The sequence below is a fragment of the Macrobrachium rosenbergii genome, chromosome 29, assembly GCF_040412425.1.
Source record: "Macrobrachium rosenbergii isolate ZJJX-2024 chromosome 29, ASM4041242v1, whole genome shotgun sequence".
NCBI lineage: Eukaryota > Metazoa > Arthropoda > Malacostraca > Decapoda > Palaemonidae > Macrobrachium > Macrobrachium rosenbergii.
Window position 1 is genome coordinate 12689209 of NC_089769.1, and position 144179 is coordinate 12833387.

A 144179-nucleotide genomic window follows, 5' to 3' on the forward strand; every position below is an offset into this window, starting at 1 on the left:
TTATTATTATTATTATTATGGGGCTGACCTGAGGGATTTGTTTATGAATGTGGAGTGAAAACTGGAATTATCCTTTGTTAAAGTAAAAAACAGAAAGCAATGCTGCTAGAGCTGAAGAAATGCAGTTACCTTTATTGGGTTAAAAAAAGTTAAGCATACCTTAGTTTAACCAGACCACTGAGCTGATTAACAGCTCTCCTAGGGCTGGCCCGAAGGATTAGACTTATTTTACGTGTCTAAGAACCAATTGGTTACCTAGCAACGGGACCTACAGCTTATTGTGGAATCCCCACATTATAGCGAGAAATGAATTTCTATCACCAGTAATAAATTCCTCTAATTCTTCATTGGCCAGGCGGAGACTCGAACTCGGGCCTAGCAGAGTGCTAGCTGAGAACTCTACCGACTCGTCCAACGAGGAACTATATCTTTATTGGGTGACTGAATTAAAACTGAATACTGTAGAATGGAGAGATATCATTCCCTCTTCTGGAAGAGCAAAACTTACCTTTATGCTAATTCGACTGTATCATACAAGAAATATAAGAAATGAGAAATATATCATATGAGGTATGCCACAATCATGTTTATCAAGGACTTTGCACTGTCATGAATTACTTCTACTGAACCTTATGATGTTACTAAAGGTTTTACGGCAATAAGGTGAAACTATCACAAAATGTAAAACTACAAAGTTGTTAATAAACATCCAACTGCCACAAAATACAAATGATAAACAACACATTGCCACACAAAATATTATCAGCCTCATTCACAAATGATTATCTAAATAGCATAGATGTCCTTATAATCAAAAGGCTGACTACAGAAGAGCACTGTACAGCCTTAATGATAAAATGTTCTTGAGAAGTTGAATGCTTTGAAGCATGGGTAATGTTCACTCTACAGTACCCAGAAAACATAGTGGTTTCTGTGGGTGGTACTGTTGCAAAGTTCTGAATGTCTTACCTTTACAGAAAATAGCCTCAGACCACAGTGCTAAACAGCTTAACTCTCACATGGCTGGCCCTAAGTAGTTATGGCTTCTGAAGATTATCATCATTATTAATAAGCAGTTTGACTAGACTACTGAGTTAAAGTTTTCAACTCTCACAGGGATGACCTAAGTGTTTATTCTTAATTAATATATCAGATGTCATTTGATATACTGCAACTTCTTAGAAATCTGGTGAATGGATGAAATGGAAATGTTGAAGATTCTGACAAAATTTCCTTCAAGGATTTATTTCCAAATTCTAATCTACAGTGAAACACACCCAGCACATAGTCTGAGTCCTTTATGAACTGAGTCTAAAGCTTGGGGAGCTGATTTTTTTACAGGTCTCTACTTGTCTTCCATTATTACACAGTAATATTCAGGTTGACCTTTCTGCACTCAATGTTGTATGCAACATTTATTTTATCAAGTTTAAAGGGTAAGCACGTTGTTTTAATCAATTTATAATTCAGTCATATTATTTGTAATTATATATGAAGAAGCTGATTAGTGAAAAAAATATTATTTGAATAGGTGATCTAACCTTAAATTTTGAACAAAATATGCAAAGGATGAGATTGACAATGTCATCTGATGAAAACTTACAATTCATACAGGAATTGATGATATCCTTCTATGATAGCAAACGCAGTAGAAGTATGTAAATGTTACTGCATTCTTGACAACTGTGCTAAACTGAAACATTAGAGAGCTTTCCACATTGTTTGAGAACTTGGCACACTACAGCCTCTCCCTTATCATCTGTACTGCTCAAAAGAAAATGTGCCGCATAAATTTGAATAATGAATTACTTATATATTCTTTCTATTCTTCTCAAACAGATTTTCTATACCTGTAACAAGCTAAACGAGGAAAGAAAATCATCAAAAATACAAAAAACAAAACATTGAACCATGTATGATTTTGTTACCATTTCTTTGTTTATGTACACTTGCATCAGTCTGTGCATACTATATTCTTTAATTACCCATTACAGTTGAATAACAAGATGTTAAGAAAATGCCTTGTGCAGGAGTTTACAGTAAATGTCAGCAAAACCAAAAAAAGGTTCACAGTATACACTTGTGAATACAGTGAATGAAAATACTGTACTGTATTTAGTAAATGTGCATTCTTTGAAGGGACATCATTAACATACATAAAGATTTGATAAAGTTATATTAGGTTAGCCTATGCTTGAATAGCAGGGATTACCACCAAAGATGTGTTAAGAGTTGAAGTTTTTCTATATGGAACAGAGAGCTTCTCAAACGATGTGTGTGTCAAACATTAAGTCAATAAATTTTACAGTTCTGCTTAAAGGCACTGTGATTTTTCATTTTCATTTTCAACTTTCATCTTTCCGTCAGATATCTTTAAAGCAATACAATTTTGTTTTCAGAGAAAACTGGTATCCCACAGAAGAAACACAGGTATCTATTTTCTCTATAGTGGTACGAAGAACACATGTAGCTTGTAAATTTGGGGCTATATAAAATATGGCAATATCATCCACTGTTGTACAGTGATATTAGAATAGAGTACCTCCACGCAGTGTCAAAGGTCTTTTTATATCATTGGAGATCATGACAGTGCTCTTTCTCCTCCACATTTATTTTTATTTGGATCAGTAAATCTAGAGGAGACGTAATATTTGGATCCAAACAGCCTTGGAGTGATGATACTATCCTTTGGATACACAAAACAAGTCTATCATTTGCAATATTTTTCAAAAATTTGCATATACAGTTAGTTAATGAAATTGGTCTATAACTGTAGAGTTGCTTGGGTCTTGCCAGGTTTAATGACAAAAATAATTATGGTAGTATGCCATGCTTTGGACAATACAGTAGATTCTTTCTCCAAAGATTGTTACAGAGAAGCTTTTGCTGGGGATGCTGTCGGTTGAATTATTTCAAATGAAATGTCATCTTCCTCTGGTAAAGGTTTTGCTGTATTCTCTACAGATGGGAATGTAATCGGTTGGTTTGTGAAACAAAAGGATTTGTATAAAAAAAATTGCTATATGCTTTTGTTTTTTTCGCTTAGATAGGTTTGTTTGTATATTTTAATAGTTAATTATAAAAGTTTTTTTTTGTTAGTGTGAGAATGAGTGAAGGGACAGCCAACTTCTTCCCCTCTGAATGAGCTTATGTTTAAGAGCCATTCATCAGTTGGCAGGATAGTGATAGTCCTGCCGTAGCCAGGATAGTGATAATCCTGCAGCAGTCAGAAGGGAGTTGGCAGCAGTGACTGCCCTAAATAGTGATAATCCTGTTGTAGCCAGGATAGAAGTAGTCCTGCCATATCAAAGATAGTGTTAATCCTACAGTGATTCCTGTGGTAGTCAGAACCAGCTGGCAGCAGTTGTCTGCCTAATCCTGTGCAAGTGGTCTATGCCCCACAGAGAGGGCTCATTGGTGTGAGCTGTATGCCCTACAGTGAGAGGTACAATTCAAGTAGTCACCAAGTCTGCTCAGGAGGACACTGGGGCTGAAGTACCTTGTTGGTAGATCCAATTGATCCATTAACAGTTTCTACATCGTGGATATAACAGACTCTTAAGTCAAACTTCATTGTGTATTTTGATAAGACTGATGAGTATTCTATTGACTCACATAATTTAATAAAGTTCCTAGAGTTGTAAAGGGCAAGGTGTTTGGTAAATATCATTGTTGTAGTTTGTTATGTACAGTAGATCAAGGTATTTGTCGTGTGCATGTGAGGTCTGGAAGGGGCTATTTTTTTAAAATTACATTGATTGAATTGTCCTTTGGTTTGTATACTGTGTATGTGTATTTTTGGGGAGGTTGTCTAGTGCCCCAAATTTCATATCTTCTATAAACTCATAGGAAATAAATCATTTTTAAGAAAGTTACTGTAAGCCTTCTAGTCTTTTGGTACTAGCTGGTCTTTGCATGTGAGAACCAATAGGAACTTGCTGATGAGGTGTAGCCATTAAGTAATCTCATGTGGAATTGGGGTACCCAGTTCTTAGACTGGATAGCATCACTTCAATATTTTTCTTTTTGTTTTGATGATTTCCATAAACCTATTTTAGTTCTACTCTTGTAATTTCATTATTTTTGCTTATTTCACAAAGCCTGTTATTTTTTGGTATAATTGTTTATGGGAACTTTTATGTTTGACCTAATCAACACCATTGCAAACTTGACTGTTTTATCTGCATCTCTGTTTCCTTTAATGCCCATGTGATCATTAAACATCTAACGTATTATACCAGCTATGGAAGTACTGATCATCTGGGCAAGGGAATATTTGGACAAAAATTTTTATAGACTACAAATTAGGTAATGAGAATTTGATTTTCTTATCTGGAGATATTACAACAAACCTCATACTACTGGGAAATTTTTACCAATCTGTATATTGTGCATAGTGAGAACCTTTTCATCTTACATGTTCTACTCTATGTTGTTGGGGATGTTTGGACACGTAAGTTTAACTTCCCAACAATTAACATAAATGGATACATGCTCAGATCTTATGCATTATCCTAAAATAGATGGATGTATGGAAATTTAGGGCTTAGTCCATGCAATGGGACTCTAAGGTCATTCAGTGATAAAAATGACAAAAGCATGATCCCAAGACAAAGCTCTATCACTGGAAGGAAGGTTACACTTAGATTTATGGCTCTAATGGCAAATGTTGGTGAATGATTATTTATGAAAAGATTACTCAGATCATATAATTTCTGGCTGGTGAGTCACTTGCATACCCATAACACTCTGAATAGTTACTGGAATAAAATATATAGCTGTTCAGATTTGTTGGAGAATACTTAAATGTTCCAGCTCATAACCTAAGTCCTACATGACAGCACCAGTGTACTTACAGAGAGCTTACTTTGTGAAAATATTTACTTTATCAAACCACATGGCCATGGAAGAGCTTCTGTTAAAAAAATTTTTACAACTTATCAGCAACAATGATGATCATAATGATATCAGTGCCACAGAATAATATACTTTAGTATCTTCAAGATAACTGCAGCAACAATCTGTAAAAATCAATTTGTACGAGCACAATGAGCCAATAAAACCATTTTACAAAATGTGATTTATTAATTTAAACTTAATAAATAATTGTAAACAATATACAAATATGAGGTATCATGCAAAATACGTACTATATTCAATAAATAAGAAAATAAAGTATACAGTATTCAATAATCTCAAGGTGAGATTCATGGAAAATTAAACAAAAATAAAATTACATCAAAGTATGATAATCATCACTTACTTCTATATTCTGTCATATGACTACTTCCCTCCAATTTGAGAGCTTCTGCCAAATATTGTCAATAAAATGTTCAATCCAGTCCTCTCAAATGACTCTGGGATTACTGTATATCATTGTCATTTAGTTTCTGCTTGCATAAAGACTTGAAAAGAGCTGCAAAAATACAAGTCGATAGAATATTAAATTGTCTTGATAAAATAAAGATTTTAAAAAATAAATTCAAAATATGTAAATATAGAAAACACTCATGTAAAATGCTGATTTAATGTTTAACAAAAAATTTTGTATTTCCTTCAAAAAATAATTAAAAACACCACCTACTGTGATGTGAAAACCACAGTCTCATTTGATGGTTGGCTTATCATTTAAATCATTTTCACCGTTAATGGCAATTTCTCAAAAATGGCAATACCAAAGATAACTGCAGGCACCAAATATAAAAAAAAAATCTGACCTCAATACTTCTAACTGATTTTTGTTTAATATTTGTAAGCACATAGATGAAACTTTAAATTTCTGCATAACACATGTTAATTAACTAGGAATGCCCTACTTGTGAATTGCACAGTGTAATTCAAGTCTGTTTATAAATTCACAAGTAAAACCTTACACATGTAGTAATTATTTCTAGAAAACTTCCTTAAACATGGATTCTACAAGGACAATGTGACTGTATATGTGACTACAGGAAAGACATGAGCTTCAAACTTAACCTTCAACAACGTCCACAAACTTTGTAACAAATCTACATTAAATCAACATAGATTTATCCACAATTTACAAATCACATTACAACACAAGTAGTAGCAATATTCAAATTTATCTTGGTTACAATACCATTCAAAATGTCAACATACTTTTAAATAAAATAATGCACAGGATTACCATTGTCATTATCACATGGTTTAATGGGACTTCAGAGCCCTATATTAAAATTTCATCTTGACCTAAATAATTTAGGCTTGCAAAAAATACATGAATCATAAATTAAATTTAATCATTCAATTTGTTACTACTGTCAAAATGTTTAGTCAGACCATAGTACTGGATTGTACTTTAACAGGAGTGGCTGACTACAAAATAAAACAGATCTATAAATTCCTGATTAATACCTAACTTGTAAACATTTATTGCACAATAAGATGAAACTAAAATTAAACAGGGGCTCAGACTGGGATAATTTACAACACTGTAATCATGGCACTTTTAGAATAGATAAGGTCACTGCTAGACTCCAGATATATATCTACAACATTCCATAAATTTATGAATAGAATTGAGGGGCTGACATTTTACCCACTTATGATCAACATTGTACTGGTAAATGTTGTAGGAATTTGGAAAATGGACAAGGCATACTGCACTATAATGTTAGCATAGTACTATTCTTCAACAGTGCCAGGCAATGCATTCCCCACAGGAGATTTGGCTTTTATTCATTACATGAATTTTTAAGAACTGATGAGCAGTTTTCATAAGCACATGCATATTGCTAACAGTTGTAATTACCACTAGTTTACTTTGTGCATCACTTAGCTATATCTGACGGAGATAATATCAAGTTGACTGTACGGCCAAATCTCTGTGAACATGTGGATATATTGTAATCTCAAATATGAACAAAATTTAGCAAAGTAATAATAACATTAATACCAATAAATTCTGTACAGCAACAACAACAACAACAACGATAATAATATAACAATACTGTACTAGATTGTCATGATTAATTAATTTCACCAGAACCATAGTACTGAAAGCATTGTCTTATAGGTCTTGCTGGAAGGATGAGATTTAATACAGTACAATATATTTTTCTAATCAAGTTTTTACATTTCAGAAACCTGATGCTGGCAGCCATAGAAAAGACGAATGATTTAGACAGGATACAATACAATTAAATGTTTAATTTCCATGTAAAGATTTGTCATCCTGAATAGAAAAAATATTCACACAGTATGCAGTCTATAGCAAGGTTTGTATTACATGTTGCACAGTGGTTATAAGTACCATGAGACATTAAAATAAATGTGAGTTTGAATATTGGGCACATTTACCAAATATGTGCTCCATGGTAAGATTCATTTTACAAATATTAAACACTAGTTCTGTATGTACAGTACATGAGATGACACCAAATCAAAACTTAGCTCAGAGCACTTCTGATTGGTGATTGCTTTACATTGACAACAACCATTGCAGTGCTGGATAAATGGTTTAGTCTAATTTAAACAATAACAATAAAACCATTATCAATAATAACATTGATTACAACAAATGCAACTGCCAGACTCATACAGGATTGTACAAATATAATGAAGAAGAATGCCTCTAAAATGAATTAAACATTTTTTATGATGGTTCTCTTGATAAGAGTTATAACACAAAATACAGTCAAGATCAAAATCACATTAATAATGGTTTATCTCTGAATAATAAATAATCTCAATATCAATAAGTTACGAGTCATAGTCTTCAAGTTAAACATTGCTGACAACCAATAATATGTTGCAGCATTTTCATGGATGTAACACCACAAAATATTTTCACAGTACCTACAAAATATAAAAGACAATAATACAAATTACCTCTTTCAAGACAAATGCTCTTTACACAACAAATAAAATACATAAATCTGGTATATGCCATCTTATAAAGCTACTGATTCATATAATAAGCTCAGAATCTTATTGTAATTTCCACACAAAATAACAGATCATTCTAAAATTTCTCAAGTACCTATTTTCTAGTACTGTATACCCTTTTGTGACTATGTATAGACAAAGTAGCAGTGAGACTTAAAAATCATAGATTCACAGTCTGAAAGGTTAGAAATTCATGCCATACTGGAGGTAAGGATGCCTTGGACAAGACTTTGAAAGCATTTGGGCCTAAGTAGCATGTTAAAGCTCTACGGCAGACACTTGATAGTCGAGGTGGCTGGCGTGTGCCTTCCTGAAGAAGTGCTCTGATACCTAAATCCTGTATTTCACTTTCTATATCACCTCCCTGAATCAAACGGCGTGTACGAGCCCCAGCAGCTAACAGCAGAGCAATAGCACCCCAGATTCCATCTCTGGCAGCAGATACCAAAGGAGTGTGTCCAAGGTCATCTTCTGTTTCAGTGTCAGCGCCAGCAGTGAGAAGGAGGCGGAGAAGACTAATGCGGTGTTCAAGAACTGCAAGGTGTAATGGAGTATGTCCTAATGGTCCCTGAGAATTTAATGCTTCTTTTGTTGCAGACTCTAACATGACTTCAAGAACTCTTTCAGCATCATGTCTTGCACTTCGTATTACGATGTGAAGAGGGGTTTCCATGTTCCTGTTGGCTAACCCAATCGCAGACGTATCAGCCTCAGTTATAGTTCGTATCACATCAGGTGTTATGCCACTTCCAATTGCAGCATAATGCAAAGGAGAATTGCCTCTGCTGTCAATGGCAGTTAGATCTGCAGAAGCAGCAGCAAGAATTGTCACGACGTCAGGGTTATTTGAGGCTGCTGCATGATGAAGAGGAGTGCATCCATCAGCATCAGCGACGTCAACATTTGCCCTATAAGACAGCAGAAGTTCTACCAAGTCTGCAAAGAGAATTCAAATAAAAAGAAACCAATAAATACTATTCAAAATTACTGTAAGCTACATAAAAATAAAAATAAACAAAGTGATCATGACTGTCTTACTCATGAGGCTTCACAATTCCAAAAGAGTACACTCAAAACATCATAGCTTGCATTTAGAATATGAATAACAATCAAATCTGTAAAGGTAAATAAGATCTCATATCAATGATCATGACTTATCCATAACTTCAATATACTAAATGAGGAGTCCTTGAGGTACTGAAATACAGTACTATACATGTTCCTGTAACTTGTTACTGCAAGATTACATAAATACTGGAGGTCTGAAATACAAGATATTTTGTCTTCAATGAAAATACTGTATTTAATTTTCTTTAATCTTTAAACACAAGTTCACTTCTAAATCACTTTTAGCAGCTGCAATGCAGTACACTATATTGCTTCATAAATGCCTTTTCTGGCTGGTACTGGCAGGCCAGACCAACTTCTAGTTCAAATGGCTCTTTAGCGATATTTACCACATTTGCTTGCATATAAGATGCACCCCACTCTGGGGGAGCACATTCTTGAAAAAATAATCTGGCAGGCCAGACCAACCATTACAGGTTATTTTGAAGCTTCTTACCTGTCTGTATTCAAATATTACTGTACAGGAGATGAAACAGCAAAATTTGTCTTTTTAGGCATGCCAGGGGTCTGCCCCTCACAAAATGTGTATGTTTCTAAGATACAGTAAAGACCTTTGCCTAATCTAGTAGTTAACATTAGCCTAGATTACCATCTCAATGTTTTACCTTTCTATGTTATCATTTATATCTGATACAGTAATTTCAAGTCTAACTAATGAAGATTACTGTTATTTACGTAGTAAAGTACATGAGAACTTTATCACTAGAGTACATAAACACACCATAGGTACTTGGATCAACAAACTTAAACAACCATGCAGTGTTCACGAGAGGCAATGACTGGTTTATAACAATTACCTTGTATAGATGTTAAAGTTAATTGCTTAATATTTACATTTTATTTGTATAACTCATATGATTAGACATCTGTATTAAGCATAAATTACTGGTAAGCACTGTCAGCTTGGATAAAAATAAAGCAAACACAACGTTCACTAGAATCACCATGACCGATGCATAACAACACCTGATTAAAACTTGATGGTAGTTGCTTATTATGCCCTTAGATATTTGTATGAAAAAAAGACAGGTGTTATGTATTGTTACTTTGGATAACTGTAAAGTACAGTACCTACTAACAACAAAAACTGGTAAAATGTTTTCCTCCTGAGATAAAATATCATATTTGGTGTTACTTTCATCTGACTGTATTGACTCTTTTATATTTGATTTGAATTTTTTATTTGATTATTAAAATTATTTCTTATATTATCTATGTCATGGGGAAACAGTACATTCAAAATTGCAAAGTGACATATTTTGTGCATGGCCCCTATATCTAACAAATCAAACTTTCTTATAGGAGACCACAGTAGTGTGTTTACATCTGATGGGTTGTGTTAATCATCACATAAACCAGTTGCTCATAGCCCATAAAAGACACACCATGAATTTCCTTGACCTTTTTATAGGAAAAAGTGTTTTTTTGCCTTGCCTGTCTTTTTGCACAAAAAAAAAAAAAAAAAAACTCTAGCTTTCTCTCATCTTAACGCCTCTGATTTGATTTTGTGATAATGTTTGAATTGTCAAAAAACACAGTTTTTCTTTAAATGTTTTATTTTAGTTCCGATTGGCTCTGCAGGTTTAATTCTCTGTCACTAGCTTGGCTGACACAGGTCGACCCAAAAGGGATTTTGACAAAGGAAAAATCTCACCTAAGTCACTTACTTTTTGCCAAATTTGGGAGTTCAGTCTCGTGATGACGCCACCTGGCGGTCGGGTGAGTATACAATGGGTATCCAATTTGCAATGAAATTGAATCATTGGATGGAAGGATTCAAGAACATCTTGAGATGGGAGCAGCATTCTACATTTTTTCTCTGGTATATATAGCAGTCTTATACCTAGAAATACAATTGTTTTAAAATGCTGTCAAAATCCCTTTTTGCCATGGAGTTCGCATATACAATGGGTATGCAATGAAGTCAATCATTATGGAAGGATTCAAGAACATCTTGGGATACAGAAATACTTGTTTAAAAATGCATTACAGTATATAAAGAACTGGTTTAAAAATGCATTATAGCTATTGATGAAGATGTTGTGTGGGAATCTCTTACCCTTAAAAGATATATTTTCCTTGCTGATTGACTGAGGTCTGCAAGAATGTGACAAGTCTCAGCATCTTGTATCAAAACTCTGCGGTCACTAAGGGTAAATTTTATACAGTATTATGCTTGCAGTGTGGAACATTGTCCTTAGGACTTAAGGCCTGAATACCATAAGAGAGCTATGAGAACTATCACTCAATAAATTTGACTGAGTGTGAATGGTGGTAACAATACCCACACCTATGAATTCAAAGTTGAGGGCTGATCTTGAAAACATTGCCGGAATACTTTTCCTTTTCCATAACATCTTAGTCCTATCTCCGTAGGGATCAGCTGCTCTGAGTATTCCGTCACCAACAATTTTAATCTAGACATTAAAAATTTTTCAGCAATATTTTGTCTGCAACTTGAGCATACTGTGATAAAGTGCTACTTGCTTTGTCACTGCCACAAAACCTATAAATGATGTCTCTAAGAATGAACAATGAGATGATAGGCAGCAAAACAGGAACTGGAAATGAAGAACTTAGAATGGGAGCTTGAAATGCAAGGAAGCAGATAAGAGACTATGTGTGAAATTTCCTTTACCTCAAAATTTTATCTGTTATTGAAGACAGACCACAAAAATTATTCTGACTGTGACTATCAGATAGTCTTATAATGCTTGTAGATATTAATAGCACAAGTAATTACAGTAGTCAATGTTGCTCATAATTAAAATCATGTCACATTTGTCAAAGGAACCCCGAAAAATATGAAGCTATCTATAATAATAGTGTAGTTATGTTGAACCCATGCTGAACAACAGAGTACTGTTTAACTGATCATTCTAAATCTTTCCCATACACATCCAATGAAAATTCTTTTATGGAATGTTCAGCAGAGGTTACTCATGTTGCTGTCCTTCACAAACAATCTTGGAAAAAACTTGCCTATGCCTCTTGGAATCAGTTATGGATGGAGAACCCAAGGAGGAACATTTAAGAAAAGAAGTTAAGATACAAAGTTGCAAGTACAATAAAGACCTGTATGGAGCTCCTACATACACAAATGCTGGTGCCAACCATGTATGTATTAAACAAGATTGATGGGAGGATCCTGGCCTGATTTATTACAGTTTCATGCCTCCATGTGTCCAGAGATTTGTTTGGTTTTGAAACATATGATGGCACAATTAACATATGGCATAGTCACAAACTAAGTTTGATGGTCAGATGTTGTACGTGCCTCACAGCCAAGCACTGCCAAGGAGCTATGGAGATATATGAGAGGCACATGTGGCTACAGTATCAACTGTTGCCAGTCAAACTCAGAGTCACAAGCAGCTCTCAGACACACTAGTAATACTGGTCACAGTCAAAGAGAAAAAAAACATAAATGGTAAGAAACTACAACTCTGGCCACCCCCATGCTAAAAAACAAACTGCTCGCTACTGTTAAACTTGAAAAGAACGTGAATATATTTGTAATTAAAGCCCGTCTTTGATTTAACCACAAATATTACAGCAAAGTGCTTCAATTTACATCTAGGAGTACAGTACAGCATGTAATGGAAAGGATGACCATCCTTCAGCCAGGTAAGACCTGAGTGAATAACAAGCTAACTTAGATTAAAGACAATGGACAATGTGGTTATGTTGATAAGATATGAGAAGGCAGGTTTAAAATTAATGAAAACCAAGCAAATAACAAGAATTCAATTTGTGAGAAAAGCTGCAGTCCCACTGTGGCTCTCTCACTCACTAAATGAGGTTGTTGAATTCAAGAACTGGTCTAACCTCCTGAACTTGCAAAATTTGTATATAATGGTTTGTTTCTTGTATTATAGAAATATTCCTTTTAATACCCACATAGCTGTTCCTCAAGCATTTCACAATGAAAATAGTCACAGAAACTACCAAAGAAACTGATGGTGGACTAGTGTACAGCAAACAGATTTTATCTTAAACATAACAGGCATAAAAAAAAGTTGTTATACAAATATTACAAAGCCTAAGTGGTAACAAACAAGTAAAAATAAAAATCTATGCCTCTAGATATTAGTGGCACAAGTACTTACAGTAGTTTATGGTGCACATAACTAAAACCATATTTTATTTGGTAAAGGAACCCTGTAAACATGAAGCTATGTACAATTACACTTACCAGAGTTGCCTCTCATAGCTGCCAAGTGGAGGGGTGTGTGTCCTTGGTTGGTACGTGCATTGACATTAGCTCGTGCCCTCAAAAGAAGAGCAGCTAAATCTGGATAACTGTGACTGCAGGCAATGTGTAAAGGGGTCACTCCATCTGAGTCTCCCTGATTAATGCTGACTCCTCTCTCGACTAACAGTTTAACTGTAAAACATTAGAAATTTTACTTTACCATCTAATGCTGAAGTATAAAATTCTGGTAATCTGTCATCAAAGACTGCAAAAGATAGGTATGTCCACTATAAACAAACAATATAATAACTATACATCACTTTTTCTTATATACAAAATGAGTTATTGAAAAGAAATGAGCTAATGACTGAGAATGAAACTTCATAGGATCCCCTACATTAAAACCAAATGATCAAAGACGTTATACTCATGGCTTAATCTTTGATGCTGTAAGAACAACTACAAGTCTGTTTTAAAAACCAATTCACATTTTACAAATGGATTTATAATGCATAACTGTCTACGTGTGCCACCAACAGAGATCTTGGTGACCTCTGAAAACTTCACAGACTGCATCACAGTAAATATAAGTAAGGAAAAATACCTCAAAATTGCACATTGTGAACTCCCTTATATTGACAAACTGTAATACTACAAATATGCATATCTTTCATCAGTGCACCCAACTGGAGGGTTAATGAAAACATAAATCTTACAAGAATTACTAGATGTTATTTATATATACAAATTAAAGTGAATCAACATCTACAACAAATTAACAAAGAAATATAAAAATAATGCAAAAGGAACAAGAGAAGATGATACTTGAAGGGTAGTGAGTATCAGTACAGGATATTACAGTATCCATAACAATACAAACAAAAATTAATCACACAACAACCTGATAAACAACTGAGGAGACAAGGAAAAGAACTCCTTAACCCTTTGAGATTCTGGTGACATCAAATGCCATCAGATGAAAAAGTGGCAGAGTTACAAAAAAAGAAAAGCTGGACGACTATAACAAAGTAAACCATATTCATGATCCAAATTTAAGTAAATCCTGGTAAAAGAAACTAGGTTACCAATCTTGTTTGCAAAAATACAAATATTTTACAAGAAAACTTAAGTTCACACATATTATTGTTCAGATACTTTAATGCACAGATACAGTATTCTAAGGGAGGAAAAGTCTACATGGTATCAGCTTAAATCTGGCAACCTTATCTGTAAGTTACAGTGTCATTAAGCTTTGGAGCATTCCTGGTCTCACAGAAGCAGCCTATTCAAAAGACTGGGGCAAGAAAATCTCATGTTAAATAATGGTTTATATGCTACAGAGCACTAGTATTGTTTACCAAGTTTTCAGATGTTCTTAAACAAGCACATATAATGTTTTACCTACTTTGAATAGCACTATATGGGGGGAGAAGAGGTGATGAGAGTGCTGTGATCAGGGCTTCTCGGTCCATTCCCACTTAAGTAAATGGTAACTGTGATCAGAACAAGTAAGAGAAAGGGCCCAACCATGTATGACATCAATGTGGAGGAATAGCTAAACATTTAGGCTCCAAGCCAAACTGTTTGCCAACAGGGCTGATCTTAAGATAACAGATTTTGGTACACAACATGAATAAAAACTGAGTACACATACCACAGGAAAGTGAAAGTGGGGCACACAACACAAATGCTTATACAGCACAGCATGTTGGCCAACATTATGACAACAATGGGTGTACAAGATGTCTACAGAATAAGATGATGGCAGGCCCCCTTAAGAAAGTAATGGATGGACTGGGAAAAAAATCATGGTGCTGGTACAGATGGGATTATATGTTGCACATCATTTGGCCTCAAGGAGCATTTGTCTACAAACCAAAGGTTATTATCTCTCAAGGAGTAAGAGGCACAGGATTTCTGATGGTGCCAGGTGGCTTCCTATACCTATACTAATGCAGGGGTTAATGAAGCCATCTACTTTTCTGCTACTAACATGATGGAATAAATTATTCAACACCAAAACTACTGGAACATTTTAATCTTTCTTTTGGCCCCTAATCCTTCAAACTTCTAAAAGGTATTTCTCCTTTGGGTTTTGTAACCACTGAACTCTGAGAATCCCACCTTCATCTTAACCCTACCCAATCCCTCCATACACAGTATTATCAGCTATGGTACTTTGAGAACTCTGGAAGTACCAGAGTGGTCTGGTGGTCACTTCCTCAGTTTTTCACGCATTTGTAATCTCTGTTATGACTTTCTCTCCATTTACTCCTTGGTTTTATTGTCCCTTCACTTCAGTTATCCAGTCCCTACACGTCCCTTACCAGGAACTGATTCACCCTTTAAGTCTTTACTTAAAATTTGGAACAAATTTCCCAAACAAAAAGGAAACATATTTTGATTGTGTCTGCAACCAAAATAACTTAAGGTCCTTTGCCCAAAAAAACTCTCAGTAACTACTGTAAACCCAAATTTCCTCCTCCCTTGTGCTAATGAGACTATAGTTTACTCCCCTAAGGATGAACCAGTCAGACTCCTTTCTTGCCTAAATATTTTCTCAAAGGACCCTATTGTTCCTCTTTTTCTTATGCTTTCCTGTCTAATCCTATCTCTTCCTCACATTCTTTACTTGTAAGGTTTGTGAAGTTTCTGACATTCTTGAAAGTTGCCAGTGCAATTCTTGAACTGTATTCCTATATGATTACTAAATACATCTGATATAAAAGTTCTCCTGTTCTGCTTTCTTCTTTGTCAAGCTGTTAACTTATAACCTGGAAACCTGCATGGAAACATGTACTGTATTAGCTATGTCAGTCCTTCAGATAGGCACTCTATATATTTTAAACTACAATGTTCAAATACTCAACTCTCAAATTTTGACTCTTGAATCCAACTCTTTTTTTTGGATCACCAATATGGCTTCCAACGTTAAATTCTTTCCTTTCTTACTAATGTTTTGTCATCTTTGGTGAATTATGAAAAATCTTCAAGACATTTCTCTTGATCTCCCTAAGATATTCTGCAGTCTTGTACAAGACTGTTAGCCACATTTCCAGCCAATGGCTTAGCTCTTCCACTCTATACAATCATTTGTAGCCTTTTATCCAACCTATATTATGTTTGTTGTTGATAATAACAACTTCCTCGTCAATTTTTAAGTCTTGCAGTGCTCTTTTCCTTCTCTTCATCAATGACTTCTATTACACATCACTTGTCAACTTCTCAGTCCTCCTGGTATTCACACTTGATTTTAAATTCTTAGTTTTTCATTTAACATAGGTGAAACTACTTTCTCTCTTTCCCACTGATATTATTTTCCCATCAGGAAGTCTTATAACACCCACCATTCCATCAAATTCCACATTAACTCTGAAGCAATCAGAGAGTCTAGTACTTTCTTGGTTCATGAACTTTTTCTTTCCTTTTGCTAGTCAGTTTATAATTCTCTCCAGGAATTTATCTTCCTACTTCTAGCACTGGTTTAAGTATCATTATTCATCATTCCTCTCCCTTTCCTAGTTATCAGGCCTGGCCTATATAAGGGCATTATCTTACCTAACCTAATGCTCTTTCCTTAAAAAAATAAAGTGAAACTGGAAAAAGATCTGGGAAACCCCTATAAAGATATATATGTTGGTCTAAAGAAAACATATCTAAAGAAAATCAAGATGGTCTTCAATACAAAATAAAAAGCTATAAAAAAATTAAGTACAGAACTCTTAAAAACCTTGGGATAAACACAAATGAAGGAACAATGTGGTAACTGTTTAAGAATGAATGGTTTCTGGACACCTTCCTATTCAACCAGATAAACAGCCCTGATGGGGATAATATATCAGCAGAAGTAAAAGCTTTTATGTTTGCCAATATATCATATCCCCACCTCTGGCCTGATGATTTACAACACACATAAGTCATTACAGTGTGCTCTGTGTTTGAGTAAAATATTATGTAGATCACTGATAGGTGAAAACACCTGTTACTAAGTTTAAAAAAAATTTTTAATTTTTGTCTCCAGGCTCTATCATGTTTTCATTTCCTGTTTGGAGTTTCCTTGACATCTCTTAATGTAAGTGCTGTCATGAGCGCTGAAGTATATTCATATTTGTTATTTATCAGCTTAAAGATATGAATGAGATCAGAAGACAGCAAGGAAGGTAAGAGATGGGTCTACAGTAATGGTAATCAAAACTATCACCCTACTTCTTGCAATGATAGTAGATTGCAGTACTGTACGTGAATCTAGGAAAACCAGTGGCTGATTCCTGAGTTTACAATGAAACAAAATTTGTCTCAAAACAACTGTCAAACCTCAAAGTTGACTATTATACATTAAGCTCAGAATTTAAGGTCAAGTTATTAATCAAAATCCTCACAACAGAATCAACAGCAACAACAGCATCCAGTCCTCACTAAAATCATCTATGAATCTTATACAGAGGCATCAGAACTACAGAAATATTCAACTCATCAACAATAAACCATATGGACACAAAACTCACAAACTATGTCTACTCATATCAGTAATGAACAAACTTAACCTGTACTGTTATGTATACCTACTACTGTATATGCTCTGTATTTAAAGATATTGGTAATGTACTACCAAACACAAACATGTAAAGGATATCTAGAAACATAAAAAACTACAACTTGAAAGAACAGCACATGCATTATGCACACTGCTAACATACCCATATCTAAAGCATTGTTTTCCACACAAATGCACAGTGCAGGCCTCTTCTGAGAATTGATGGAAAACCTGGTATCTGTGTCGACACCAGCCTGGAAGAGCTGATGGGCTCTGGAAACATCATTGTTCTGAATGGCCACCAGCAACTGCGAATCCAACGCCCACCTTCGAGCATATGTAGTCATGGTTAATCCTTCTCTGAAAGAAAATACAATGATATAAATAATGGTACTGTATTGCTTTAACAAGCTGTTATAAATATCACATGCAAATAAATCAAATTAATTAAAAATAGCCGAGTTTTGCCAAGCAGCAAGTGCCCTACATGCAAAATTTGCAATCTAGGTTGACAACTTTTTCCATGTTCACTAGGATTCAACTAACTTGACTTCTGCCATTAAGGGATGGTTCGTTTTCATACATACAAAAAAGAATGCAGTAAAACAAATCAGTTTTCAGGCTAATTATTATTCTGAAACATCACCTAAAAGTCAGCATTACTTCAAAGTGGATAGATTTTCTGTCACGGTACTTGTGAGTTTCCAAACAAAATGAAAGGCAAGGAATATTGATTCTTATGTTACAAAAACTCACTATTGTTTGTTGGACGTTTCCCATCTGAGAAATGACATTATTTCTCCATTCAGTTATACTGTATCTGACCTTTTAATATTGTAAGATTTCACAAACAATTATGCTTTCCCGTGCATATCCTTTCTCATGTTACCATGTTGAAATACAAGTTTAAAATAACAATATTAAAATGAGATCGAAATTTGTCAAAAATTAGCTGTGCATTACAAATCTTTGTGAACTTATTTGACATTTCCTATCAGTTATAAGCAACATGATACATATTTTCAACAGAAATTAGGCTCCCTCTACATGTTAGCTACTAACACACAAACACACACGCTCACTCTACACGTGAAAATTGTCAACAGAAATGACAAAATTTTGAGCATGATCTGAAAATCATAAAACTTTCTCACTTAAAATTATGCACAGACCTTGGTATAAATATCCCTATAAGCAACCTCTCAACCTAGCAGTGTTCTTGTGGATGGTTTTCAAGTTAATGAGATCAAGTATATCCTTTGTTTACTTGACTTGAAATGGTTCTTCAGCAATGCTGCTAATTAAAGTCCATTCAATGTTGTATTTTCTTAATTTTAAATTGTATAATTTCCCTTAACTAATTCAACATTCTGAAACAATGTAAAATAACAGGTTACCCATTTATAGAATTCAGGCAATAATACATATATTTCTTGGGCTTTTTTATGATGAAAATCATAGTTCATCAAAAAGCATGCAGCACTTCATTGCTCATTTTTTTAAAGCAACAGCTGGTATTTAGCTCAAAAAATACCTCATACGATCACACAATCTTCTACTACCAATGTGGTCTCTTTAAACTTTAATATAACTGATTTTGGTATTTACTTCTCTTCCTAATTTCTGCAGTATGTTGCTTGGATGCTCTCATTTTTTGTTATATTCCGCCACTTTTTGCCACAGCCCGTCATTTTTAAATCATTACAAATAAAATCTTCACTGTTGCAATGAACTGCACAAGGTTTCATCATCAAGGTCTGGGACCCCCTTTATACCCTCTACCGGTAATGGCTGCCAGTCCTGAAGAAGACCGTAAGCAATGTTGACAAAGCTCTATATCGAACTGCAAAGTGATAACCCCAAAAAGTCTGAGAGGAAAATTGTAGATGACGCAATTTATTCATACTGGAGAGGAGACAATATGTCTCAAATCGTTTGTGAATTATACTCTATTAGCGTACTTACAGCGTCATCGATAATATAAGTTACCGTTGGGACGGCCAGTCCTGACTCTAAGGACGTTATGTACCGCAGAGAGGCTCATACTACGGTATATTTCAGGATCAATATAGTACTATATTAATCCTGGTATATTCATTCTGCATCCAGGCCGAAGTCTTTATAAGGCCTTGGGCTGGCCCGCGCTGGGCGGTGGCTACTGTAGGCCTATACTGCACCCGGGACCCACCCACCAAGACAAGTTGGCCAGACAATGACGTCACTTGGACTCATCGCAGGCAGAACCCATTACTGGCTCGTCGATACAACAGAATATTTGCCCATCCTTCGTCTTTGCATTAATAGTTTCAGTTTTGGATTAATTTTCTTCTAATGGCAGTCTACCAATAACCTAATTATTTATCAGTGTCAGTTATTTCGTCAAAAAATGCAGCCTCATACGTCATAACTGTAAGTCAATTTTTCTACTGACAGCGAGGGTAAGAGCTTTGTATTCCTATTGTTTTAAAGACATTCAGTAAATGAAAAGAAAGTTGTCCTCGAGTAATCTATGATGTTTACAGAAGTATTAAATATTTAACTGTCCTTGATTTACAACCTGTAAATCATGGGCCATTGCTCACTTTAGGCGGTCGACTCGAGTGATTCATCATTAATCTCTTGTCTGGCCGACCTGTACATAGTGGGGCTGCACCTCAGTTCATCACTGGCAGACTATCGTTATCACACGCGGGAAAAAATTTCGAATTCAGGGTTTGACTGCACTTCAAGCTACGTTGAAAAGACGACAGAACTGATGAAATGATGACATGCAGAGACAAATGCGTACCGAGAACAAAGAGAATTCGAAAAGTGAACATCCAAAAACATCTGCACACAAGTGCAGGTGTTTCCATTTACAAATAGTGTTAATTTATTATTCCGTCGTAACCTTCGTAACGGTCATTGACTTCGACTTACGCATTCCCTGGAAATCTCTATAAGGTATCTTGATCAAGACATCGACTTAAAAGATAAAAGAAAGGTGTAAAGATAATACTGTTATATTAATATCAAGCGAAGGGCATGATTTGATTTTAAGCATTTTAGAGAAACCTTAAAAGTAATATATGCGCGAATAAATAACATATCTAATGCAGTTATTAAAGGCAACTTCTTCTTCATCACTATGTTTCCGCGGGTAATGAACAGTGTTGACTTTCTTGGAAAGGGATAATCGTTATTGGCGTGACCTTATAAAACTATCTAGAGAAGATAATTTTTTACCCATATTCAAGGACAAAATCGTTCGTATTGCAGTACTAACGAACACAGAAAGGAGAAATGTGATTTAGAAGGCAAAAAATAAACATTTCACTTTCATTCCAACTAAATGACCACTGGACCTTAACTAATCAAAATATCTTGGTATCTTACCGACACGCTCAGAAATAAATAAATATATATATATATATATATATATATATATATATATATATATATATATATATATATATATAATAACCGTCTATACAAAGGCTATTATACACTTTCACCGACAAACTAAACCCAATTTTGTCAACAGGAAATAATACAGTTGTTGATTTGGTGCTGGACAATTGCAGGCATGACGAGAAGAAATTTTATTATACACACACACACACACACACACACACACACACACACACACACACACACACACACACACATATATATATATATATATATATATATATATATATATATATATATTTTTGTGTGTGTTTTATATATATATATATATATATATATATATATAGAGAGAGAGAGAGAGAGAGAGAGAGAGAGAGAGAGAGAGAGAGAGAGAGAGAGAGAGAGATAGGCGTAAGCAGCTGATAGTCTCGTGTTACTTTGACCTTGACTGAGGATTATATCAAGTATATTGTCACTCTGCTCCCTGTGAAATCCTCAAAACAAAATTGCAAAGGTTGATTCCTTTCAGCGATCAGTCAGGTTTACTACTTTTGTATTACTAGGTTATTTGCAGGGAGAAAAAAACAGTCTATTGTGTACGAAAACTATTATTTTTGACGTGCTGATGAAAAAAAAATTTAAATATCTCCTGTCGACAAATAATTGAAGCACGATAAATAAATTCAAAGCGTAAACAAAACTACATGCAGGTATGCAACATCAAAACACACGAGGTAAAGTTCTACGAAAACTATGTGATCCAAAAAAAAAAAACAGCGACTGAACGTCTTTGTTGATGTGTACTGTTTACGCGGTAGTCCCGTGGTTTAAATTCAATAAATACGTAACCTAAACAAAAACAATATTCCATGAATAACTTCTAGCATAATTCATTAGTTCATCAACCACTGGAAGACGACCAAAACGTATAACCGACCACAACAACATATTCACGTGCAAAAACAACCGAAGCAATGAACCGACCAATCGAAAACGTGTTAGGTGCAAAACACAACCTGAGCACAGTCAACCAACCGCCGTGTACGGGCGTCTCAGGATAGCTCAGGAGAAGAGGCTTGAACACGTCCCACTGGCAAATGCAACAGAGCTCTATCTCGAAGACGCTGATGCAGCTGCTGCTACGCAATATGCTCTTGGCAACGATAACGCTGGTATATTTAGCACTGAGTATATATTAATTATTATGATCACCAACTGATGGAATAACAGATGCAGTTTTTATTACCTAGACCTAACAGTTACAACGATAGTATAAAAAAAATGAAACCCAAATTATTTCTATTTTCATAGAGGTCTTGATAATGTGCACAAATATCACTGTCAATAATAATAATAATAATAATAATAATAATAATAATAATAATAATAATAATGTTGCCATAGACAAAGATACGTACTCTACGAAGCTGATGTTCTAATAATCGAGGTTAAGAAACCTAGTCAGCGCCAGGATAGGTGATCCCCATGGAATGCAAGGGTATCATCAACTGGTCACACAAACTCTAAAGGGTACGCCAGCTCTGCGAAACTTAATGGGAAAAGGGCGAACGACAGCACCTTATATATAACTAATATATTTAGAAACATAGGTACAACACCTTGATAGTTTTCTTGTACACAAAACTAAAAACGGAAAAGGCAAGTTAGGAAGACGGTTGGGGTCTAGCCAAGTAGAATGAGACAGGCCTCATGAAGGAGGAAAGATTATATGGCAGGAAAAAGAGAAGCATGAAAAACATTCCTGAGTTTAGCAGTATGAGGAAAGAAAACAATAACTGAACCGTGAAATCAAACGATTACTGAATTTCAAAGAGTATATTTATGAAGAGGTTGCCCAAAATGTTATGAGACTGGAGCAAAGTACTAGAGAGTAACTATAAAGATAGACAGAGAATGGCCTTTGATCAGCGTGACGTTTAAGAATGAAAATCCGAATTAAACAAAAAATCCTCATCCACAACTAACATACATAAACAGTACGAAATAACGAGCATTCTTCAGTCTTGGCAAAGATGAGGACAGGATTGTAAACTGAACTCTCACATACACTTCCCAGAACGTGGTTTCGCCAGAGGAAACAGACACAGGAAAAACTGTAGTGTCCGTGCACAAACATATTGAAGACTTGTGGATGTGAATTCATATGTGTATACATATTTGTAGTTCTTATGTGCGAGTGAGTGACTACGAACGTGCAGGTGTTTGTATGTTTTAATTCTTTACGTGATGCTTGGGAAGTTTATGGAACTTTACACACACACACACACACAAACACACACATATATATATATATATATATATATATATATATATATATATATATATATATATATATATATATATATATATATATATATATATATATATAGAGAGAGAGAGAGAGAGAGAGAGAGAGAGAGAGAGAGAGAGAGAGAGAGAGAGAGAGAGAGAGAGAGAGAATGTGTGCTATTGATAAGTTATTGTTAAGCTGACACTTGAAGCAATCATACTGAACACGTGTTTTTCGAGGCAACGTGGCGAGCTTCAAGTATACTTTTTAAAATGGACTGAATACCCATATAAGCAACTGGAAATAGCCTACTCACGCAGCTCTCATCACTGTGAAATATAAGAAGAGATAAAACACATGACTGTAAGTAGCACGTGTGCAGAGGGAGCATAACATTTTTGGGGGGATATTGGGGGAAATTTCAAAATATGAAAAATTAATACTTAAAATCTTGTGTAACAGGATAAACACATAGCCTACATACAACTCTATTTCAAGCGTGTATAATTTTCATTCAATTATTCCCGAACCGAACATACTCATCTGATTGCAAAATCCTAATCCATAAGCAATATAAGTAACATCTAAGAATTACAGATCCAAAGCTATATATATATATATATATATATATATATATATATATATATATATATATATATATATATATAGGCTTTGTATATATATATTAAAATGATGCAAATGTTTTATCTAATGCAGCCAAGTAACAAGATATTGACTACTACATGAACTTGGAAAAAAAAAGTCTGTCTCAAGGGCCACTTTCCTAATGTTATCAGCAAGATGATTTACACAATATATCAATGACAGTACTTGCTTACTGGCATTCCCCACGTCCTTTATTTATTACAATTAGCCCTTGCTTTCACAATAATAATAATAATAATAATAATAATAATAATAATAATAAAATAATAAACAAGGATAAAGAAAGGTTGCATAAGCACCGGGCGAAATGTCAAGTGTGTTCTGAGAGCCCCAAAGGAATAAAAATTCTTGGCATTACAAAAGGTGCCTAAGAAAACTAATTTTCCAACGTATTATTTATATCAAAATACGCAACAAGATCATCATTCTGAATAGCCTATTACACGAGATTCGCAAAACCACACAACAAAAGAACAAAAAAATCGAGGACAGCCCAGACGATGACGCTGCATCAACAACAGCACACTGAGTTGAAAATCCTCGTTTGAAATAAAGTCTGAGTCGCCCTTAGCATACGCTCCCTGTGGCTCAGGCCACAAACCGCAATAGACTAAGCGTACCACAGTACCACAGCTCATGATGTTAAATTCGTTACCATTCTTTGTCCTCACCTTTATTAGGTAATGTGTAAATTCTCCTTTAAAACCGGTATCCTGAATATCCAGATTATCGCAAACTTGTAAATGGGACTAATTCTTCCCTCTTCTTTCTTCAGCTACTCGTCTCGATGTTTACACTTCAGCTGCAATCCCCTGAGTCGGACAAGGTGGGAGTCCCCCAGCCGTTTAGTAATTGCTCACTGGAGCAACTCGAAGCAAATCAAGAGTTTCAAATGTAAAAGTTCAAAGTCACTATTACAAATCGGCCTAATTCCGAAATATCTTCGGGAGCACGTGGTTCTCAGCCATCATAGGTCAAACAACAGAGAGCTGCATGTGCGTGTCGACTCGACTGGATGATGTGGAGTTGCCGACGGACTTCCTCCACAGGAACACCTGATTCAACGTCTGTTCACGCCAGACCTGAACTGCATACTGAGTCTGAATGAAGTTCGTACATTGGAAACACTGACTGACGCGACGCGAGGAGAGGGAGGGAGGGAGGGAGAGAGAGAGAGACCAAGTCTAGAGGAACCAGTATGATAACACCTGCGGGTTTTTTTTTTTTTAAGCTTCTCTCTCCAACGCTGATGAGACCTTGAACTTGGCGGCTGAGGCAGGATAGATTTAACGAATGGCAAAACCAAAGGCCGGGTTCAAGGAACGAGACCTTCAGAAAATTCCTCTGAAAGCGGCGGATTTTTGGTCGACTTTCTGGTGCATAAATGCACTAATCGACTTGCACATAAAATAGGCGAACTCTACCTTGTTTTGTAACTTAAAGAAAGTTAAGTATACCTTAGTTTTAACAGACCACTGAGCTGATTAACAGCTCTCCTAGGGCTGGCCCGAAGGATTAGACTTATTTTACGTGGCTAAGAACCAATTGGTTACTTAGCAACGAGACCTACAGCTTATTGTGGAATCCGAACCACATTATAGCGAAGAATGAATTTCTATCACAAGAAATAAATTCCTCTAACTCTTCATCAGCCGGCCGGGGAATTGAACTCCGGCCCATCGAGTGACAGAAAACTAATATTTTATATATTAAGGTGTTTGACATTGAAAAGTATACTTTTACTTCTCCACGTACTTCGAAAAACATATGTTCAGTATGATTGCTTCAAGTGTCAACAATAACCTATCAATTAGCACACATGCTCTCTCTCTCTCTCTCTCTCTCTAAATATAAATATATATATATATATATATATATATATATATATATATATATATATATATATATATGTGTGTTATATATATATATATATATATATATATATATATATATATATATATATATATATATATATTCCATAAGCTGGCATGCATTACATAAAAAGAATTATTCCATACAAAAATACCTGCACGTTCGTGAAGTCATTCACCCACACATACAAACTACATAAATGTATACACATAAACAAGTCTTCAATGTATTTATGCATGTACACGGATGTTTTGGCCTAAATCCATTCCCTCTGGCGAAACCACGCTCTGGAAAGTGTGTCCGTGGGTGTTCAGCTTACAATCCTATCCTCATCTTAGCCAAGGTTGAAGAACACCCGTTGTTTCATGTTGCGTACAGATGTTATTTGGGGATGAGGATTACTCTTTTTCATTTGAATTTCCATTCTTAAGCATTTTACGTCAAGCCAATCAAAGGCTATTCTCTAACGAGAAAGAACTTTCAGCTTTACTCTGTCTCTGAACACTACCACGGAGAACACAACGCTTACCAGACACTTGGGACGATCGCACAGCCATTCTTCTCCCAAACATCACATTTAGTAATATTCGTTGAAAGGGCGAAAGAAGATCACCTTCCAGCACAACTCAGTATGCAAGAATAATAATGTTACAAACGACTAAAGCCTCCCACGGAAGACCAACATAAAAAAAGTTCTAAAAATAACGCCAGATATCTTTCCTGAAGGCAGCAAAGGCAGGAGCAGGCACCCAAACTTAATTTTTAAATAGAATAGATTAAAAAAAAAATGGGCACAGTCGGGGACAAGACTGTCAAGCTAAACTCTGCGAGAATAAGCATGTCACACAGTCAACATGTTTTATCTTCGAGATCCTGCATTCTTTAGAAATAAACGGCTCAAATGCAGAGACGTGACTCAAGGCAGGTTATGGAACAGAAGGCGAAGAGTGAGTTGCAGTGCAACTCTGTCCAAGAAAGCTATAAAAAGTTCAGTGCAATGTTATTAAAAAAAATGGTGGTGTCTGTGTGTGTGTGTGTGTAAGAGAGAGAGAGAGAGAGAGAGAGAGAGAGAGAGAGAGAGAGAGAGAGAGAGAGAAATTGTACCTCTATTACAAGGTATTCCTAATTCTTTTACGGGTGCTATATTTCACCCAATGTGCCACTGAAATGAGGAAAAAAGTTATGTAAATCCTCTAAGATGTCCGGGTAAAAATCACCAACCAGCACCATCTCTTATTTATCTTACTCCATTAAGATCTGCAATCTACTGGCTACTAACAACGGTGCCCTTTTTTCCTCCTTATATTGTAAATCTGTAATTCTCTCTGATTAACCTGCTCTTCCTTCTTCTAACTGGCGTCTACTGAACTTAGTTTCCAACGGCTCCTCTCCTTTTTCTTCCCAACGTCTTTGTTTTTCCTTCTTCTTCTTCTTCTTCTTCCTCAGGGTTGGAAAAGATGAAGGCATTACACAGCCCGTCCATTTGGCCTTCACATTAAAACAGAATACATCAGATATGACGTCAGTGAATACCCTTTAGAAGGCTTTTGTTGCAACTCCTATCAAGGGGGAACAACAGGCAAGAAGCCTTCCCAAATACGGAAAAAATATTTCTTCATGGGATACGTCCTGTCACATATCAAACAGGTTTCCGTATTCCGACGAAGAAGAGCTCATCAGTATGAGAATGGCGATGATGCTATGCAAATACTGTATGCGGATGCTGGTGTCATGCATCAGATCATAGTTATATAACCCTAAGTCACATTTATTATTCTGCGTATGTGTGTGTGTGATACTGTCGCACTATATGCAACATAAGACAAAAATACCTAAATCGCAGTGTCCATACATGACGTAATAACTACTTCATTTGTTGCGGTCTCTTGAAACTACACAAAGAGCCTTATCTAAAAATAAATCACAGTTCTTGAGAACTGTTGCTGTACACGTTAATGACTAATATTCCTCGGGCGGCAGGAGAAATCCAAGGTCTGCCATAATGATAAGTCTTCTCAATACCGTGGAGCAATGGTGTCTTGTAACATGCTTTTACAACCTACGACAAGATTTAAAATAACGTAACTTCTACTTTTATGGAATACCTTTATCCACTCGAGCGTTCCGAGACACAAAAAAATTTTGTATTCGAAATACAAACTCATCAGTTTAGAGCAAAAAAATTAAGAAGAAAAGACACTTCTGAAGTAGTAAATTAAAAACGTAGCACAAGATTGCACGTAACCAAGAAAAAAGAAATCTAATTGCATTAACATATGATCCTCCGTGAAAACCGCAAAACAGCTGTTTACTGATTAACACGGCGAGGAAACCTACCAGATATAATTACCGTGTCACGCGCTTTGGAAGCCCTAAAGACATTTAATATATTTAAACTACAGTTACTCATTTTACAAACAAAATTACAGATCGAGAACCCTTCTAACATAATGTTCTATACCTCGACTGGGGACTTAAAGTATCATGTCAATGTGTTTATTATATTTAAATACCATAATTCCGAGAATTCCAACACTACAATTTTAGAAAATGAACAGTCTGAATTTACTTTACCTTGAATTATCGAGCATCTATCACATTTGGGACAGTAAGAATTGTACATACATCATACACACACACACAAACACATATACATATAATATATATACATATATATATATATATATATATATATATAATTATATATACATAATTATATATATATTATGTATATATATATATATATATATATATATATATATATATATATATATATATATATATATATATATATATATATATATATATATATATATATATATATATATATAATATCCGATGGATGTAGGCACGTTACGTTGAAACCCGTTGTGGGTCTCTTGATCTAGTGGGTGAACTAGATACGTAATAGTTAAATGAATCTGGCAGCCCTTAACCAAGTGGAAACAGGGAAAGGGCTGGCAACCTTATCCCAATTATCTGCAGCCGGGAGGTTAACATCTGTGCAGCCATTCCCTTCAAGAGGAAAAGGTTAACACTTTATGGAGCCATTCCCAAGAATATATATATATATATATATATATATATATATATATATATATATATATATATATATATATATATATATATAGTCTCTGTGCAAGAGGATTATGTAATAATTTTCCACATTATTCTGCATCTAATATAAAAATAATACATTTTATATATATATATATATATATATATATATATATATATATATATATATATGTGTGTGTGTGTGTGTGTGTGTGTGTGTGTGTGTGTGTGTGTGTGCACGTGTGTATTACATCAAATAGAGGATTCTTTATAAAACAATCAAACAGAATGTAAAAGTATGTAACCCAGACGGACTTGCTATTCACATCACGCTACCAGTCAATGCTCCCATTTTGGGTATGAAAAAGCACGATTGTGCTGAACGAGGATAATTTTATGCACAATACCACGTTTCCCCTTGCTCTAGAAACTGTAGTCCACCATTATTAGTCCACCATTATCCCCAAATTTACTCTCACTCTCCTTGTGACTCTATATCCATATCTATATCTATAAAGCTGACAAGAGATGTTTTGTGAAGAGGTAGGTCTATTGTAGCACTGCCTAAAACTTCAAGTTCTAACACATTACCTGGTCCCGTGTCCAGGTCTTGCTTTAGCATTCTGAAGGACGTTGCACTTGATCAATGTATACAGTGTTTAAACTAATAGACTTCTTATTTCGTTCTTGCCTTTCTTCCACAAATACCGAACTAGCCTAACAGCTACTGACAAGAGTTCAGTCCTTCAGACAGAACGTCTTTGGTCCCTTTTCCTACGAGACCGAGTGTGACCCTGCTAATGTAAGTTGTGAATTAGGACCCAAATGGTTAAACTGGCTATGGTGGATAACAGCCAAGTAGCGAAGGGCATGGGCATGGCAACCACCTCAACCCATAAATAACTGCTAAAGGAACTGGAAGGTAAACCCTCTGGAGTCACCACAACTCCCCTTTAGAAGACCTGTCAGGTGAAAACACAACGCCCACTTAGATATACATACATATACATACATATATATACTTATATAAACATTGGAAAGCCTCCATATGTTACGCAATATATTTACCCTATACCCTCTGGCAAGTTTATTTACAAGTGCGTACATATTATTCTTGTCACACAAATGTCTTTCAGTCCGGTAATTCGCTGTTAAACCGAAGCCTATATTGGCATCTAAAATCCCTAGGGACATCTTACTAAAAACTTATGACGAAAACAAATGCCAATGTCATGAATATCATTGGGTTTTACCAAATTTATTTCCACAGCTATCAAAAGGAAGTTACGGTTACAAAACCAAATGAAAGTGTTCACAGACACCGCACTCTATCGAAAGGCACTGAAGTGTTTTTACAAATCCTTATCAACTAATATGAAATGGCGTGGGAGACTCAAGCACTTTTGGAGTAAAAATAATAATGAAACACGGAATCATAATCAATTTTTGCATTCTCCTGTGACCTACTTGGAAATACCTTTAACTCTTTCTATTTCCGATATTTACAGATAAATTACGATTATGGCAGAAAAAATGACATTGGTGGTATTTTTCTGAAACAATCAGCTTAATCTGATTAGATGCTGTTACGGTCTGCCCACTGTGTAGGTTTTCATCAAGTGGATACTCAAGTGAACATCAAATATTTGGCGTATTCGAGTGTTTAGACACTATGTTGTAATCTATCTCATCCTCTCTCTCTCTCTCTCTCTCTCTCTCTCTCTCTCTCTCTCTCTCTCTCTCTCTCTCACACACACACACACACACACAACAGTTAACATGGAAAACGTCATAACGGTTAATATCTGTCTTATCTACACGCACACACACACAAAAAATATATATATATATATATACATTTGTGTGTGTATGTATATATTTGTATATATATATATATATATATATATATATATATATATACATATATATATATATATATATATATATATATATATATGTGTGTGTGTGTGTGTGTGTGTGTGTGTGTGTGTGTGTGTGTGTGTGTGTGTGTGTAATAAGAGAAAAATGATGGGGGTGGCCGCACGCATTAAAGTGGCATAACATTCCTTAGTATATTTCGAGATGCCTACAATAGGAGTTAATAGGATTTAGACTGAGGAGGTAGGAGATATAACAGTTGCTTTGTCAAGGGAAGAATAGTGTGAACTAAAACAAAATGAAAGTTTGTTCACCAACTGTTTGTCTTAAAAGTTCTGGAAGAGAGAAGGGACATGGACCTAGGAACTTTTCATGAAAAAACTCTGGAACAGTAGACGAAACAAATGTCCTAACTAAATGACCGTTTAGTATTTTTATGGATGATAACAGACGTCCAGGAAATGAGAGATACATAGGCAATTTGTACGGATAAGAAAACTGTCGTGAATGAACTGTACATGGCTGACGCTTGCAAATGATACAATGCTATTTGGCATTAATGATGATAAGCTACAAATACTAATACTGTACAAGAGTTTTAAGTGTTTGTGAGGGAAGAAATTTTGTTGTGAAATTACGTTGAAGCCAGGAGGTTTGGTCTGATTTATGAAATATAGGCTGACAAGCCAAGTACTGGGGCAAATTTGGCCATTCAGTGCTTAAGACAGCGAAACGAGAGAGCTGGAGTGGTTGGACAAGAAAAAAACAAGTAAACAACGCGCCGAAGTTTCTTCGGCGCAATCGAGTATTCTGTATAGCGAATAATGCTGTATGAAACCTTTGGCCACGGTCCATGAAACTCTCAGCCGCGGCCCATGAAACTTGCAGCCATGACCCGGTGGTGGCCTGTTGTTGGCACCTGTAGCGGTGCCAGACAGACGATCATGGCTAACTTTGACCTTAAATAAAATAAAAACTACTGAGGTTAGAGGGCTGCAACTTGGTATGTTTGATGATTAGAGGGTGGATGATCAACACACCAATTTGCAGCCATCTAGCCTCAGTAGTTCTTAAGATCTGAGGGCGGACAAAAAAATTGTGGACGGACTGACAAATAGCCATCTCAATAGTTTTCTTTTACAGAAAAAAAAATTATCTATAAAACAAAGGAGATGAAGTACAAGGACCTCAAAGTGGAACTTGGAGAAAACCCAGCTGCACTCAGAAGCCACTGGTAGGGGTGCTTTGCACCAAGATTGAAGAAAGGAAGAGAGAATGGAGGTAAAATAAAAGGCTAAAAAGTGGGTGCAGCTAGTGGCTGAAGTGACGATGCAAACATCCCACACAGTAATGCCTTTAGTACACCAAGCGAGGCACACTGACAGCACACTTACCCCTCTAAAGGGGCCATGATTATGGACCAATTACTGATCTTAGGAGATGAAGTGGCATATTTGGAAATCACTGTCATGGCTGATAGTAAGATGAGTGACCTCAATCACAGACAAAGTGGAGTCGGGAAGGCAGAAGCAGGCGTGCATGTTTTTTTTTATAAGAAATGTTCACAGAAATGTAAAATGGAATGTTTGAAAGGGACAGTTGAATCAACGCTTGTTTGGAGAAGTGAAGTGTGGATGTTGGAAACAAATAAAAAGGAATTGGGTAGAACATTTTGGAATGAACTGCCTGTGTAGTACAAGTAGACTAACAAGGTCGACAGAGAGATAAATGATGGTGTGTGGCAAAAATGCATAAAAAATTTAGACATGTAAAAAGATGAATCCCTGATTTGGGAAGTTCTGATTGCAGGGAGAAAATAAGAGATTCGGTCTAGTGAAACGAATGTCCGAGTCGAACGCCATTAGAGTAAAAAAAGGAAATTTGGAAAATACTACGTAGATATGGTGGCAGCAGTGTTTGCGACAAGAGTGCAAGACAGTGAACTGGAGAAGTGATGTATGATGTAATGATTTTCCATACGTGTTCATCATTCATTCAACAGATATAGGATGAATACGACAGGGACTGTTTATTTGTTTTTCTCTGGGACATCCCCATTAGAGGAAATCTGCCCTAAAATGGAAGACTGCAATACCTGCAAAAATACAAAACTGAGAAAAATGGTAGATAATACAGTTTTCCCTTGCCTTACTGCTGACTTTACAGATACTGCAAATGGGACCTCCTAAATACTAGTGGAAAGTATTAAAGAATCATTCTGAAACTGTATTAACTTGTGTATTAGTGTTTCACCAGCCCAATAAGTGGCATATCTCAATTTCGAAAATTTTGCAGATAGTGCAGTTTTCTATTTAAGGGCAGAAGTAGCCTCACCACAGACGGATTCTAGGTTCGATCCCTAAGCGAACCAGAATGCTTTGAGTGTAAACTTTTAAATCATACCACCCCTACATTACATAACCTGGAAGTTAGTCAACTATGGTAAGATGCAGCTCGGATAGAGGATCTTGAAGGTAGAATTTCAAGCCAAGGACTAGCTCAGATCATGAAAAAACCCATAAGATGAAAAAGAACGAGGAGAGAGAGAGAGAGAGAGAGAGAGAGAGAGAGAGAGAGAGAAAGAGAGAGAGAGAGAGAGAAGAATAAAAGTAACCCAAAGTTTCCTAATGTCATGAAACTTAACAAAAGTTTCATACCAAATTTCTCTGAAATACATAATAGTGAACATTACTCAACACAGAATTCAATTTCTTAGGATGAATTCCTAACATGGGACTAAAGATGAGAATGGTTAACGCATGTCTAAGATAGAATCCGCATACAGTACATAATACTTACAGAGATACTTCCCAATAAACAGGAAATGACCACCTGTTATTTTCTCAGATGAATTCCTCCGTTTATAGCTCTACCGTGAGACTTGATACACTCCTGACTGCCTCATGTCCCTAAGAAACAGGAGGACTGGGCGTAGCGTAGGGTTAATGAACCTCAAACACACACACACACACACACTTCAAAAGCCACTAGCCAGACTAAACACGGTGGCGTTTTTTTTTTTTTGACGACCCGGCGGGAAGATCCCTCTACAATTAGCTGCAAGGAATATTCTTCAGTCCATAGAACGAGGTATGCAGGAACACCCGAAAGAGAATTTGAAAAATACCATTAGATACATCCCAATAATATAAATTAAGTGGCCAGCAAAATGGAGGGAGAATCTGAGACGCACTTAATTTGCTGCAAACAAACCTAGAATCAAAATCAGGTGGTTGGTGTTCAAGTAATCACAGAGAACAGAAGAATCTTTCAGACTAGAGCTTAAATGGCTTACTTTCATCAGAGGTGAAGAAACTATATCAGGGTATTTCCATCACGAGCATATGTACAGACAAAAGACCGTTGCAATGGAGATAAAGTTAAAATGAAAACAATCAAGAGGTTGTTGGCAAAATATCTATATATGAATTAATCAAGAGGCCAGGTATATGCAAAAGTTGCGTATAATTCACAAGACTGAACACGGAATAAAACTTACTTCATTTTAAATGTTAATGATGATATCCCTCCTCCACACACACACACACACACACAAACATATGGAACGCCAAATGATGGTGAACAAAGAATATATAAAACAAATCAAATATTCCTAAATTAATAAAAATCTAAACGGGACAAATTTCACAAGAGCTGACCGTAACTTTGACCACAAACTGGTATTTGCTAAAGGTAAAACAGTTACTTCAAAGATTAACCTGTCAAGATTTCAGCATTACTGTACTTAACCCACGACCTCCCGATGTCAGTTATGCAACCTTCAAAACGGAAATCCTCAGTTAATTACGTAAAAATCACCAGGTCTTCAAAATGACCCGTTATTACAACGTCCATATCATCTCCGCAGTCTGAGAAACCTGTCATCTCCAAGACAGTTGTGTCGAACCAATTGGAAATGCTCATCCTTTCGCTTGTAAAATCAGATATACATTTGTAAGACGTTCTTTGCCCCTTAGCGCAGGGGGAAAAAATAAATAAAACCTAAGCAGCTGAAAAAGGAAGCGACCAGGATATTTCTGCCACATTTCACATTTCGATTTTTAAAATGATGGAATGGGATTATAAATCTTAGGCCTAAGGCCAAGCGCTAAAAGGGAAATTGAGAGCAAAAAGGTTTGAAAGGTGTAACAGGAGGAAAACCTCGCAGTTGCACTGTGAAACAACTGTGAGGAGCGGGTGGGAAGTAAGATGTTAAAAAAGAAAATACGAAAGGAGGTACAGTAAAAGGAATGAATGGAGTTGCCCACGGCACTCCCCCCCTGCGGGAATTTTTCAAATGATACTGAGGGTCTGAGATAATCATAAACTGTCACGGGGAGGGCGGAGGGGGGATTTAGGAGATATGCTTCTGAGTCCGTTATTCGTGTCGTTCGATAATCTGCTGCAACAACAGATCATGTATAAAATCAATAAATTACTCTCGTCTTTTGGCATTATCTCTGGTAATGCCTAATTCGATAATCTTATCTAAATAAATACTTCATATTCAATTGCCTAAGTATTTAATCTGCAGTACATCAAACGATAAGTTCCAACTCGTGGGGAGAGAGATATCGGATAGACCCATCAGGCAAATTATCACTGATGTGAATCACTTTCAAATCAGATAATAAAAAGGCCTCAAATACTTGCTATCTCGATCTCAAAACCGAAAGTGGAAAGAGCCACATTTGTGCTCAGTGTGTGTGTGTTTTTTTTTAATATAACCGTTCTCCAAAGTACAACCTTCGCGGCTTAGGTCTAGCCATACACATAGCTACAAACATTCATATACTGTCACTGTTTTATATATATATATATATATATATATATATATATATATATATATATATATATATATATATATATATATATATAAAAAAGACATAGGTTAGAATGCAATCTAGAAATAAGGTAAAATTACTAGTTTCAAATCATTAGTTATAAAGCACTTGTACGTTTACCTGTGTACTGCGTTATCTGTGTACATTTACAGAAAACGTGAAAAATTCTTGGGAGCAGAGAAAATGGGTCCCATAGATGCACTGAGGCGAGCATTCTCTCTCTCTCTCTCTCTCTCTCTCTCTCTCTCTCTCTCTCTCTCTCTCTGATTGATTGATCGATGATAGGGAAATTTGTATAAAAACACTAAAATAGGTAAAAATCTACAATCTAACTTGTGAACAAGTGACGAGAAAAACTTTAGCGCTGATCATTTGCTTGTATATGTACGGTGTCATTGACCAGTCGCTCAAATTTTTTAACATACAGCTGTTCGCCCGGACAAAAGGTGGATTCTACGTAAAAATCAACACAATGGTCACTGCCAAATTCAAACTGCTGATTCATAAATGAAAATCCTACGCTGTAAAACTTCCAAAACAGTGGCCACTAACGCACGAAAGGCTCATCAACAGCGTGTCAAATTCCCACGCACACTGCACCACTCACCTCTTGAGCTGCCTAAATAGTAAAACATCTATTAACATCTTTCTAAATCCTCCTCTCTTCCTTCCTCTGACACTTCTAACAATTGCACTCTTTTCACCAACCTAACATCTTCCATTCTTTCCACAAGACCAAACAATCTGAAAAATACTGATTCGTCATCTCATTGCGTCTATTACGTATCCACACATTTTTACCCCGATATATTCTTCTACACAAAGAGTTCATCGCATCAGTTTCACTTTTATTTCTTTGATTTGAATTCAAAATCAACAGGTAATCACTTAAAAAAATTAGCTTAACACTCCCTTCATACATACCCACTTTGGCTTACGTACACTATTCCAAGTTTCTTCTCTATCTTATGAACACATTCAGTTTCCTTTCTTATTCCCCTTGCCCTGTGACTCCCTTCTTTTCTTTACCTATATCATCCATTACAATTACTCCAAAATACACGATCTACCACTTACATTATTCCACCAATCATATTAATATCAACTGCTCAATCTTCCTGGTTTCACTTACCTCCAAAATCTTATCCTTGCTCATATTGACTAAACCTTTCTTCTATTCCTAATACATTCATTTTTTTTAAACGTATTTCAGCGGTTTCACCGTCCCTTATCAGTACCAATTCATCTGCAAACATAAACCACTCCATACTTTATTTACAGCCCTTTTCTTATCCCAAATTTTTGCCCTAGTGTCCTTTCTCCAACTCCTTCCATTACTCCATCCATAGTGATATTGAACAGCCATGGAGACATAACACACTAGTCTAAGATCCATTTTCACACCAAACCAGTCACTCTTCTGCATGAATACTTGAAAACTCTTCACTTCAACAGTACAAGCTATCACCCTCTCAGTAATTTACCTTCTGTACCATATATACATTTGCAGAATCCTCCACATTGTTTCTTCACTGATTCAGTACTAAGCCATTTCTGGATTCATGTGTGCCATATTCTGTTTCATAACAAACACTACATCCTCATGCTCTCTTCCTCATCTAAAACCACAATCTCCTTCTATTATCAGTCCTTTTCCCATCTGTTTAACTTTTCTAACAAAAATCCATCCATACGTCTTCACTAAAATTCAAAGTAACTTTATGCCTCTGTAATTCCTATAGTTATCTTTATCACCTACATCTGTACGCATCCCACATCTGGAGCCTTTCCCTTATTCAGACATATCTTACAAAACCTGGTCAGCCACTAAGTCACATCATTATCACACCTGTGATCACATAAACTTCTGGTGTCTCCAAAGTCTTCAGTCTCTTAATTGTTCTTCTTATACCCTTAAAATTCACATTCACAAGAATTCTCAACCTTACACTGCATTCTCAACATTACACTAACCCACACCACTTGTCTTCAAAATACTCACTCCATCGACCCAGAGGTCTATTCAGACAACTTTTGTCCATCTGGATCTTTGACACTGAACAGCAACTTTTTATATTATTCCTAATATTTTTATTCAAGCTCTTCTCTGTATTTTACTCACTTGCATTCTGTTTTCTCTCACTTTCTTCCTGGCTACACAGTCCAACCTCCTGTATACTTGTACAGGGCATTTTCTATATTCATGAATTTTCGCCTCAAATAACCTTCCTCCTCTCTTCACTAAACCTACACACACACACACACACACACACACACACACACACACACACAGGTTTTGGCCTAAGCCTCCTTAAGGAAATCAGTAACTGTCGGGCCAGCTTAAGCATGGGTATACCACTTTCGAGACATAGGCAACCTCTAGCATGGTAAGTTAATGCCTTTTTCATCGAAACTGGATTTCTGCCCACCTTCTGGGTGTTGGCCTAAGCCTCCTTAAGGAAATCGGTATCTGTCAGGACAGCTTAAACTTGGGTATACCCCTTTCGAGACATAGGCAACCTATAGCACGGTAAGTTAATGCCTCTGTCATCGAAACTGGATTTCTGCCCACCTTCTGGGTGTTGGCCAAAGCCTCCTTAAGGAAATCGGTATCTATAGGGCCAGCTTAAGCGTAGGTAAACCACTTTTGAGACGTGGGCAACCATTAGCATAGTAAGTTAATGCACCGTCATCGAAACTGGATTTCTGCCCACCTTTTGGATGTTGGCCTAAGCCTCCTTAAGGAAATCGTTATCTGTCGGGCCAGCTTAAACATGGGTAGTATACCATTTTTGAGACATAAGCAACCTCTACCACAGTAAGTTACTGCCTCTGTCATCGAAACTGGATTTCTGCCCACCTTTTGGGTGTTGGCCTAAGCCTCCATAAGGAAATCACTACCTGTCAGGCCAGCTTAAGCGTAGGTATACCACTTTCGAGACACACCTCTAGGTAATCCATAGCATGGTAAGTTAATGGCTATGTCATCGAAACTGGATTTCTGCCCACCTTTCAGGGTGTTGGCCTAAGCCTCCTTAAGGAAATCGGTATCTGTCAGACCAGCTTACGCGTGGGTATACCACTTTCGAGACACAGGCAAACTGTAGCACGGTTAGTTAATGCCTCTGTCATCGAAACTGGATTTCTGCCCACCTTTTCGGTGTTGGCCTAAGCCTCCCTAAGAAAATCGGTATCTCTTGGGCAGCCTGAGCGTGAGTATACTACTTTCGTGCCATAGGCAACTTATGGCACATATTAATAGATACAATAAGACATTATATATATACATATATATATATGCATATATATGCATACATAATAATTCACGCAATAAGGCGTAACCTGTATCCTTATGTATATTCTTGTAATACAAAACTCCACAACTGAAAATGTCGTTCAGTCCGAAGTCAGCCTTTCTCGCCACCGGCCCTTGCATAAGTCGAATGAAGGTAGCTTATGGGTACATAAGTGTGTGTGCGTGTGTGTGTGCGTGTGTGCGCGCCCGCATGTATATGTGTACATTATTCAAGATGAGAACACGTTCGTACGAAACCACCCAAAAGGTCCTGAACTTGCTGAGCAGCTTCCCACAAACCAGATGTGCTACCATGTAGTACACATACGATAAGAGAACCTACGAAAGAGAAGTGAAGTAACATTCTGATGATAAACAATGTAATCATGAGCATTAAGCCATAAAAAAAAAAAAAAATAAGGAAAACTGACGCACTCTAACAGAATCTACAAGGCAACTTGAGACCTGAAAGAATGAACAACTACGACCCTTCACTGTGTTTATCTTGGTGTCCGGCAAGGCGAGCAGCAAACGCTAACTTTCTAGGCACAAGCATTAATGGCGACAGCAGTTCCTTAGTTTTCTTTCTTTAAATCCTCAGCTGCATATCCTTATGGACAGAGTTAGACTATAAACCCAAGAGGGCTCCATATGGAAACCAGCTCGCAGATAGAGACAAGTTATAGATAAAGGTGACAAATAAATAAATACGAAGGAACAAAAAATAAAACCTATGCGCCTGAAATTCAGGAGACGTCTGGAGCAGAGAGCAGGGATGAATTTGCTCCTCGCTAAAACATTTGGAGATCAGAAGACTCCAGACTGCACTAGGCAAACTATTCCACATTTTAGTTGTTGCCAAGATAAAACTCCTAGTGAACTGAGTAGTGTTAAACGACACACTGTTAGCAGTCGCAGCCGCCTGCTTAGTGCTGCAAGCAAAAACAGCTAGGTCAGGTCACGAAGAGAGCAGAGGATGTCTGTTGTTGTGGTATTTTTACGCAACAAGCATAATGAACTCACTTCAAGTCTATGCAGGTGTTCCAACAACAAACGGGATTTCTTCTTTCCAAGGTCCAGCTCATAATGACCTTTGTTAACAAAGAGGAAACCGTAACATAAATCAATTCTGCTAAAACGTAAGCAACTACAGTACTGCAAGGTGAGCTCAAACAAAAGGAAAAAAATACTTACTGAAACACGGTTTCTTGAGAAAAAATTAACAAAAACTCATACAAAAAAACCGAGCAACAACATACCAGCTCAAGAATGCCAGTCAAAGCATTAATATGCAAATTAACCAGCGACGCTACCCAAAAAAAAAGTGGAAAATAAATCGCTCAAGAGCAAACTTCATTACGACAATAAAAATAAGAACCCAACCCCAAGATTCGCCCCAATAACATTAAAGCTCATCGTGGCAATAACAACTCCAAGACAAACTTTCACTATAATAGGAAAAGAAAGTCAGTAACCCAAAACAACGACACCAAAAAGCAACCCATTTTCGAGGGGAAAAAAATGTTAGACAAGCTCACAAATAAAAGTTAATAACTTATAACGACAGCAACACATTTTTACGCAAAAATAACAAAAATAATGTCAGACGAACTCACAGCAAAAACCACAAAAACAACCAAAAACAAGCTTGCAACGAAAAAAAAATAAAATAACGAAACCTATACAAGAACTCCCACCACCACCACTTACCAAAACATCGGCAAGAACCCACGTCTAGAGACGCGCTCACACGAAAATTCAAAAGAAAATAAAAAAAGAAGTTCTCACCTTCACACGACCTTCCAAGCAACGTGAACCCTTACCATAGGAACTTCCACAACAGCAACAGCCACTAAAAAAAATGGAAGACCAACTCTATCTCAACAACCTGTTCTGTTTGTTGATTATGGTTGCAATCGCCGCCTCCGCCTTCAACCGCTTCTTAACTCACACAGGTAAATCTCCAGTGAGGAATTAAGTCTGGGATACAAGAACATTATGTACATATACATACATACACATATATATATACATATATATACATATATATATATAAAATATTCAGTGAAGATCTGAGTCTTGAGTACATGAAATTACACACACACACAAACACACACACACACACACACACACACACATATATAGACATATATATATATATATATATATATATATATATATATATATATATATATATATATATATATATATATATATATATATATATATATATATATATATATATATATAATACATATACATTATATAAGAATATTTATCCCATCACCGTGACATTTTGCTATTGCCAGTCATTAACCTGCAACTGTCGTTTAATATCCAATTCGCTCTACCTCAAGAACATCTACAAAGGTGAATTATACTTTATAAACGATTCGGCATCAAATATTCATCGAACGCAAATAATGACGAAGGACAAAGAATCTTAAAATTAAACAACAAACGACAGAAATACAGGAATTTCCAGCAGTATAAGAACACAAAAGGAATTCTTAGGAAGATTACAAGAACGAACAAACAGGCCAACGGTCGGGTTTGTACCTTAAAGGCAGCATAGTAATGCTGGCAGGGCAGGGCAATGGGATGGGGGTGGGGAGGAGGGTATGTGTGGGGGGTAGAGGGGGGGGGTAGGAGCAGAGGCCAGTGGTCCACGTGACCACTCCTACCAGCTTTGTTTACCTAACGCCACCAGATTCCTGAGCGCAGGCAGGGTGATGTAAACAAACCACATATTTCTTCATATAATTTCAGTTATCCATTTATCTAATTTTTAAAATAAGTTTGGAATATGCTTTTTTTTTATTAATCTGATTTATCAAACTGGCGCAACGGCATCATACGTCATAGACGCCGTCGGAATATGCTACAATACTGTTTATACGTTTGGCCAATATAATGCATTCGGAACTACGCAAAAATCCTTATATATATATATATATATATATATATATATATATATATATATATATATATATATATATATATATATATATATATATATATATATATATATATATATATAAGCAATTAGTAAACATGAATTGCTTCAACAAGTTAACCTAAATCTCCTTTGATTGTCCTTAGTTAATAAAGAAATATTTTTTTTATTAAATCCGTATATTTATATAAAGTATACCAATATGATACATACTGGTACACACACACACACACACACACACACACACATATATATATATATATATATATATATATATATATATATACAGTATATTTGTGTAAACAAACATATAAATGTTGAAACAATAGTAAAATTTAAAAATAACTAAACAAACGCACTCAAGCCAAGCACAAGAGCCCATCGATGCAGTCTAATCAGAAGCTCTAAGAAGGTAACTGACCGTTGAAATTCAAGGAAGCCCTACAACTTCTTGACCTTACTGTACAGTGACCTTTGCTGACTGCCCGCGCACAGCACAGCAACCGCCACCCATACAAAATACAGTATAGTTTTAAAAATAGAGCAGAATACAGGATTTGGGCCAAAGACCAAGCGCTGGGACCTCTGAAGTCAAGCGGCGCTGAAACGGAAACTGACAGCAGAAAGGTCTGAAAGGTGGGTGGAAAGGAAGGTGGAGGAAAGTGAATATGAACGGAGGTACAGTAAAAGGAATGAAAGGGGTTGCAGCTAGGGGCCGAAGGGAAGCTGCAAAGAACCTTCAGTGATGCCTACAGTGCATCGCATGAGGTGCACTGACGGTACTAACCCCCTTAAGGGGAGAATAATTTTAATCCCCATTTCATAGACGACTGCCCGTATATGCCTTCAATCCTAAGTGAAATGGATGTGAGAGTAAGTGAATACATCCTACGGGAGTAGAGGATGGTCAAGTGAGCAGCAAAGAATCCATATGAGGATAAAAATAGTGGAAAATAGTACGACCCAAACAATAATTGCCATAACAAGGTCACTGCATATTTAAAAAAATGAAGTGTCTAATCCTTACATCTAAATACTAGCAGGAACATTAGCTAGATCTTTACGTAATCCATACATCAATAGCCAAAGGAAAATAACATTTTAAATGGAAGCAGTTAATAAATAGAAAAATCCATGCCCAAACAAGAGCAAAACTGAAACTGGGTCATCCGAAAGTTCGGATATCTTAAGATAACGAACAATAGCAATATGTATATAAAATGGGTCAAAGCACCATTAAATCTGATAAGTTGAATGCAACAGTTATCAATTCAAACGGCTGCATCCAAAAATAAATGACCCCATTCATCATATTATCCAAGTGAATATGGCTGAGGAAATAGGGCATCACATTGTCAAAATAGTAATCATTCAATAGGATCACACACTATTCCAGCGGTAGAAACTAAATTACAGAAAAAAACAATCCAGTTACCCTAAAAACACGAAAATTAGATATCGCAGCATGAAACCCAATCAGCAAATGGTAATACACTATCCATTTATACAGAAAGTAGCCCGAAAGAAGTGACCATTCAACACTCATTCAGATGGAACTGACAGCATATATATATATATATATATATATATATATATATATATATATATATATATATATATATATATATATATATATATATCTACTAGTCACTTTTTACCAGATACATATGTAACTGTAATATCCACAATGCCCTCTTAAACTCTCGAATTCTTCACACCTTTGGGATACGCTTGTCACTACAAAGCCTTCGATCCAAATACAATGAATATGAAGTAAGTCTGATGTCCGAGTAATTTAATTATAATATATATATATATATATATATATATATATATATATATATATATATATATATATATATATATATATACATATATATATATATATATATATATATATATATATATATATATATATATATATATATATATATATATATATATATGTTTGTGTGTGTATTTTTCACCTCGAGTAAAATTCATTTCAAAATTAGATCCGGTGGGTCAAGAGAGGGCCACTGTTCAACCTGACTGTGAGGAGTCAAGACCTAATGTCAACTTCTTAACTACAGTACATTTCTCACGCAACGAACGTATCTACAACTGATCCAAGTATTTCTTGGTGTTATGTCTAACAGTTTGGTTAAACGACTCCTGACTGCAAAAATAGTGACTGCGATGCATAAAAATGCGATCGATGCATCCACAACAAACCTCATCACTTTCTCGGGTTTCAGAGACCGTGTCCTAATCCAGACACTACGTTTGTTCTAACACTTCAAGAACCAATTTCTGCACTCGGATTTTTGTACAGTCTTACGATTTACTCCAAATTTCGATTCTGCCTTGATTTTTCGTAAGAAGATATACAGAATTCAGGGTAAAGGCCAAGCGCTGGGCCCTACGAGGTCATTCAGCGCTGAAATGGAAATTGAGAGTATAAATGTTTGAAAGGTGTAACAGGAGGAAAACCTCGCAGTTGCACTATGAATCAATTGTTAGCAGAGGTTGGAAAGGAAGACGGAGGAGAGGGAATATGAAGGGAGGTACAGTAAAAGGAACGAAGGAGGTTGCAGCTAAGGGCCGAAAGCACGCTGCAAAGAACCTTAAGTAATGCCTACATCGCATCGCGTGAGGTGCACTGTCGGCACTATCCCCTACGGGGCTACGGGGAATTTTTCGTAAGTGATCAGAAAATTTACGTCACTTATGGACGAATTCGACGTTTGGGTTGCAAAACGCCTTTGCATTTGCGTGCTAGCTCGAAAATGCCAAATGTCAAATGTCACAAAACATTTGAAACGTATAAAGGAACAGAATCTTCAGTAGACATTTATGGCTGACTTCACAAAGAATCACTGGGACTTCCAAATGAACAGACATGCAAATCGGATACAAGAGTGATTTGAAACCAGATATACAAAAATACACTTAAAATTCAGAACTTCTCATTTTAACCTGATATGTAAAATTCCAAATAATTACTTCAACTAGTAGAGATCTACAGAATTAATGTCTTAGCAACTACAAAAACAAGTAAAAAATGCGCCGAAGTTTCTTCGGCGCAATCGAGTTTTCTGTACAGCGTATCATGCTGTATGAAACTCTCAGCCACGGCCCATGAAACTCTCAGCCGCGGCGGCCCATGAAATTTTCAGCCAGGGCCAGGTGGTGGCTTGTGTTGTTGGCATCTATAGCGGTGCCCTAAGAAATATTCACTAATTACTGCATTTTCATATCATTTTCATGACTAAATGCACTTTTTGTGATAAAACTACTAAAATATTCAGGTACCCAGGTAGTGCTCGAGTTACGATATTTTGCCTTACGATAATTGGATTTTGCACTGGGGTAAGCCAGACGCACGATCATGACTAACTTTAATTTTAAGTAAAATAAAAACTACTGAAGCTACAGGGCTGCAATTTGGTATGTTCGATGATTGGAGGGTGGATGATCAACATACCAATTTGCAGCCCTCTAGCCTCAGTCGTTTCTAAGATCTAAGGGCGGACAGAAAAAGTGCGGACGGACGGACAAATAGCCATCTCAAGAGTTTTCTTTTACAGAAAACTAAAAACTTAGATCTACACCCAAATATCTTAAGAATTACATCCTGACGCTAAAGAGCAGACTTCACATACTTCTCCCCGCGACGAAGTTTCAAAATAAGTATACCTTAGTTTAACCAGACCACTGAGCTGATTAACAGCTCTCCTAGGGCTGACGAAAGAACGCGACGAGGAAGACTTTCAAGCTCCAAGCTCACCATTACGTCAGAACGTCGTCATACGCTGACACGCAGGGAATTAACTACAGTACACTTGTCGTTGTTTGCATAATCGTGCCTCTAAGAATGTTGTTCAACGTGAAAAGTATGTACAAAAAAGGGCAATTTAAAATCCAGAACTAACCGACAGAGAAAGGTGAAATCTATTCTGAGACAATACTTACAAAATCTAAGATGACAATAAAAGGTTATATTGCTACATACACCCTTTCTACACAACAGTAATTTACCTAGGAAAATTATAGAAGGGCGTGTGGTGAATCTTACATGGGAAGACTGACACGTTTATGAATACATGTATGTAGGCATGTATGTATGTATGTGTAAATTTCGCACATGTTGAAAACAAATAAAATATATATTTATATGTGTGTATGTGTATATATATATATATATATATATATATATATATATATATATATATATATATATATATATATATATATATATATATATATATGTGTGTATATGAACAAAATTATGATAAAAATCAACTGTTCAAATAAAACTGAAGCGTTTGCTACGACATTCGTACTTTTAAAATATACTTCTAATTTTAAATCAATAATTTAAGTCACTTGTCGGAAGAAAACTAGCCAACACTGGTTTATTGACTGAAAGCGTACACGCATCTCTCACACACACACACTATACATACATATATATATATATATGTGTGTGTGTGTAATGAATCTGGCACTGACTGCTGTCTTATCTTGTATCAGAAGTCACCTCCTGTCAGGGACCAAGAGATTGTTTTGAATACTATATATATATATATATATATATATATATATATATATATATATATATATATATATATATATATTATATATATATATATATATATATATATATATATATATATATATATATATATATATATATATATAATATTCAACACTACCCCTTGCCCTTAATAAGAAAAGAATCACTGTCACAGCAGGCTCATCAGCTGAGCCATTCAGCCCACCTGCACACACACTGAGCTATTCAGGATATACTGTATTGCATACACTACAAGCTGATGATGATCATCCATTCTATTACATTTTTAATATCGACCATGTTTCCCAATAATACACTTTTATTAACCTATCATCTTCCATTCTTTCCACATGGCCAAACCATCTAAAAGCATTCTTACAAATCATTTTACATACACTAACTGTTTAGTAATTCTTTGTATCACTTCATTTCTCACCCTTTTAATGCCATATATACTAAGCAAACAATTCAGCTTTACAATTTCCACCTGATTTCTTCCAGTCATATTTAACACCCACAATCCACTTCCATAAACTAAAGCTGGCTCTATGATCCTTTATATATTCCCATCTTGGTTTTCGTAGAAACTCTAAGCTTCTCCATCTTTTGTATACACACTGCTGCCTTCCTTGACTTCCATTTTCTGTAACTTACCTCTCATTCGAATTTCATCCAGTATATTTACTCACTAATATTTACACAAACGGCTACTTCCATTCTTCCACTCTCCATATTAACACAAATTGCCCAACCTTTCTTGTTTCCAATTGCTCACATTTACTTTCAACTTTCTCCTCTTGTAAACATTTTCCCAATTCTTTCACTAGGGTCGACAGTCTGTCTCCACTATCCCCAATCAGCAATCTGTCATCTGCAAACATCAGCCATCTAACCCTCCAGGAACGAACCGTTTTCTTATCCTACAATTTTGCACTCATCTCTACTGCTCTTCTCCGACTTCTTGCATCTTTCAGTCCATAAATATATAAAAAAATCCGGAAAGACACAACACTGCTTATACTAACTCCCACTCTTGCATTATATATGCATTTGTGTTGGGTGTGTGTGTGTGTGTGTGTGTGTGTGTGTGTGTGTGTGTAAACTGTTGGTCATCCAATCTAATCTTGGACCCTGTAAGACCTCACAAGCGAAACCTCTAAGGAATGTCAAATGCCACAAGTATAAGATTCCTTGACCCTCAATAGACTAGGATACAGGGCTACCTAGCTGATAATGGCGAGTTGACACATCCGAAAGCATCCTGGGGTGGCCAAACAACAAAAAACATAGTCATTGTCACTTGCAGAACTGTGGATATACTTCCAACACAAAATACTTCCACAACATCAGCCACTTAATTCAACTACAAAGCCTCATCAGCAGTTACCCAATCCCGTTAAACAGCGTCAATCAGGTGTTCTTATCCTCCTGCCTCATAACACCTCAAAACTGTGCACTCTCTTCATCTGTCTACAGTCCTCCATTCCTTCCAAATGACTAAAACATCTCAAAACACGGTGGTACACCCTTTTACCTAAGCAAACTTTTCCACCACTTCTCCAGATCAACAAATTTCTTCGCCTTTTAATTCTTTTTAAACTACATCCACTACATAAACAATTCATCTGGACATTCACACATATTTCTTTCCCTGCATCCACCATCCACATTTCATTTCCATAAAGAAAATTTGGCTCAACATTCCTTCCAAACAAATATGTAAAGTAAGTCATTTAACAAGTACTACCTTGATGGTAGTACAAAGAGCTACGTGTGACAATGCTGCCCTAGGAAGCGTGCAAGCGAAAGAGATAAAGAGAAGTGTGTACTAAAACATGGGCGACGTTATTCATTCTACCAGGAAGGGAGTGAGGCAAGGTTTTGGGTACGAACATACAGTAACGCAGATAACAGGAGGGCTGATATAGGAAGAACTGTTTGCTTTCAGATAAGGGAAAGGACAATCCAATGTTTGTTAATAAGTCGGCTGTGAGAGAAGCAAGAATAAAGGGGGAATTTGTACACAGTGCACATGTACTTAAAGAGAGCTTACAACAGAAATGATATACAAGCTATGTCGTTGATTTCTAAATGAAAATTAAGTTACAATATTCAGATGTGAGTGACTAACATATAAAAGTTGGCCTGAGAGAAGGGTGTGTGAAGTCTCTCAAGGTTTTCGAATATTCGTATGGATGCCTTTTTAATATTTATGTAGAAAGTGAGAAAGCTAAAGAGCAAATATAGGTGGAAAGCTGAGGGTTAAGGAAAAGGCTCATATATGGAGTGTGGATTGTATAATGTTTTCTGATGCTATATTGTCAGTTTGTGTGAGTGAAGAGAGGCTGCAAAAACTGGTAAAAGAGTCCGACAGAATTTGCAAGTGGATAAATTTGAAAGCAGATGAAAACAAGAATAAGATATTCAGGGGGAAATGTAAGCAATGAATAAGGGAAAATTATAGAGGCATTTGAATGGTGGAAGAACAGTGGAGCCAGAACCTCCTAAGTATTTTAGAGTGCATGCAATCAATAGTGAAGAGAAAAGATGAGTCAAGGTAGGAGGGGCTAGGAAGGTGGCACGATATCTGCATAAGATTTTCATAGGAGAGAACGAGTGAATATTCATGCGAATGTTGGAACGCAGGGATTTTATTTTAGCTTAAGCTCTTTAATGAGAGAAGATAATGAATGTCGAATTCAAATCAAAGGTAGATGCGGTAGATGCAATAAAAATGAGAAAATGGAGGATAACGCTTGTGGAAAGGGTGCAAATTCAAGAGGTGATGGAACGAAAGCAGGGCTGTGCATGCCAGACAGAGGAGAGTGGTGCAGTATGTCTGCGCCGGTCGGGGGGCCGCCACCGGTGTTAGAGATGCATACGTGCATGCACACAAGCATATAAATAATCAAATAACTTTATACATATATATTATATATATATATATATATATATATATATATATATATATATATATGCATATACATATACAGCACACATATGTGTGTGTGTGTTAGTGTGTGTGTAAAGAGAGAGAGAGAGAGAGAGAGAGAGAGAGAGAGAGAGAGAGAGAGAGAGAGAGAGAGACTCTCGGCTCATAAGCCCCACAGAGAAAGACAGCGAAAATCACATCAGGCAGCTGCAAAAAACTATATTAGCAATTTCATGTCAACATTTACTGTTAACCGAAATAGCGCAATGACACTACACTGATAAGCCATATGAGCTCACTTGAGAATCACATTAGCAGATAGGCGACATGTCAGGAATAACCAATACCACAAACCGCTCGATCCGTATGCCACAGAGCCTCACTGTGACCCTTCACCAAACGCCCAGTAGTACAATAAGGAAATATACAAAATAAAAGACAATATCTTCTTAATTCAGAGTGCAAGAAAAACAAATAAAAATGGCCATGAATCATTAGGCTTACCATTATAAGGATTCACGCGTCCCAATGACCCATTATAGTGGCATTCATTCTCGTAAGCGTGATCAGCCACTAGTTCTTCTAACTAAGAACTTTCCTTGCCCCTTTATGATTAGAACAGAATATGGAATTTAGGCCAAAGGCCGAGCGCTGGGGCCTATTAGGCTGAGCTGAAGTTCCTCATTGGGCGGGTCGCTATCGTACTCGGCTACCACTCTGCTGGGCCCGCGTTCGATTCTCCGACCGGCCAATGAAGAATTAGAGGAATTTATTTCTGGTGATAGAAATTCATTTCTCGCTATAATGTGGTTCGGATTCCACAATAAGCTGTAGGGCCCGTTGCTAGGTAACCAGTTGGTTCTTAGCCACGTGAAATAAGTCTAATCCTTCGGGCCAGCCCTACGAGAGCTGTTAATCAGCTCAGTGGTCTGGTTAAACTAAGGTATACTTAACTCATTCAGAGCTGAAACATAAATTGAGAGTAAAAAGGTTTGAAAGGCGTAACAGGAGGAAAATCTCGAGAGTTGCACTGTGAATCAATTGTTAGGAGAGGGTGGAAGGAAGATGAAAGAAAGGGAAAATGAACGGAGGAATTGCTCCACTATGCTCTCATTTACTGTAACGTTCTTCCCCACGCGGTGGCCAAAGGTAGAGGCAACTGTACTCGTGTATCTTATCCTTCCGTAAGGGGAAACTCAAATAAAAATTAACGGTATGAACACCTCACCCAAACCAAACAATGAACCAGAGTCTTCAAGATGGATCACGTACGCAAAACTGTTGACCTCTCTCCTCGTGGGTAAATTTACTTTACGAATACTGATGATCCGATGAGATCCCCAAGGGCCATGTTCTTGCGCCTCTTTTTTTTTTTTTTTTGTAGCCTTTATTTTCGAGATGCTAATGATAACCGAAGTTTTTGTTGATAATTGTTCTGAGATCTAATTTTTCTTTTACATTCTCCCTGCCTTCCATTTCTCAAATATATTCGATTCTAGCACTTTGCTGGCCGCGAGTTCGAATCTCCGACCGGCCAATGAAGAATAAGAGGAATTTATTTCTGGTGATAGAAATTCATTTCTCGTTATAATGTGGTTCGGATTCCACAATAAGCTGTAGGTCCCGTTGCTAGGTAACCAATTGGTTCTTAGCCACGTAAAATAAGTCTAATCCTTCGGGCCAGCCCTAGGAGAGCTGTTAATCAGCTCAGTGGTCTGGTTAAACTAAGATATACTTAACTTTCTACTCTCCATAGCTGACAAGCAAAAGTGAATGGCTTCTTGGCTTGAGCTATAAGAATTTGTGATTACTACTACTACTACTACTACTACTACGGCGACGACGACGACAGAAGAAGAAGAAGAAGAAGAGAGGAAAGGATTTGTAGAGACACTCTTTACACGTCAATAGCCTCGTTATGCAGTGTCCTAGATTCTGCACTATTTCCAGGAACGGTATTTTGGGAACGCGTCTATCTAGCAATTTTACACAACAATATATTCAGTTTTTAATCTTCTTCCTATGAATTAACAGAGAAGGAAATCCACTCACCGGCAACTCACTACACAACTTCTAATTCCTGCTCACTACATAAATCCTTCTAATTCCTGCTCACTACACAAATCCTTCTAATTCCTGCCAAGAAAAATGTTCTTCTTATCCATCAGTTCAGGAATATCCTTCTAGCCAATCCACCCGTTCAAGCATACACTAAGTCTGAGAGAGAGAGAGAGAGAGAGAGAGAGAGAGAGAGAGAGAGAGAGAGAGAGAGAGAGAGAGAGAGAGTCTTTCTGTGTGCCCGTTACAGACAACCATTTGACTGCAAGTGTTCTCAGTTAGACAGAGGAACAAAGGAATATCTTATCTGATATGCCATTCTCTTTCTTGAATGTCTCACTGGTTCAAAGCCAAAAATGGTAAGGCACAACAAACATTCTGAGAGTACTGTCATAGTAATGCATATCCCTTACAGACCCACAACCAACTTCTCTCTATGATTCCAACTGAAGAAGAGTTGAAAGTGATTATGGTTTTTGCATGGGTTGCTATCTTCGATCATTTTTCCCACGGTAAGATCTTTTTATGGTACAAAAATACGATTTTGCAATGAAAAGGTAAGTGTAAGAAGCAGACTAACCGGCAAAGGGACAAAAGATCTTCATTTGTGGAGTGTGGTTCCTAAATATAAAGTCTCCATCTCTTACAGTTCAAAAGTTACGGTTAAGGTTAAGTTCAGTAAAGACAGACAGACGAACGATCACCCTTAATGCACACTGTGCATGATGGTTTCAGTTTAAGTTTGACTGAAATCCCTTTAACCGTATTTGAAGATCTGTGATTACAAGGAGTAGACAGGAGTAGTAATGACTATAGTTTCCCTATATATACATATATATATATATATATATATATATATATATATATATATATATATATATATATATATATATATATATATATATATGTATGTATATATATATATATATATATATATATATATATATATATATATATATATACATATATATATAATATAAATTCCAATTATATGTACACTGGTACAAGGCGAACTCTGTACTATAAGAAGGAAAAGTTTACATTAAAACATGCATTTTAAGAACACATGTACCCCACCCACCACTGACCAACTTCTAAGAGTATTCCCATTGACAAAAGTTTGAAAAATATTCCGTTCCTGAAAATGCAAAAACTCGGTAATTTACCCCAGAAAATCGGTACCTGTGAGACCCGACTAACCCTATGGCAGCTATCTGTGGCAAAAGGAACGTGGTCAAAATTTCAAGGTCACTACATTTGGCGTCGTCTGAAACTACTTCGTTCTAGTTTTGTATATATCAAATGTGGAATCTTCACTGTTAAAAAGTTATGACCATAGTTAGGGTTACGTACAAAATCTATGGAATAGATATACTTTCACAAAGAAATCTACGGAATAAGATAGAATTTCACAATTAACGAAATCTATGGAATAAGATAGAATTTCACAATGAATAAAATCTATGGAATACGATATAATTTCACTATTAACGAAATCTATGGAATACGATAAAGAATTTCACAATTAACAAAATCTATGGAATGAGATACAGAATTTCACAATTAGCAAAATCTATGGAATAAGATATAATTTCACTATTAACTAAACCTATGGGATAAGATAGAATGTCACAATTAATAAAATCTATGGAATAAGAGAATTTCACAGTTAACAAAATCTATGGAATAAGATATAGAATTTCACAATTAACAAAATCTATGGAATAAGATATAGAATTACACAATTGACAAAATCTATGGAATAGGACACAATTTCACTATTGACAAAGTCCATACACAATAAAAAGGTAAGTGTACCGTCAATAAAGGAAAGAACCAATCGAAAAGAAACGAAAAATGATTCAAACAGCAAACATGGCGCGATAAAGAAAACGAACACGAACAAAACGGAAGAGACAAAAGACCACGTGTACGACGAAAAATGCAATTTCATCATGGCTGCGACTCAAGGACTCAGTTCATTCTGGGAGGAGGGAATCGGCTGCATAAATCTGTGGCGTAGCTAGGGGGCCTAGGTGGGGCCAAGATATTTTTTTGGGGGGGCCAAAGAACATTGCACAAAACTAATGTAGCAGTTCTGTAATTAGTAAAATATACTATTCTCGAATGCATACAGCCATGTGAATTAAGGAAAATAATAGTACTATTGATTAGTAAACCTGTATTTGAGATGATATAAAGCTCAATAACTTTCAATTAATTTTCAACCTTGCTATATGCAAATGTATCAAATACTGTAAGGGTTAAGTTTAGCTACAATCGGAATTTCAACAGTGGGGGGGGGGGCTAGTGGGGGGAGACAAGCATCTGCCTTGGGGACCGGGGCCCCCCCCTGACCCCCTACCGCCTAGCGACGCCACTGACATAAATGCAATTTCCTTCCCAAGTGTTCTGGCTGTGGAAAGCACTGAAGCCTACAAAGAAAAAAATCTCCATTTTCATAAAGATAGTTTTTTGGTCAAATTAAAAAAAAATCGACTATTTGCTTTAAACAATCTATTTTTAAAAAAAATGGACTATTCGCTTTAAACAATCTTGATTTCATCAAACGATGACCAGACGATAAATGCACTCAAGTCTTAGCGAACGGCAGGCGTGAGTCGTCTGTCGTCAAGAAAACATTGCAAATGAATGCATATAGTTCCAAGAAGATTGTGAAAGGTAGTGATTTTCTCTTTTTTTCTCTCTCTCTCTAAAGGAGGAAAGTTTTTTATGGATTTCAGATACAAAGTCTGAATACAAGTCTAACGTAGTCACTCATCATGCTTGGAAAAACACCAAGGAGTCAAGACAACACCATCACCAGGACCCCAAAACCGAATCAATACGATATCACCTGACGTTCACAGGTCTGTATTCAGCCCAGAAGATTCTTTAAAATAAAATGAAAGGAATGCAATTAGTTTAAAAAAATCTTTTTTCCTTATGCAGCCTTAGAAAATATAAAAATAAGCATTTATATATTACTTGCATATGAAAATATAAATGACAGATTAAGAACAAAAAATAAAAATTTCATATTTTGGCTTTTGGCTTCTCACGAAAAATAACCAGCCATGAAAATGATTTTACAACACATAAGAAAAGGGCTTCATTATTGATGACATGATAGCAAAACAACAAAACACGAGGAAAAATTAAAATTAAATTTACCCTATTCCAAAACGCAACAATGTTTTACGTATAACCAGTACCCACCCACTTAACCAGGACCCCCTAAATGGGTCCTGAATCTTAATGCTTACGACGCAGTCCTACGCCTCAAAGAGTCGGTCTTGTGCGCAACCAATACTGGTTTCGAAGCATCGTCCAAAGCCGGTTGGGGCCTCGCTCTTTCGCAGGAGATGACTGCAGAGGATCGCCCTCACGGGGACCTTGAACATAACAGGCCAAACTGGCCTAGGCCATCTTCACTGCGCAGTTGAATCTCTGCTATATTCCGACCGCTTCTTGATCTAGTTCGTTTTTCTTTTACGAGTTTTTTTTCCAGGTTCTTTTTGTGTCATTACTGAATTCTTCAAACCACAGACTGACCTGCATAGCCTTTCACTTTCAGGGGATATATAAAAAAAAAAAAGTTGGCGCTTGAAAAGGTACTCTGTAACCTTATTCAACATCCTTATTTACATTGCGTTCTACACTTCGGTCATGCAATGAATAAATTCAATCTACTTTACAAAAGATTAAATGGCAACCGTAATGTGATAGTGACTCCTTGAAAGACTAAACTTTATTAGGAAGACTTACATTATGAATAGACATTAACTGAGAAAGGACACCTTAATCCCTTTACATCCGAATCAACGACGAAAATCTGAAGGAAAATGCAATGAAATTTCAGCATCTCTCTCTCTCTCTCTCTCTCTCTCTCTCTCTATAACAATGTCCCAACGTTTCGTTATGACCGTAATTCAAACACATCCCTCACTATTAATCCTTTCTTTCGCGTTAAAAAACACTCCCGACCTTCGACGAAAGACACCACATTTCCCATTGTTCGTCATTTCTCCTTTATCATAAAATCAAGGTCAGACGTTAACGGGCCCGTCTATCCTCGAGTGATACGTAAAATAAAAGAAATACACTGAAAGATGCTGCCACTTTCCTCCTGAGCATCGTCATCCCAGACACGGGGGACAGACACGGGGGACACAGACACGGGGGACATACACGGGAAATACAGACACACGGGGATACAGATACGGGGGGACATACACGGGGGACATACACTTAGGATACAGACACAGGGGACATACACGGGGATACAGACACGGGGGGACATGCACAGGGGATACAGACACGGGGACATACACGGGGATATAGACGCGGGGACATACACGGGGATACAGACACGGGGAGATATGCAAGGGGATACAGACACGGGGACACAAACGGGGGATACAGACGCTGGGGACATACACGGGGGCATGCACGGGGGATACAGAGACGGGGGCATACAAGGGGGAATACAGACACGGGGGGACGTACACGGGGATACAGTCACTTGGGGGACATATACGGGGATACAGACATGGGGGATACAGACACGGGGGGATACAGACACGGGGGACATACAAGGGGGATACAGACACGGGGGACATACAAGGGGGATACAGACACGGGGAGATATGCACGGGGACATACACGGAGGATACAGACACTGGGGATATACACGGGGCATGCACGGGGGATACAAAGACGGGGGCATACAAGGGGGAATACAGACACGGGGACGTACACGGGGATACAGTCACTTGGGGGACATATACGGGGGGATACAGACACTGGGGACATACATGGGGATACAGACATGGGGATCCAGACGTCGCTTGGCTGAATCACCAGCATGACCTTCACCTTCAAACCGGCCACTTGCAACAGATTGGAGGAAAGGAAGTTTGGGGTATAGGTATGCCACCAGGGGAGGGAGTGGGGAGGAGGGGGGGGCTGATAGGGGATACATAGGCGAGATAGGAGAGGTGAGGAGTTGGATAAGGATTTGCTGCATGTAGGAGAAGCAGAGCAGGAGCAGGACCCACCAAGAGGGAAGGCGAAGGATGACGCATGATTTGCGACCACAGTTTTCAGGCTACTCACGGTAAAATGCAAATCATTATACACTCAACACACACATACACTCACGAACTTGTATACTTGTGCGTGTATGTTTAGGGTCCAAACATAAGAGAGGGTTTACATACAAGTTTCATATGCAAATCAATGCTTATCCTACACACGTGCCCAAGTTCATTTACACAGGTTCCTACAGGAATGGAATGGAATGGAAGGCAGAATTAGGCCAAAGGCCAAGAGCTGGGACCTAAGAAGTCATTCAGAGCTGAAAGGGAAACTGACAGTAAAAAGGTTTGAAAGGTGTAACAGGAGGAAAACCTCGCAGTTGCACTATGAAACAATTGATACGAGAGGGTGGAAAGAAAGATATAAGAAAGAGAATATGAACGGAGGTACAGTAAAATGAATGTAATGGGTTGCAGCTAGGGGCCAAAGGGACGCTTCAAAGAACCTGAAGTAATGCCTACAGTGTACCGCATGAGGTACAATTACGGCATTAACCCCCCTACGGGAAGGTTCCTACAGAAACCATTTCAGACCCTACAAATGTAGTAGGTAGGTGCAAGGATCTTCTTCATCTTTAGATCTCGTGAAGGCGTAAATAATTATTCCTAGTAAAACAAAAACAAATTACCATTTACAAGAAAGGGACATCAAGGGGACATCACATAATGCAATAAACGTTTCGTCAAGTCGATCACTTGGAAACATTCTGATCTATTCGTTTATCTATTTCCTGAGGAACTTCATCAAGGCCGCCTCTGATGGTCGTCATCTGACATGGATCACATTTTGCGTCTCTGGAATATTAATCCTGAAAATGAACATCAATGACGTAAGATAAGATAATCCCGGGAAATTCTTAAAATTCTTGAGAATCATGAAGGGGAACTGAGGTGGTAAAAAATTTTAAAAATAAAATAAAATAAAAAACATTTTATCAGAGGCGTTTTGCTAGTTTTTGCGTCTAGTCTTGCTTATATCGCGAAAAGGTCCAAACCAGGTGAGGGCTAAAGGTTTTTTTTTTTTTGTGAAGATAGAATGTACTCTACAAACAACCCTATTCATTGGGTAAAGCAAAAGAGACGAAATTTAAGCATAAACTTATTTCTCCAACATTTAGTACTAATGATATCATTGACAGTGCAAAGTTGTGGTCTATACTTTAATTAAACCGATATTACCATTCTTAAAATTTTAGGAAAACATGCAGGGGAGAAAGAATCGAAAGAAAACAATAAATACGCAAAAAACAAATTTTATCAGAAACGTTTTGCTAGTTTCTGCGTCAACTTTAGTTTACATCTTGCGTGAAGAGGCCCAAGACAGGTATGGTCTTTTTTCTAAGACGTAATACACTGTCCGGACAACCTGAATTCATTACGTAAAGCCGCCTCCCTTCCCCTGCCACCACGACCCACCACGCCCCTACGTAAAAAATATGGAATTTGTGCAGAAAATTATTTCTTCACATCTCAGTATTCATCCTATCATTGATAGTTCAAAGTAAGGTTACTATTATGATCTATATTTTAAATTAACTCCTTATTACAATCCATGACAAAGTGACTTCTTGTTGGTGTGCTCGATTTTTAGCAAAACTATGTAAGAAAAGGAAATAATAATAATAAACGAAGTGATTTTCATAGATCCTCAAGCACTGTATATTAGTTCTATTTTTTAATATGTTAACTTTCTGTAAAGTAGAAAATTCAAAGTTTTTATGCACGTGTGTATACACTAACACACACACACACACTATATATATATATATATATATATATATATATATATATATATATATGTGTGTGTGTGTGTGTGTGTGTGTGTGTGTGTGTGTGTGTGTGTGTGTGTGTGTGCGCGCGCGCGTGTGTTTAACACATAAACACAGACACAGTACTCCTGTTTGTAGAGATAAGACAATCGGACCCCAAAGACAATTTCAGAGTCCGCAGACTCAACTCTACGGACCTCCACGAAATGTATGTCAACGAAAGAGCGACCAGCGAATGCGCGGCCAGGTATGAAAGTTTAAGTATTTACGCAGATTACGAACCAGGATGAAAGAGGAAATCTTTCATGTAGAGTTAACATCCCTGGCTTGTAAATTAAATCAATAACGCAAAATCTAGCAATACAGGTTCCAGTCAGTACTCGAATGGTTGACCATCAGTAACTGAAGATAACCGCTCCTCTGGCATACAAGATCCCGCAACATTACTAACATTTACAGCTTTTTAGCGATGGGTCCCAATGGTGCGCGAAGAGCCACTGAGTAGTAAAAAAGGCAGGAGAAAATATGAACAAAATATAGAAACACTGGAAAACCAAATACAAAACGCCATGAACATAAAAAAAGTAACAATTACCCCACGACACCTTGTGAGAGAAGGTGGCTTCTTTAGCTGTCAGGAGCGGCTAATCTTATTAGGAAAACGAGACCAGCGCTGGTGGGCTTCAGTCAGGCAGAAAGTGATATACGCTTCCAAGACACTGGAAATCCCCTTGTATTTTTCCTACTATCAAAAGTCGTTTTCCTAAAGAGAGGACAAATGACAAATGTATCAGTCACTGATACATTTGTCATTTTAACAATCAATCACGAATGAACTGATTGCAGCGATGTATCTCGAACTTTGTAGGCCTAGTGACAAATCTCGCCTCTGTCTCAAGCCCGCATGTACTCCCGCCCTGAGTGGAGGCATAGACCTATCCCATTCCGTGATGACATTAATAATGAAAACAACTGAGCAACCTATAAACACAACGATTACTGCTATCCTAAAACCAGTCAGTTCTTGTTGATGAACTTGGCCAAATAAGGCAGCAACGAGGAAAAAAATAATTATAAAAACTGAACTCGGATAAGACAGCAGACTTATTGAAGCTGCATAGAGGATGTCTGGAGCAGTTGTCTGGATTACCTCATAAATTCACAAGAATAACAACTAAATCAAAATTCAATGAATTGAAGGTTACAAGACATTAACGAACATTGGTACAGTTCTCACGAAGTATGTGAGTACTCTAAAACTAACTAACATTAAACACTTACGAGTAAATTAGTAAAGTAATTGAGAGAGAGAGAGAGAGAGAGAGAGAGAGAGAGAGAGAGAGAGAGAGAGAGAGAGAGAGAAAATTGCGCACTGGGGCAAGATTTCATCACTCGGAATGTCTGGAAGACCGGACATCCCACAGGATTGATGACGTCACTAAGCGAGGCCGCAAGGTCCAATCAGGTTACAGAAAACTAGGGTGTCCTCACTGCGAATGAATCTGATTGGCTGACAGAAACTGTCCTACGCGCCTTTGTCCTACCTTATAAATACGCTTCTTTTATTTACTGAGAAATTCAAACTGGTTGTATATACGCAGCGTGACGGAGGCAAGAAAACAAAAACAACATAAGCACCATATTACTTATGGCTATTCAGAATCTGAAAATCATTACAAACCCAAAATAATAACCAGTATCACGATTAAGATTACGAAAGTGACAACGATAAATAAAAAACCGGACACGAACAATGTCATAATTATCAGAGAGGTAGGAGAAGATAGTGTGCGATTTCTTCTCTGCTGTGTTCAGTTATTTCCCAATGAAAATGTATTTCATTTTGTATTAAACCTATTTTTTTTTTATCCCGAGTGGACAGCTTGTTCCGTGAAAACGTGCTTAGTCAAACCTCGTGGGTTTACATCGTACGCTTAAATGCATGATAACACCATTTGAATTTGAATGATAACGCAGGTTATCAACCGAAACAGCAAGTGTGTTAACGCTGTGGTTATACAGGTGTGGCTGCAGAGTGCAGTCTTCTTCGAGGGAAGGCAGCACCTCTTCAGACTTGCGACTAGCTCTGTTTTCGTTCTAGAAAGCTCTGCACCACTGGATTGCGCCATGATCACGTCGCAGCTCGGCAGATTTTGCTGTCTGGTGATGTGGACCACGGCCTACTCTAGGTAGACCGTGGTATAAGTTGAGAATACCATAGTTTAACCAGACCACTGAGCTGATTAACAGGTCTCGTAGGGCTGGCCCGAAGGATTAGACTTATTTTACGTGGCTAAGAACCAACTGGTTACCCAGCAACGGGACCTACAGCTTATTGTGGAATCCGACAAATGATACAGTGAAACCAAGCTATTTTCACCCTTAAAAGATTTTCGCTATGAGTAGCATATCAGAATTATTGTGATAAATGATTGCCATAGATTGACTACCACAAAATGGGATTACAACAGCCAATATCATCGACGTAACAGACAATGCTTTTTTCATTAGCTTAATTTTTATCATTGGGCTTAGCCTGGTAACACAAATATATCAATACTCCAATTAATCAACCAGGAAACAACTGGAAAGGATTTCAATAAGCGTTATACTTCAGGGAAACTGTGAAAAATTCATATAATAATATTTGTTCCTTAATACATTTCTTCTTATAGAGGCCGATGTAACAGGAAAAATTTGAGAATCCTAAACGCTGCACGTGACACCTAAGAGATTTTTTTTTTATTTCCTGTGTTGGTAAGAGAACAGGAAAAAGTTCACAAACACACACACACACACACACACACACACACACACACACACACACACACACACACACACATATATATATATATATATATATATATATATATATATATATATATATATATATATATATATATATATATATACTGTTTAAAACGAAAACATTCACAAAGATATCGATTTAAAAGCGTGACATGTATTTATCTCTTGTTCATTTGAGGTTCCCTCTTGTGCACTGGTATCGATCATGCATTCTGACATTTGACGCTTCTGTACGAGTCATTATATAACAATGGAATATGACACACTCTGTATAATAGCTGGGTCAGGCACGTTTTACACAATAGTGCTGTATGAAGAAAGAAGAACGTTCAAAGTGACGAGTTTCAGAAATTACTTTAAAACAATCCAAGAGAAGACGGAAAAATGTCGTGCTTACATACTCAAGGCTTTCGAACTTGACTTTTCATTGTTAACAACGCCTGCACTGGGCCAATCAGTGACCGTCATGAGGGATTCTTAAAAACACACACGCACAAATTACTAGACTTCCAACACGTACCGGAGAATTAAAAGATATTTACATTAAACAGGGTTATCAACTTAACACATTTAGTTCGTATTTAACTAGGAAAACTTTTAGTTGGTATTATGTACCTGTGAATCAACTGCTTTTAAAGAAACTATACCTCAAGAGCCTGGAACAATACAAAATGCAATTTTAAATTCAACTTCATTCCATGTCCATTTAACGGTAATTTCTTCAAGGAAATATTAATATTTACACATTATATTTTTATTCACTAGTATTTAAAACAGCGACAGAATGAATGTGGCAATGAAGCCATCTAATTGGAAACCGTTTCCTGTTGCAAGAAAACAACAAAAACCGCTTCCTGTTTGGGAGAAAACAACAACAAAGACCCCTATGAACACGAATTGTGAACTCAGAATTGAACTGAATGAAGAATTTAGGCCAAAAGCCAAGCGCTGGGACCTATGACGTCATTCTGCGCTGAAATGGAAATTGACAGTAAAAGGTCTGAAAGGCGTAACAGGAGGAAAACCTCGCAGTTGCACTGTGAATCAATTGTTAGAAGAGGGTGGAGGGTAAGATGTTAGAAAGAGAATATGAAAGGAGGTACAGTAAAAGGAACGAAAGGGGTTGCAGCTAGAGGACGAAGGCACGCTGCAAAGAACCTCAAGTAACCTCAAGTAATGTCTACAGTACACTGATGCACTACCCCCTTACGGGGATTCTGAGGACGGTTTTCGTATCACGTCTGATAATAACAGTTTTGATACGGCAGAACATTTTTAATGGGACTAACGGCTGTTGGCTGGTCTTTTACAATGAATCAACTGGGTATAAGTTATAAAAAAGTAAGAAGAAACAAAACAGACTCCTTACAAAATCGGCATGAAGCTAATTAGACTTATGGCAGCTGCAGTGAAATTTCAGCCTCCGCTGATAACACTCTGAGGCGTCATTCAAAAGTACCTTATCATCTACACAACCGTTGCATTGTTATCATATTCAAAATGTCTAAACAAGAGAGCAGGTTATGCTACCTCGTGAAAAACAGCTGTCACTTAATTATTAAACTTATTATATAGATTCTTTTAAAGGAAACGTGACTGGATTAACAGAGGTCTAGAAAATACCTTGGTATTAACAACTCTCACACAGCTTTGTCCTCTAAGAGGCTCTCTCTCTCTCTCTCTCTCTCTCTCTCTCTCTCTCTCTCTCTCTATCCTTCAATATTTTCTAAACACCGACAAGATCACAACAATGTAACTAGAAAAATGACAATAAAAAAATTAGCATTCAACATTGTTTTTCTCTCTCTCTCTCTCTCTCTCTCTCTCTTATTATTGAACATCATACCTACAAACCAATGAAATGATCACAGCAATGTGACACATAAAAAATGAGAATAAACAAACAAGCAAAGAAATTTGAAATCACAGAGGAGCAAGAATCACTCATGTACTAAAGGGGCTGAGGTCACTTCTGAATACCAACACCGTGTTCCTGGCAATGCCGGAAGACTTCCTAATGTAACGCAACGCATTACAACACAATGTGACCTTCCCACGAGCACCCAATGGCCTCTGCCTTCGACTTCCACTCAAATAATAATGATCAGTTTTCCCTTCCCTTCCCTGCTGTTTCTCTTTGCTTGTACCGATGGTATGGGCAACCTCGTGACGCTTTCTGGCAATGGCATGAAAGAAGCTTCACCAGGACCGACGGTAAGTACGTAATTAGGCTGATCAATAAGGACATCATAAACACAACTCTTTTTTTAGAAGATTGTAGGAGTCAAGAAAAAATGAGGTATGGATGGTTTCCGATAATCTTTCACGTCAATCAAATTAAGCATTAATCAGTATTTTTAATGTGTTTGTACAGTACCACGCATATCAAGCATACATTCAAACATGTATGCACGTCATTTTCTACATATAACATGCATTTAGACATGCAACAAATGTCCTATGGATAAACACTAAGATGAGTACACAAGCAAACAACATAATATGACTTTGCTCTTGAAAACTATAACGCAAAAATTAGTACGATTAATGTACTACTGAAATCAAAATTCTCTCTCTCTCTCTCTCTCTCTCTCTCTCTCTCTCGTCAACTTACGACTAACAAGGATGGATGCAATCTGGCCTTCCGCAATAACACCTCATCCAGTCACGCAATGATGACGAGACTGGGGACGCCCTTGGCCTACACCTACCCACTTCCCAAAACATCTGCGTCTGAGCCACAAGATTCCAATCCTTCATTAACACAGTACAGAGAAATGGTTTCCCTTTACGAAAGAGATTAATTTGGGTAATTTGAAAGAAGAGTTAGAAGCAATTATTAGAATTGAATGGGATATAAAATTTTGGTCAAAGGCCAAGCGCTGACACCTATGAGGTCATTCAGTGCTGAAACGGGAACAGACAGTAAAATGGTTTTAAAGGTGTAACAGGAGGAAAACCTCGCAGTTGCATTATGAAATTATTATTAGAAGGTGGAAAGTAAGACTGAAGAAAGAGCACATGAAAGGAGGTACAGTAAAAGGAATGAAAGGGCCCCAAATGGACACTGCAAAGAAACTTAAGTAATGCCTACAGTGCACTGCATGAGGAGCACTGACGGCCCTAGCCTCCTAAGGAGCAAATATTACATTAGATATGGTGATCACAAAGGAAAAAGTTAAGTATATCTTAGTTTAACCAGACCACTGAGCTGATTAACAGCTCTCCTAGGGCTGGCCCGAAGGATTAGATTTATTTTACGTGACTAAGAACCAAGTGGTTACCTAGCAACGGGACCTACAGCTTATTGTGGGATCCGAACCACATTATAACGAGAAACGAATTTCTATCACCAGAAACAAATTACTCTAATTCTTCATTGGCTGGTCGGAGAGTCGAACGCCGGGCCAACAGCATCACAAAGGAAAGCACGTATGCACAGCAATCACTATGGATGCAAGGTCGATGAAGAAATGCACTGCAAACACCCAAGGATATAGCACACTTCAAAGTCTTACAACATAATTTCAACGAAAGAAGGTGTATGGCAACTGCAGAGGATAACACAGACAGAGCTCTCCACAATCAATAGACATACCATACGAGAAACACACAGCACTAAATAACCCTCGTCTCTCCCTCAATTATACAAACTACTAGGTAACATCCATTTCCATCCTGCTTCACATATGTACTGATAATTAAAAAGCACCTACTCCTTCCCTTTCTATCCATGCTTTATGTTGAGTATTATATCACACTCCTGATTACGTGTGGGCAGACACTGTCCATTCTACACAAAAATTCATGAACCTAAGAACTTTTTGTCCCAAGATTAGAATAAATGCATATCAAACCAAATGCACCTGTAACTTGTTGTTTCTAACACTGTTGAAATATTTGATGTTTTGCTTGCCAACTGGTGATTAACTGATATATTATTATTATTATTATTATTATTATTATTATTATTATTATTATTATTATTATTATTATTCAGTAGATGAAACCTATTCATATGGAACACGCCAAAGGGCCAATGACTTGAAATTCAAGCTTCCAAAGAATATGGCATTCATTAGGAAGAAGTAAGAGGAAGTAAAGGGAAATACAGAAAGAAGAGATACCACTTATTAAAAAAGAAAAAGAAATTAATAAATAGATAAATATATAAAAATGTATCAAAATGCAAGAAGAATAGTATTAGGGTAGTAATGCATTGCATTTTCGCTTGAAATTCCAAAGTTCCAATTGCATGACATCCTCTGGGAGGCTGTTCCACAGTCCAATGGTGTAAGGAATAAAGGACCTTTGAAACTAAGAAATTCGACAGCGAGGCACATTTACTGCATATTGGTGCTGCTGTTCAGCGAATCTCGTTGCTCTTGGCAGATTAAGGAGATCAGGGATCAATTGTGAATACCAAAGATCTCTGTTGAAATACAACTTATGGAAAAGTGACAAACAAGAGACCTTCCGTCGATGGTCCAAGCCATAACTGCTACTATTAGGAACCAGATACCTACCACCAAGAACCACTCTATCTAAAAGAGATAAATCTCTGGCATTAGCAGACATCCACACCGGAGAACAGTATTCCAGTAAAGGAAGTACAAATGACCTAAAAAAAAAAAAAAAACAGGTAGCACTGATTTTATCACTGTTATAAGTATATGAGACCTTACAAACAATACTTATTTTTACATGCGGCATTTGCTGAAACTTTCATTAGATGTTTCTCAAAAGTTAGATGTGAGTCAAAACTTGCACCTAGAATAGTTAGAGCTTCAGACACATTCAGCAAAGTTCCATCCACCTGAAGGGGAGGATGGGGTGGGAAATCTGTATGAGATCCGCTACAGTAATCAATAATTTTTGTTTTACTGGAGTTCAGCTGAAGAGATACTGCACTGCTAAAACAAATACCAAATAATACAACAGTGATAAGAAAAACAAGTTACAGGTACAATAGACACCATTCTCTGCATTTTTCACAGCTGACTGATCAGTTACTGATGCACCTTTTCTCTCAATTTTAATTATAATCTTGCGCCTTGAAAAGTCATGGCATGATGGAACACGAATTCTGTTAGCATATCACCTTGTAAAGTTCAAATCAGGTGTAATAACTGAAACTCAAAAGACACTGTTACACACCTTACATATCAAAAGGAATAGCTACACCAGCCAAAAGATGACAGACAGTCATCAACGGTAAGATGCTTGTTTCCCATCAGCAGCAGAACTCAATATTACAGTGCACAAGGAGTAAATTGCAATCAACCAGTGTTTCAATGCACAAACAGCATATTACTACTGCATTACACTTTTATTTTTATGGTGTTTCGTATGAGTGAATTTAATGGTGGTGCACAGAACCACCATTAAATTCACTCATACGAAACACCATAAAAATAAAAGTGGTTAGTTTGGCATAAAATTTAAAAGATGGTAAATTAAGCGGAAAAATAATAGCATTAATAAGAAATCAAAGGCGAAAGGGAAGTAAAATTAAGCACCTGTACAATATAGATTACAATTAAGACCTCTGTATAAGTCAAGAGCCTTTAAAACTAGGTAATACATAAGTAATGGCTGAACTAAAATTCTGTCAACTATGCACAATTCTTGAAATAAAAAGCAATTAACTAAAGACCAACAGTACAAGGTCCCTTACTTGAAAAAAAGGAAAAATAGAGGGAAAAATGTGATTTGGGTTGCTATGCTACCTACAGTATGATTTTTTTGCTTGCAACAGTTTGGAGCTGCTTAATAATTCATTTGCTAACAAAAACTAAAAATTAAACAGCAAAATTTTCTCACACATTAAAGGGATATACACAAAAGGCCAGAAGCTGTATAGATACATTTGTTGGGGTAATTATGAAATTGCTGATGCACAAACACACACTTCACAGCAATCACCTTCAATAACCATTACGCAACCCAACCAGATTACGCTGCAGTCATGATTTAACCAAGGTGAGTACTATAGTTAGTAATCTAGGTCTAAGATCACCCATGTGAAAGAATTACTTAAATATTTAATTGAATTCAACAATAATCAGTGTACTTTTGGCAATACAGACCAGCAATTGTTACTGACAGGAAATGAAACATGGGATGTCATAATTAAAAGAAAAAGTAACTGTTTTATTTTGATCTCCTAGAACATAATCCATTTCTTGACCTCACATTGTTCTTGATGTCAGGTGCAGTCAGTAAGAAGCTACCCTTTTTTTAAGTAATCCACTACTACATATTGCTGAATGTACTAATCATACAGATAAGTTTTATTTACCTCAAATTCTATTTTCCTTTTCATATTAAAATTTTAAAATTCTCCTCCAAGCCTATGGTATGACCAGTAGGCTACATAAATTACAAAATTCTCGAATGACAAAAATATTTACAAACTACATACTTGTTCTTAATGCACACAACCAATTCACAGTTTTTCCCATCATTACAATTATTATTTGAGCTAGGCTTTTTAAAAGGTATCACAGATATACAATTCCTAAAGGATTGTAATTCAGGTGAGACAAGTGTATTCTTTACTAAGGTCCACACACAACATGATATTATGCCAAAAGTACACATGAGCAGAAGCAAGACTACAATATTTAACTACTAATAAATAAAATACCACCATTTGAACATTCAATCATTAAAGAACAAAACTGCTGAAATATGAGTACACAATACAAAAACTAATCGATACAAAGCAGAACACCACTGCAAACTTAAGTAAATATAGGACCATGGTCAAATGCATGAAGTAACAAAGCAACAATAACTTGAAATATAATTTTTAACTACAAATCATGTCAACTATTAAAAAAGCAACAATAATCTGAAATATACCTTTTAACTACAAACTGTATCGACTACTAAAACAAGAAGTCCCACAAAGTATTAAAAAGATATGGATATTTAAAATCATTAAGAAAGCCCATATACTGTGTGAAAGAAATTATGACACTGAAGACCATTACTTAAGAAAATGATAAACAATTCATAAGAATGCCTCAACATGGATTTTCGAGATATTTTCAAACACAGAACCCTTGTAAATACTCTTGTAATATGACTACAGTACTCATTCTAAACTCTAAGTCTAGCTTGATTTTTTTTTGCATTGCACTGAATGAAATGAACTGTTTAAAAAGTTTTTCTAACTAATGAAATAGTTTCTGTTACATTACATACAGCCCCAAAAATCATCTATATTTACTTTCATGGATATAATTATCCATCTAATGTTATTTTCTCTCCAATATCACATTCTGTTTGCAAAGACTGTGTGTGTTTGTGTGTGTATCATTATATGAATTCCGACTTACTCCAGAAATAAATCAGGTATTTTTTCACCGAGTAAGATTTAAACCTACTGTATTTGCTAGTATCTTATTTGGTCATTTGCCATGGGCTATGAAGATGACATGACTTTTAAGTGCAGTTATTTTACCAAATTTCAACAAAACTGATCCGAGGCATTTCTTTTATTAATATGTGTGCAGGATACAAGTACTTTAAATGGTGCAAGATGAAGAAAGGAACGACACTACCAAAGAGCTACAGTTGGCAAGTCCATATAAATTCAAGTCATTTAATAGAATAAGATCAAAATATTTTTTCACTTTTCTGCAAGATCACAACTATATTCAGTAAGGCATAAAAGAATAATAATAAAAAAAGCTTGGGATACATCTCTGTGAATAGCACTGCCAAATGTTTTAGCAAAGTTGTAGGAGTCCATGGAAGTGGGTGATTTTCTGTCAGGTAGGATATGGGTCCCTTAGACTATACTAAGGCTGGTTAGGATGTAGGCTATCCTTGTAGTTTGAAATACAATGCTTTTAAAGAAAAAAGTGGCGGGACGTAGTGACCTACGTTAGGTTAGGTTATGGGTGGTAGCCTAGGGTTAGGATGCACCCATGTATTTTACCAAGTTGCATTTAACCATAAGCTTCACGAAGGGTTCTCGGAAGGCCAAAGATTCCTCAGTAAGATAGGACTGGGGACCCTAAATTAATTTGGTATTTCACCGTTACTTTATATTACGAAGCATCTTTATATTTCATTACCCTTCCTAGGCCTATTTCCCCAGCCAAATCTCTGGTGTCCCATTGCTTAAAAGGAGAAGTACGAATATAGTAGGTTACGCTTTGGGATGAGTGTTATTTATATAAAATAATATTAGACAATTCATTAGCAGATGTCTGATCACTATACGGTGACAAACGATGCCTACTGTAGCCATCATGGGAGTCTAAGCTATGTAGGATAGGCCTAAATTATCCTAAACAACCTAGGCATATAAAAAAATTTACTTCGGCTAAGCTAGAAAGAATGTTTTCCTAATTCTAAGAGTTTCGTTAAGAACACAACACAGAATTACGTAAATCTTCAAGGCAAATTGCAGTAATAACTTTCACACCCTAAAATATATGATTACTTACCTTTAATTATGCTGAAGACAGTAAACTTGTAGGGAATCACATAGCTGGGACTGTCAATGTTAAACACATACACGATTCCGAGCAAACAGGATACTGTATTAATATTTTTTTTGTTTCTTAATATTACTACAGTCTATCGTGAATTACTCATCACACAATACTAAAATCTGTCAAGATAGCTTTCTTTAGAGCATGGTAATATGTCTGTTATCAATCAGAAAGTCATAATCACATGTGCAAGAACTGTATTCATTGATCACGTACACTTGAAGGAACTGTTATTCGTGAATTGTTTACATTGCTCCGTCTCAGTGGAAAAACCATAGGAAGTCTTCGCACTCAAATCTTTAAAACAATTTTCAGAAACTGATGGCAGAAGAAATTAATAAAAGAAAATTGAAAATATACATACATATATATATATATATATATATATATAAGAAACGTGTGTGTATGGTAGATTTTTAAAACAGACATGAGTGCACTGGTCATCTGATGGAAAGTAACAAATGTATCGTTTTGTTGTCATTTGGATTTGTCTTAACTTTACTTAATAAGATCTGTACTGCTTGCATACTCACAAAAGTTTCTAAAATATCATTAGAATTAACATTTATTTGGCGCCTTTCCAGTTAATTGCATGATTATTATTTCTATCATCATGAACAAGATCTACACTGTTATATGTTATTTAATTTTCTTAGTTCTCTTTTTCAGTGATTTACAAGGTTAACCAGTAAAGAATCTGTCACATGAATTCATGGGATTTGATGTACACATGGTTGCTAACAATTTTTTACAAGTGCTGCTTTTCCTGTATCAATTTTCTTAAAACCCACAGGAACTCTAAAATTTCTAAGATGGGAAATATTTTCTGGGTTATTACTATATGGAAGTACAAGTAAGCTTTTTTTGTGTTATATGTTTCTTTCCTCTAATTACAAAGAAAATTTTACGTTCATTTTTGGTAGTTATTGTCACTTTCCGCTTACTAGGTATAGTCTTGCATCTTACCGGAGAAATTTTAAATCCCGTCAAACCTTTCAACTTCTGTTGACTGTTTATGTTTTGCACCCTTGAAATTCACGGCATTCGAACGACATGTATTTTCCTGTTCCGTTTGTCTGAGTTGCAGACAAAAGTCAGTTTAGTCGCACAGTTTGTTTTCTTGTAAACCCTTCTCAATGTGAGAACTGAAAGACTTAATACTTTGGATGGGAGTTAATACTTTGGATGGGAGTAATAAACTTTGAAATAAACCTTAACTGTGGTATAATAAACCTCTACAATTAGTATACTTTCTGCAGATTACTGTAATTTTAAAGAAGTTTCTTAATCCACCGATTTTTGTAAGTTCATGCAAGGGTTCTTAAAGGCAGATCATTGCTTCATCTGAATGTCTGTAATTTTACTTGAGCGCTGATCATTTTATGTTTAGACTGAATAATTCTTGGGGGCGGAGCACTGTAAATCTGGAAGTTATGCCAGGCCTTAATATCAGCGATAATTGTAAATCTGGAAATTGTTAGACTAACCAGTATTTGTAAAAAATAACCGACAAATTTTAAAATAACGCATCCACTAAAGCTTAGCTTTGAAGAGGCATCATTTCCCTAGACCTAACGAGAGACAACCGAAAATCGGCTAACCACAAAACCCAGTAGCAAAAAAGGGAAATAATCAAAACCAGCATAAAATGCAAACGAAATCGATGTCTGTCTCGCGTTGGAGTTCCGAGACAATACTGGTTAAGACCACTGTGGTTATCGATGTATCGACGTCCCCCGGCACCTGCCAATATGTTCATGACCTCAACGTGGCGAGACAGTGGCAACACGGATGATCCATCTTGAACTTAGCAGTTATTGGCTGCTCGTAAGAATTAGACCATGCGCTGGCGCACGACCAGCTTATGCTATCACCCAAGAGCTATACTATGATCACAACACCCTATGGTTAGAGCAAGAGCCCGTACGGCATACTGCTGGCTTAGGCTAAAACATCAACACTGTGGTTAGGGGTCTCCTGTTATTGCACATCTTTTGATATTTCATTTTCAGAGGCAAATCGATTATAATTTTTCCAGTCTCATATGCATTTCTTAATGAATGAGGTGGGTAAATTTTTAGACTATACTGTTACAAAATCTCTGTAGTAATTTGAACACATGTTGGTCAATATTTTCAACCATTCCAGAAAAAAACACGTGAAGTAGGTTATCATTAATTCGTTCTCCATTAGTATATTATCTAGATTGTTTAATCCTTGTAATTATCACTAACTGATTTACAATATTCTCTTTTTCGTGAAATGAGAACAGATTAAGCCTACTTTTTCATGCACAGATGAATATGAATAAAAGATGGCAGGGGAGACTCCAAAAAATGAATCTGGATGATGATGATGACTTATCACTGGTTTTTTATGTATAGGCTCGAATGACATTGGAATGAAATAGTTACTAGCTTGAAATTTAGTACATTTATGAAAGTTTTACTGTTTGCTCTTTACTTCCGCTTTTTGTGGTTCAGATTTTATTGGCATTTAATTGAATTTTAATGTACCTAGTTCTGAATAAATTAAGCAGCTGTGTACAACTGGTTAAAAGTTTCTTTTGCTGATTTTATGTGTAATAACACTACATCAAGTATGTAATGTTACATGGCAAGAAAAATGGGCATGTTATCCTTTGAAGTGTCATTAATAAGAGAATTGTTTTGAAAAATAGACAATAATATATATAGCGGGAAAGGTGCACTTGCTCCCATTGAGCATTTGTATAAGGTTTGAGTAATCCTTCTGTAACTAGTGACATCTTTTCTGTTGATTAAACTGTGTCAGAATGGAATGGGATGTAATATGACACTTAGGCCAAACACCTAGCAGTAGGATCTATGAGGTGATTCAGCGCTGAAAGGGAAATTGAGAGTAAAAATGTTTTAAGGTGTAACAGGAGGAAAACAATTCTTAGCAGAGGGTGGAAAATAAGATGGAAGAAAGAGAATATGAACGGAGTTACAACAAAAGGACTGAAAGAGGTTGCAGCTAGGGGCCGAAGGGACGCTGCAGAAAACATTAAGTAATGCCTACAGTGCACCGCGTAAGGTGAACTGAGTACTACCTCCTACTGGGCACAGAAAAATAAGAGTATTTAGTTTTTATATATTTTTGTAGCTTTCCTCTGACCTAATTAGTATTTATCATACAAAAAAGGATAAATAAAAAAACTCACCGGAAGTTCTCTAAGCCTTCTAATTCCTGTTGATATGAACAAGGTTTAAAGAAGACGTTTCTTTTTTACCTTGCATTATGCATTTTTGTTTATGCAATGTCGTTGATGTAACAAGGTGATAATTGTTCAATTATTACCTTGTTATTTGAATCAAAATCTAAGATTATGAGGAATTAAGTCCACGAAAAAAAATCTAGTAAAGACGCTGATAACAGAAAAATGGTAAAAAAAATTCTTTCTATTTACTTAGTAAACACTGGAACATTCGTTAATATGCTCACTGTATCTGTAGGTCTATGGTTGGTATGCTCACTGTATCTGTAGGTCTATGGTTGGTATGCTCACTGTATCTGTAGGTCTATGGTTGGTATGCTCACTGTATCTGTAGGTCTATGGTTTATGCTCATTGTATCTATAGGTCTATGGTTACGGGTTGCTGAAGAGCTAGAACCCGTGCCAGCGCAAGGCTGGCTTAATCTAGATAGCAGGTCAGTGGCTACTGAATCATAATCGTAGGCTGGTGACCTAAAAAAGATAACCAATACAGCCATTATAACAACTATAGAGCCCCATTCCTCTGCTCAGATCACATGGTGTTCTGTTCTCGTTATTTCTCCCTGCTACCAAGATCTGAAATATCCGCTTTGTTTCCCGCTAGTTTTATCGTGATTTTTTTCTTTCTAACCAGAAAGTCCACCATCGCTTCCTTCAGAGGCACAGCGTTATATTCTTTTCCTTTCCAGGGTCTTTTTCCCTCTCTCTTCAGAACGGGGCTAGATGTGAACACCGAGTTTCCTGTACCATTGGCAGCTAAAACTCATATTTAAATCAATTGAAAAATAAATGAAAATCGAGAGATAATCAGTTGAAATAAAACTAAAATCTTGTGAAAATCAAAGACAACTGCCAGATGAAACGATGAACAAATACATAATTTCATTTACAGTATTTCAATACCTAGATCTTCCATTCCTGTGCACGCAACCAGTTCAGCAAGAGGGAGGACAGTGCATATTCTCCAACGCATCTTTGTACTTTTGTCCATGCTGAACTATCTGACAGGGAAACAGGGGAAATGGGTGGACATACATTTATGATAAAAATGTCACAAATAATGCGGTGCAAGAAATTAAAGGTATTCTCGGTATACCAAAACAGAACTCCCGACAAATGCAGGCAAAAGTAATGGGAATGGAAGGAAATGAGAGAGCTTTGGTTCTTGGTCTAGGTGAACTACAGGTTTATACAAAAATATCTAAATATATTTTTTAAATTTTCTAACATTTGTTTCTTCTTGTCCCTTTAGCAAAAATGCTATTTTAATACACGTTGAATGTTTTAAGGAGAATTGTCACTCATGAGTTTTTATGAGTAATATGCTCATAGCAGTGATGAGGTTTACTTTATTCGTTTTTTATGTAGTGATTTTATTTTTATTATATGTATAAATTGTATGTATTAATTCATTCAGGTCTATCATGATTAACATGGTTTGCTTCAATCTCTTGTTTGATTCACTACACACACACACACACACAAACTCACATGAATATATACCCTGTGTTAAACTCTGGGATAAACAGAGAATTTTACTGTCACGAATACGTGTCGAGTTTTCATTTAATTTTTATAAATTTGGCAAATCCAAAGATCAAAATCTTGTGTTAAGGTTTGCCTTGATATGTGAGAATACTTATATTTCCTACATGTTTTGCGTTCTATTCTCACATGTTCCGTAAAGTTCATATTTTTATATAGCTAATAGATTGCTATATATTTGCACCTTTCATACTGTATATAAGCATTTTGTATAATGTCAAAATTAGTGTTTATTAAACCATCACCTGAGCAGAACATAAATAGAAAACTTAAAGGTTCTGTGCAGCGAATACTACTGTTCAAATGAAAACCTCAAACCCTAAACCAGAAGTAGCATTGAGAAATGAGATGAATCTTCTAATAGGGGTGGAGAAAGTGTATTGCTCAACCGCTCTCAATTAAGAAGACGGATGCGCTGTATGATATAGCATTGTTATGTTTAACATAGGAATGTCTTACCAAACGTATAGGCTAAGCATACTTAAAACTATAGTGCTATAAATGACCAAACGCCGTTAAAATGTTAAATATAATGCATACTTCTTGAGAATCCAAGAAACAAACAGCAAATCTTCAGGAATGGTGATGGAATGAAGACGTTTTACTCATAATATGCTCATAAAGCCCTTCTGTTGTGTAACAATAAAATATTTCCACTGCATATCTCTAAGTTAGAGATTTTTAAAAGTGGCTGAAAATTTTATCTCTCTCCATACATTTAGAACCTTACATAGGGTGACAAGTAATTTGTGGATTTCCTTTGTTTTGCTGTAGGCAAAACGTTCGTTTTTATTAAAACTGACTTTATATACTTATAATAATTATTAAAGGACTTTATAAGTAAAATATGATATTAAAATATATATAAAATAAATTAATAACCTATTTATTATTTATAAAATGTTCTTATTGACGATATAAAAAACTGAGTAATGGGAACTCACGGACAAACCGAAGGAATCGAACACGTTATACTTATCCCAGTCACTTGATCATAACAAAACCTTCGCAGTCTTCAAGAATTTCGTCATTACTCCCGAAATATGGGGATTTTTGGCACCTCTTCGCCTTTCGACCAATATGTCGGTAAGTTATCTTCATGATTACGGGCATATTACTTCGGATTGGGAGTTTAAATACGGACAGAAGAGCCTGATATTGAAATGACAGTTTCCGCCTTTCACGAAAGTCGCCTAACGTCAAATTCTATTCTTCGGACTGATTATGAGTCACTGGTTTCTGTGATAACAGTGCTCCTCTCAGGAATAATAAATACACGCTGCTTTACGTGTTATTTGATTTTTCAAACGCTGGGGATTACATCGGGAAAAAAGGCTTTCTTAAATGGGGAAACTTTGAAAGAATTCTTTTGTGAACGATTGATTTGGGCTCTGGGGTAGGTTACTCTTCAGCTGCCCATATTTAGGTCAAGGTCAACATCTGTAGCACCTAGATGTAGCCTAATGTTAGGTTATTATCCGTTGATGTAACCCATATTGCTGAATCCTTTGTTAGATTTGTGATTATACAGGGTATAGGCTAAGCCTACTACTCTAAATGACAGTAGACTAGATCCTAGCCTAGTATCCTAGACTAGCCTGAGTCAGTTTTGCAGGATAACTTACTGTGATAGGCTAGGCTAACCCCTTGTCCCAGAGCAGTTAGGAAGACGTACGTATGTAATGGGTGTCGAGTTAGCCAAAATTCCTTTGGTTGTGTAGCCTACTACTAGGCTACTAGGCTAAAGTTGGTTCAGTACAGAATAGCCCAGATAGAAATTTTTCTTGACATGGTTTTGTTAATGAAGTGCCCTAGAAGATAAAGGAAGGTATTAATTTTTTTTGTGATCATGGTTACCTTGACCTATTAAAGTTGTCTATAGAATATGTGTAGTCGGGTGTATAAGAGTGAATGTTATATGTGTCCGTTAATGGAGATATGCATAATTGTTCAGTACAGATTACCTTGGTCCAGTGGTGAGATTCTCAGACTAAAGACAGAAAGACGACAAATGGCAAAAGGTTAAAGACTGAAAGTGTATAGAATTGTTGAAAACTTACAATTTCAAATAAGAAAAACTGATCATATCATCAGAAATCTGAGAAGCAGGAATGGATACAAATAAATTACATAGACTTCTGGATAGCTTAATTGGAAAAGTAAAGGAACAAAGGAGCCCTACAGAGGCTTCAGTGATTATGAACTAGCTGATAATTTTTTTGGATTTGAGGAGAAAATTGAGAACATGAGTGTTACGTTTGTTGAAAAGCCAAATCAGATAAATAGTGCACCAGAAACAGATGAAAGACTAACAAGGTTAAATAGTGTAAGTAACTGATGTTATTTACACTATTGATTTATTAAAAAGGTAAAGAAACCTAACTTTTCAACTGATCTGATGCAAATATCTGAATCTGTTGGGGTGGAAAATTATTCATGCTATATTGTCATAATAGTGATTGTTAAAAATAGCGGCCTTTCTGTATATGAGAAAGTGGCTGTTAAACCAGACCAGAAAGGTAGAAAATTTATTTAAGTTCATACAGGCTTATTTCAAATTTTTCTTTTAGGCCTGTGTCCAAAATGCTAGAATACATTGTTCTTGGGCAACTGATAAAATTATCTGGAAAGGATATGCCATACTAGAAAGGCTGTCAGCTTATAGACAAGTATATTGTACAGAAAGTGGAGTATGCCTTGTTGTAAATGATCTATTAGAAATGATGAATGAAGACAAATGTGGTATTTTGCTGTTGCTCAATCTCAGCACTGTTTTTGATACAGTTTTAATTGAACTTCTAAATGATTCATAGTCAATTGGTGTTATTGAAAATGCTTTCAAGCACTTGAAAGGTTACCTGTGCGACAGAAATGTGTACAGATTGTGAACTCATACTCGTCTTAGGAAACAAGAGGAGTACTATAAAAAACATGTGATTAATTGTCATAAGTAGAATAAACTATTGCAACTTTATCTCATATAATGCACCTAAGGTACCACTGTATTATGATCTTCCCCTGGCAACAGAGCTTGTATGCTACCAAAGTCTGATGGCTTGAGATGTATGAGGCTGAGAACTTTATGGCTTGGTGAACTGCACATTGCACCTACCTTGCCAACTGTCAGAAGCAGAGAAATACCTTACTTTCTTGCTTGTTGACATATACCATCACTGGTGTGTTGTCAGGTCTATTGAGTGGCCCATCAGCTGATCCTGAAATGTTAGACCCATTTCCAGGACACTGATGTGAAGGTAAGAGTTGTCTCTAATGCATACTAGAAATAATGAATCAATCAGTTGTGCACCTTAACTATCCTTCAGTTTGTCCAAGAACAGAAGTATGTCCGGAGGTGGTGAGTTCAGTAAGCATCTCTTCAGCAGGTTTCTGTTGTCAAGCCACCATGCAAGATTGTTTTCACCTATGGGCTGAGGAGACTTGGAGTGTTGGAGAATCTGAATCGGATGACCAGTGTCGCTTCAGGACCTGCTGAAGCGACTGCTGGTAGAGTGTCCTTTGAGGGAAAAGCCTCTGACTGAGAATGACCTGCCAAAGCTGAGCTAGTTGTTCCGTCATAACAAGAACTGCAGTGAAACCTAAACTTTTTGATTTGATAGTCTTCAGGAAAGCTTTACCATTTCTATGTCAATCAGTATGCCCTGGTACTGCATATGCTATTTGGGCTGAAGGTTTGACTTTTTAGTTTATCGTGATCCCCAGATTGTGACAAAGTGGAAGTAGTCAATCCTGATCTTGGAGCAACTTGCCATGAAGAGCACCAAGATCAACCTATTTCGAGATATTGTAACAAAAGGATCACAAGATTTCATAACAAAAGGATCACAAGAGAATGTGTCTGAGCTGACATGAGGCTGAACAGAAACATTAACACTTGTGGGACAATAATCAGTCTTGGAAATATGCATCTTTCAGAATGTGTGGTCTTCATCCTGAATCAGGTCTGAAGGACAAACTCATTTAAGGGGGAGTTTTGTGACCAACCTCCAGCAGTTAGTCAATTTTTCCATTAGGAGAAGCCTTCAGTTGTCTTGTAAACAAAAGTCCTTTATTCCTATGGAGAACTGGCTCCATAAGAAAAGATGGGGTTCCAGTAACTAGAACAGATAGAGAAGATGGCATATCATCTGGGCCTGAGGAAAGATCCAAGTTCTCCAGGTGGTGCAAGAGGGTGTGCTCCATTTGCTAATGAATAGTTGTATAAATGAAACTTACCAAGTAATTACATAGCTATTAGGTTCTACTTTAAACGGCAGCTTAAGAATTGAAAATTTGTGGTAGCGCTCTTTTGATTTGGTGCAGGTAAGTGCCTGCCCACTTTTGGGGAAGAATAGGTACAACATACCTGAAGAGTTCAGTTGTTTCTGCTGCTTGATGACCATACTTCAGTTGTTCAGCAGCTTTGTTTTGATAATTCAGGAGTAGTTTCACCAGATGGTTTGGTTTTCTGTCGAGGGATTTGGTGAAGTATTCTTTCATTTGGTGGCCTCCAAGCTATATTTTCATACTTAGTTAAGCTTAGCTTAGCTTTTTTTTCAATTTTTGGGCTGATTTTGACTATTATGTGAGATATGAGTGTGACCAGTAACCAGTATTGGAACAAAGGCTGTAATGCGGGGTTGACTTTATTTACATATGACGAACATTCTATTTGTTTTCACTGCTGTGGACAAGTATGTTCCCATGACTTGACTTGCGAGGAATGTAAGGATTGGAACATAAATAAATGGAAAGTATTGACCAATCATTTGGATAAATTAGAGAAAGCTAGGCTTAGGAAAGCAGCTGCTAGAGCCGAAGCTAGAGCCTCTGTGTCCTCTACCCCTAAACCTGCTTTTTCGACACCTTTGACTTCTCGTTCCCTGATTCCTACTTCTCTCGCTCTCCCTACCATTACCTGGCTTCCTTTCCTCCAAACCTCGGATGGATAAGAAATTCAACGCTTTAGTAAGTACATTCGCTCCGATTAGAGCTTCTGTAAGAGTCCTTTTGGATAAGGCAAGTGAGGATCCCAGTCCAGGTGTCAGTGCAAGTGCTAATGTTAGTGTTGTGTCAGTGGAGGGGGTGGCTACTCGTCCCACCGATCGTCCTGGACAGAGGTCCCTGCTAAACTCCCCTGCACCTGGGAGGAAGCAAACCACAAGTCCAAGGGAGGTCAGTGGGGTTTGCCCACAAGTAGTTGATTCCTCAGCTGAACCTGTTGCTTTTCCCAGGTTTCGGTGTGTTTAGGATAAATATATACCTGTTTTGCATAATATTTTTACTATACTGTATATGTTACAAGCAGATTCTCAAGACCATAATTTTGCTGTGTATTTAGATGTACTTATCATCATGAGACTTGCTTTACAGAACGGGCAACGAGTGAGAGGAACACAAGTGAAGATTGGGGCCAGATAATGGACATATGTGACCGTGTAAAGGATAACACTACGGGACCTAGAGATTGTCTTAAGTCGATCGCTCGAAGACTTCAGTCAGAGAACCCAAGAATTGTTTTGCAGGCCATAACAGTAAGTCATTGTCCGTATTCTGATGTAGATGCTTCCACGAAAACTATGGCTGGCTTCACTTCACTTAGAAAGTTTAGCACTTTGAAATTGAGTGATGTTAGTAAAAACTATGAAAGTTATTTAATACATATTGAAACATAATTAAAAATCAAAGTCAGTGCCATACCATCGAATGGTGTTGGGAATGTGTTTTGCAAATTGACATACATGCTGGGCTACTGGATAAGCAGTAGGCTGGCAGGCTCCTTTCTGTGTTGTTCCTGACTTGCAGCTGATACAAGCATTCACCCTATAGTTGGCCCTGAAGTGTATGTAATAAAAAGGAATTTTTATTTTTTAACAAATTTTTCATATTCATTTGGGTAACTGGTCTCAGCAAGAGGAATTTGAGTTTAAGAAGATAAAATTACTGTGTAATGAAGTAGGTTGTGAGTGTCATAAAACTACTGTATACAGTACTCATTTCTATTGCTTTTCATAATTTTTTTATTCCAACATTAGCATGAAAAAATCAATGTCTTTCACTGCTTTGAAGTATGTCAGGTCAGTAACTACTGGGTACATAAGGACTTTTGTGATTTACCAGTATAAGTTGTTACTGGAATTTATTCAATGGAAGTACAGTAAGGCAACATTTAATTAATGGGGTTGTAGTGAACAACTTTGTTCATGATAAGATATAGTTTATATGTAAATCTATCCAAGACCAATTATATTTAATTTACAGCTTCTTGATGCCTGCATCAATAATTGTGGCCGCAAATTCCTCCTAGAAGTAGCTAGTCGTGACTTTGAGCAAGAATTGAGGAAACATTTGACAAGTGCAAGGACTCACCATAAAGTAAGTAATTTTGCAGTTTTCAGTATTTTTTGGCTTTGTGCATGTTTGACTTTTGATGTGTTTTCAAAACTTCATTACTTCAGAATTCTGTGGACTCGAGTAACTTTTAATACAAAATAGTTGAAGATAAGCAATAATTGAAGTTGATAGTTACAAATAAAGGTGGGAAATGTTACATAAAATATGAATGCTCTTTAAAGCAGAAATTTAGATACGTATTGGTTATCAGAAAAGGAGGGTCTTTTTAAGTTGGTAGAACATACAACGATGTGTCAAGGTTTTCCCACGTATCATTCAGTGAAATAAACGAACACATGAAGATCCCTATATCATCAGAAATTGACCAAAAGTTTGGTAAAGAATAATGTTAGAATACGCTTATGAGTTTCTTCTGCCAAAGATACATTTAGGTAGCGTTCCAAAGTTCAGCATTTTTTTATACAGATCAATTTTTAGTGTGAAAAGTAGTGAACAGACCTCAGTGCAGGTTTGAGGATGTTTTTGAAATTTTGTGACATGAATTTGTGATGTTGATTAATTTATGATGAAATTATGATTTAATCTTTTATACTATGGTGTATTAGCTTTTTTGTAAGGTCATTTACACTGTAAGGGTATTTACTTGTATTTGTTATACAGTAGTATGTTTTTTATGATACTTGGGGAAATTGCTTTTAAAATTTTATTTCAGTTTTATGTGTTCATAGTTGGTGGATGGAAATAGGTTATATAAATAGATCTTCATAAGAAAAGTGTCTTTACAAAAAACCTTTATTTTTTATTCGTATAAATTTTGTTGTACAATATATTAAGAAAAAGAAACGAAGTAAACGTGAGTGAAGTTTCCTTACTTTTTAATTGGTTCTTTAGTATGATCTTCAAATTTTTAAAAACTTTTCAGGTATCTGAAAGATTGAGAGAGAGCGTAAAGAAAAAATTTTTAAAAACTTTTCAGGTATCTGAAAGATTGAGAGAGAGCGTAAAGAAATGGGCAGAAGGGGATTTCAAGGGTGACCCACAGCTAAGCCTCATCCCAGCATTATACACAAAACTCAAGCAAGAAGGTTATGACTTCAATGTGCAGTCTGATTCGGTATGCTTACTGTAGAGATGTTTTTGATTCTTGTGTATTGGTCAAGGATTAATATGGTGTCCTACGTAATGTACGTTTCCGAAATAATTTACTTCGTATTTGCTTTCTTTTCATATGAATTAGCGAAGATAGAAGCATTTGTTCTTTTAACTGAACTGTTGCCAGTGTCAGGAGGAAAACTATTTTAGTATTTTTCAAAAAGATTATTAAGAATTTGTAAATGCATCATGCAGGTCAAAAGGTCAGTGGTCTGAGCATGAATTTATTTGTAAAATGAGTTTTATTCATTTTGTACAGACTAGGAATTCTGAGCCCAAAACATGCAGTTGTAAGCATTGAATGTAAAAGTTTTAAAATTCTGCTAAAAATTTGTGTTGAAAAAATTTAAAGCTGAAATTCAGTAGATATAAGAGTACAGTAATGGGAAAATGGATAAAGGAATTCCTGAAAAATTGATCCCGACTGTCGTGAAAATAAGATATATGCATATATACGTATAGTACATTACGGCAGTAGTTGATTGCTATACATTTATTTCTCAGCCAAAGAAAACTGCTCCTAAGTACAGCAATGATCCCAACGTAGTAAATAATAAACAAGAGGAAGATGACATAGCAAGAGCCATTCAATTATCCCTACAAGAATCTGGTGGGAGCAGTAGTACTGGTTCTTCAACTTCAGCAAATCGTTCCTCTTCTACTAGTTTATATTCATCAGCTGCTGCTGCCTTGAATTCAGATGCTACAGTCACTAGCACTAGTTCTGTTTCTTCGCCGGCGAAGGAACCACAAAAAGCAAGAGCACTCTATGATTTTGAGGCTGCCGAAGACAACGAACTTACTTTTAAGGCTGGAGAAATAGGTATGGAATTGTGTTCAGAAAGGTCTCTGTACCGTATTCTTGAAATGTTTTCGATATAAAAGCCAGTGGTTTTATAGGACGTTTGGCATTAACGATAATGACTTATTGTATCGTATTTTCTTGTTGCAGTTATTGTTCAGGACAGCAGTGACCCCAATTGGTGGAAAGGGACCAACCATAGAGGAGAAGGCCTTTTTCCTGCAAACTTTGTTACTCTTGATATAAATTCTGAATCAGAACAGCCAAGTAAGGGCATTGTTCCTTTCTTGAATGCAGCTTTTTCTGCTGTGCTGTATAATGCAGATATGATTGATTGTTTTCAGTGTTTGTTTTTAACACTTAATGCTGTGTAGGCTATTCTCTTGTAAATGTATTGCCAGATTCATGTAAAGAGGAGAAAGTAGCAGAAGTTAGAAATTTAGAGAAAGACCTCACTTAATATGAGAAAAATGGGAGGCAGTATTTGATGAAAATAAAAATCACTGTGTTAAGGGTACAAGACGATATTCTAACTGACTGTGTTCATTTATCCCTGACATGTCTTGTTTACAGGGACAGAGAGTGGGAAAAGAGTATCGTTTTCTGAATGTGTAGAGGTCACAGAAGTGGAGGGAGCTGGTAGCGAGGCATCCATAGACCCCGCTGAAATTACTGGCGAAATTGATGAAGAGAAAATTGACCGTCTTCTACACGTGCTGCACGAGGCTGACCCAACTGGGGAGCGACCTGACCCACCAGAGCTTGCAGTTCTTGAAGGTTTGTGGTTTTTGCCTTATTGTGTAGACAGACTGTAAATACTTTATTTATTAATTAGTTAAGCTGGAAGAGCTGAATGTTAAAAATCCAAAGACCCTAGTAGGGAAAGTAGCCCAGTATGAAAAGAATAGATACAAAAGTAGAGAATAAACTATGACTTTAAATGTCACTCTAAATAAATAAGGTAAATAATGATTTACATATAACATAAACTAAGAGATTATGAAATAAGACTTATTTCTTTGCATATGCAATATCTCTAAAATACAGTTGATGGTAATTGATCTAATTCTTCATTGTAGATTATAACTTATATTCTGCTATATTTAATTATCTGCATTGACATAGAGAAAGGCAGATAATGTAGAAAAATTACAGAAGCACTTCAGGTAGATTGTTAAAGCTTATGGTATGGAATTTATATGTAGTGATTCCTCTTTTTTAGAAAATGACGCAGCTATGCTGTTTGATAAGTGCTTTACACAAATGGCATTTTATTTCATGTTATGATAAATTCCTACAAATATAAGTTCTGTAATTTTTTTATTACCAGAACTGACTGCATACACAGTCCTGAGTGTGATGAAGGTAAAATCTATTAAATAACATGTTTTTTTCCTTACAGAACAAGTAAATGCTATGGCTCCTACAATTGATGCTGAGCTGGAGCAGATTGACCGTAAACATGCACAGCTAGCGCGGATTAGTACAGATTTAGTGGATGCATTAGGTCTTTATCATCAGGTTAGTCTGGAGGACCACGGTTTTTTTGTATCATTAGTTGTACAGAACATTTCACATAAGAACACAATGTTCATCTTACTCATAGGTAGGAAATATTGGGAGATGTGAAATTATCTAAGCTTTTGCTGATATCCATTAGCATAATTTTATCATTTTTACATATGTGGCTGAAATTTCATCAGATTTTTTAGAACTACCTTAGAAATGCAGCTGTAAATATGGAGGTTGAAACGTCTTGATCATAATAAAGTTTTATGAAGATGTATGAAGCTATTAAGTACACACAAAACAAGCGTCTGAACTTAATGAAGCTTATGTGTTTACATTTGTATAGCCCTTTAGGGGGTTAGTGCTGTCAGTGCACCTCATGTGGTGCACTGTAGTCATTACTTAAGGTTCTTTGTAGCGTGTCTTCTGCCCCTAGCTGCAACCCCTCTCGTTCTTTTTACTGTACCTCCTTTCATATCCTCTTTCTTCCATCTTACTCTCCACCCTCTCATAATAATTGGTTCATAGTGCAACTGCAAGGTTTTGCTCCTGTTACACCTGTGACTGTCAATTTCCGTTTCAGCACTGATTGACCTCATAGGTCCAAGTGCTTGGCCTTTGGCCTAAATTCTATATTAAATTCAGTTCAGTTCATTTGTATGGATTGAGGACTAATACTGTATGGTAATGATATCAGGTTTTGGTTTTATAATATCACTAAAATACCTTTTTAAATTACCATTAAGAGATCTAAGCTTTTTGTAATTGTTTAGGGATATGTACTTAGATAAAGCTGAATAAAATAGTTGTTTGCATTAGTAAATATTTTTCAACCTTCATGGACTTGGAAAGCAAACACCAGATGTCCATATGGGGCAGAAGCTTACATGAAAGCTAAAAAACAACCCACATTTCAGCCAGAAGGTGTGACTTACAAATTTTTGGTAGAAAAATTGAGTCTTCAGATTTGATTATTTGGTGTGAAAATATAGCGAATTTTAAATTTCATGGCCTAAAAGTTTAGTTCAAAGTTACTGAGTTGTTCTCTCTCTCTCTCTCTCTCTCTCTCTCTCTCTCTCTCTCTCTCTCTCTCTCTCTCTCTCTCTCTCTCTCTCTCTTTTCCTTCAGCTTCAGTTCCACCACAACCCTAGAACTGGTGTCATGCTTCTTGCCCCTCATCCAACAGAAAACTAGTACAGTATAGTTAAATATAAGTTATACACGTTCCACGTTCCTGGATATCCTACTAGATGAGTCAAGAAACAGTGCCACTGGTCATTTCAATGCAACCAGTATGGGGTGCAATTTTAACTCAATTTGGCATATTGCATATACTACCAGTCAGATCTGACATCGTTGTTTTCCATAACTGCCACCACTAATGTCCTGAGTACACGGTTGAGGGCGTTGTGAAGGTAAACCTTCAATGCCAGAGGGAGAGAGAGGCTAATTAAAGTAAATAACTTTGTCTTTTTCTGGCATCCATCTTTTTACTCACAAAATAACTTGACATCAGATGGGCACCAGAAGAGTTGGAAGACCCAGACCTACTTGGATGTGAATTATGAGACAGGAGGCTAGAAATCAGTGGAACTCTGTGGAAGATGAAGCACTGGAGAGACATGAGTGATGGAATTTCACAGAGGCCCTTTGAATCTTACAGCTTTTAATGTAATGATAATGATGGCATCAGCAGTAATTATGTCCTTGCTAGGTAAAACCCTCCTCTGTTTGAGGCTAAATCAGAGCTTGAGAAGAAAAAGTAAATGAAAGGAGTAAAATTATTACTGAAATTCTAAAATTTTCTTGATTGCTTTTTATAAAAATGGGTATTAACTGTTCTGCCTAGTTGCCCAGGATTTTAGATTTGGGTACTTGTAAGTTCCCGTCCGTAACAGATGTACATAAAAAAAACTTTTGATGAGTTCCTGGGATAAAGCTTTTGTGTGTAAAGGTGCCATTTAATTTCATGTTAGCATGTTGTGGTATATTGTTCAAGATAGTTTGTGCTGCATTTCTTAGTCCTTCATTATGGTTTACCACTGTCCCTATAGAGTATGGTACAGTGCATAATGAATATTGAATTTCTTTGTCAATTTCTCAAGAATTTTGCTCATATTTGGGTTACCTATTCCTATAAATTGTTTTAAGGTATGTATTTGTTGTAAATGTTGTAATTCAAAATGTATCATAAGATCTTAAGTTTCTCATGAAGAATATATGAAAGGTACTTGAACAAAACTTTAATGTGAGGCATTGCATATGGACTTGAGTAATGAGGATGCTTACAAGTTTAAGGTGAACTGATAATGCAGCATACTATAATAACTTAAAATTACAATAACTGGTTCTTTTGTTTGAAGTACATTACACATTTAAATTTCTTAGGTGTACTTGTCTTGTGTTTGATAGTGTTACAGTATTTTATGTTAACTTGTTTAACTAATATTAAGAATTAATTAATTTAACTGAATTTCAGTTGATGCGTGACATGCCACCATCGATGGGTGGGTATTATGCTATGCCTAAAAATCCAGTTGGTCCTCCAGGACAGATGCCAGTTTATTCACAGTCTCCAACACCAGGAATGCCACCTCCACAGGTAAGGGGAAATTTGTTTTTATCCCAGGTTAAAGTATATTTTGAAGTTGGACAGTATTGGTCCCATGTTGCTTTGTGAGACAAATTTACAAGGAGTGACTCTTCTCATTGTTTTTAGTAGTTCATAGAACCATTGCCTTTTTCTTTCTGATTGTAGAAGTTACTTATAAGACCGAAAGACACTGGCAGAGTCTGTGAATGGCAAAGTTGGACACTTATAAACTACAGTCAGTATGAAAACTAATAGTTAACTCAGAACAGAAGTTTATATCCTTAAAAAATCACATGCAGATGAGTGTGTCTTTTGAAACTAGTATCATGTAAATTTAATGTTCACCTGAAGAATTATCAGGGTTTCATCAAAAACATAGAATCAGCCATAAATTATAGTTTATTAAAGGAAGACAATAATCCCTTGAAATTTCAGAATTTGAAAAATAAATTCAATAGTTTTCATCAAACATCAGGACAGATATATTGTACAGTCAGTTATCAGCAAAATTTATGAGGAAAGTGATAAAAGAAAAAATAATAAGGCAAACAACATATAGCACCTAGATACCAAGTTCAAAAAGAGATCTATGAAATAGAATAGAAAGAAATATGGCAAAAATTTGGAAAAATTAGTAGATCAGACTACAGCCACTTGAGACATTTCCTAATATATAATAGACAAAGTTCATGATTAATTGTAATATCAGGTATACTGGAAGGACACTTATGGTATATTAGCAGTGAGCAAAATCTTCATGCATACCTCAGTGAACTTAAAAAATAGAGTGTGAATATCAAATTTGAAACTGCCAGAGGTATATGGGTATTTTAGTAGACGGTTCACAGTGGAATAATTAATCTGCACTTTCTACCTTTAATAGCTTTGCCCTGGGTCAAGACAATATAAAATTTTAGTCAATCAAGCATGTAGCCCCCTTGGCCAACTTTGTATGAAGAAACTGTTTTCAAAGGAACGACAGTGTGCCATCATGCATATAGCAAAACCAGTCAAAAATCTATTGCAGGCCATTAAATTGTAGACGAATTTCTTTAACAAGCTGCCTATGTAAAGTGGAGGAAAGAATGGTGAATTCAAGTTTGACAGAGTACTTAAACAACAGTCCTCCCTGGCACAGTATGCATCACAGAGAAATATATGTACACTGCTTTGTCACCTAGAAGACCATAACTCAAAACGGATTTGATCAGAAACAAGTAACAGTCTGATTGGCACATCTTTCCTCCCTTCTGGTTATCAATATTGATAACCTGTTACTAAAAACTTAAAAATACTAGAGTATATTTGGATGACTGCTATATTCTACGTTGCCTCAAACCCACAACATTCCCAGCATATTCTTAACAATGTCATCATGATAGTAGTTACCTGGGCCTTTTCATTATGCTTCCAGTTTGTTCATGAGACTTACCTGCCAGATATATATATAGCTGTATTCTCCGAAGGTCCGACAGAATTTCAAATTTCGCGGCACACGCAGTGGCCGGTCAGGTGGTTAGTACCCATTCCGCCGCTGGGAGGCGGTATCAGGAACCATTCCCATTTTCTATTCAGATTTTCTCTGTCGCGGACTGTCAACACCTGTTGTCAGTTCCTCCGCCTTTGGATTTCGAAATTTGTTGTCACTTAAGTATTTTGGTTGTTTTGGTATTCGACTGGATCTGTGACTTGGCATACGCTCTTTGTGGACCGTTTTGATTTTGCTTTTGACTTTTCTTATAATTAAGATGTCTTACCTCTAGCTATCGAGTCTGTAGCTTGGGTGAATGTAAGGTGAGGCTATCGAAGACTTTGATAGTTCCTCACTCTTTATGTATGATATGTAAGGGTGTTCAATGCTCTATGATAATCGGTAATGAATGTGTGGGATTGTCTGAGGGTGAGTGGAAGAAATATGAAGCCTATATGCTTAAATTGGAGCGTGATAGGCTGAGGAAATCTTCCTCCTAGAGTGCATCCTTAGTTGGACAGTCAGGGTTTTCTCCTACTAGTAACCCTGTAGTAATTTATTATTAACCCTGTAGTTTGTTGCTGCAGAAGGTAATTCCCTGGCTCTCGTGTGGAGTCAATCGTGCTCTTGAAACTAAAGTGAATGCAATTCAAACGCATAGTGTTAGTGCTAGTGCCCCTAGTGTTGTGGAGGGGGCGTCAGATCGCCCTATAATGCCTCTAGGCCTGGACCTCTGTCGAACTCCCAGGACCAGGGAGGGGGCATGTCGAAAGCCGCATGAGGGTTACGGGGCTTCCACCGATCTGGCGTCCCTTCGGCAGGTCCTGATGACGCTACCCAGGCTGCCAGGGATCGTGCTCAGGCACGCATCCTGAAGGATTGCTTCTCGTCCTCCGACACGTCCTCCCCGCCACGGGGTTGGAGCTCTCGGTTGGACTCTCGCCCTCTTAAGAGAAGCTTAGAGGAGAGGGCGGCTTCACGTCCTCTTCCTCTAGACGTTTGTACTCTTCCCCAAAGTTGCGTGGATATTCCTCTGCAGAAGAGAATAAAGTGTTTTTCGAATGATCACTCTACTCGACCCCTGTCGCTAAGGCAAGGGCTAGAGCTTCTTCCCCTGTGGAAGGAAGTATCGTCTCTCGCCCCTTTCCTTCTCTCAGGTTCAGCCCTTCTCCCGAGAGAGTGGCTTCTCCAACGCGTAAGAAGATTTTGTTGGGTTTGCAACAACAGCTGGATGCTCTCATGAACCTTTCAAGATTCGTATCTGCCTGTTAAGAGGTACAGACTTTCACCTTCGTCTCCCGCTTCGGGAACGATACAGAGCGTCTGTCGTCTAGAGAGAGTGTTTAGTGGCTTCCTATTCGTCTTCCCGAGTTGAGGTGTTGGCCTTTTCTCTTGTCTCGCGCCAGGAGCGCGTCTTGCTCTTCGTGCGCTTCTCACGCTTCACGCTCCTCACCTTGGCGCTTTCGGCGCGCGCCTAGCCATGACGCCGGGCGCGCACGCTGTGACTCTCTTCTAGTACTTGCCACGGAGCCTCTCGCGTCACGCCATGACGCCCAAATCGCTTCGCCCGTATAGCTTCAAGTCTTGTGTTGACACCGCTCCAGTTGTTCATCATGTCGCACAACTACCCGCTTCAACATCTGATGTCCTTCTTAATTTAGCCAGTACTTGCTTCGGCAGTACATATACTAATTGAACGATACAGAAGATTAGCATGGCTCTTGCGCAAGGATGACACGCTAATCGTGAAGCGTTCCACATTTTTTATGTTTACTATCACGTGCTCTAGTTGACGACTTCTTCGTTCGCGGTAGTTCCCGCTTACGTGAAAGGCGAATCGGAACTACTTTCACCACTCACTCAAGACCCTCCAGCTGCGGAAGAACATCCTCTTTCGTCACAGCCTTTGTATGAAGAGAAACTTCTTTCGTCTTCTTCTTCCTCTGATTATCAGACTCTGGCTTTTTTCTTAAGGATCTGTTTCCTGAGACTTTTCAACCGTCGGCTCCTCTCTCTCCACCTTCGCAGTTGTCTTTGTCTTAAGGGCGTTTGACGAAAAAAATCGAAATGAAATTTTCTGGGATATTTTATATATGGCATCATACATATCCTGACTTCTTCTCAGAAAGTTTTATTTAAAAGTTCGCCACAGTTAGAAGTTATAAACAAAACAGTATCCTATCATAGTCAAATTACATTTTTCATAATATGAAAAATGTAATTATATAATTATATTATAATTGTATTATATTATGATTGTAATAATATTATATAATTGTAGTTATATTATATTATAATTATATTATAATGTAATGATATTGTCAGTATATCGGTGGTAATTTCCTTTTAGCTATGAAATAATATCTAATGCGATCTATGGCAACCCTGTGGACATAGTACGCATCAGCGAAAGACAGGAATGCCGCAGGGCAGTCAGTGGCAGTCAGTCAGTAGCAGCTCAGAGCTTGACTAAGTAAAACGTCACGCTGGCCAACCTCAGCCGTGTTTTGACACTCGCTTCATTTAGCTTCATTTAGCGAAGTTATATTACTTTGCAGGTCTATTTTTGGCTTTTCATTATGTCATAAAACATCAAACTGTGTAACGGCAAGCAAATAAATACACAGAGAAGCAAAAATATCGTTTTTCTCAAAACTAAAGTTATCGACATTCAAACTGCTTCTCCTTCATAACGCTTTGCACCGATCTCGGAAGCTAAATGTTTGCATAACAAAGGGGCTTCCATGGGAAGCAACACGAGACCCGCACCACGAGAAGAGTTTTTTTCCCGAAGGAATGTCACTTCAAGAGAGGTAGCAAGTGACTCCCTTCATCTCCAGACTCCTTTGCAACCAGGCTTCATTTTGCACAAGCCTGGAAAGAGTGAGGGGCAGACGTTTGGTCCCTCCTACTGTTAGAGAGAGGTTACTTGATTCCCTTCCTGTCTCCTCTTTTGTTTTTGTTTCCCAACTGCCTTCCTGTCAAACAGAAAATTGTTTGACCTGCTCGAACAGATGTTGAAGGAGAGCAGTGGAACAGATATTGGACTCGGTGTTCCCGGGTTTTTACTACAGATTGTTTCTAGTCCCGAAACTTTCAGTAGGCTGGAGACCCGTCTTGGACGTCAACAGGTCGAACAACTTGGTCGGAAGGAAAAGTTCAAGATGGAGACCTCGCAGTCAATACTAGGAGCCCTTCATCCCGGGGGATTGGATGGTATCTTTGGATCTCCAAGATACTTATCTTCACGCCCCAATTCATCCACGTTCGGTGAAGTATCTCAGGTTGTCTTGGGGACTAGGCGTACCAGTTCAGGGCTCTCTGCTTTGGACTCTGCATTAACGGCCATACCACGTTGAAAACACCGCTTCTCGTCCGATCAGCGAAGTTAAAGCAACGTTGGGTCTGGTCAGTACTTGGATGGTTGACCGCCTGGGAACACCAGATGCTGTTGGCGTCACATTTTGCTCGAGGTGTTTACACGTCTCATGAAAAACGTTGCGATGCAGTTGCATCTGTCGCACGTCAGGATCTCACTCTACTTGGACGACTGGTTGATTCGGCGTCGTCGGCCGAAGGTATCTGGAGGACCTTCAGTTGACTCTGCAACTCGTGAAGTCCCTGGGACTTCTGGTCTGTGGAGAAGTCGCAGCTGATCCCCACTGTCCATTGTGTCTGGGAATTCAGATCTATTCAGCGGCTTTTATAGCGTCTCCGTCGCAAGAACGGCAACTTCTATGTACGAAAAAGTTTCGGCCTTCTTGGAAAAGGAAACATGCTAGGTGAAGGAAGGAATGAGTCTGCTGGGGACCATTTCCTCGCTGGAGAAGTTTGTTTTCTGGGAGTCTGCATCTCAGGCCTCTTCAGTTCTTTTTGTTGGAGAACTGACAAAGCAAGGAAGACTTGAAAGAGGAATTGAGAATTCTTCCTTATATAAAGAGGATCTGTGGTGGTGGCTCGATCCAACGGAATTGCAGAAAGGGATCTCCCTCAAGCTTCTGAACCCCAACCTAGTGTTGTTTTTCCGGCGGTCGTCAACAGGTTGGGGGCAACACTAGAGGAGAGAAAGTGTTAGGAACCTGGAGAGAGGAACAGGTGTCCTGGCACATCGACTTCAAAGATTTGGCGGCTATCTTTTAGCTCGCCAATTCTTCGAGGTCCAAGTTTGCAATCGTGTAGTTCTAGCAAACTCGGACAATACTTGTTCCCTGTTCAGCCTTGCAAGAGAGATTATTCTTTGAGCCTATGCTCATAACATTTCGATTCTCACAAGTTTTGTGGCAGAGGTCGAAAATGTTCGAGCAGACCTGCTCTGTTAGGCGCCATCAACTCCTGCCGAAGGAATGGACCCTTCATCAGGAGGTTTGCCAAGATTTTTGGAAATTTTGGGGTCGCCATCTTGTGGATATTTTCACGACCTCAAGAACAGCGAGGCTCCTCTGTAAAGCTCATCTGTACTCGACCCTGGGGCAGTTGCGATAGTTGCTCTTCCTGGGATTGGACGGGAATAGATGTTTACGCCTTTTCCCCGTTCTAAATTCTGGGAGAAGTCATACGCAAGTTCGCGGCCTCACAAGGGACGAGGATGACTCTCATCCCCATGTTTTGGCCTTGAACCACTGGTTCTCGGAGTTTCTCCTCTGGTTGGTAGACGTTCGAGGACCCTTCCTATGAGCAGACCTGCTCATACAAACCCACTTCACGAGATATATTTGAATCTCCCGCTCTGAACCTGACTGCTTTCAGACTATCGAAACTTGGTCAGAGCGAAGGGGTTTTTTCTGGCCAGGTGGCACGGGCCATCGCTAGAGCCAGAAGTTCTTCATCTAAAGGATATATCTAGCGAAGTGAGCAACCTTCAAAGGTTGGTGTAGAAAGAAGGGCTTTTCCTCTTCCTCTATCACTGTGAGCCAGGTTGCGGATTTTCTCCTTTACTTAAGAGAAAACTCGATATAGCAGTTCCGACTATCAAGTGTTATCGGAGCATGCTTTGATTGTATACAGACACAGAGGATTAGCTTTGTCTGACAATAAGGACCTCCACGATCTTCTGAGCTCTTTCTAGACGTCCAAGGTTCCTCAGCTGATTTCCCCTGCTTGGAACTTGGACGTAATGCTCAAGTTTTTGATGTTTAGTCCTTTTGAGCCTCTCCACTCTGCATCTCTTAAGGATGTTACTCGAAACGGCATTCCTCGCGGCGAAGAGAGTGAGAGAAGTTCGAGGCCGCCATGTGGGCTTCAAGGAACACAATGCTGTCTATTCTTTAAGCCCTAAGTTCTTGGCTAAGAATGATAGGTCTTCTAACCCTTGGCCTAGACTCTTTGAAATTAAAGGTTTAGCAGACCTTATTGGACAGGAACCTGAGGGAGTTCTATGTCCAGTTAGAGCTCTCAAGTACTACCTTAAAAGAACACAGGACACTCGTGGTCCATTGGATGTTTTATGGTGTTCTGTGAGGCAACCAGTTAAACCTATGTCGAAGAATGCACTGGCATTCTTCATTAGGGACGTCATTAAGGGCGCACACTCTAGTTGTGACGACTCCAACTTCAAGTTGTTGAGAGTTAACGCTCACGAGGTGAGGGCAGTTGCTACCTCCATGGCGTTCAAGAAAAATATGGTACTCAGTGACATTTTTAGTGCCACATTTTGGCGAAGTCAATTCGGTGTTTGCCTCAAACTCTTGGCAAGATGTTTAGGTAGCATACGAAATTGCTTTTCGCTGGGACCATACATTGCTGCTTCAGCAACCTTGGGGACAAGGTAACTCTGATCCTATCCCCTTTTTTTAATTGTGTTTTTGTGGTTGTTGGGTCGACTACTGGAGGCAGTCTTCCCAATCCTTTGCAAACTAACGCTTTAGGTGTTGGTTAGGTGGTTAGTAATGCTCTTTTGTCCTCTTTGTATGGGCTATGATCTAGTCACATTGTGGTCACGCCCCGTTGACAGATCATCTAGAAGTCGCCAGCTATATAGGTCACTACCTCGCTGGGGTCTCTAGTAAAGCAGAAGCAGACTAGAGTGACAGTAACCACTCAGTCAGCTACGCTATCAGATAAGGAACCAAAATAATTTTACCAATAATTGGTTTTTTCCTATTTCTTGGCTGTCTCTACCCCCTCCAAAGGTGGTATTCAGCTATATATATATCTGGCAGGTAAGTCTCATGAACAAAATGATATTTTAATGATAAAATAAAGTTTGTTCATACTTACCTGGCAGATATATATATTTATATTGCCCTCCCTCCTCCCCTCAGGAGACAGTGGCGTTAGAAAATCTGAATAGAAAATGGGAATGGTTCTGATACCCGCCTCCCAGCGGCGGGAATGGGTACTAACCACCTGACCGGCCACTGCGTGTGCCGCTGAAATTTGAAATTCTGTCGGACCTTCGGAGAATACAGCTATATATATATCTGCCAGGTAAGTATGAACAAACTTTATTTTATCATTAAAATATCATTTTTATGTAGAAAAAACAGAATCATTCATGTTTTATACTTCTTTAGTCGTAAATATAATTTTTATATAAACACTGTTTTAAGTGCAGGTACCTGCACTTGAAATAGCACATAGGTGGACCAGTAGAAACAGCAGTTAAGTGTTATGGGAGAAGGCTTAGTGAATCATCATCTTCCTAATCCCTGAACTTCTTTTCCTTTCAGAAGGCATATGAATCATCATCATCCTAATTCCTGTAACTCTTATCCATTCATATAATGCATCCTGGAAGTACTACATCTCACATATATGGAAGTGTCCTTGTTATTCATGATTGAACAACACCTATTCAAGCTCTTTACTTTGCATTCTAAAAGGAGCTTGACCTTTCTAATAATGACTCTGGAGTTGTCAGAGCCTTGGTTCCTGACCTCTCAGTCGTGTGTTCACTTAGATCGAGTATTCAAATCTTGGTCATCACGTGGGATACTATGCAGTTCAATCTCCCCTCCTAAATTGTAATTCAGGCTTGAGTGAGTGATGGCTTTCTTTATGAAATAGAATTACTTTTTCATACAAAACCATCACCTGAGTTCCTACCTCCCAACTCCAAGGATCTTCCAACCTCATATCCAGAGTACACAAAAAAATGGAAAAGGTGATTGATTGGCACTTCAGAACCAGGTGATGCATATGCCTTGCTTCTATTTTTTGTCTTCTGTCTCGTAGACAACAAAGTTCAGTATCTTTGGACATTTAGACCTAGAGTGCAGGCATATGTGAGCAATGGGCAGTGTGGAATAACTAATTTTGTTTTATGACATTCGGTTTTTATATAATTTTATGTTAGTCCCAGTATTCTACATATTACACATACAGGCAGTCCTCAGTTAATGGCGGGGGTTCTGTTCCTGGTTGAGCACCGCTAACCGAAAATCGCCAATAATTATGGTAATAAATGGCGTTTATGAAGTTGTAAGCACCAATAAACTGCTTATCAACCGCTTATCGGTGCCAATAAATTGCTTACCAATGCCGATAAATCATTTACCGATGCTGATAAACCACTTACCGACGCCAAAAATCACTGACTGTTGCCGAAAATCTTGTTAATGACGTGGTTAGCTAAGCGCTGTAAAACTGGAACGCCATTAACCGACACCACCAGTAAGCGAGGACTGCCTGTATACTGAAACTTACTATGTACTTGTCATGATGGTTGTACTGCATAAGGTATTAAAGATTCAGAAAGTTTATATTTTGCTTTCAGATGTATGCTAGTGGAGGTGGTCAGTTCATGCCACCTATGGGACCTCCCCCTGGTGTGAATATGGGCCCCTACCCTAATATGCCTCCGTCCTCAATGCCTGGAGGAGCGCCTGTGCCTCCGCAGCCTCAGATGCCACCAATGGCGGTCCCTAGTCAGTCGCTTCCAGGGCAACCACTGCCTGGTCCGCCAGTACACCCACCACAGCCACCTCTTGGTCAACCAGGTCCTCCCCCACCAGAATTTCAACAGGGACCTCCTCCAAATAGGTATGTTAATATAATAATGCAGGTTCTTATATGAAATCATAGTTTTAAAAGTTGTGTAATTTTTTTTATATTTTGTGTTTATTGTAGTGTACGTGAGTTTTGTTTTAGTTTCTGTGTCTTTAATCCCCTACGGTTTCTTTTTACTCCAAAAAACAGGTTTTGACATAAGAAAAACCTATTTTTGGTAGTCGTTGTTGAGTCCTCAAGGAGTTACCTTCCATGGGTCTGTCAGAGCTCCATGGTGACCAAACTAATAACAAAATTCTCTTTTAGTCGGTCTCTTGGCCAGGTATTGTGTCATAATGTTAAACACTATAACACGTGATGGAGTATGTAATGAACTCAAGATAAGAGGGCTCTTTTCCTTAACTTTAAGGGAAGCTGTACCCAGGTTATTTCCTTCATCAAACCTGCTAGAAGAGGAAGTGATTATTGCGCGTGCGCAGCCCACCATATTGTTGACAGACAGAGTGGCAAGAGACTAAGGAAGCCATTACTTTCTGTTGGTCAATGCAGAATGATCCCTTGCCCAAATTCCATGCCTTTTCGTCAGGGAAGCGGTTGGGTTTTGACATTTCTGAAAAAGGCCAATGACGTACTTACTTTTCTAATATCATGTGACCTAGGAAAGGAGTGTGGGTTTGCCTTTTTAATGAGGGACACTAAAATTATTCTCAGCCCTTGTAGAGAGAGTGGTTTGTTTGTGCTAGGGTGTAGGAAAATTGGACCTTCGGGATGTTTGCCGTGACTTCTAGGTAAACCTTAAGTGCTCAAACCAGGCATAATGTTTTGTCTGCTAAATTGAGTTTTATCAAAATAGATTTCCTTCTTAAATGATTCTCATTCTTGGCCAGGAATGGTGGGCCAGGGGACCCGGACAGTAATAATTGATGGTCCACTGTTTGCGTGATATATCACCCCTACCTAAGAGAGCCCAGTTCACTAATACGAGCTCCTGATGCTAACACAATCAACAAGTTATGTCATGTTAGTATTTTTGTGATTACATACAAATACATTTATGATCAAAAAATTATTTATTACAGTAAGTTGTTATTGATGAAATATTATTAATAGAGAGAGAGAGAGAGAGAGAGAGAGAGAGAGAGAGAGAGAGAGAGAGAGAGAGAGAGAGAGAGAGAGAGAGAGAGAGAGAGAGAGAGAGAGAGAGATGCAACCTTCCTCACTTCAGAGCTTTGGAAAAGATTGGGAATATGTATTTGTTTAAAATTTCACATAATTTACTCTAGAAATGCATTATTGTTATTTAATCTTATTAATATTTGAAAATTAAAACTTATTATTAGTTAAATAATTTATTTATCATACAAACATGGCTAGTCCTCACCATCTCCCATAAATTTTTAAAAAATTTCTTGTGCTGTCATTCTCTCTCTCTCTCTCTCTCTCTCTCTCTCTCTCTCTCTCTCTCTCTCTCTCTCTCTCTCAGTATACATATATTTTAATGAAAAATACAGTAATTAGTGAGTACACAGTGTTGCTTTACAAAAAAAAGTGATTTAGTGATAATTTTAGAGATACGGTCCAAAGAAAAATCCACGAATTAGTGAAATTTCCCTACGGACAAGTGAATGATGTGTTCCACAAAAATCCGCAACAAAATGAAATGCGGAAGTGTGAAACACATAAAAACGGGGCCCACTGTACAGTTTGCGTCTTTCAGATGTATAGAAGCTGTCCAGGTCCCTTGTGGAATGATTGAACGACTTGGGCAATGGTAGTCATCCGAAACTTTTGGCAAACAGTGAACTTGGTCAATGTTGATAGATCGAGGATCACTCTTTGTTCGGAGGAATCCTTTTTTGTGCTTGGTGGCGAATATATGCATGTTTCTCTATGGCTCCCTTGAACAGGGCCTTCTGCATGTAATCTTCCAGTGGAGAGTCTCTTTTTGGAGGAACCCTTTTAAAGGAGGGGGTGATGAGACCATTTCCTCCCCATCCCATTGAAATTAATGCTGTGTCTCCAAGGGGAAGATTTCCATTGCCTGTGGTGTCGTCAAAGCCAACCCCCGATCATACAATTCTTTTGGGATCCACCTCTTCCACTGCCTTTTCCCTTGATAGGCATTCCATGTGTTGCTTTTCCTTTTCCCCTGCAGGAGTGTCTTTGGACCCTGTGAAAAGGATGGCCTTAATGCTGTTGTTGTCCTTTTGCAGAGAGTTGTCCCTTCTGACCACCTAACTGTTTTTGAGGGAAACTTTTGGGGCGTGACTGAAGGCTTATATGATTTTTGGTCATAGCCAGCCTATTTTGGGTTCTTACTTACTCTAATCTAGGCCACTGCCTAATCCAGGTTATTTAATCCACACCTAAAGGTATGGGTTACATAAAACAAATTTACCTTAATGTGTAGCCCTAAAGGTAAACTACCATTTCATCTAGCCAGGATTACTGTTTCATCTAGTCCTAGGCTACCTGGTCTGAGGTAACGCTTAGTCCAATAATGGAAGTTTCGTAAAGGGTTATTACTTAACCTAATATAAGGCACTGCCTAATCCGGATTATTTAGATTTCGGTAAAGTGTACAGTAGGCTATATAAAAAATAAAAAATTTTACTAATATGCAGCCCTGTAGCTAGGCTACTGTTTATCTTGCCCAGGTTATTGCCGCTATCTAATCCTATGGTCCTTGATCTAAGCTACTGCATTAGGCCCATAATAGGATATTTCTTAAAGGGTTTTTACCTTAATTTAGGTTAATACTTAATCCAGGTTATTTAGTTTACACCCAAGGATATGTAATCCTAGGTTATACGACACGGACAACATCCACTATTTATCTAGCCTAAGCTTAGTCTGATCTAGGCTACTGCCTAGATTATTGTGAACATCGTATACAGTAACCTAAAAATATTTTCTATATTAATGATAAATTGTGGAACTTTTCTTCTAGCTGAAATGTCTAATTGAAATGACTAATTTTTTTTTTTTTTTATAATTTGTACTTTTCACAACTAAAAATTTGCAATTACAATTTGTGTTAACAAGAGAAGCCAGTTTTTCGTCTTTCACACACAAATTATCAACGAATTACAAAAGTTTAAGACTAAAACTTTAACTGGGACTTTAAACTAACCACTGAACTTGCTTCTTTTGGTGTTTACGTAATTATTGAATTGTGGAGCACTGACGAGAGTTGAACCTGTTGTCAGACGACCAATGAAAGGTAATGGCTTCCTGGGTCTCTTGCCAGTCTGTTTGTTGACAATATGGCAGACTGTGCATGCGCAATAATCACTTCCTCTTCTAGCAGGTTTGTTGAAGGAAATAACCTGGGTGCAGCTTCACTGTAAGATAAGGGAAAGAGCCCTCTTATCTTTAAGACCATTACATATTCCATCACGTGTTATAGTGTTTATCATTATGACACAATACCTGGCCAAGAGGCCGACTAAAATGGAATTCTTAGATATTGAAGGTAACTCCTTGAGGACGAAACAAGCGACTGCACTATAAAAAATTATATATATCACCTTAAGTTTTAAATTTGTCGGATTGGTGTATTTTTTTAATGCATAGAGTTTACAACAATTATCAGTAAAAAGTTTATCATTGACATGAAATACATATTGCTCATTGTTATATTAAATATTGCTCCAAGGGCTAGCTACTTTCAGTTCTAGTGTGGTTATTATTATAGTGTAGATTAGTTAAAGAGACTACAGAGTCACATTGCATGACTCACTTCAGACTATCTGGAAGGATCTGTTCTTATGAGACTGGACAATTGAAGCAAAGTAAAGATAAAATGTTTAACAACTGAGTATGAAAAACCCAAAGGGGATGGATGGAGGGCAAAAGTCAGAAGCAGTACTGTCGGAATGAAAGAATGCTATAAAGAAAATTTGGTACTAAATACCTTGCATGGCACACTGTAAGTGCCAGTCCCATACAAGAGGTTCATTGTAATTGATTGACTCTGTTGTACTAGAAAATTGTCACCTCACAAAATTGGGCATAAAAGGCTCAAGCAGTAATATACTTTAATTTCATGTTGCTATGAGAGAGAGAGAGAGAGAGAGAGAGAGAGAGAGAGAGAGAGAGAGAGAGAGAGAGAGAGAGTCTCAAGAAAATAAATCATAAGTTGAATTATTAATATGTTTGAAATTTGAAAGATAGATGACTCAATACCAGTTTGGCAGCCTTTTAATTATACTAGCGTTGTCTTGATGTCTTTTGGGGTATAGGCTATTTATCATTGTGACTTAAGTAATTTTATAATAAACTTGGAGATCTTTATAATTTCTATAGGATCAAAATTGAGTACAGTATTTTCATTTTCATTCTTTTGAGTACTGTATTACAGTATATAATATTTTTAGGTGCTTTACCTTAACCAGACGACTGGGTCAAGATTCAAAACTGGTGCTGGAGGAAGAAAATACACTTTTTGTGTAGTTTTTCTTATATAAACTGAGTTCTATATTCTTTTCTGTTTTCCAGTTTTAAGAAAAAGGCATCATAGTGAATGTCTATAAAAAAAAGGATTTATAGCAATGGATTTGTGGTTATCTTTTTCAGTCAGTGCTGAATTCACTTATCCTCCTCCTTCAGCAAAACCATCTACAATTAGTAAGTAGATTAAATTGCCAGAGAAATGTAGAATCGAAGAATTTTGTAGGGCTTCTACTGCAATAACCAATTATAGAACATTCAGACCTTTCGATATGAAATTGATTATTGCAGGATAAAAAAGTGTAATGCACAAGTACTTGGTGACTGTATAATTGTATGTTGACACAGACTCGTTAATGAACATTTTCTAGCACCAGTTGCACCAATAATCTCTTGAAGCAGTACATAACTAGTTTAGAGAAAATTAAACCACTTAAATTACTCTTTTTATATACAGTGTTCCAAATTTTATATCATAAAGTCAAAACATCTTGGAAGATAATGTAGGTCTTATTATGGATGTACAACTTAATCACTCAAGCAGATTTACTTAATAGCCACAAAACAGCACAGTTAAAGTTATGTACTAGCTAGAATTGGTTGTCAAAGTATGATCACAATGGAGGCACAAGATAGGTGGTAATTACAGGTTGTGTTTGAAACAAACTGTAGTTAGAGAGGACACAGGGAAATCTGTAACATTAAAAGAGGGCACAGGGAAATCTATAATATTAAAAGGTGACACAGGGAAATCTATAACATTAAGTAGAACGTCATTTCTCCTTCAGTCATGAACATTGCTTGGCTCAGTTGGGTATTGATAAATAGCACCCATTCTTGGCCATGAAATCCATGGTGTCTTTTTTTTTTTTTTTTTACCCAAGGCTGCCTAATAGGAAACATTACTTTTATCTAAATTAATCTTGTAGTGAGGGCCTATCTTTACTAGATTTTACCAACATTTTATTTTATTTTATTTTTATTTTTTTTTTTACCTGAGACTACCTAATAGGAAACATTGTACTTTTATCTAAATTAATCTTATAATGAGGGCCCATCTTTACTAGATTTTACCTAACATTTTATAAATAGCCAAAATACTCTCTGGAATTAATGTAGAATTAATTTAATGATAGTAATATAAAGGATTAGTAGAAAAAAATATAATAAAATGGCATTTGATAAAGGGCATTTTTTTGCTTTATGAATAAAAAGATGTATTGGCTTATTGATGAATAGGGTAAGATATTATAGTTGACTTCTTGGACCTGACTGAACTCAGCATTATGTCATTTTGTATTTATTTTTACTATAATAAAAAACTCACTCCCTCACTGGCTGTGACTTGATCTTATTGTGAGCCCTAAGGTCTGATGCGGTTTTTACTAACATTACAGTAATTTTTCAACCACAGTAGAGTAATCATTTATTTCATGTATTGAACAGAACTGATAACTACCTCTCGTGATTTCAGTTAAAAACCACGGAAAATGGATTTTTGGCATCTTTATTGCCATGACATTTCTTTTAAAAGCTGCACGTAAATCTTATTTTTGAAATTGAAAGTAAGGCAGACGTTTATGATTACAGAGTACATGTATGCTGTTTTTTATACGAAAACCATTGAGCATGGTATCCCCTAATTTTCTTATCTCAGATTTGTAAGTTGATTTTGAGAACACAAGTCTAGATCAGTGTCAGCTGCAGGAGCATTGTCATACCCATGGGTATAGTGCAAAACCTTATTGCTGAAGGGTCAGACCTTACACAGCCAAAGAATTGTTAACAGCGAGTAAGCTTAGCCTGTAAAATATGAGTGGGCTTTTGTAAAGCCTAAAGCCCCATTATGTCACTGAAGTTATATATTGTCAAGAAGGTGGATAAATTAGGAAGACTTGCTCTTTTGGTCTAGGAGAGCCATAATGTTTCCAGATATATACAGTCTATGCTATTATGTAAGTAGTAAAAATTACTTCATCTGTGTTGTAAAGTCATTTACTATCATGTTATGTAAATTGAAGTTGGATGTTGCAAGGGCTTTACATCAGTGAACTGCAACTGAGCAAAAATTATTGTTACTGTGTCTATGTGACGAGTACCTCATGAAGAAAAAGCACTAGTGCTGAAAAGTACCAGTAATTCTGTTAGGACTGTAATCCTTAGAAAATTGTTATAAGTTCTTGTTAAGTGAAAAAAAGTGAGGTACCAATGCAGTAAAATGCAAAGAGGACTTCTAAGACTGTACTGTATTTTGAAAACTGTTGGCATAGTACTGATAATTTATACTGTATTATAATGTGTATTGATTGGCTTGGGTGTTTGTTTGGGCCTTCTTTTTACTCTTGGGTCCAAAACAATAATAAAAGTTATGAAGTTATGAAGTAAATGGAACAGACGAAAATTTTATATGACAGAAAGTAAAGCACCAGAATGCTGAAAGGTTAATACAAAGAATTGCCTACATTGTGCCATTGGGAAAATAGAGTGCCAGACTTTGGATGCTGTATAAAAACCACTTGAAATGACAAACACAGGAAGTTAGTGATTTGCAAATATGATTTTTGTAGTTTAGGTTTGCTATTGTAGCCCCAACAACTGCAATTTAGTTTCCTTAGAACATTTCACATGATCATCATGCATTATGTTAATTTATTATTAGCATAACTGTACAACGCACACACACACACACACACACACACACACACACACACACACACACACACACACACACACACACACACACACACACACACACACACACTCTCTCTCTCTCTCTCTCTCTCTCTCTCTCTCTCTCTCTCTCTCTCTCTCTCTCTCTCTCTCTCTCTCTCTCTCATGTTTACCATTATATATGTAATTGTGAGCATTCATAATCCAGTTGACATTCAAACTTGTAAATGATAATAAAATAATTGTTTTCTGTTTTTACTCAGGGGAAGTGATGATGATGCTGTTTTGAAAGAGTTGATTACTGTATTATAAGTAAGTTTGTTAATATTTTACAATTCTGGATGTATGGAACAGGAAATTCCCTGTTAACTGCAACAGCTATTCATTCAACTCAGAATGGAAGTGATGCATCTGAAAATTTCATTAAAAAAGTTGTAGATGTCATACAATTTATAGAGTAGTAGTGGTATTATAAAAACTAAAAATTGAGGTTTTGTAGGATATTTTGAACCTATACTTAAGATGAAAAGTGTCTGCATTTTCTTTTAAAGTTTATATGAGGATATAGAACAAAGGCCATATGGATTTCCACAAAGTAAAAGTGCATTATTGTGTTTTATATCCAATTCCTATTGGTATTTCATAACCCAAAACAAAGTATTGAGAATTACTAGAATGTTTTATCTGTTGGATTTTTTTTTTATTTAGGGAGACCTATGCTGCTGATGTGAAAAGTGAGTACAGTAGTGAAAAAATTGGTGTGGCATGGATCGTGGGTACACACATCACATATGTTAATTAGTATTATGCAGAAATTGCAGCCTTTGCACCTTCTTATAGTCTTTGCATAATATTATTTTGGCAGCATTAGAAAAGCATAATGTCAGCCACTGCATTCCTGATTTCACCTTGATGTGGGATTAACATGATATTTATTTTAGTTTCCTTTTGTCAGGGTGTTATATTGCTGGAAATCTTGTTTATGATTTTGTATAATGAATATGTTTACTGTAAATAGTATAGCCAGAAAAATTTGAAATTCAGAATATGGAAGAAGAAAGGGCTTGGAATATTCTGAGACTGGTGTGTAAATATTCTTATACTGCTACTGTGGCAAGTCCACTTTTCTCATGAGCCTTTGGTGCTGCGACTACATCATTGCTGCAGTTCGCCATCAGTAATGGATCTTATAGTCTTGCATTTTGCAACAGACTGTGAAATCCTCATGCTTGTCATGTTTCATTGTATACTCACAGGAGTAGGTTTTTTCTTTAGTTATACTACCTACAATAAGATGACCTAAATGACCAGGATTAGAATTTATTTTTATTTCAGTTATTGTACCGCCTACAAGAGGACAGCCTAATCAATATGGATTGGAATTTATTTTTATTTTAGCTGTTCTACAGATACTACTGGCAACAAAGAAAACCTGATTATCAAGGATTGAAATTAAGGTTAAGAATTCCAAGGAGATAACCCTGACATGTGCTCAAGCTGAGAGGATGCTGACCCATCAAAAAAAAAGTCCACTGAAGAAAAGGATCACCTAAGCATGAAGATGTGGATGAAGATTTTTGTAAGTGGCGCAAGCAGCAGTGGTCTCGTTGCATGAACATACACTGTATAAATATGCAAGATGGTGTTCAGTGAAAATATGCAAGATGGTGTTCAGTGATTTGCACAACATCTGAATATCAGCAAATTTCATTCATGTGCAGGATGGCTTCTAAACCTTAGGACCTGTCCTTGTGAATGGGAAGGGTCTTGGAGTGGTTGGCAGTGCAGACAATGACTAAAACCCGTTTCATTATTGCAACTCAAAGATCATGTAGTGTATGCAGATTCTCAACAAAATATATACAGTAATGCCCATTAGACTGCATTTTGAAAATCACAATCACCAAATGCCCTGGTACATAGATACAACAGCCATTTGGCAGGTAGGAATATGGCTAAAGACCACTGCTTGATCTTGCAAATGGCAATGGTTCTCAACTTGTCCCCCATGTTGATTGGGAAGGTACTGAATCCACATGTAGAAAATTCGAGTGATCTCACTGTGATACACTGAACATAAGATGGCTTGGTTTACCATGGAGTTAATTAGCCATTTGTGTCACAGTTATCAGACCAAGGAGCAAGCCATGATGAGGGAGATAGAACAGTCCTGTTGGACAGTGCTCCTCCTGCAAACACTGCTTCAGTCTAGTTTAGGAACTAAGGTGCAATTGTGGCCTGCAAGCAAGCAAAGCATTTCAGTTACCAGAGGGAATGCCTAGTGGTAGTGGATGATGGAGGAGAGGAAAAAGATACATGGGAGTAGCATAGCCTACACATGAGAATTTTAAGGCATATACAACATCAGAAATGCCATTTATAACTGGGGTGAAGTATGGATGTGGAGATGTTGCTTGAGAAGAAGAGCAAACTTCCCTAGTGGTACAGATACTGAGGTGGACTTTACTGAATTTGGACCTGAGAACTTTATGTATCTCCTTAGGAAATGTTGAGAGCTAGCAGTAACAGAAGAGAATGTTAAGTAACTTGACTATTAATGGTAATGAAAAATGATCCTGAAGAAGTCATCAGCAAGGATGATCTGATATCATGCCCAAAACTGTCAAGAGATAGGATACTGCCTCAACAAAGTGATGGGTGCAATTCAGCAGCATCCCAAAGTAGATATACATTACCTGGTGCTTCATTATATAAGGGTCAATGTCATAGAGATTCAGCAAGCTAATCATGAGGAAGGCAAGATATCAGAGTTTTATAAGCCAGTTGTTGGCAGTTAGGTTGACTGTGCAATATGATGTATGGTTTTTATAACAGTATGTGTTTTTTATAGGCTCCAAGTGTTTTCATAATTCGTGGTGTCATGCAAAGGCGTCTTGTTATATTTTTGTTATTGAATTGAAGTTATTGTTTTTAATCATGGTTTGTTATGGGAAAATGCAGTTATGTAGGCATGAACTTTTAGTGATTGTTGATTTTATTAGTTAAGTATAAAAATTTTACACCTAGGTAAGGCCTAAGTGTCCAAGCCTTCTTAGAGGACTTACTGTTAAGTATAAAGCTATACAAGTCTTTGACATTTTTTCTCTCTGTCATGTAATTGATAGTAATTTTTCAGTGCAGTTGTAGTATTAAGTTTTTTCAACATTTTAATTTTTTATTCCTGCCAATGAGCTGTTTTCCATAAGAAGAGTTGGCTTCAGAGAAAAACAAGACCACTGTCACTTCCACATAGTCTTTTATATATTGTATCATGGGTGAATCCACTGCACAAAATCTTCCATAGCTTCACAGCTGCTTCACACACCTTTACAAAGATGCTTCATGGGCAGCATAACACTACTTAAATATACACATCCATTCATTTAATTATTGCATGCATTTTTATACATCTTGATTATGTTTTAAAACGCAGTTGTTCTGGCACATAACCACGTTATCATTTGAGAATTTTAAGGTCTTCCCTCTTACTGTTAGTACTCTACAAATTTTGACTTGCCTGTTGTCTTCCATGTCTCACAACAAGTAAACCACTTCAAGAAACACTGCCTGCCATATCACCTATTCTAAATTTTTACCACATCATCTCTACTTTTCTCACATTTTCAGCTCTCCACTTATTTTTATCCAAAAATAATATGATATTCATCACTTCCTTAAAGAAGAGTTGGCTCATTGTTAATGGACAAAATATTCTTTACTCCAGAAAATAAAACTGCCTACTGTATACTTTTTTCCATTTACACTAGATTTTCATAAACTTGTTTTTATGCCATTTGCATATTTTATTCTGTCTTTATGCTGCAGTTTATCCTTTTGCTTGAGTTGCTTATTTATACAAAAAATTCCATTTTCCCCTCATAATTTTTGTCATGATGTGTTTTGGGAGGTACTTCTGCCTTGATGTGTTCATACAAAGAGAAAAGTCAGACCTCTTTACTTGGGTATTGGCAAAGTCATCAGTAAACTTAAGGAATCTCAGGTGTGTCACCTTAAGAAGGAGCTTTTTCTCACTACATAAAAAATTTAATTGCTGCATCAACTTCAGTGTGATGATGAACTTTCTCTCCTCAGTTGTATAAAGTTGAATTGGTAACTTTTTCTATCTAGTAGTGTCAGAATATGCAGAAAGAGTGTTGGTGATCCTCAGTGATACAGTAATAGGAAGAACTTTTTGTGTAGTACATTTTACCCAATGCTTGAAGTTTTTTTGGGTCAAAGTGGTTCAGGTTGATGGTAAAGAGATCCACTAAGGGGTAACCCATTTACCCATATTTCTGAAAAGCTCTTGCAAATGTCCAAATGCAGTGACAATTCTGATGGAAGGATCTAATTTCCTCTGTTGAGATAGATTACTGCTATTGTAAAATTTATCTTTACTGGACTAAGCTTGTTAAGGTTTCCGCTTTGTTTGCCTTCACTCAAATGAATATCTATTGTGAGATGGCACAGGGCTTCGGATTTTGCCCCTTCATGATTTTTGGAATAGGCAACCATGGTCGAGTTGTCTGTCATCTTGCTAATGCATTCTTTAATTGCTGAGACAAGGCATTGAGACCTAGGAATATCACCTTTAGTTTCAGAAAATTTTGCTATAACTTGTCCGGAAGCACCCAGTCTACTGCTGCTCTGTATCTAGTATTCCCATTTCAAGAGGTTCTGGAGGTCTTTCCACCAATAAGAGGTCTTTCATATGTTGTCCAATACTGCGACCAGAATATGACTGGCAAAATCTTTTAGCTATATTTTTTTGCCATACTACAATTCATGTCTGTATATCAATACAGATCATACCAGAATTATGTATGAACTTACTTTTGTTTACAATTTCAGTTTCTTTAATTTCAAAATTATATTCAGCCTTCACATTGTTTTTTATTCTTTCGGTGCATTCCATCTCAAGGGAACCTATTCTGGATATTATTGTTCCTAAATATTTGAGAGATTCAACCTCATTAATCTTTTCTCCATCCAATGTTATTTCATCCCTTTGTGCATGCTATGTCCTCATTACTTCTGTTTTTCATAGATTTATTAAGAGCCCCATCTCTAGATGTATGATGCATTCTATTAAGAAAGCTTTGTACACCTTGTGGTGATTTGCTGATTAAAACAACATCACCAGCGTATTGTAAGTATGTCAAGTTGCTGTTGTTACTCCACTCTAAACCCTCCCTTCCATCTCAGACCACTTTTTAGTTTTCTGAAAAGAAACTATTGTGCCGGCTTTGTCTGTCCATCCACACTTTTTTCTGTCCACCCTCAGATCTTAAAAACTGCTGAGGCTAGAGGGCTGCAAATCATCAAACATACCAGATTGTAGCCCTCTAACCTCAATAGTTTTAATTTTATTTAAGGTTAAAGTTAGCCATAATCGTGCTTCTGGCAACAACATGGGATAGGCTACCACTGGCCCGTGGTTAAAGTTTCATGGGCGACGGCTCATACAGTATTATACCAAGACCACCAAAAGATATATCAATTTTCGGGGTCCTGGATTATATGATGTACAGAAAACTTGATTGCGCCGAAGAAACTTCAGTGCATTTTTTACTTGTTTCCTTATAAAATCATTGAGCAGCTGAAATTCCTTAGTAGCACCTAACACTTTACTGCAAGTATATTTGACAAGACCCCCTCAACATGAAAAGTGGATCTAATTTCCTCAAGGATAATTTTTTATTGGCTTTACAAATTAATGGGAATACAATGGCGATGCAAGATCTTGCATAGTACTGTTTTGGTTTGTTAACTCTGTCAAATACCTTCTTATATCAACCAAAGCCACCAGAAGGAATTTTTTAAATTCCTTACACTACTGCAGTGTTTTAACTCAAATATTTGACCTGAGCAACTGCTACCTATTCTAAAACCATATGGTTCATCTCTATTTTTTATGTTTTTTTTATGTTGAGTTTTTCTTCTCTAGCTTAAGTAAACAAACTGTATATTTTTATTACAATGAGCACAAATGCATCACCTTTATAGTTGCCACAGTATGCCAGGTCACCTTTCTTTGGTGCTTTAGCCATGACTTCCAATCATCAAGCTTTGTTTCTTCTCTCCATTTTTGGTAAAACAGTCTCATTAGCATACCGGGTATCATTTTAGTTTCAGCTTCAGCATCTCTGCAGTGATTCCATTATGATACTGTGTTTTCTATTTCCTAAGTTTCTTTATATGATTCCACTTCAAAAACTGTGAATTAATTCACACAAACATTGCCTTTGTCAACTACCTTAACTTGTAGGGGAACAGGTGAAAAGAATTATTTCACGAATTGAAATTGATTTCATGAGTTCTTTTCCGTAAAGGCAATCCTTTTGGAAAACCCAGCATGGGGAACTGCTAAGCTGTTAACAGTTGGGCGGATACACACAAAGTCTGACAGTTTCCTGCTGGGACATGAGATTTCAGGTGGTGCTTGTGCAGTATTAACACCTCTTCTTTAGATTGATAGAGAAGACTGCAGTGTCTGGAACATTCAGAGAACACAATTGCGAGCTGTATATGGGTGATGTGAAGCAAAGTAAAATATTTTTTAATTACACTTTTAGGCAACATGTAAGTCAGGTCATGCATTACATGTAAATAATGATTTAGACTTAGCCATATGTTTATGTAACATTTTATCATCTTAAAAGTAGGATTAACTGTTACCTTCAGAGATTGGCACAAGATATTTACTAATACATTCTCATTTTTTATTGACTGAACATAACTATATCAAAGTTAAAACTAACATAATGCTATCTCTCATTCCAGTCATGATGCCGGAGCTAGTCTGATGCCCAGTTATGGATATCTACCCTCGAATAGCCAATACGGACCACCCCAAGGTGTCCCTCAGCCTAATGGTCCACCGGAAGGCCAAGCCAATGGATTGCCAAACCCATTTCCTGCATACTCACAACCACAAACAGTCCAGCAGCCACTATTATAAATAAGGGACAACAAGCTAGTTATATGTGCAGTTAGTCTTGCATCATCAGTTAAGAATGAGGAAATTCATCAGATATATGGAAAAGCTTTCCATCAGTTGTGCCTGTGAATATTCATGTGTCAGTGATATTGTTTTTGAACTGGAGGGAAATTTATGGACTAATGACTCTTAAGCATGTATGGCTAGCAATATTTCTATGATCCTGTATAGATATATCACTCAAGGTATGTTTAATTAAGTCCTGAACAAAAATAAAACATTGAAAAGGTAAAGCCTTTGGTGGCTACGATAGAAATATTACAAGGTTTAATGAAGTAATATGCATCAAAACAAAGTGTAAACTTTCGCTTGATCAGAAGTCAGCATTGATAATTTGTCCCAGAATTTTGAAGTACTGTATTGTGATCATTCAGTAAAATAAAAGGTTTTGCAATAGCTGTTTATGCTTAAGTTTTATACTTATGATTTCACTATTCTTGTAGTCATCGATTCTAGTGGTTAAGTTATAAAGGGTGAAACAAGATTCAAGTTAATTATTGTTTATTACCATTTATTTGTAGCAGCCCCCTGTTAGGCAAATGTTGTAGTCGTATATAAGAAGTTTAAAATCTTGTGGCTGTTGCAAGTTACTGTGGTGTTGAGAGTGTGAGTCGGAGCTCTCTTCGGTCAGGAGCAGGTTGTACTTTTTCAGTTTACTCTTTTCAATTCGAAGTAATTGTTGGGTTTATGCCTTGAATTTGATCCATTTTTTATTTCAGGCAATACTGTTGTTAATGAGCACCTTGCTACATTATATAAAAATACAGATTTGTAAAACATTTTTATAATAGTTGTTTATAACTTTATGAAAAAAATTATAAGTTCATTATCAGCTTCTGAATCACAAATATGTGGTTGGAGTTATTGTCATGTTTACTAGTTTTGTGTCTTCTTGTTATGAACTCTGTATGCACTTTTCAGGCGTTAAAAGTATTAATAATGAAATTTGAGGCTTTGAGAAAGAAAAAAAGAAAAGTATTATAAAACTCAACAAAATTGTGGTGATTGCTGCTTATTCATTGTGGAACCTTTTGTAGTCTGTTATTGTGTCAGTGAATACAATTTCACCAAAAATTTTCCACTCCTAGCTCCTTGAGTTTGTAAGTAGTTCAACTTATTAGTCGTGTTTACCTACTTAAGAATAATCGGAAGTGATGTGCTTCATATAAGAAGTGTTAAAATCAGTATATGTTATAGAAAAAGTGATAACCTTCACATGCATACAGAATACAGTATACTTTTGCTGATTTTTGTTGCTTTGTACATCAACAGTGCAATTTTGAAAGCCTATGCCATGGCCAAGACATCTTTGTTAGGTTTATGTTGGATCAGATGCTTTGTCACGATATCTCGGTAGTCTTTTTGGGAAAGTCTCAATATTTACACGCTAATTTTTCTCCACCATAGTGGTATTGCATATGCAGAAATAGTGAAAATTCAATTTTAAAACATTGACATACACCAGTATTCCACACCCAATTCTCATCACTTTCCTTGTTCTGTTATCCACTTTTAGAGATTGTTATCAAAGGAAATTTTCCCTCTCTCTTATGCTTATTATAAATGGCAAGAGTAAGGATAAGATAGACAAGACACAGAATGAAACGATAATTGAGATCAATCTTGGCAAGGCAGTTTTTAACCTTTTTTTCACAAAGGGAGCATTAGAAAACCCAATTTTTAAGATTAAATTTCACAGCCTGTAAAGGTAATTGCAATTCTAAATGAGCACCCATTCATATAAAAAATGCAATAAGATAGTTAACTTGCTGTGCAGTCTTCAGATGAGCTCTGTGAAAGCCTGGAAGTTTAAAAGTGGTAAAACTAATTATTAATAATAATAATGATGATGATGATAATAAACCACAGACTGAAGTGTCTTTTATGGGGCAAGGAAAGTTAAATAAAAGTGAGGAAGGTAAATATGTAAACTTATATATTATATATATATATATATATATATATATATATATATATATATATATATATATATATATATATATATATATATATATATATATATATATATATATATATATATATATATATAATATCAATGTTTAAACAGCAGTAAAAGAATTTTGCTGGTAGTAACTTCATCAATAACTACTGAATTACTTTTAGTGATTCATGACCTTCTGACTTGTATCTAACGCGTTGAATATTCTAGAATTTTTTATTTTGCTCGTAGTTCACCAGACCATATGGTGTAATATTCAACAACTATTTCATAAAAAGAATCTTTTACTTAACTTAGTTCATAAAAAAGTATTGAAAGATATGCTCCTATTTGTAATTGTTGTGTAGAAAACTTCCTCATTCATTATTGTTTGTTTGAGGGTTGCGGGTTAGGTGTCACAAAGGTGGTCAGCTCTTGCTCTCCTTAATGTATTTGAAGTAGAATGTTTATTGTTTAAAACACCCATATTCAAAAAATAACAAATTTAAATTTTTTCATAGCTGTTAAGGAGAACGCTGTCACATGGAGAATCATATATTTTTTGGAAGACAAATGAAATTGTTCTCAGCTGACATGTAGTGACTGTATTATCTCATGTTGAGTAAAGGGAATGCCCTTGATTCTAATTACCTGAGTCTTTGCTCTTCATATTTTAGTTGTTTACAAGTTGCCATTAATAGAACAGTGTTCATTTCCAAGGCTATGTTTTCATAGTAATTTTTAGGATGTGGGGTGTCCATGCAAACTGTAAAGGTTACACTCGTAAGGTCATTCTAATTCAGGCTTTGCAGTAAACACTTGACACTGTTAGTGACCATCATAGATTACCTTTACACCTAAGCATGAACTTCCTTATGCTGGCCTTGATAATAAAGTAACATTTGTAAGCAAAAGTCCTGCAGTTCAGATGAGTACTAGCATGTAATTTTCAAAAGTTTTATGGCTTCTTAGCATTTTTGGCAATATATGCTTTCCATCTGTGGTTTGAAGGAACGTATGTTCACTAGCATTTTACAAATTGAAGAATTTGTTGAGTTACTTGGGAGTGCATGTATGAAATTTAGTTGCAGTGTTATGTTTTGCATGGTGTAATCTCTCCTGTCTTTTTAGTGCTGAAATTTTTTTTTGTGAATATTCACTGGGAAATTATTACTTTTATTGATATCTCTTACCTTCATTTGTAGTTTATGTACTTGTTATTATATGTAAAATATATTAATTATTTCACATATTTATATCTTTCATCTATGCAATGTGCAATCTTCATATTTCTTTTTTTTTTTTCCCACAGTGTTTGGAAGGGTACAAGTCATGTGTCTGATGTTGGTATAGTTTTACATGGTCTTCATTTTTTAACAACAACGAATATTAATTTTTATGCATAACTCAGTCACAATTTGACAGCAATTTAACATCCTTTTTCAGGAGAGGTTTGTGTGTCTAGTGTGTATACACTTGTATGTGAGTGTTCATTTACTTGTGAATGTAATGTAATGAGGGTGATAATATGCAGTGTAGTTTATCCATTCATAAGGTTTGCACATGGAAGTATTGCTGTGTTGTTTGTGTGTGTGTATATGTACGTACATACACCACAACAGAATAATGGCCTTTTAACGTCAGTGGCAGCTGTAGAATTCAGAACTAAAAGAGGAGTCATCAGAGGGCTACAGCATGTGCATTTTGTAAATATACTAGGTGTTATATTTATTTTTTATTATGTATATATAGATTGTATAGGAACAAGTGACTTGTATTTCTAGTGATATTTCTGGTTCACTGTGTTTTGTTGTTAAAAGCAAATATGATTTATGTTAACTCCCACCAGAATATGTATTATGCGTTTTGAAGTACTATGATTTCACCTGTGTAACATGTCACCCATCAGTAGGCTGTAATGTACCATATTCTAATATTGCAGTTTAAGATTCCCATTAATTCATGAGTCCCCTTTATTCATTCATATCATTCCTCAAATATTATGATTAATCCTTAAATCTTTATATATTTTATCAGCAATTAGAATATAAAGTTATAAAATACTGTATTTCATGAAAAAAACTATTTCTGGAGTCTTTGCATTATAGATCTTTTGAATAAATCTGTTCTTTGAAAAGTGGCAGTATGAAATCTGTAATTGATAGATTTATTTGCCAGTAAATAAAGGTATTTACATTTTGGCAGGGTTTATATTTGTACTAACCTTAATAGTGCCATAACTACTATCATAGTCTTACTGTTTTAATTATTTGCATACTTTGTTGTAAAACAAGCAAAAATGCAATTGGTTTGACTCACAACCTTTCTCCTGGAATAAATGCATGTGTTTCAAGGAAATTGAGCAAAGACAATAATAAAAGTAATGATAAAATTAAAATTAAGTATGCTAAATGAATGTCTTATTCTCTCTTGGTTCCTCTTATGTTAACATCATCCAGTTCATATTTTTTAGTTTCTTTTAGTTACTGTTCAAAATATGTATCCATCTGCACTTATTATACTTATTATTTGCTTTGCAGCTTTAAATTTTTAATGTTCGTCTTTTTCATACTTTGTCCATTACATTTTTTGCATCTTTCTTCATCCACTTTACTGTTCAGACCACACTCTTCCTTCAGTCTTTGGTGTTGATGTTCTGATTACATTCTTCCCCATGTGTTTCCCCCCGTCTTTTAACCTCTCTGTTTTTACCCTTTATATTTTATTTCTCTGCTTATCCTTTGCTAGCCTGAAGGCTCTTAGTACTTTACTAGCTTCAAGGCTCTACTCCCTCAAACTCTGTCAAGTGTAGGGGATAGGGGGATCACTATAAAGCATTTGTTCAGTACTTAAATTTAATAGCTTTCCAAGCTAAACTTTGTTAACTATTGTGCACTCATTTTTTCACACCTTACCATATCAGGATACATCTTAGGTTTATGACCCCTATATATCATTGAATATAGTGTTAATTGCTCTCAAGACATTATTGAAGGTGAGGTTGGATGGTGTGCCGCCTCATCCATAGAATCTGAGAAAGGAGAAAGACTAAATTTGGCCCTCAGTGTTGTCCCCAAACTCAATGCAGTGACAGTCCTTAAAACATGGAATGTTAAGTGTAAGTCCTGGTGGATCTGCTAAGGGGCAGCTGTACATAATGTATAGCAGTATTGTTGCTCAAGCAAGGCAAGTTATTTATACTTGCATATTTTGAAATGCTTGACTGTAAGGTGCCATGGCAAAGTTCAAGTTTATGAATACCTCTAAAGAAATGACTGAATAGGCTGGTTGCTCTGGAACCATAGGGAAAAAAACTTAACTAAATCAAACTCTAGTACATTTAGACAGTACATTTAAATCAGTGGTTAAAATTCCTTCCTTGGTTTTTGCAAACAAACAACCCTGTGAAAATCCAACACAACAGAGTCCCTTTAGACCTCATAAAATTGATGAATGATTGACTGAAGCTAAGAAAAGTCAATCTGTTTAGCAAAATATGAGAAAAAGTAACAAAACAATGAAATTAACTACATCAAGGGAACAGTAATACTACCCCATATTACGAGAAAACCAGAATCATGGAAATGGAGTCCTAGAATTATGATAAAACTATATACTCTGTATTAAGGTACCATTTATGAAATACATAAGTAGAATTTATCATGCAACAGTGTCAAAGATAAAACTCACTGGGCAAAGCCCAGTACTAAAATATAAAAATCTCGGGTCAAAATCGACAGATTCACTTTCTGTATCCATACTTTTGCCAGGTAAATTATGTTCAAAATTTAGCATATGTGTAAAAAGTTCAGTGGACCTAATCATCCCACAGATTGGACACGCACCAACCACAGATTTGTCAGTTGTAGTTTTAAGTGCCATGTCAGAACTATGGAATGTAGTTTCTATAAATTGATAATGGCCAGATAAGAGACGTCTACTATAGAAGGAAAGCAAGCTTAAAGTGGAAACTTTTATCCAGGGAAAAACCCTTCATTCAAAACCAAAGTTATCTAAACCATGTAAATGAATATGAAGCTCCCAAGAAACTACAAAAAAACTTTTGAGGTTCTGTCTCCCACAGAACAGGATCAAGAATTATTACAGCAGAATGCATGGCATAAAAAAACTAAATTTAAATTAGAAAATGGGATCCTCCAAAAAATTTATGCAACACTAGTGAAATGGCCCATCTGGGAGCAAAATATCCAATAAGAAAATTTAAACAAATGTAATACACTGAAGAATCAGAAAACCAACAACACCATAAGTCACCATGAATAAAAAATCATTATGAAAGAGAAGAGTAGACACTCCATCACCAACGGTTACTCATCACTGCCTCCAGTTCTGTGTATAATAATGCAAAGGACCTTTGTGAAATTCCGCCACTTGTGTCTTTCCCATGCTTTATTTTCCAAAAACCCACTCATCTCTAACCGTCCTTCTCATCCAAGTAGGTCTGTTTAACAACTAGCCTGGCGCTCACGGGACCCTAGCTGACAATATAATTCACTATTCTCCCAGGGGGTGTGCAAAGGGCATGTCCAAGCCATCTCCATCTCACAGTCATAATTACAACTGCAGATACAAAATTCATAGTGAAACTTCTGGCTGCAACACAAAATTGGAAATGTAACATAAGACAGGCTGGTAATACATTGAGAGATTTTGTATGATACAGAATAAAAGACACCAGAGAGTCCTATGAGAAAGGATGCAAGTGTCAGTTATCTGATACATTATAGAGAAATTTTAAGAAACTATTAACGTTAGACAAACTTTTAGAAATAAGTTATTCTAAAGGCCTTGAAATGAAACAAATAATACCAGCCAAGAAAGAGCCACTATGCTATACTCCCTCAAAAAAAAAAAAAAAAATAAATAAATAAAATAACGAACAACTAAACTAAGTCTTACTGCGAACTAACAAAATGTCAAAATTAAACGAAATCTAAATGGGTTTCAAACTAGGTTGCACCTCTGAGAAGACCAACATGTTGGAGTATTTGACCCTATTTGTTCATTAAAATAACGAACCCAGTTCCTTGGCCACTCTTCTTTGGCATGTTCTTCGGATTGTCAAGATGCTAACCAGGGATATTATATATATATATATATATATATATATATATATATATATATATATATATATATATATATAATGTATGTATATAGCATATATATGGTCTTAGGGATTGGGTGTTTGTATAAGATGTAGAGGGTCTTAGGTATTGGTGAAGAAAGCGGTCGAAAGGTGAAGAGAGTCCAGAGGTTTTGGTAGAGATATCGTGTGAAGGGACGTTCCGAAAGGTTGTTTCAGGAGATTCTCTTAGGGTTGGTTTGGGTGAATGTCCAGAGAACTATGATAAAGTACCAAAATTAAAAGTAAAATGGGATATTTTTCATTTTAAAGCGTTGTTTCTTATGATGAGTTATTCTCTTTTGCCATTGTATGGAGGGGGTGTTTTGTCTAACCTATGTCAAAAATCGAAAATCATTCGATGGGGAAGTTTTTCTGAAACCATTACACTCTTCCTGGTTACAGTAAAAACCTTTTTCGGTTATGCATTTATCAAATTTTCGAGGATGCCGATTAGATAATCATGAATGGTGAATCTCCTCAAAAGTGTTCCAGAGACAAAGTTTTATTATTTTATATTGATTATAGACAATATCTCATATTGACCTAAGTTTGTTTTGGAACCCTGAAGTTTGATTTTTGCCATTTATCATGGTTCAAAGGAGACAGTTTTGGTTGATGGCTTTATTAAAAAAGGACAAAGGAGACGTTTAAAATTTAAGATTGGTTCTAGGCTTCAGAAAGTAAATGATGTGGCTGCATTTATTCCATTGTTTTTGGAAGGTGATGCATTAGCTTTGTATTTGGAAATGAAAGATGACCAGATTTGTATAGTTATTAAAAATACAAATTACTTTAAAAATTTGTGATTTCAAGGTGGGCGGGGGAGCCGGTAGATATTTTTGCATGTGAATTAAGAAGGTTGTCAGGGTTAGCTGGATTTAAGGGGATGGGTTGGAACACATGGTAGGCTAAGGTTATCATTTGTGAATGGTATGCCAAGCCTAGTCAAGTCAGTGCATCAGTGCAGCAGCTACCAGGAATACAGGGAATGGCAAGGAGTGAAATTATTAATAGAGCGAGAATATTGACTTCGAATACATTCAGTGATGTTGCTGCTGTTAGTAGCCTACATCCAGGCCCAAGTCTGTTGAGAGTAAAGCAATAGTTTGGGGGGAAGGGGGCCAAATGCGTTCAATAGGCGAAGTTTTAGTGAATTCAGTGGTCAGAATTGTGGGTGTGGAGTCCCACATATGCTGCGAAAACCAGTAACTGCTTTAGTGGCTGAGAAACTAATTGACATTATTGATTTAATTTTGCTCATGAATGCAATCAATGGGTTTGCAGGTGATACAGTAACTGAGGGCAAAGTTATATTTGATAAAGTAAATGTTCAGTGATAACTCGGAGTGCGGTGCAATAGCTAACGCATGTGGTAATTCCAGTGTTATTACAGTTGAAGATAAAGATTTTGTGGCAAGATTTGATGGGGGTCAGTGGACATTAGAGTGGTTCGTCAATGAGGGAAATAAAATAGAGCTGACGAATAAGATTAGTTATGATAAAGGATGGGATGAACGGAAGAGAAGGGGATTTGAGAAGGAAGTAGATAGATGGATTTAAGAGGGTATTTTGCTCCCTTGGGACAAGCAGATTGAGGTTGGGGTCTTGCCCTTAATGGCTGTTGAGCAACCAACTAAAAATAAAGTTAGACCAGTGCTGGACTTAGAGAGGTGAACAAGTTTGTAGAGTGCCGTACTAAGGATGATGCTACTGATGTGTGTGGTGAGATCTTAAGGGAATGGCGCAAAATGCAAGGTAACGTAGCTGTTGTAGATTTGAAGTCAGCAGATCTGGAATTAGAGTGGCCAAGAAGCTGTGGTGTCATCAACGCGTAAATTATAAAGGGCGGACTAACTGCTTAACTAGGTTGGGATTTGGGTTGAATTCTGCTCCTCGAATTATGGGAAAAGTTTTAATGACGTTTTCGGGAGGAGTAATGACATAAAAAGACTACAAGTTCTTACATTGATGATATTTTGGTTGACGAAACTCTGGTGCCAGCTTCTGAGTTGGTCACGTACTTGAAAATGAATGGATTGATTGTTAAACCACCTGAGACTTTGGCGGGAATGCTGCTTTGGGTCTTAAGTGAGAAAGATGGTGTTCGGTATTTTCCAAGAGGTAATGCCATCCCAGAGATTTTGGATGAGATATCGAGACGAGAGTTGTTTTCAGTTTGTGGAAAATTGGTGGGCCACTGCCTCATTGCCAATTGGCTGGGTAACTTGTGGCTCTGTGAAGCGACGAGCAGATGGAGGGTCATGGGACGTAATGTAGACCCAGATGTGTTGATGCTCAAAGAGGTTGTCCAGAAGGTAAACGAAGATGATCCAGTGCAAGTGCAGTGGCATGTTTCTCGGTCTGAGAATGGGGTTCTTTTGTGCGATGCGAGCAGCTTAGCATCGGGAGTTGTGTTGGAGATTGGTGGTGTTGCGGTTGAGGTTGCAGCTTGGTTGCGAAAGAAACATGACAGCAATCATATTAATGTATCTGAGTTGGACGCTTTAGTAAGGGCATCAATCTTGCCCTGCAGTGAGGACTAGAAAAATTGGTGATTAAGACATTCTGTTACTGTTCTTGGGTGGATGAAATCTGTTATCACAGAGGATAAGAGGGTTCGTACAAAGGGGTAGGAGAGATGATAATAAAGTGACGATTGGGCATTGTGAGGGAGCTTATTGAAGAATGTGGATTAGAACTGAGGGTGACACTAGTAAGTACGGTGAAGAACAAGGCTAATGCCTTGACCCGGGTTAAAAAGAGGTGGCTTTTGAATTAACAGGTAAGCAGTGAGATGTGTTGCCTGAACATTAATGATTTGAGAGAGGAACACAACAGGCATCTTATGGATGTAGATAGGACTACATTTTTAGCACAGAAACTGGACTCCAAAATTTATAAACAAATGATAAACATGTAAAAAGTTGTTTGCAATGTCAGTCAATTGATCTTGCTCTAATGGTGCACGAGGCAGGTAGTGTGAACGTGGACAGAAATTGGAAGAGACTTGCCACAGATGTCACACATTATAGGAATGTACCGTATTTGTCAATAACTGACTGTGGTCCCAGCAGATCTGCGGTGTGGAGAGGTCTGAAGAGAAAAAGTGCAGAGGAAGTAGCAGATATATTGAATATAATAATTTTTTTCTGGAATGGGGTCCTGTAGATGATATTCTTATGGATAATAGTACAGTATTCCCGTCGGAAGTACTAAAGATGATGTTGGATGGACGGAATATTCAGAAATGTTTTTGTGCCTCCTGTATAGAGGAAGTGGGACCGGTATTGTGGAGAGGCCACAGAACTATCAAAACTATTTTTGAGAGGGGAGACATAAGTCCATTAGAAGCTGTGTTCTGGTATAATATGACACCCAGGAAAGGGTTAGATGAGAGTAGTGTTCCTCAAAGGGGCTGTCTACAAATATGAATGGAGACACCTGGCGAAAACATTATCGGATCCAGAAAAATTTCATGGGGGCCCACCAATTTTCATATACATACACACACACATATATATAATACACACACACACATATAAATATATATGTGTCTGTATATATATTATATATACATATATACTGTATCTAAATATATATATGTGTTTATACACACACACACATATATATATATATATATATATATATATATATATATATATAGTATATATATATATATATATATATATATATATATATATATATATGAATGCTGTGACTGACAATTATATAAAGTAAGTCACCTATAGTCACAGTCAGAACTTAATGGAAGAGTAATAGCACATCTCATAGGCCAATGTCATACCAAGACAAATAAGAAAGGAGCAGGAGTCAGAACAGAGAGAAACTGAGACAAAGCAATTAATTTTCACAAATGTAAATTCACCACACTCTGACCTGGAATTGTTCCAGTCTTCGTAAAAAGGACAGGACCTATAAGCTTATGTCTGCAAAAGTCAAAACATTTTCCCATATGCACAATGTTGCTTCGGACGCTCTTGTAGCGTTTGCCATTCAGTGGTCTGGATGGAAAATTATTACTGAATGACTGAAGATTTCAAGAAACGCAAAAGAATGAGACCATATTAGGCATCTACTCAGCAATTGTGAACCAAAAAGTCTTAGAAGGCAAACAAAGGTTGTGCGTTGTGTCCTTTATATAAGTGCTGCATTACTTTCATGGAAATATTTATACAAGTTTTAACATTCCGAATATTTGTAGATGTTAGAACCAGATGGAAAAATAGAAATTCCATGATGCAAAAGCACATGCATGCTAAGGCTCATTAATTATCTGTTAGTTTTCCCACTCTCCGATTTAACAGAAATCTCTCTAGGCGATTCCTTAATAAAATCATAGCAACATTAGTGACGAAAAAATTAATAAACTTGGGTTGGTTGTCCATATGACAGCCTACGTAAGAAATGCGAAGTTGCTTCATCAAAATTATTTCAGCAATCCTCAAAATAATGTCCTGTATGTTACTGCTATATTTTTTTTCTTGACACTTTGAACTTTAATAAAATTTAGCTTCAAAGACGAAACTTAGACACTAGAAAATCAAAGCAAAAAAAGTTCCACATCTTCATGAGAGAGAGAGAGAGAGAGTCCTTTAAACCCAGCAAAAGTGAATGAAGGGGTTACTTTAAATATTTTCCAATTAAGTCTACTTTCAGTTGAGGTTCTACTGCATCTGGGTCAGGAAATGAAAATTTTACCATTAAATTACAAGCTGTTCTGGAAAAAAAATGCATTTTATAATAATTAATAATTTTTAAAAAATCGCAACAACAGTCATTCAATTATAGGGATACAAAAAAATAACTAGACAATAGTTATTAAAACCCTATCCTTGTGCTTCATCACGTGCAAACACCATTTAAAAACAAGTCCTAACTTCCTGAATAAACTCACGTCAAACCGGAAATCCCGCTGTGTCATCGAAGATAAATGCGTCGCAGCCGAACGGAAACTTGCAAAGACTCGGAGTGGCTAGTCTGGTGACCGTGGTCTTCTCACGCCAGTATCAGTACAAGAGCAGATGTTGAACCGTGAACGTTCCACAACATAATATCTACTCTTTTACACCCTCAGTTACTACAAGAAGTTAACATTCCCGTCTGACGCAACACCGGAGATTGACGGAATTTATTCAACATAAGAAAATGCGACCTCTCTACATTTCTTTGGTTCTGTCTCTCGCCTCAACCCTGCAGGCAGGGAGATTAAGGGGTTGCATCGAAACCGACGTCTGCACAGCCATTGTGTTCAATCAGCTGATTTTAAATGACATCAGAAATGGTAAGTTAAACGCAATTTGTAATTTGTGAACCCACCGAACGAGAAATTGTAGGTCACCTTCAGATTTTAAATTGCCTCCATATAAAAAAAAGTTGATGCGCCTAGGTTTTCAAAATCACATACGTTACTTTTTTGTAACGGCACGCGAGCACCATGCATATATATATATATATATATATAAAAATATTATATGGGTGTGTGTGTTTAACAAATCACGAAAATATGGAACATGAATATATATATAAAGGCAATGCCACGTTACTTTTCCTTTGTACCTAAGTAAAGGACATTAAATCGAAAGGCCTAGCACTACTCCTGCACCTATATATATATATATGTGTGTGTGTATTATATATATATATATATATATATATATATATATATATATAAAACATTAAGCTAAAAATGTTGCTTAATATCCATCTCTTTCCATAACTAAGCCACAAGTATCCCTAAATACTGAAATAACTTACAACGAAGGGAATTTTACATTAATCTAACCAGGATTCGAACTGTCTTTTGTCCTTGATTCAGCAATGACAGTGACTTATAGACGTTCAGCCACGATGAGAGACGTTAAATGGCAACGACTGTGCTGTATATATTCCTACCGAATACAGGTTCTGTACTTAGGATTAAAATAAGCCCATCGCCGCCATGATACCTCAGTGCTAAGCTTGTAATGACTGATTTATGGTTACTAAAACTGGCGTTACAACATTGCCCACAGCTATAGTTTTGTCTGTAATTTTTATGTCACTATTCTACATTTATACTAAAACAAAATAATCCTTAATATCGAATTAAACAGGAATAACATCTTCTTGATGGTTAAATGGATGTTACTGTCGTCTCTGTATCAGACCAAAATGAACAGGTTCGAATTGGCTGGTGTAGACGCACTTATAAGATAAGATACAGTTACTTCTGTGGGTAAGTTGGCGTTCGTGGCGGCGGGTTGTTGGGGGTGGGGTGGGGGCTGTTTGTAATCGCTCCCCGGGCCCCAAAGTGAGGGGGCCCCCCCAAAAAATGCAAAATTTAACCATTGCTGCTGTGACCGGACAAGCTAAATCCAGTGGCCCCAAAATGGCCCAGGGCCCCATTTATATTTGGACCCGAAAGTTTGGGGTCCACTAAAGGGCCCCAATTTCCAATTTTGTGAACAAAAATGTTATGTAAAAGAAATAGGGTTCTCCAGGGGCCCCCTCCCAATCGTAGAGCCCATTATAGACCTTCTCATACGGATCGGAGGAGGGTGGGTAACGCTGATTGGGGTAAGGGCAGGGCCGATGTAAGGCAATTGATTACTGCTTCACTCTGTTCTACCTCCCTTCACGCTGTTCTTCCTCCCATCACTCTGTTCTACCTCCCTTCACTCTGCCCTACCTCCCTTTCACTATGTTCTACCTTCCCTTCATTCTCTTCTACCTTCCCTTCACTCTGTTCCACCTTCCCTTCACTGTTTTAACTTCTTTTCACGCTGTTCTACCGCCCCAAACTTTGTTCTACCTCCATTCACTCTGTTCTAACTCCCTTCACTCTGATCTACCTCCCTTCACATAATGGAGTCCCTTCCGGCAATATTGATTCATTTAACTTCCTCCACATCATATCGCCATCAGAGTACATTGCTGTTATCCTCATTTTTACCAATTATCATTATGTTTAACTGGATTAAGTGGATCTTCAATTATTCAATGTACACCTAATTTTAAGAAATAAAATTTCTGAAATTTGCATTTACAAGTGCCTTTAAAACGATCCTACAGTTGCTCATATTCTGAAAATTTTCCCTGGGGGCCTTGCAGCAACCCCCCCCCCTGAACCCCCCAGCTGCTTTGGTTCGCTTCGCTCTCCTCCCACCCCATAAGAGGGGCCTCAAATGGGACTGTGCTCCCCGGGCCCCAAAATGTCTATAGGAACGCCCCTGTGTAAGTTATTTCCAATTTGAAGTGCAGTCAACATTAAGGGCTATGTGTTGATTAGTATATGAAAGTATAGAAAAGCCCCATGCAAACTAGTGTTAAAAATATCAGTCAATAGTAATATACATAATGTTTAGAAAACGTAATAATTCCTGCTTGTTGTCACATCCATTCCCAATGGTGTGTCAACTACTCCCTCCTTTGAGAGTTGTCTTAACCATCCCTTTTATTACTGGATTAAAAAAAATCTTGTCATACGACAAAAAAAGATCGTAATATTATTTCACATTATTTTGGTTTCTTAGTTAGTACAAGGACAAGTATAAAGACTCATCAGTATCTTTAAAGCGAAGACTAATATAGTCTCATACGGTTTCCGTCATGATGATATTCTGACTGCATGCTAAAGTTTTCATGTATTTTTCAGATTTGGGAGTGGCTACGGTAGACTTCAGAGCACAGTTGCTGATTGCTGCTGGGGGTGAGTTTTTTTTTTTTTTTTTTTTTTTACATGTATGAACATTTTAAGGCTTCCTTTACGCGTATCTACTGTCAATGTCACGATATGAGACTAACACTTTTACCTTTCTTTCTGACACTTTACTCAAAACTCTATATAATTTTTAAAAGTAATTTTGAGCTAACGAATGACAGTCTTATTTTCTTCGTAGACTTATAAACTTCTTTAAGGTTCTTTCCTTGATTTTTATTTGACATATGACGTCCATTCCAGAAAAGTCCCCTTTTTAATTTTTTTTAGATAGGCTCAAAATTCCTAAATAAACAGTTAGTATTCCTTTATAGCTTTTCCGACATTCTGACAATTTTGTTTCGTTACAGCTTAGATCCATATAGCCTGATGTTCATCAAGATTGCAACGTCGGCTTAATGACCTATTTGCTTTTTTGTGCTCTCAATTTTTCTTCGTTTCTGCTCTCGTGGAATTTCTCATCTGTGTGCCTCAAGTATCATTTATATCAGTTTTCGACAGCATATTTTCTACATTTATGTTCAAATTCAGAAACCAAAGACTCCGAACAGGCTCTCGTGTGGATGCATTTCTGCCAACATAGTCTAAAATTATAGGAAATTTCCTTGCAGTTTGGCCCAAACCAAATGAAATGCCTCTGGCCAACAGTCTAAAATGGGGAGAATATTAATGTACTTCCTCAACTTTTATGCTTTGAGTTGCCACACTATCTAAAGTAAAAAAAAAAAAAATAACCTTGGTAATTTGAAGAAGAGCTCCGCACATAGTTCGTGTCAGTTATATTTAATTTTTTTTTGACCGAACAATATAGAAAAACGCGTATATGAAACAGAATAGGTGAGATAACCTGAAAATTTTACGGAAATAATATGAGAAGTTTACAGTTTTTGTTCATGCTTTCGTTAATCCCCGAGAGGCTGGTACTAAACGGCGTCCCGAGGAGTGCAACATAAACAAGAGAAGGTAAATTTCTCTCACGATTTTGGTAAGTTTTCAGTTATCTCACCTCTACTGCTTCATTTACGCCATTTTCTACAGCAAATTGTAGAAATGACCAAGCTTGCCCTAGATGTGGTGAAAATCACAAATCAAATGAATGTCCTAGCAACACCTTCAAGTGCAAAAATTGTGTAAAGAAAGGTCATAGTGATACTAAACATAAACATATGATGGCACCAAGTGCATAGTATATAAGGAATGTGTGTCAAGGGCGAAAAATAATATGAATCATGGATTTGACTAATAATCTTCTATGCAATTTAATACAAGAAGAAAGCAAATTTAAAAAAGAACTAAAGACTATCCTATCCTACAGGAGCTACGATACTGACGAGAAAACACTGAGAGACAATTATCAAGTATAAGAAGCACCTTATATTGAAAACGTACAAGGGCCCGCGGGAGAGGGAATTATCCCTGTGGAGGGCTGTACATAAAACCACACAACAAGTGCAACTGTTCAGTCAGAAATTTCATTAATAAACAATTTCTCCGTGCGGAGCTCTTCGTTAGAAACACCAAAACATTATATAAAATCGACTAATATGGTTAATATAAACTTACTTCGAAACCAGTCGGCCACAGTCAATTAATACTGGCTAAACCCGACCTCCATCTAGCATGTCTACTTCCGCCGCAACCACTTGTGGCGCCTTTTCCCCTCTATAGCCCAGGACCCACTCACACCCGAACACATTTAAACTCTTGTAAACTTTGGAAGTCGTTTCTGGGGTTTGACCTACTCCACAACGGTTCACTGAGCGCTGTTATTATATGAATAACCAGAATATTGTTATTATCTCACTTCACGTTCACGTCAAATATCACCTTGTCCAGCACCCCTTAACCAGAGAGCTCTTAACTGTGATGTCAACGGCAAGGACAATAAAGTTCGGTGTTTAAACTTTGTAAGGACGCTGGTGTTTCACCCATGACTGATTATGTTCGTCTCTGTTTCAAGACTGAAAGCCAAATAAATATATATATATATATATATATATATATATATATATATATATATATATATATATATATATATATATATATATATATATATATATATATATATATATATATATATATATATATATATATATATATATATATATATATATATATATATATATATATATATATATATATATATATATATATATATATATATAATATAATTTGTGTGTATAATAGGAACCGTCTGAGAATACTTCTGAATGATAAATAACGAAGCATTTTTTACACTTAAATTTAACATAGACTTCTGTGTTAACATAGACTTATGTGCCGTAGAAGTTGCTGGAAGAACAATCTATAGCTAGACTATACTGTACGAAAACAAATCCGGGCTAAGGTGCTACGAACTTGCATGTAACAAGTTACGGCACATGATTAGATTAGTACCATTTCCAATTTGAAAACATAGGAAATGCATGAGTTGGAGGAACTGCAGAGACTCTGCTTTGCACGGCTTTAAAGGCTATGATATGATAATGATCTTAATTTATAAATATATATATTTTTTCACTTTTTTTACCTTTTGACTTACCTACGTACAGTACATTGTGCCAGCCACTTCTGCTTGACACTTGACCTTCGTGGATATCAACGTCTTTTCTTCCCAATGCCTCTTTCCTGCCATCAGTGTGGTCTTCAATAGGCTCATGTCTTTGTTTTTAACAGCTCCAAATGGTTACATTTTTACACCACCCTTCCATTCTCTCCACATGTAGGCATCATCTCGTACCACTTTGATCCATTCTTTCACCTACACTGTGCTTCCACTGAGTCACTTTTCATTCTCTTGCAACCACCCTGCTGCCTTTTCTTACTTCACATATAATTACGTATATTTGTAAAGACAACGGCCGCAGGAGACCTTATCAATAGAAATACTGTCATAGCACACAGAAGTGTGAAATAAAAAATAAATTAGTTGATAAAGAATTACGCACTGATTTATATCTAAGCAAAAATGCCAGATGCTAATATATTTTCTCTATTAGTTTTTTAAGGGAAGCATAATTGGTGCCTGTAACTAAGATTATTATTGATCAGCTTAACCTCTTGTTAATGTGTTCGTGTAAGAATTCGTTTTTCGCAACAGCAGTAAATGATCATAATGGTACATTTCTTCCATTTTCAGAGATGAGGCAGGCAATGGGAAATCTGACGGAATATCACTCTTTGAGCTTGTTCGATCAGAAAGGTTGGTTTGATGTTTATATTACTACTTCAGTCATGTTTGGGTCTACACTTCTCTGAGGAAATGTTTTATCAGTAATAGTTTCATTTTTTTTCTTCCTCCTTTATCTCCTTGACGGCGTTTTCACTATTTCAGTTATTTAATTTGTGTTGTAGTGTGTCCTGAATTTTTGTATATGAGACGATATCCTAGGACTATGCAAAAGCCATTGGTCTAGTATATTAAGATTTGTTATTTAATTCATTGCATATTTGCTTCCAAGAGGGTGAATCCATCCGTCATATCCGTGATTTCTTCATTTCCTTATTGATTAATGAACAGGGAATACGATTTTTTTTTTGTCTCATAATGTTTGTGCCTTCAACCCACCTCCTTTACTCGTAACCAAGTTTCTTTGGGATCATGTCGATCTAGTATTCAAATTTATTTTGTGAAAAAAACATTTCTTTGGCTTTTTTGAGACTGATTTCAAAATCTTCTTCATCCCAAGTAAAACAAAATTCCTTTTTCTGCATCCCCTCCCCACCTCCCATTTGTGCGCATTGCCGTATTCACTTTGAATAGCCTTACAATACACGAAAGCCACAAGTTCAAATTTCTTAGAGGGGGCCAATGATGACGTAAATGAAAATATGTTCTTTTTCCTCCCCTTTCCCAATAAAGGACTCTTTCCTTTAATTTTTTGTAATGATTCTCAGTATAAAGTCTACGACGCAATGCTTTGTTCTTCATCTCAGCATTGGAAAATTGCCACAAGGAAGTAAACAGCATAGGCCTGGACATAACCAAACTGGAGATAGAAGTGGAGACGCCCATGCTGGACGACGACAGTTATCAGAGGGATGTTTCTTCGTTGCGCAGAGAGAAAGGCACCCTCGAGGAGGAAATGACGTCTCTCCAGGCTGAAATACGTGAACTCACGAAGAGCGTGTCTGCTCAGCAGGAGAACATAGACGCCTTACTAGGAGAGATTGTCAAGTGAGTTTTCTCTCTCTCTCTCTCTCTCTCTCTCTCTCTCTCTCTCTCTCTCTGAGAAACCGGACGGGGTGGAAATCTCGAAGTTCGTAGTTAGCTTAGCTGGGCTAGCTTCCTGAGAGCGGGAAAATTTCACGGAGTATTGTTTTTATCCCCGCACTTATTTGAACATTTTATTTCATGCATTCCAACATAAGGAAAAGATCAGCAAAAGCCGAGAGTTGGAGAAAAACGACACGAACGTAACCCTGTGACCGGGATTCCCATGACGACATGCACTTTGGCCTAGATGCACCTAACCATGGAGATAACAAAAAGGTCACTCAGTGTCCGGTCAAGTGCATCCTCCGACACAAACCTCTCCGAAATCACAAGTCGAGTCAAGACATTTTCTGTCATTGCTGCTACTATTACTATTACTTCTTCTTCTTCTTCTTCTTCTTCTTCTTCTAATTCTTCTTCTTCTTCTTCTTCTTCTTCTTCTTCTTCTTCTTCTTCTTCTAATAATAATAATAATAATAATAATAATAATAATAATAATAATAATAATAATAATAATAATAATAATAATGCTTCAGTTGAAATATTTCTATTATTTTCATTATTGTTGTTCTTCATGTCTTCTTGCTCTTCATTAAATAATAATAAAAAAAACATTATTATTATTATTACTATTATTATTATTATTATTACTATTATTATTATTATTATTATTATTATTATTATTATTATTATTATTATTAATAGTAGTAGTAGTAGTAGTAGTAGTGTTATATCTGGAACAATAATTTATTTAGTAGGGAATTCAAGACGTATGACTATATCAATTGGCGAAAAGACTGAACATCTTTACGTATATATGTATATATATATATATATATATATATATATATATATATATATATATATATATATATATATATATATATATATATATATATATATTAATTTAGACATTTCGAGATTTATGAGAAAATTATGACACTCTCTGTCCACCTAAGCTGAAAGAGATCAAACCAAATCGTTAGTCTGAAAGAAAGGCTGAAAGACTCTGGTAAACAATGAAAATTCCTGACGAACACCACATAAAATACATTTGCTGACAGCTATTAATGTCTTAGGACATGTCGTGTTTCTTTCAAGCTGTGAATGTAGCTTTAACAGCGAGCAACTAAAAAATTTGTTATTTTTTTGGCTTAATAACCGAGTGAAAGGAAAACTAATGTAAGTTTAGTTTCGCAGACGGCCTGCAAAGGTATTCACTTCACTCCATATTTAGATTTTGCAAACCACTAAATTGGCTGAACGGACAAGGAATTGTTAGTTAGTCTGCAAAAACCTGCTATAGCTAACCAAGCATTCAACTTTGATCACATAATAAATTTGGAAAACAGAAAAGTGTTCAACTTTGATTACATAATAAACTTGGAAAACAGAAAAGTGTTCACCTTTGATTACATAAATCTGGAAAACAGAGAAGTGTTTAAATGTAGGCAGGTGGAATGTATTTACTGAGAAAGTTGTCTACTTTCAAGGCACTTTTTACAACTTACTCACTTTCCTATGGCTTATGGAAATGTGTAAGCCAATGATAAGTCACATATAATTGCTGATCATCTTCTTTGTCTTTCGCAGACTTGATGGGCAGTTGCCGCAGGCTGCAACCACAATGCAACAGCCGGTAGAGAGCATATGCACCCCATCGGCTTTGGCATCATAGCCAGTAGGCACTGAGACACCAGCTTGGAAGATCCACAACGATTTGGGACAGTCTGCTCACAGACCAGCTACTGTACCTGCGACTGATAATGACCCTTCTGCATGGTGTTATATTGTCCATCATTTTTGTTAATGTTTAACCTTTGAATTACGTGTTTGTTTTTTTGTCCACTTACAGCTGACCAATTGTACGGGCTCCAAAAAAGTAAATAAGCTTTAAACTGAAGAACTGCATTGTATAAGTGTGAACTGCCTGTTGTTAAGAATCTTTGTTATATAAATTTCAATGTATAATTGCCTGTTTGTACCCATTAATAACGATAGTAATGATAATGCATTGTAAGCAAGCAGTTTCGCCAGTAAATAGAAGATAAATACAAACCTCTTGTTTTGGGGTATTTGAACCACTGACCTGTAATTTGCCAGGCCATCGTTATATCCACTCGACCACAGAAAGTATCAAGTGAGAGAGATCAGTTATATTCTCCATATATCTAGTCCAACTCATTTAGTACCATCTGTCGTTGGCTGAATAAATTTCTTTCCTGGTAAATTGCTTGTCAGCTGTTCAGGTCCCCAAAGAGGAGGCTTGCCATTAATAATAATAATAATAATAATAATAATAATAATAATAGTAACTAACTAACCTACTTACATTATGAGCTCTCTCTAAAGATTAACTTGTTTTCAGAAAACGAAATTTCTCGACAAACAAGGCCTTGAGTTAATAATCATAACAAAGTAGTAACCTTTTTCTGTTTTTTGTGATTTTTCATTCTTGCTCTAAAAATGTATGTACATTTACAAATTAAAACAAAAGTTGTATCGTATGCAAAATCAGGACTCCTGATACTGATGTTACATGTTTCAACTTCTGTACCTTTCATTATAATAAGAGGAATTAATGTTTTCTGACAATACGCTGGATATCTCGGTAGACTGTTGAATTTCAGGACGAGCACAAAATATATTCTCAAATCTTCATTTTAACACTGCGGCACAACTCTGGTGCCAATTCCAAAATCACTGTAACGAGTAGAAGGACTTCTGATAAATAAGTGATCCGTACAAGTTTTATTTACGAATCCGCTGTACAAGTGATTGAAATGATTACTGTGGCGTAAATAGCAGGTTTTACTTACTGGACTGGTTATGACAACAGTTCAGTAAATGTCATTACCTTTCTAGTGAATATTTGAGTTGTACAAGTCTCATTTGCGAATTGCTGTACATACAAGTAATTCAAATGATTTTTGTAAGGTATAAAGTAAGTGTTACTTATTGGAGGGCTTTACAGTTTCCAAATTCACGGTGGTGGTCTCATAATTGCTCAGAAAACCGCTGGGTGCTCGTCATCTTAGCTGAATTTCCGGTATGTGTATCGTGCGGTGCTTTTCGTAGATAACGCAATGTACTCCATATGCATATAATGTGTCATTTGGTATATCTATGTTTTTCTTGTTCGTGGTGGCCCATTTAAGGACGTGTTGTTTTTGTTTTCTATCTGAGAGAAGTGTAGTCTAGGCCTACCCACACCCTTAAAATCAATTTCGTCTTTGATCAGTTCTGTAAGCCAGAAATTGTTGTCATTTATATCGAAATATTCTGTAATAATGCTCCCTTCATTGTCGTCATTCGTTTTTTTTTTTCCTATAGAAATAATCTTGGTCTCATCATATTATCTTACATCTTGTTCTTGGCATTTGGCGGTATTTACCTGCTAGAAACTTCCCCCAAGCATATGACCGTCGTCTGTGTGGTTCGTTGGCATGTGGAGTATCTAGTAATTCTGGCAAGGGGCTGAGTTTGCGTCCTGATTCTTAAAACACTGGGATCGACTGATCTGGCGACTGTGTTCGTCTTTCGCTATCTCTGATTTAGTACGCATGCTCAGTGGCTATATGCTCGATTACGCTATTATTTCTTTCGGAGTAATAGATTTATGCACTGGATTTTTCATCTGCCTGATTTCAAGTTTTACGTTCCCTGAAGTATGATGTGCAACTTCATTGCAGTTTCCATTAATTTAAGAATAAATCGATTCCGCCAAATACATTGTAATTAAAACACTGCTTCTTTCAATTTTTCATCAATATGTTACAGGCTTTTATAAAATTGCCTACGATTATATTGCTTGGTAGACTTAAAAGATCTTCCTTTTGCCGTGTACAAATATAATTACATTCCTTTGTCAGTGGGTGAAGAGATTCATCTTTAATCTTCCACTACTTTCTTCTTCACCTTTTTCACCACTTCCTGGTTTCGATTTCCTTTAAACCCTCATCTTTTTCCTTTTTTTATTCGGTCCCTATTTCAGTTACCGACCTTCTGTCCTACATCTCAAACCTTTTACCAATTTTTTAAAAGCTTTGTTGTTTAGCTTTACTAAATTATTCACAGGTTTTGGAATGCTTTTATTAATCCTAAATTTGTCTAAGTTTAGTCACTCTAGAAGAATAACTATCAACGTGGAAAATGTCTTTACCAAAATTACATAAAAATTTAAGGCAAACTCATCAGTCTTTACTACATAATCTTCAAATAAAACATTCATTCTGGTTATTCTCTAATGACCATTCATGGCTGTAAAAACGATTTCGGCATAGAATAGAAAGACCGAGTCACAAGGAAGGCCCTTCTTGGCACATCAATAGCCAGTGGCCTTGTTGGTAGCAGGTAAGTAGCACGAGATTGCCCGAACAGAATGAAAGATTCTCTGCTGTGATGGCAGTCATTGAAAACGTGTGGGACACTTTGGCCAAAGCTTAAAAATGGAGAATGGTAAGATTGTGGAAGCCCAGAGAAGAAAAAGACGAATTGATGTTAAATTATGGTCAGATGATTACTATGAGAAAGTCTGGCGTTCCTTCCAAGAGTGATTTCAAGAATAAAATGAACGTTGAAGCTTTTACTGAAAGCAGGATATGGTCTTCGGTGGTCGCTAGGTTTAATTTTAAAGCTTGTCCTTACTACTGCACAACCATTAACTACGCAAAACCACGTTTGCTTTCTGTAGATGGCATTTGACTTCAAATGAGAAAGTAAAATCCAGAGGAATGTTCAGTATAAAAGAAATTCCGATGAATTTTGACAGCTCATTTTTATCTTTTTTGGAATATAACCATAAGATATGAAATAAGTGGATGAGATACATAAATTTGTCTCGTTTCGAGAAAAGTAAAAACAGAATAACAAATTACGTTTAATCAGATATAATATTCGTGCAATGATCTCCGTGCGTCTTGGACTTTTAGTACTCCCTTTTCGTGTTTCTTCCGGAAGGAATTCTATAGTTCTGGACTTAAGAAATTATTTTTTACGAATAGAGTGAGGCAACCTCTATTTATGACTGAATATATTTAACAGTACTGTGTTTAAAAGGATAATTAATTGCAGATAGAAATGTGCGGATTTTAAGTATCTACATAAAACGAAGTTAGCCCTTGAACCCATTTTCTTTTATAATACAGTAAGTAGACTTCAGTGTGCAAGCGATGCTTTGCCATTGTAAACAAGATTTTTGACGTTTGGTGATTGTGAAATTCGATTGGCCTCAAACGATGACAGTGGGTAAGTGTTGAAGTTAATTTTCCTTATAAATGTACTCCTTTATTTGTTGCATGATGGCATGTGTGGATAAAATGTATAATCAAGTAATACCGACCAGTATTAACTGATCTTTGGCAGTCGTGATCAGAGGCGCGACGAAAGTGAGTCATGACAAAGGCATCGATGTAATTGTAGGTCTTAATTGAGACGAATTTCTACTGTTGGTGTATTTAGTCTTCACGAGAAAACAATAGATTATGTTAGCGGAAAGGAAGAATAAAGTTTTCTAATTCAAGAATCCAGCACAGGCCTAATTCTCTTAGGGCGTGACACGATCCACTTTTCCTCATACCAGAATCCAGCCCCGCCTAACCAGTTCGATCTTCGATTATTGGGTTACTCCTTTAACTCATATTTTGGCATATATTTTGAACTGACAATGGCAAACCACAAAACTGTGTTTGAAAAGGTAGTCACGAGTTAATTTGGCTGAGTGTGAGCTAAGTTTCAGGGGTGTGTCCAATCTAGCTTAGTAGCTTAGGCTAATATAGCTTAGTTAGCCTAGGCTAGGCTAATGCCACATGAATACTTTTTCAGTTATTTTGGTTTTAATGGAAAATATGTCTTCCTTTATCATAAACAGGTTCAGGCATAGGTGTGGTTGTGGTTTCTTTTAATTTTTAACTGCAAAACATTGTACTGTGCTTGCTTAAGTAGCAAAAATCAGTATTTAACTCAAATGAAAGAAAATCATCATAGATTTAAGTTAGCCAATTGAGTACTGTGTAAGAAAAATTACCAGGAGGAGTTAATGATTATAAATTAAATGTTTCTTAATAAATATAAATATATGACTAGATGAGGTAGAGTTGTTTTTGTCACACTCATTTAAACAGGCTATTTTTAAGAATGTACCTAACCTAATCTAGGTTAGTCTGGATAATGTTGCCAAAACATACTTTAAAAATTGAGAATGGCAAAATGAATTATCCTAGTATTCCTCTACAGTAAATGATGTTCCTTTCTGTATCCCGCCAGACACTGTTTAGGCAACATTTGAAAAGGCAAACTTGGTTATTGTAAATGTCGGCTAAATTTGGGATGTGAAATGAAAAAGAGATTTGATGGTGCGGTATGTGTACACAACCATAAAACTATATAAAACTTTCTCATCTGTGTCACAGTATTCTTTGCCATGAAACTTTACCCATGGAGAGTATAGTACTGTTTTAAATAACTTTCAGGTAACCATCCAGTTTAATTGGATGCTGAAATTTAAACCTCTCTCTTTTTTCATCTTAAAGCTTAACATGGCTGGTGCAGGTATGTTTGCATCCAATCGGATAGAAGAAAACAAAGTAGCCTAGAATATTGTTTATAGTTGAATTTTTACAGTTTGAGCTGAATATTCTTTCAAGGTTTATGCTCTTGTGTTTGTTTGTTTGCTAATATAAATACTTGTTTTACATAAGCTAAACTATCACCCAGTTATTGGAACAGGCCATAACTATAGTTGTAATTATTCAGTAAGCATTAGAGCATGTTATGTGAATGATATGTAGTTGGTGAAGAGCTTACAGTGTTTTGTGGACTTTCTTTCACTTGGAAACTTTGTGGAAGTGCTGTTATGGTTCTACTTTTGGGCTATAATTTTTATGCTACTTTAAACCTATTTGTTGGTACTTTATTGAATGAACATTTTTAAAAGTTTTTATAACATAATGTTTGGTTATTTATATCTTATAGTTTGTTACTGAATGAAGTGAAGAGGCTTGCCAGTATTGTGTATAGGATTTTGTGGTTATCCTTATGTATCCCTGAATTACATAATCTCCTCCTTAATAATGGTAAATATACATGTGCTTGAAACGCCTGAGAAGATATGCTTTTAGGTTCATGTCTTCAATGACAGATGACTCAGGTTCCTTACATTCATTTATTCCTTACTTTAACTTGGCCAGTATCATATGAGGATGTTTTTATGATATCTGGAGAATGTTTAGTGCAGAATTGTATTATTACTGATACCATTGGCAGATGTTTTCCAGTCTTCATCCTAGCTAACAGTCTTTACCTTATGTCAGTTGTTGTGAGTAATTCAGGAGTAACAGAAGGTCATATTGCTAAGGTGAACTTATTTCTGCTGGTTTTCATGAGCTACTCTTCCTTGCAGTTCATAGCAGTATTTTCTCAGTTTAAAAATGATGAAGTGATTTATAAATGATGAAGTGATTTGGGCCAATAATTAATATGAGTCATCTCATTTGATTTGTGCAGTGGACTGTTCTATGGTAGAAAGGTGTGCATCTGTTACTGATTTCTTTAAGGTTGATGCCATGGACTCTGTTGGCTTGAAGTTTGTCTCCAATTTAGTTCCTAATTTATTTGAATCATGTATGGTAAATATTGTATCTTTATACATAATTTTACAGTGATGTATTAAAGCTATCCAAGGCACCAGTTCCAGGTGGATGAGCCGTACTGTAATATTTCTTGTTCATGTGGGTGTTTATTTCTTCTTTGTGGAAATAACTCATTGTTATAATTTTATCTCTGTGTAATTTGTAATGTTTGACACTCGATCAGGTTAAGTATGCCATATTCTTAAATCTGAACCCAATTTACGTATCTGTGGGTAAAGGTTGACACCGAATGTCAGTACTGTATTGTAATTAGTGTGACTGTTACATTTGAGGGTTTACTGTACTAATTTTAGAGGAGTTGACTTCTTTCAGCAGTCAGATGTTACCCCCGGAAAAAACTGGTCTTATTAGTAGGTCTTACATAGGGTTTTTTCCTGTAGTTTTTGGTGAAATATTTACAGACATTGTACAGTAAACCCCCCATATTTGTGTTCTCACGATTCGCGGACTCATGTATTCGCTGATTTCTCTGTGGAACGTATCTACCATTATTTGCAGAAAATTCACCCATTCGCGGTATTTTTCACTGAGAAATATTCGCTAATTACTGTATTTTCATATCATTTTCATGACTAAATGCACTTTTTGTGATTAAACCACTAAAGTACTCAGGTATAAGCATTTTTAGAGGGTTTTCCTTGCGTTTAAACTCTTAAAATAGGCAGTTCTAAGTGTTTTTAGAGGGGTTTTAAGTATTCGCAGATTTTAACTATTCGCAAGGGTTGTGGTACATGTCCCCTGCTAATACGGGGGTTTACTGTACTTGATACAATCTTGTAGAGATATTGCAACTTTAATAATGAATTTAAGCCTCTTTACTGTTAATCCATTTGTTGAGGATTGTTCATTGCTGCCTCTATCAGTATTGTAACTTGTATTAAATTAAAACATTGTTATTGTGGAATAGCTATGTGATACTGCACAGAGCCAGTAGGCAAGATGACTTAACTTGAGGAGACAAACTTTTCGTGAAATTTTGAGTACCAGTACTCACAGCAGGTAATTTATTTTATCTACAACTTAGAATTTTTAAGGTGTCAGTCACTTGCTTCCTTTGCAAACTGATCTTTTTATAAAATACAGAAAAAAGTGCAGTTAGTATATTCTTCATACAGACATGTGCAAAATATTTTTAAGAATGATTGTTATGTCTCATAAAGTGTTGTTTACATGCTTTAATCAAGTTATGGTACGTTATCAGAACCCAGGATCTAGAATGAAAACGTGCAGATATATGAGAAGAATTTATGGTTAATTTTGTGGCCATTAAGGATCAGCATGAAGGCCTTTGTTGTTTATCAAAGGGATGGGGGAAATATAGAAAAGGAGGTCCTGGGAAGCTGCTGTATGAAGATGACATCATTTAATCTACAAAATCAGGTTTTATAAATGTTTAAAAGAAGGAAGAATGAACTGAAAAGAGAGAAATAAAAAAACATTTCAGGAAACCCTGTCAGGTGTCTGGAAAGGAAGCAAAGGAAAAGTTCAGTTGGGACGTTGTTAGAGAGGTTTATGGATGTATTCCATACTGTGTATTTCGTGAAACCGATGATGTATTGAATTAGCAACGCCCTAAATGTTCAAGAAGAGCAAATTGTGAAAAGTGGCAAGAAGAATGTCATATTGTAGTGGAAACGTAGGCCATAGAGGAAGTTGAACATTCATGTTACCTTGGTTACATGCTTGATTATGAAGTTGGTATTAAGAAAAATAGCAGCTACAGTTCGAATGAATTAGGAAGAACACTGCTTTAGTAAAGATGAAAATTATATGACTCATGTATAAGGCCTGTACATAGCCTATGTGTAGTGAAGACTTGGATACTTAAAAAAGAAGTGGAGATTTTAAAAGATGCCTGATTATAAAATGCTGAGACCCATATCTTGAGTGTTTTTGGAAGATTGCACTACAAATGTGGTGTCCAGAGGCTGAAAACAGACTGAGTTCTCAATAACTGAGATGTTTAGACACCCAGTGGTAAGGGGTTGGGGTAGTAGTTAGTCAGAAAAACAGTAGAAAATAAAAGGCCAGTCCAGTAGAAGGGCATCATTCAGGGAGGAAAGGCATAGATGAAGACCTTAACCAGATGAGGATTCAAGCAGAAATTACACTATCCAGAAGAGTGGAGAGAACTTGTTGAACATCTGACCTTCTTAAGGTAAAATCTGTTGCAGCATCAATAATGATGATGGTTTCCTTTCGGTGACTGTTTTAGTAGGAAATTTTTAGCTCTTCAAGTTCTACATATGTATGCTTACTTTCATGTGGCAGCTTACTGTTTAAAAAAAAAAAAATGAACTTGAATTTTAGTTATGGTCTGTTCATGAGAGCTGTGATTTTGTGGATTTTCAGTCTAGTTATATGTCCAGTGGTGTTTGGCTGTGTACATTATAGATTATAAAACTATGATATTTTGTATTCGTCCTTTATTGTTTCACTTTCATCAAATTGATTTTGCATGTTTTTTTTTTGTGTCGAGATTCCATACTGTAGTTGTGTGGTTAGTTAAACTGCTATTTATTAATCAGCATGGAATAATGTGATGAAATTTTTCATGAATATTATTATAGCTTGCAGAACAAGGAAGGCATACACTGTGTTTTAGTAATTCCTTTTTTTCTGCAAGTTCTAATCTTTTGTGATATGATACACTGAAGTGTGATTATTCCTAGTAATTTTTTGCATTGCTTGAATGTGTCTGCTTATTGCTGGAACTGGAACAAAATATTTTTAACTTCAAGTGAGTAAAATAAAGTTTAGAATTATATTGGTAAAATTATGCACTGAAATTGTTTTTGGATTTGGAGTTTTGAAAACCATAATTTAAATTGCATTCAGCATTATGTATATTTATGGTTTGGAATGTGGTTGCAAATGTGCTGTATATTTTGGTAATGACTGCCCAGAACTTTTAGAGGTGATGTGATGTGCTTTTATAGGTTCGATTCTTCATAGCCCTGTAAAGTTATATATAGAACAAATTGTGTGTTCGTTATCAGTTTAAACTCTGATAATTTTATGTTTACAAGGCAGAAATTTATGTTTACATTTTCCTCCACCCAAAGCTCAAACATACAGCATTCAGTCGTACCAGCATTCTTTCTTGCTTTGCAAAGTTAGTATTTTTGCTTTCCATGATATTTAATAGTGATAACATTAGGATATTTAGCAAATAATTTAGTCATGTGGAGGATAACGGGAATGCCAATCGACTGCCTTCATTTAGTCATGGAATTAGTAAGAAGTATAGATTGTGGAAGAAAATTTAGTCTTATCCTGGAGATGGCAGTGTCATTTTCTTATTTTTATGCTGATTTACTTTTTAGTAAGGCTTCAAAGCATAAAGTATTGGGTGTTCTTTGTGGTAGTGGTTGTGTGCCCTTAGGGCTAAGGGTCACTAGTCTCCATCATAGGTCAGCTCTTTTGGTTATTTGATCAGGGGGTTACTGTTACACTAAGGTCTTACTGTCCTATATTATTCAGCCATTTCTTGGAAGAATCGGGATCACTTCATATGGAGATAAGAGAATTAAAACATCCTGCAAGATGTTGAAAGCATTGTTATTGAAATCTGAAAGAAGTGAAGTCCAAGATCAGGGGTTGCTGTACTACACTTTACGCATTTGTTGGAAGAAGTTAACTTTAGCGAATGTGAATAATATAGGAATTAGAACATCCTGATAGATACTGAAAACATTGAAATTGAAATCTTACCAGAGGTGAAGTCCACCTTGATGTATAAATTGTGATGAAGGCTGTACCATGCAATATTTGTTTCACAAGCCTCGTAGCAACAAATGAAAGAATTGAAGAGGAAGAAGTTGATCATTTCAGTGGGCCCAATAATGAAAGGCACAGCAGGGAATTCTAGAAGACGGACAGGCATATTCAAGAAAAGATAGTATCTAGGGCAGAAAAATATCAGTTTTACATAATGCATAGGATCTCCTAAATGAAATGCTTTATGCTAGGTAGATGAAATCGATTCGGGTATGTAATAAATGGTTTTATGATACATTTTGATTCCAATTTATTTCATATATTGTTTTTGCAGTTTATATCATATATTGTTTCGGAAAAATGTGTGACTATTACTTATTTCTTGATATTTCCCTTGGTCAAACTCTAAGCACCTCACGTAAATAAAGGTGGCCCTTCTTTTCATCAGAATAAAAGTACTTATGCAGATAAATGAGGGCATAAAAGAGCAGTGCTGAGAAAAGTTGTAAAGTTTGTAAGTAAAAATAATCTCTCAGTGGCATCATTTTGTGTAATGATTCTCAAAGTAGAAATGTGGTGTGTAGATATGAAGACAGCGCCGTGCCATGTCTAAAGGAGGCTAAGGTTTCCAGAGCAGTCGCCTTATGAATAATATTATTTAGTTTGTGTAAGTGCCTCTCTAATTTTAGGATATTATAGATTTTTGTAGTTAAAAAAAGTCTGTAAATGGGAGCTCATCAGCTTAAAAGATTGTCTGTACTGTCATTTTCTGAACGGTAACTTATAATAAGGGGGTAAATGAATTATGTTTTGTCCACATACAGTACAGTAGATTGTATATACTGATATATATATATATATATATATATATATATATATATATATATATATATATATATATATATATATATATATATATATATATATATGTATATGTATGTATATATGTGTGTGTGTGTGTGTGTGTGTGTGTGTGTGTGTGCTGCGTGTATGTGGACAAATGGGACGTACAAAATATGTGATTCCATTTCATTAAAGTTACATTTCCGAATAACCCACCACGGGCATTCTCTTATAAGGCGATTTCCCCTTTACAGACCACTTTTCTGCTGCTAAATATCGTAGTTTAGGAGAAAATGACTGTATTTGTATGTTATGTTAATTTTTTTTATATGCAGTGCATTCTCGTTTGATTTTATTACCAATGAATAATTTCCTTTTATATTTGTCATCCATGCAATTTCATGCATTTCCTTTTCAACGAAAACTTTTGTACTTTTTTATATGGTCTTTCTTGCTTTAGATCTTTTCCTAGAAAGCTTTATTCGAATGAGAGCATTACGTTTCTCACCAGTTCACGTTATTATTTTTGATCAGTAGCCTTTTCCGCCAAATACCAATAATAACCCAAAAATTCATATATACATATATATAGTATAAATGTATACTATATATATATTATTTGATCGGCGTTGCAGGGAGTTAGGAGCCTCTGTGAACTTTCGCCACTCGTGTCTTGCTTGTTTGCTGTCTTTCAGTCTCCACTCATCTCAAGCCTCTCGTCTTTTAGGTCTCATCCAAGTATGTCTGGATTTTCCAACTTTTCTGATGCCTCTCTCTCTCTCTCTCTCTCTCTCTCTCTCTCTCTCTCTCTCTCTCTCTCTCTCTCTCTCTCTCTGTGCATTATATATACAGGCGTGTGTGTATGTTGATGTATGTATGTACTGTATATATGCATGTATATATATAGATACAATGTATATATATGTATATATATATATATATTTGTGTGTACGCGTGCATGTATGCATGCATGTATGAATATATGTACGTTAACCTTGGCTACGTAGAAAAGATGAATTACAAATGAAGATGTGCATGCATATGCATGTGCGTCGTTTTTCATCTAAATCCTGCAAGATTCGGCACGGATAGAATGAAATATTTGACGTGTCCTGCTTTGAATCCTCGACCTTTGACCTTTCGGCGTCGCGTGAATGGGACATGGAACTGCGACTGGGGAGGCGAGTGGGTGTCCTCTTTCCAATAGGTGCCTCTCACCACCGCTCCATCTCGAAGGACGGTTTTTGGGGGTAGTGTTGGACACTGGTGCCTTCTAATTGTTAGGGTATATCAGAATGGGAGGCTTTTTGAAGACTTGTACGAATCAGGACGTGGGTTTGGGTGTCATCATAGAAGGGCCTCTGGTATGGTAATGTTATGGAGCTTTAGAGGGGACTTTGGCAAGGCCCTCGGGAGGGTATGACTCCGGTGGGACCTCGGGTAGGGAATGGCTCGCCTAGGGGACCTCTCGTTCTCTCACTGCAAGTCAATACTCGTTACCTGTTTTCATCCGCACACGACTAAAGCCCGGGGACATTATCATTTAGTTCTCTTTCCATGTTTCAATTCGTTGGCTTTTTCGAACGGGGAAACAATCTTTGGTTAAGAAAAGGCCACCGTTATGACTTTCATATTTTTCCTTTTCCTTTTTATGATCTGTTTTCCATTTTTGTTTATCGGTGCTGTTAGTTTGAGCTGTATATTGATTTAATTTGTTTTTTCCAATAGATTTTTTCCATATATTCCTGTTGGTACTCCGTCTGTGTGTGGATTTGTTATTCATTTTTATCACAGTACTATTATTTCGGTGTTTTGATAAACCCCCTACTCCGTTATTGATGTATGTTATGTCCTTATTAACGGCACCATATATTTCCTTATTATCGCCACCATGAAACTTTTTTTTTTTTTTTTTAAATTAATCAAAACTCTATCCATCGGCGCAAGCGCTTCAAGACACCCTTGGTGGCTCTGCATGGCGCTTAATCTGACATTATTAAACAGATGCTCATTGCGCTGGGGAATCCTCGCAGACACCGAAGTCCCGGATTTCATTATGCCAAGGACAGTGAAAGGAGACGTTGATTGCGAGGGTGAGGATTGGGCTTTGCTCGTTGGGGCTGTTTTTTCGGTATTTTATTTTATTTTGATATCTCTTTGTTTGTTAACTTCGGAGCGCTTTAAGGATGCTGAGATCGACGAAGGTGAGGTTCATTGAATCAAGAGCAATTTGTGATTGTGTATATACAAGAAATATAATTGAATTGTACATTATATCTATCTATCCACCCATCTCTCTCTCCCTCTCTCTCTCTCTCTCTCTCTCTCTCTCTTTGCGCGCGCGCACACACACACACACACATATATATATGTATATATATAGCTATATTCGTATATGAAAAATTAGAATTGGATTTTTTTATAAGAACTTTGTAATTTAATTTAAAAAATCTAATTACCAGGCCTGGC

General features: G+C 36.6%; 5 protein-coding genes, 1 non-coding gene and 1 pseudogene across 14 annotated transcripts in view; 6 read left to right on the forward strand and 1 right to left on the reverse strand.

Moving 5' to 3' along the window:
- Positions 1–5065: 5065 nt before the first annotated feature.
- On the reverse strand, positions 5066–71714 carry LOC136854599 (ankyrin repeat and protein kinase domain-containing protein 1-like). Of its 7 annotated transcripts, none has more exons than XM_067131046.1 (5): positions 71238–71714; positions 69703–70068; positions 17929–18125; positions 13232–13423; positions 5066–8844 (listed from the first exon to the last, which is right to left on the reverse strand). In XM_067131046.1, exons 3-5 carry the CDS (start codon positions 18110–18112, stop codon positions 8069–8071), a joined length of 1152 nt encoding a protein of 383 aa, XP_066987147.1. In that variant the 5' UTR covers positions 18113–18125; positions 69703–70068; positions 71238–71714; the 3' UTR covers positions 5066–8068. The 7 variants fall into 7 exon arrangements, with proteins under 7 accessions (XP_066987147.1, XP_066987148.1, XP_066987152.1 ...); XM_067131047.1 differs by having other exon boundaries at positions 69703–69869; positions 71652–71712; XM_067131051.1 differs by lacking the exons at positions 69703–70068; positions 71238–71714 and adding an exon at positions 54781–54932.
- On the forward strand, positions 55863–56432 carry LOC136854354 (uncharacterized). The gene has a single exon (XM_067130653.1). It carries the CDS (start codon positions 55863–55865, stop codon positions 56430–56432), a length of 570 nt encoding a protein of 189 aa, XP_066986754.1.
- A 3767-nt stretch (positions 71715–75481) lies between the features above and the next one.
- Positions 75482–111455, forward strand: Stam (signal transducing adaptor molecule). 2 transcript variants are annotated; one of them, XM_067131043.1, is made up of 11 exons: positions 75482–75619; positions 79904–80064; positions 80792–80905; positions 81861–81998; positions 82541–82859; positions 82989–83105; positions 83412–83615; positions 84241–84359; positions 86827–86949; positions 96126–96391; positions 110264–111455. In XM_067131043.1, the coding sequence occupies exons 1-11, from the start codon at positions 75577–75579 to the stop codon at positions 110439–110441; spliced, it is 1782 nt and encodes a 593-aa protein (XP_066987144.1). In that variant the 5' UTR covers positions 75482–75576; the 3' UTR covers positions 110442–111455. The 2 variants fall into 2 exon arrangements, with proteins under 2 accessions (XP_066987144.1, XP_066987145.1); XM_067131044.1 differs by lacking the exon at positions 110264–111455 and adding an exon at positions 100937–102141 and having other exon boundaries at positions 75488–75619.
- LOC136854690 (U6 spliceosomal RNA) lies at positions 90076–90176 on the forward strand (annotated as a pseudogene).
- LOC136854693 (5S ribosomal RNA) lies at positions 91749–91868 on the forward strand. Its single transcript, XR_010857775.1, has one exon. It is a non-coding gene; the product is annotated as a 5S ribosomal RNA (ribosomal RNA).
- An 11054-nt stretch (positions 111456–122509) lies between the features above and the next one.
- Positions 122510–133579, forward strand: LOC136854601 (uncharacterized). Its single transcript, XM_067131058.1, has 5 exons — positions 122510–122867; positions 125220–125273; positions 128422–128484; positions 129219–129459; positions 131092–133579. Exons 1-5 carry the CDS (start codon positions 122732–122734, stop codon positions 131174–131176), a joined length of 579 nt encoding a protein of 192 aa, XP_066987159.1. The 5' UTR covers positions 122510–122731; the 3' UTR covers positions 131177–133579.
- Positions 133580–133729: 150 nt separating this feature from the next.
- Positions 133730–144179, forward strand: part of stmA (Protein EFR3 homolog stmA) — a 170961-nt gene continuing 160511 nt past the window's right edge. Inside the window, exons 1-2 of one of the 2 annotated variants that reach the window (XM_067131056.1) lie at positions 133730–134745; positions 136029–136047. In XM_067131056.1, coding sequence (XP_066987157.1) covers positions 136035–136047 — 13 coding nt within the window. In that variant the 5' untranslated portion in view covers positions 133730–134745; positions 136029–136034. The remainder of the gene's footprint in view (positions 134746–136028; positions 136048–144179) is intronic. The other variant, XM_067131057.1, reaches the window with a different exon arrangement.

Excerpts from the sequence above, each read along its gene's own strand:
- LOC136854601 (XM_067131058.1), top strand. The coding sequence starts at position 122,732 with ATGCGACCTCTCTACATTTCTTTGGTTCTGTCTCTCGCCTCAACCCTG. Across the intron at positions 128,485-129,218 it reads GAGCTTGTTCGATCAGAAAG|CATTGGAAAATTGCCACAAG; the intron begins GTTGGTTTGATG and ends TCTTCATCTCAG. Across the intron at positions 129,460-131,091 it reads TTACTAGGAGAGATTGTCAA|ACTTGATGGGCAGTTGCCGC; the intron begins GTGAGTTTTCTC and ends TGTCTTTCGCAG.
- Stam (XM_067131043.1), top strand. The coding sequence starts at position 75,577 with ATGGGGATTTTTGGCACCTCTTCGCCTTTCGACCAATATGTCG. Across the intron at positions 83,616-84,240 it reads AGAGCTTGCAGTTCTTGAAG|AACAAGTAAATGCTATGGCT; the intron begins GTTTGTGGTTTT and ends TTTTCCTTACAG. Across the intron at positions 86,950-96,125 it reads CAGGAATGCCACCTCCACAG|ATGTATGCTAGTGGAGGTGG; the intron begins GTAAGGGGAAAT and ends TTTTGCTTTCAG.
- LOC136854599 (XM_067131046.1), bottom strand. The coding sequence starts at position 18,112 with ATGACTACATATGCTCGAAGGTGGGCGTTGGATTCGCAGTTGCTGGTG. Across the intron at positions 13,424-17,928 it reads AAACAATGCTTTAGATATGG|TTAAACTGTTAGTCGAGAGA; the intron begins GTATGTTAGCAG and ends AATGTTTTACAG. Across the intron at positions 8,845-13,231 it reads AGCTATGAGAGGCAACTCTG|ACTTGGTAGAACTTCTGCTG; the intron begins GTAAGTGTAATT and ends TTCTCTTTGCAG.
- LOC136854354 (XM_067130653.1), top strand. The coding sequence starts at position 55,863 with ATGCACAGGGGATACAGACACGGGGACATACACGGGGATATAGACGCG.